This window comes from Oryctolagus cuniculus, chromosome 16 (genome assembly GCF_964237555.1).
Source record: "Oryctolagus cuniculus chromosome 16, mOryCun1.1, whole genome shotgun sequence".
Classification (NCBI taxonomy): domain Eukaryota; kingdom Metazoa; phylum Chordata; class Mammalia; order Lagomorpha; family Leporidae; genus Oryctolagus; species Oryctolagus cuniculus.
The window spans coordinates 35,926,489-36,070,667 of record NC_091447.1 but is presented as its reverse complement, the minus strand read 5'-3'; the positions used below and the strand labels follow the sequence as shown (position 1 = coordinate 36,070,667).

At 38.5% G+C, this 144,179-nt stretch overlaps 2 pseudogenes; one reads left to right on the top strand and one right to left on the bottom strand.

Annotated features, from left to right (window-relative positions):
* Positions 1-25,746: 25,746 nt before the first annotated feature.
* LOC127492697 (UPF0711 protein C18orf21 homolog pseudogene) lies at positions 25,747-102,176 on the top strand (annotated as a pseudogene).
* Positions 41,712-41,848, bottom strand: LOC127492699 (U2 spliceosomal RNA; annotated as a pseudogene).
* Positions 102,177-144,179: the final 42,003 nt, after the last annotated feature.

Sequence of the window (144,179 nt, the reverse complement as noted above, 5' to 3'; positions counted from 1 at the left end):
GTTTATTCCAAGGTATTTGATTGTTTTTGTAGCTACTGTGAATGGGATTGATCTTAGCAGTTCTTTCTCAGCCATGGCATTGCCTGTGTATACAAAGGCTGTTGATTTTTGTGCATTGATTCTATATCCTGCTACTTTGCCAAAATCTTCTATGAGTTCCAATAGTCTCTTAGTAGAGTTCTTTGGGTCCCTTAAATAAAGAATCATATCATCTGCAAAGAGGGATAGTTTGAGTTCTTACTTCCCAATTTGTATCCCTTTGATTTCTTTTTCTTGCCTAATAGCTCTGGCTAGAACTTCCAGAACTATATTGAATAGCAGTGGTGAGAGTGGGCATCCCTGTCTGGTACCAGATCTCAGTGGAAATGCTTCCAACTTTTCCCCATTCAATAGGATGTTGGCCGTGAGTTTTTCATAAATTGCTTTGATTGTATTGAGGAATGTTCCTTCCAAACCCAGTTTGCTTAGAGTTTTCATCATGAAAGGCTGTTGTATTTTATCAAATGCTTTCTCTGCGTCTATTGAGATAAGCATATGGTCTTTCTTCTGCAGTCTGTTAAGGTGGTGTATCACGTTGATTGTTTTGCACACATTGAACCATCCCTGCATACCAGGGATAAATCCCACTTGGTCTGGGTGGATGATCTTTCTGATGTATTGTTGCATTCTATTGGTGAGAATTTTATTGAGGATTTTTGCATCTATGTTCATCAGGGATATTGGTCTGTAATTCTCTTTCAATGCTGCATCTTTTTCCGGCTTAGGAATTAAGGTGATGCTGGCTTCATAGAAAGAATTTGGGAGGACTCCCTTTTTTTATTGTTCTGAATAGTTTGAGAAGAATTGGAGTCAGTTCTTCTTTACATGTCTGGTAGAATTCAGCAGTGAATCCATCTGGTCCTGGGCTTTTCTTTGTTGGGAGGGCCTTTATTACTGTTTCAATTTCTGTCTCAGTTATGGGTCTGTTTAGGTTTTCGATGTCTTCCTGGTTCAATTTAGGTAGGTTGCATGTGTCCAGGAATCTATCCATTTCTGATAGGTTTCCCTGTTTGCTGGCATACAAGTCCTTGTAGTAATTTCTGATGATTCTTTTATTTCTGTGGTGTCGTTACATTTCCTTTTTCATCTCTGATTTTATTGATTTGGGTCTTTTCTCTTCTTTTTTTAGTTAGTTGGGCCAATGGGGTTTCAATTTTGTTTATTTTTTCAAAAAACCAGCTCCTCGTTTGGCTGATTTTTTAAAAATTTTTTTTTGGATTCAATCCTGTTGATATCTTCTCTGGTTTTAATTATTTCTCTTCTCCTACTAGATTTGGGTCTGGTTTGCTGCAGATTTTCTAGATCCTTGAGATGCACTAAAAGCTCCTCTATTTGATGCCTTTCCAATTTCTTGATGTAGGCACCTATTGATATAAACTTTCCTCTTAACACTGCTTTTGCTGCGTCCCATAAGTTTTGGTATGTTGTGCTGTTATCCTCATTTACTTCCAGAAAATTTTTGATTTCTCTTTTAATTTCTTCTATGACCCATTGTTCATTCAGGAGCATGTTGTTCAATCTCCATGTGTTTGTGTATGCTCTAGGGATTCCTGAGTTGCTAATTTCCAACTTCATTCCTTTATGGTCTGAGAAGCTGCATGGTATGATTCTAATTCTTTTGAATTTGCTGAGACTTGCTTTATGGCCTAGTATGTGGTCAATCCTAGAGAAGGTTCCATGTACTGCTGAGAAGAATGTAAATGCTTTATGTGTAGGATGAAAAGTTCTGAAGATATCTGTTAGATCCATTTGGGCTATAGTGTGATTTAAATCTACTCTCTCCTTGTTCTGTCCTGTTGATGTGTCTATTTCTGAGAGTGGAGTATTGAAGTCCCCCAGTACTATTGAATTGGGGTCTAAGTCTCCCTTTAAGTCCCTTAACAAATCTTTTAAATAAACCAGTGCCCTGTAATTAGGTGCATATACATTGATAATTGTTATATCTTCCTGTTGAATTGATCCCTTAATCATTATATAGTGCCCCTCTTTGTCTCTCTTAACAGTTTTTGTGTTAAAGTTTATGATATCCAATTTTGTATGTTGTAAAATGCCTTTTTGCTCTAATTCTCAATCTACTTTTTTCCCCAGTTTTTCCTCATACGAGTACTTCCAAAACTTCATGGGAAGTGGAATTTAAAAATCAGTTTGTTTTGATGCAAAAAAATTTTTTGAAATCTGTGCATCTACTTGTCACATGATGCATATTTCAAGCACTTTGTGAAGAGTCTATGCATTATCTATCAGTGGAGCTAAAGGATGCCTCAGACATGTTCGTATGTTGTCATGAGAATGGAAATCTGAAATGCATGTTCATAGAACAAATTCCTTTATAATCTGTTACTAGAGAACTGATAATCACCAATTTTAACTCCTGTTGTACCTCATCATATCAAGAATGCAACTTTAAAAATTAGGAAATAATTTCCTCATCATTTGAAACATAACCTATAAGGTGACTTCCTTGACTTCAGTGTTTTTGTTTGTTTGCTTTTGTGAGGTTTATTTTATTTATTTGAATATCAGAGATACAGAGAGAGATCTTCCATCAACGAGTTTATTCCGCAAATGACTGCAATGGTCCAAGGACTTAGGCCATCTTCTGCTGCTTTCCTAATCTCATTAGCAGGGAGCTGGATCAGAAGTGGAGCAGCTGGGACTCAAACCTGTACCTGTATAGGATGCTGGCATTGCAGGCAGCAGGTTAAAACATTATGCAACAATGCAGGCCCCAACTCCAGTGTTTTAATATTATTTTTGATAGACTGCTTTTAGCCTCAATTCACATTTCCATGCCATTGTAATGACTAATATAAGAGATAATGTGATACTAAAATATGCTAATCTCAGAAGAGTGTCTGGCTTACATTAAACCCTTCTAGAAATGAAATATGTATTTAATAAGAATTCCACGGAGTAAATAGGATCATTTTAAATTACTAATGTCCCCAGTAGTATTCTAGGTAATGTGAACATGCTATGTTAATATTTGGCTAAATTTACATGAAAACTTTATTTGTATAACTTAACATCTTTTTATTAATTGTGACTTTCCATTTATAATGATCTTCTATAAATGATGAATATATTTTGCTTTGAAAAATAGCAAAACATCTGTGTATGTGTGTACCTGGAAGGTGGTAATAATACATTATTGTTAAAATTACCCATCTCTAATACTTCCTTGACCACTGGATTTTATATAAAGGATGATGAGTACTCTAGATTTAAAAATTATTGCTTTTAACGCACAAGAAGGAAGCTGTAAAAGTTGGCTTCCAGGTGGGAGAACTGCAACTCAAGTGTTTACCAACCTCCGCTTCCTAACCTCTGAAATTTTAAAGGACATTTGTGCTATTTAATGCATTTTTATCCTCCTCAGTGGGATATTGCAATTTGCTATTACCAAGCCCAAGATTTCCTGAAAAATTAATCTTTGTTCCCTCATAGGCCTGAAATATATACCTTTACAAAAGGATATATGAGGCAATAGACTGACCTGTGAATAAAGAATTGCTCCTTGTTTTGAAAAAGTATTTTTGAAAAATACACTACCAGACGTATACTATTATGCTGAATTCTTTTTTCATCATAGATGTTTTCCCTTTCATTCTTTAATAAAGACGACAGACATTAATCACTTCTAGACTGCCAACTCTATGTGAAGAACCTCCTTACACATTTGAGATGTGTTTGTTATGGATTACACAGAACTTGGCTCCCATACAGATGGCTGCACGCTGAAGGTAATGGTGGGAGTAGGCCAGAGACTTCATCTCACTATGGCTTGTGGTGGGAGCTCTCTAGGTTATTGAGAGCTTGCTCTCAGAAGTAGTTCTGGTGATGGAGTTGGCTCTATAAAGGCAGCACACTTCTGTCTCTCACTGTTTCCTGACTCCCTATGTGCTCATTCCTCCATCCATGCCCCGCCATTGCCATTCTCCACCAGACACTAAAATAATGGGGCAGCCCAACCTTGAACTATGAAGTTCCAAAGTTAAAGGCCAAGAAAAATGGTTTCTTCCTGATTATTTTAGTTAAAGAAACGAGAAGCTAATCCAGTCTTCTTTCACTAAACCTTTTGATGGGGCATCAGATGTCAGCTGCCATCGCCATGTTTAGGTGAGCAGAAATAAACGTAGCTATATCAGTTTGCTTTTCATCACTAAAATGAAATTTCCAAGGCAAGTAACTTGACAGAGAGAAAAGGATTATTTACTGTACAGTTCAGACATTAGAGTCCAGGATTTGGTGTCCCCACTGGATTGGCATCTGATGAGACCAGTGGAGGATATGTGGAGAAAGGATCACGTGGTGAACCAGGAAGCAGAGAGGTTGGGCCAAAGTTCAGCCTTTTAAAACAAGGCACTCATAGGAGAACTGCCTCTCAAGGGAGCGCTTCCAATGACCTAAGCCCCTCCTACTAGGCCCCACTTCTAATTGCCAACATCGTACATTTTCCATATGTTTGATATGCTATTTCCAACGGGTCTATTACACTCCTGATTCTCAATGTTTTTTCCTTGAGTGTTTTTAGCTCTCTGGAATATTTTTAAAAAGAAGAATTCCAGGCCTTAGCATAAACATGCAAATTAAATTTCTTTTTAATACATCTTTTAGGATGTATTATATTTATTTCATATCCTACCACTTTCTTCCTCCATGGAATGGACATTAATATTCATTGAAATTTGATAGGGTACATGCATGTGGAAAACTGATTAAATTTTGTGTTTCTTAACTTTTTAAATAAATATTTCATTTATTTATTTGAAAGACAGTGTTATAGGGAGACAGAGAGAGATCTTCCATCTGCTGGTTCATGCCCCACATGGCTGTAATGGCAGCCAGGACCTGAACTGGCACCCATACAGGAAGCTGGCGATGTAGATGGAAGCTTAATCCACTGCACCATAACTCCAGCCCCAATTTCTTAAATTTATTTAAGAATGAAAGTGACAATTCTTTTACCATAAGGAATTTAAACCTCTTATTAACTTATGACTTTGCAGCCTAACATCCTATGTGGTGTGTTCAGGAGACAAATCATAGAAATATCCAAACTTCAATCTTAGACTTTTGCCATGATAATGAACTTTCTGTCATAGCAACACATACATGTATTTGACTAAATATATTGATTGTTAATTAACCCTTTTTTAAAAAATCATAAAACTATCATCTTTAAAATAATTAAAGAGCATACAATCATTTTTTCAAGTTAATAATTGTAATGTGGTTGTAACACCTACTTTTGTCCAAAAAGATACTTAATAAAGAGAATATAATTCAACAAATTACAAAATTTGGGAAACATGGCAGCCATCCACATAGGGAATACAAAAATGAGCCAGGGCGACTAGAGGTTAGAAAAAGCATAATATATTACCATTGAAGTTTAAAAGAAAAATAAGCCATTATTTCTTTCTTATCTGAGACATTTTATAACATAAAACAGAGAAGGAAATATGTAAGCTAGTGATCTATGTTTTAATTAAAATATTTTATTGATAATATATTAATAAGAGAATTCGAGAAGGCCTTTGGTTATGAATTTGTTTCCTTTATAAAGGTTCTTCAGTTCACAAAATATATGAACTTCATTTTGGGCTTCATATCCTTATCTGTGAACCACTCTTGTTTCTATCTATTTACTACCACTATTTCCAGAATTTATAGTTTCACATTTATCACCACCTGCACAATGTGGCCGCTGTTCTGTTGAGACCTATATATCGCTGTAGCTATGAGTGAACAAGCTTCCACCGTCACTTTGGGTTGTTGTATCCCTTGCATGCAGACGGTGGCCATTTATCTCTGTGTTCATATGCAGAAACTGAATGTATTAAAGTAGAAATTACTAAATAAGCCCCAAACAGGATACCTACCCTACTTGAATGAAGACCCATTCAGGATGCCAGTTCAGCTACAGCATCTCAAATCCACCTAACAGTGAAGCCAGAATCACTAAATAAAAGGTAAGAAGGGGCAATTAGGGGGTGGCATAGTGACATAGCAGGTAAAGCTGTCACCCATATAGCCACTGGTTCAAGTCCCAGCTGCTCCACTTCCAACCGAGCTCTCTGCTAATGGCCTGGGAAAGCAGCAGAAGATGGTCCAAGGGCTTAGGCTGATGCAGCCACATGGGAGACTAGGAAGAAGCTCTTGGCTTCTTCCTGGCCCAGACATGGCCATTTGGATCATGAACCAGCAAATGGAAGATTTCTCTCTCTGTAGCTTTGCCTTTCAAACAAATAGATCTTAAAAACGGAAAGGCCAAAGACATGTGTTCTGATGGGAGTGGGAAATGGTGAGTGTCATCCTCAAATATATAGTTAGTTAAAACCATTATAATTTGCATGCTTTAAGTAAGGCCTAGGATTTTGCATTTTTTATTATCTCCAAAGAGCTAACAATACTCACAGAAGAAGCATTGAATATCAAGTGTCTGGTGGATGAGTTTGCAACATCATACCATGTTTTTCTTGGTTCACTTACAAGAGTGACAATGAAGGCCATGAGATTAAATTACATTCTCCTGACCTCTGGCCTGAAACCTTCTGTTATTACAATTGAATTTATCAAATTAATACTCAGGCTCAGCTTTCACTGAGTCAGAAACCACTACAGACTAAGCTATCATGCTGCTCTAAAGATGAGTGTCCTTTTCTTGACGTATACAGTAAAAAGTGGCAGAGATCACAAATGACAAGGAATTCAAGAAGCAGCTAGTAATAGAAAGCAAAGCATGTTATAAAATAATTCACTGTAAATATTTAAGCTATATATTGGATAGTTCATATTTTTATTACTCTACCATTAATATTTCCAAAAGTTAAACTATGGTTACCTTAACAATTTTAACATTTTAAAATTTACTTCATGACTCTAGAGAATAGACAAGTACAGGAACAGGTCGTGATAAGCAAGGCACTTCTGTGAATTTGAAATACATTATATTTTTCTGTGTGTTTTCTGGATAATACAAATATCCACAACTTCTTCAATTAAATAAGGAATGTGAGCTGTGAATTTGCACAGCTCTGTTTCAGGTCCTGATACTTCATCCATGGAATGAACATCAGTATTCACTGAAATATTGTAAGATACTTGTATGTGCAAAACTGATGTAACTTTGTTTCTGCTAAGTTGTTATCTTTATTAAATTTATTAGGAACAAAAGTCCCAATTCTTTTAACATAAAGACTTTAAACCCTCCCCCCTTCTATTTTCCAAGCTGTGAAGAGAAAATTGAAATCAATAGAAAAGTTAATGATATCTGTACAGTATTTAAGGAAGTGGAGGGATCCTGATGACAGAAAAAAGCCCAAGAAAATCTTAGTACCATGGGAAATCAGTGGAAACTTCTAAAGAGGAATAAAGATTAATAACTAAAGGACTAAAATGCCTTGGTTCAAGTTCTTACTCACCAGCCCCACTTGCTAAATCTGCAGCTGTGCATAAGCACTCCAAATTGGAGTTTCCTTACTAAACCACAATGAAGGTGAGGTCTTCCCTCTCTGGTGGAATTGTTCTTGAAGTTACAAGAGATGATACCTGTGAAAATGTTAATATATTGCCTCCCCTATGGAAATAACTCAATACATGTTTGGAAAAATCAACAATATTTCATGCTAGCAAAAAGGCATTGAGTAGGTGGAAACCAGGGATGCTGTGAAATATCCTACAATGCACAAGACCACCCCTGTACAACCCCTCTGCCACCAGAGAGGTTTCTGGTGTCAAATGTCAAAAGTGCTACCGTTGAGAAAGTCTGCCTTTATCTTGTGTTTCTACTATATATACATAAGCAAACTACAATGTCCTTTGTTCAGGAAAGGATTCATAATTTCATTATTCAATTTAAAAACTACCCATGTAAGTAAATTCTTCTATTAATGTATATAATAGTCAAAAGAATTTCAGCACTTTATTTCAAAATGTTTTCCCCCTTGTTCTTTTTCTGTGACAATCTTAATGCATTAGTATAAAACAATTATTTAACAAAGTGAGTTGAGATCGATTAGGGAAATATAAAATACCCATTTTCAGATGCCATCTATTCACTTGTCAATGAATCTCTCTGGGCACTGTTTAGTAATCAGAGGTATTTTTTAAAAATGTACCCAGGTAATTTTTATATGCTGCTTAGGTGAGACATACAGAGTGAGTTGCTCCTGTTATCCACTTTATACAGCAACCAACATTAAGTGTGAAAATAATATTTCTATTGGCTAAACACCCATTTTTAGAGTTATCAAAGGAAAAAAATGTGTTAGACAAAGTTAAACAGGGACTTTCTTCAATGCTACTCTAATAGGGAGATAGAGAAAAAAAAAAATCAAAACAGAGCCAGAACACAATTCCACTGAAACAAAAAGGGCAGATTTTAAGAGTTGGGATGTTCAAGTTTACTTTCCCCATGGGTAAGGTCTAAGATTCTATCTTATTTCCACAACCGGAGATAATTTTACAGCTTGGAACAAGGGATCTAACTTGGACTTCCAATGTGGCACTGAGAAGGAAAGATTGGGATGCTATCTCCTTCAGGGTTTCCATTTCAATGTGGCAAAGATGGGTGCGCTCCTGGGTCCTTGAAAAGGATAGGACTGGGCTATAAAACTGTTAAGAGGCTTTTAAAAAATTTATATCTCAACGGGGCAGAGAGAATTTATAAAGACACGTTTCTTAAAATAAATACTCTAAGGAACGTGAGGTCAGAGCACTGGGAAAAAAAGAAGCTTCAGCCAGGAGAATGCTTAAGCTGTGTTGGACAAAGATAATGAATTTTCCCAACATGGAACAGTTGTTCTTAAGTTTGGTTGTATCTTGAATTCTTTGGGGAGTTTTAGAAAATATTCATTCCTGGTCCATGCGTTGGTGCTTGTGTTCATATTCCTGATTTCTCCTTCTCCCAAGACTTATTTATTTACTTGGGAGACAGATCTTCTATCTGCTGCTTCACTCCCCAATGCCCTCAATGGCCACAGCTGGGCCAATATGTAGCCAGGAGCTTCTTCAGGGTCTCCTACATGGGTGCAGGGGCCCAAACACTTGGGCCGTCTTCCACTGCTTTCCCAGGCAGTTAGCTGGGAGATGGATTGGAAATATAGCAGCCAGGACTCAAACTGGCGCCACAGGCAGAGGCTTGACCTGCTTACGATGCAGGTCCCAATTTATTAATAATTAAGTCTCCCTTCTTTCTTATTCAGGTTATAATTGCCATCTATTTACCCAATATCTCTTCATTTTGATGTCATGAACATTAACTGTCTGAGCTGGGAAGCTAATCTGTGATAACGTGCTAATAAAATTAGGATAATACTTTTTCTATGGGAGATGTTCTTGCATCTTCACTTTGATTTCCTAGTATAAGCCTTTTCTGTCCAAATCAGTAGGATGACTCCATTTCAGCTATCAGCCTTGGCAAAAGCAGAAACAATATCGGTGAGGTCAGTGGATGATACTGATGTGGTTGGTGTGTTTGTGCTCATTTATTCTGTTAATTCCATTGTTATATGATGAAAATTCCAGTATTGGTCCCTAACTTATGAAGGTAACATGGTCCTTTCAGAAACTGATGAGTACTCGAAAATGTCTCAAATAAATGCAGAAATACTTATATCTACAATATTTGGCACATATTTTAACACCTTATTCATTGAAGCCCATTGACATACATGAGGGTTATAAGGTCCTATTATTCAATAATTATAATATTAAAAGGAAACCTATATGTAAGGAGCAGAAATTAAGCAGCTTCACCATAATATTAGCAAGAAATAAGCAAGAGCTAAGCTGACTGCAGCAGATCTGCATGAACTTGATAGGAACAACCCATAGCCCACACACCCTTCTCGGGACCTTATCAGCCCCACACTGACCACCAAAGTATATCTAAACTGCAGACTGAAGAGGCCTAGGGAGAGACTCTGCACAGATGCTCCTGAGAGCCACAGGGCAAAAGTCCCGGGTTGACTCACCATACTCAGACCTTCCCACCAGAGAGTCCTCCCAGCCAACGATGAGACATGCCTGCCAATGCCGAGGCCAGGCTCTGAGCTCACCTGATGTTGAACCCCTGCTCGCCTGAATCTAAAACTCTACTCGCCATTCAAGACCTGCATCCTTCAGCTCAGAGGCACGACCCATGCGGATGTTTTGAGAATCCACCCTCTCTGGCTAAGATCCATCATGAGGAGCCTCAGAGGTATTTTGGGAACCTTGGGTGGTTGGTTTGCCCAGTGTGTTTTGTGAGTTAAAATATGTGACTTCCTCACTGCGTAATCAAATCATTATTAAAACTAACACAGCCTCAGTTCCATTACTGTGCTTGCAATAATTGGCGTAGTTGGCAGAATTTTAAAATCCGCACACAAAATCTCTTCTGGGCGATTTCAGGCTTTGTGTGAGTATCTGGCAGGAGTCACCTCCAAAAGACACCCACAGCCTAGTGCTGTGATAAGATTGGCTCCGGTAGGGGCTCACTGATGCTTACCCAATTCAGTATTTGGACTTCATGTGTTATTTGGCAAGAGTCACCTACAAAAGTCACCTTTGGCTAAGGATGTAATAAGGCAGGCTGTGGTAGGGAGTTACCAATACCCACCTAAATTGGGACTTTGATGAAAGGAACCCAAAGTAGCAATATATAAATATTTATATAAGTAAAAATATATTATTTATAAATAGAATTATAGTCAAAATGAGTAATATATGATAAAAAATTAAAAATTGGAAGAAAAGAGGAAAAAGAATTCTTGGTTAAAAGCTTTTGGCATAAAGTAAAATTATTTACTCAGGAAAAACTTCCTAAAAGTAATAAAGTGACCAATGTTACAATCCATTTACAATCTCCAGGGACCAATCCTAACAAGGGACCAAAAGAGGTCCCTGCAATATTTTGTAAAACTATTGCAGATATTGATGTGGATCGGACAAAAGGAAAAGAGCTAGCTAGATAAATAATAGAGAAAAACAGAAACCCATTCATAGAGGCTGAGGAACCTAAATATAGTTTCCTGGTAATGACTAACAAGGAAATTAGGACAAGAATAAGGGATTCCCCAAGTTAGTTTAAAAACTAGAGAATTTACGCACACTGAACCTCAAAAATTGAGGCAAGATTTTGCACAAAAAGAAACTAGAGATGATGAATTCTTGTATAAGCTCTGGATTGAAGGAGCTAATGGTATTATAGTTAATGGTTGAGAAATGAATATTCTAGCAGAAATGGTAGAAAATCCAATACTAAACAACAAGCTTTGTCAAATGACAGATGAACAGTCAGTTTTTGACTGGGTAGCGGAAGCTTGGCAGCAAGCTTTCCCAGTGTTAGATTTAGCATCTTTCAATACCCAGATTAAATGCAATAACATTGAGCAAGCCACAAAGCTATGTAGAAAAACTGGGGTGTTATTGGTGGTATAGTCCCAAGAGGCAACTGCTCCCATGATGGTGTCCATAGAACAAGGGATTAAAAATTTAATTATAATAGGAAGAGCACAGCATTTATATATTACAATGACATCCTCCCCAACAGGAGCAAAAAAAAAAAAAAAAAGCAAGAAATTGTTGATTATTTCCACCAAGCCAGAGACCTAAAACAAAGATGAAACTTATCATTTACTGCAAAACTAACCCAGAAATCCACAGCCTTCTTTGCTAGGACCAGAGGAAAGAAATTTAAAAATATACAATGGAGACCAAAACCTAAAATGAAAATAACTATCGAAAGGGAAACATATCAAAAAACTCCACCAGGGGCCCATGGACTTACATGTGTTACAACAGAAATCCGTCAGGCTCCAAATTCCCCCCAAAATTCTAAGAGGCCACCAACTTTTCCCCTGTACTGCTAAAACTGGTGGGGATCAGGGGATGCTCCAAACAATCGGCTCGACAGCAGCACCCAATGGGGAAACAGGAACCTCAAGTTCCCAAAATGGAAACTGAAATCCAAAAGATGATGAAAATGCAACTATATAGATAACAGGCCATTTATAAATTTAGTAATTAACTTTAAAATATAGATTATAACTGAAAATTCCCAATAGATACAGGAAGCTAAGTAACCATAATTAGAGAGATAGATGCTAAAGGTAAAAATAAGGTAACTATTTAAGGTATTAGTGGAAGATTATAGAGGGGTATGAAATCCTGATTAAAATAAAAAATTATGATAGGGAAGATATTTTAGGTGAAGCAATTTTATCACAGGCACCATATAATATTTCAGTCAAATGAATTGGATTCCAATAATTTTAAAGACCGCATTCCCCTTAAAAAATCAGGAAAACGAGCCGGCGCCGTGGCTCAATAGGCTAATCCTCCACCTTGCGGCGCCGGCACACCGGGTTCTAGTCCCGGATGGGGCGCCAGATTCTGTCCCGGTTGCCCCTCTTCCAGGCCAGCTCTCTGCTATGGCCAGGGAGTGCAGTGGAGGATGGCCCAGGTGCTTGGGCCCTGCACCCCATGGGAGACCAGGAAAAGCACCTGGCTCCTGGCTCCTGCCATCGGATCAGCGCGGTGCGCCAGCTGCAGCGGCGGCCATTGGAGGGTGAACCAACGGCAAAGGAAGACCTTTCTCTCTGTCTCTCTCTCTCACTGTCCACTCTGCCTGTCAAAAAAAAAATAAATAAATAAAAAATAAAAAAAATTAAAAAAAAAATCAGGAAAACAATTTTTACTAGTAACTATTAATTACCAATACCAAAACCAAGCTTTACCAAACAATACCCCCTAAAAGGAAGACATAAGGAAATAATATCAAAAGTACAAGAACTTTTATAAGAAGGAATAATAGAACAAACTCAATCCTTTTCTTTAATAGCTTAGTATGGACAATTAAAAAGCCCAAGGGTGAATATAGATTCACAGATTTTAGAAATTTAAATAAAAACACACAAATGATGCCAGGAAATTATTAAAATCACTATGGACAACCCTAAATATTTTGCCACAATAGAGCTAATGAATATGTTCTTTAGCATTCCATTACTAAAAAGTTGAGAGTGTGCTGCCACCGCGGCTCAACAGACTAATCCTCCGCCTAGCGGCGCTGGCATTCTGGGTTCTGTGGGGAGCAACTTGGACTAGACTAAGTTACTGGAATTAAGACTTATTCTATGCATCTGCTCTCCCACAATATGGCGCTGAGAAGGGAGAAACAGCTTCTACACAGCTGCCTCCAGTTCAACCAATAAACTGTAGGACTGCTCCTGATTGGAGGAGGGCAGCGTACTCGGCGTGTGGGCAGCCGAGTTGGGATTGGTGGAAGAGGACTATAAAGGAGGAGAGAGACAACATGCACCGGGAACATCTATCCAAATAACACCTGTGCAGCCCCCGAGAGAGCCGGCCGGCCATATGCCGCTCCCCTGAGGAAGTGGGGAAAGTGGCCAGGGGGAACCGCCCTTCCACGGAGGTGGAAGGGACGGTAGCCAACCCAGGAAGAACCAGCAGCAAACCCGGGGAGGGCCAAGCAGACAAAAGAACAGCTCAGGGTCCTGTGTCGTTCCTCCACGAAGAGGGGGAGCGACATAATGGTGCCGTGACTCGGATAGGAAACTTAGGAGGGAAGAAACGGGAAGAAGTGGGAAAATACTGGAGAGAGAGATTAGCAAAGAGCCTAGGGGAAAGCCGGACGGAAAAGGTGCCGGAAGAAGCTATCAAAAGCCTAGGCATAGACTCAGATACGGACTACGGGGGGAAGCTGGGAGAAATCTCTAAGGTCAAAAGCGAAAGTGAAAGCTAGAACAAATAGACTCGGATACGGACTGTGGGGAGAAGCCAGGAGAAATGAGGGAGGAATATTGTTGGAAGAAAACTTAGGGAAACATACCAGGTAGAGAAAAATGTTAGGGAAATTAAAGCCGCGGGGGGCAGGCCAAGGCAGAGACGTAAGCCAGCTTGGAATTCTTTAAGTCAGCCCGGGGAGCAAAAGGTGAAAAGTTAAACCAGAGGCGGAAACGTGGGCCAGGTTGGAATCCGTCAGATTAGCCCGGGGAGCAAAAGACGGGAAGCCAAACCATAAGGCGGAGACGCGTAAGCTAGGTTGAATTTGCCAGGTTAGCCCGGGGAACTTAGATTGAATACCGGTGGTGGCGGAAACGTAAGCTACGCTGTGTGACTCGCGGAAGCTGCCGCGTGCAGAGAGAGCGCGCGGGGCGTGAATAGATAGGGAACGTGGGGCTAGTGCAAGGCTGTGGTGCGGGCGCAAAGAGGCGCGGAGACCGCGGAGTACGCGCGCGAAGCCGGGAAGCCGCGCAAATGAGAGAAGCGTGGGCTGAAGCGGCTCAGAGCCGGGAAGCCGCCGAGAAGCAGCCTCGGGGGGGGGGGGGGCGCCAGGAAGCCGCAGGGATAAGAGAAACAGAAGTTTTAGAAGTAAAATGAGAGAAATAGGAATGCTGGTAGATAGAAGTAAAATGGGAGAGATAGGAATGCCCGGAGATAGAGAAATAGAGAAAAACAAGGCCTCCCCTCAATATGGCAATGAGAGAGCTTGGATTCGGTCTGCCTGATTAGGGAGGTGGTGAGCACCTGCGGGTGGCTAGCAGCTTATGCACCGCAGGTCACCGAATTAACATCAATAAGTCTCCCCACAATACCGCAATGAGAAGGCTTGGATTCGGTCTGCCTGATTAGTAAGGCGATAAGCACCAGCAGGCACCTCGACCAGAGTATGAGCTGCAGGTCACCGAAGATAGGCACGAATCAACACCAATAAGTCTCCCCACAATACGGCAATGAGAAGGCTTGGGTTCGGTTTGCCTGATTGATAGGGCTTGTAAGCACCTGCAGGCAGTTCTAGCAGAGCAGAGCATGCGCTGCAGGGCACCGAACTCAGGCACACATCAGTGCCTAAAAACCTCCTCACAACATGGCGAAGAGAGGACCCGGATTCGGTTTGCCTGGTTGATAGGGCTTGTAAGCACCTGTGGGCAACTCTAGCAAGCAGAGCAGAGTGTGCGCCGCGGGGCACCGAAGACAGGCGCGTATCAACGCCAAAAATAAAAAGAAAGGGGGATCTGTGGGGAGCAACTTGGACTAGACTAAGTTACTGGAATTAAGACTTATTCTATGCATCTGCTCTCCCACAATATGGCGCTGAGAAGGGAGAAACAGCTTCTACACAGCTGCCTCCAGTTCAACCAATAAACTGTAGGACTGCTCCTGATTGGAGGAGAGCAGCGTACTCGGCGTGTGGGCAGCCGAGTTGGGATTGGTGGAAGAGGACTATAAAGGAGGAGAGAGACAACATGCACCGGGAACACCTATCCAAATAACACCTGTGCAGCCCCCGAGAGAGCCGGCCGGCCATATGCCGCTCCCCTGAGGAAGTGGGGAAAGTGGCCAGGGGGAACCGCCCTTCCACGGAGGTGGAAGGGACGGTAGCCAACCCAGGAAGAACCAGCAGCAAACCCGGGGAGGGCCAAGCAGACAAAAGAACAGCTCAGGGTCCTGTGTCGTTCCTCCACGAAGAGGGGGAGCGACAGGTTCTAGTCCCGGTCGGGGCGCCGGATTCTGAACCAGTTGCCCCTCTTCCAGGCCAGCTCTCTGCTATGGCCCGGGAGTGCAGTGGAGGATGGCCCAAGTGCTTGGGCCCTGCACCCCATGGGAGACCAGGAGAAGCACCTGGCTCCTGCCTTTGGATCAGTGCAGTGCGCCGGCCGCAGCGCTGGCCGCAGCAGCCATTGGAGGGTGAACTAACGGCAAAGGAAGACCTTTCTCTCTGTCTCTCTCTCCCTCACTGTCCACTCCGCCTATAAAAAAAAATAAAAATAAAAAAAAGTCGAGAGAACAAATCACATACACATAGAATAATACCCAGCATCAGTTTACCAGACTACCCCAAGGATATAAAAGCAGCCCAATAATAGCACATACCATGATAATGAGTTACCTTAAAGAAATCAAGGACAAGCATCCAATGTCCAAATCTTATGATATGTCAATGATATAATCATTTATGCAGAGGAAAAGGAAACAGTTTCTAAATCTTTAAGTTTATTGAACAATTTAGGGACAATGGGAAGACAATCAAACAATACAAAATACAAAGCCCAGCAGTGGTGTTGGTGATATAGTGGTTAGCATAGCTGCCTTCCAAAATATACAACCCAAGCCATCAGGTAAAATTCTCGGGCATAGAATGGAACAATGAGGGTAAAATAATCCCTAATACTATAATAGGGAAAACAGAAAGTTTACCCACACCATCAGATAAAAATGGAGGACAAAAATATTGGATTGTTTGGGTATTGGAGGAACCATATCCCACATTTACAAATTATACTTAAACCAATACATCCAATAACCAGAAAAGCCTCCAATTTCACATGAGGCCAGCAATAACAATAAGCCCTACAAACCTTAAATCAATATGTTAAAACATATCAAACATTACATAAATAATGGGAGGCAATATTAATATAGTTGTTATATTTCTGGAAGGGTATGGTATTGGGCACTTTATAAAACCACTGAAGAATGCAGTACACCAACTGGATTCTACTGCAAGTACTTTCCATACTCAGATTTCAAATATTCCCAATTCAAAAAGACAGTATGGACTCTATATGAAGTGTTAAGAAATGTCAGCCCTCTATGTTAGGACCAACCCATAAAAATTTGAACAACTCTACCTATGGTACCATGGGTCAATATGACTAGAGAGGCAATCCATGGGGGTACATCTGGAACCAAAGATATTAACTTGGAAATGATATATCCAAGAATTTCTGAAGGACCATGAGGCAAAGATGGGTAAAAACACCTCAAAAGTTACCAAACAGGTGGCTGAGATGACAGTGGCTCCACTTCCACAAAGAGACAAAAATCCACTGCCTAAACCCTTTGGCACATGAGGACCAAAGCAGAGCAACTCAGGAATGCCTGGTTTACAGATGCCTCAGCCTTGGTTGACAATGGGAAGCTGCACTGCAAAACTGCAGCCTACCGACCCTCAGATGGAATGATCCTGACAAACTCGGTGCAACATGCAGAGATCCTTGCAATTTGTCTATTATTAGCAAGAACAATCCAAGGACACAAGCTCATTTACATTTTCAGTGTTTCATGGTGCGCATGCGATGGAGTGGCAATTTGGTCTAGTAAATGGAAACAAAATAATTGGCAAATTCATGGTAGAGACATGTGGTCTGAAGAGACAAGGATTAAGATAACCGAGTCAACACTTAAAATAATGATTACTCATGTAGATGCTTATACTAATAAAACTAATCATGAAGCACAATATAATGAGATGGTAAATAAGCTTGGTAAAATAGCTCAAGGACCAACTATTAAAATTATCAAACACCCCAATAATTGCAAAATTGACATAATTGCAAGATTAACATACCTAAATTAAAAATCACTAAAGAAAATAGAAAATACAAAGTAAAAAGTACACTAAAATTAAAAAGAAAATCCAAGTGGAAAATAGTTAATACCAACTCATTAAAGATAACAGGAGAAATTATTCAATTACATCAATAGTTAGGACACAGAGGAACACATGGAATGTATAAATGGGTTATGGACAGAAACCTATCCATCAGGTAGCAACAGTGTAAAAATGCTATTAAAAATGTAAAGGCTGTCCAAATATAAAACTGAGATTTAGACGTAGAAAACCACCATCAAGTTATAAAATTAGAACATTTAACTATTTATACAAACAGGTTTAATAGGACCATTACCCAAGTTCAAAAATAATTATGCATGTATAATAGTCGACACTGGAATAGGAATTGCTAGAGAATACAAACACCCAATCCAGGTCACCACCATTAGTACGTTATGGACATGGATTTTACACTTTGGTGTCCCAATAGTGATCAATAGTGATCAAGATACTCACTTTACAGGATCTAAAGTTAAAAGATGGGCAGAAAATTTTGACATAATATGGAATTATCATATGTCGTATAATCCACAATCCAATAGCAACATAGAAAAGTTTAAGGGACTAATTATAAATAAAATAATCCAAGATGATAATAGTAAAAAATTACAAAATGCCCTAGACATTGCAGTTTATGATTTAAACTCCACACCAAGAATAAACAAGGAAAGTCCACATAGAGAAAGTATAATACAAAATGTCAATGACTTATTAGAATTATCACAACAAAATTCAAAACCCCAAATAAAACTATATAAAATAATTAACAAAGCTTTTAAGGATTAAACATTATCATCACAGTGAATTATAGCCAGTGGGCCAAGAAATACATGCTGGACCAAAAGCAGAAAAGGACAACTAGAAGTCTCAAGAAGGGGTCAATTAACATTTTTGTAAACTCAGATCAAAATTCACGTACTGGAGCAAGATCACCACTACATTGCAACCTGGATCCCTCAACAACAGGAACCATCATTAGCTCATAAAAACCATTACTATCCTCAGATGGATTACTGAGAACCAACTACTGGACACCCTTGTGAGTATCCTGGATGACAGTCCAAACTCAGATATTGATTATGACTAAATAATGCCTACCTTGATGACGGGATACCAATTTTCCTGTATAACCCTGTGAAACCAAACTCAATATTCATCAAAATAGTACTCCTTATGATATACATAACTTGCCTAATTTTTACCATCACTGTCCTGTTTGTTCACAAAAAGCATAATGTCCAGCATCTAAACACCAGTGATTGGCAGACAAAGCTCATCACTAACTACACCTTCTGTTTCATTGAAACCTGAGAATAACAATCAATGGATATTATTACCTGTACTATAATCTCAATCAACCCATATGCATATACAATAGACCTGCAGAGCCTAGATGGCATTATACAAAGATTCCATCCATCACCCTTTACACCAGATCAATTCCTGATCAGATACAGAATCCAAGAATGTAAAGACAAAACCCGAGTGTATGGAAACAGATGAAACAGATACAGATATAACCCTGAGTGATGACAAAACAGATATCAATGATATGAACAGATGGAATTGACTCTATAATCAATGATGAAATTGGCACTGAAGACTTAATCCAGAAAATTTCCATCTACTAATAACTTGCCTTGAGGACCCCCACAATTAAATATTCACCAACTCACTGATTTATACCAACTTCTGGCACAGTTAATGAAAAAAATATTTGGATGAAATCCACAATGTTCTCCAAGATAATGAAGAAACAGAGTAATGGAAGCCTAGTTAATCCCTTCACCCTTGTCCTTGCCCTTCACCTCATCTTTCAATTTAAATTTCTAAATTATGCTCAGACTGGTGCATCTCCAACCATAATACCTCAACCCACAGAAAAAGTAACAGAATGGACCTATTTAGACAACAACATTACTTAAGTAGCCAGATACTTTGTTTATAAACAGCTTGCCAAAAATATCTCCTACAACATAAATAACTTCTATGCCAAATATGCCTTCTGCTTTTATGTAAGCAAGAATGTTTATACAGGCCAGTGCAAAGAATACTACAAACAAATAAAAGATACAGTGTCTGGCACTATACACATTTGGATACAACAAAAGACCCACCAGCGATAACTACAACCAACCCACATAGATGTGAAGAATTAGAAATATGGAGACAAGTTACGGCATCCAAAGCAATATACCCATACTACTGGAAGATATTAGGATATGATACAATACAAATATTACAAGTAAATGAAACCCATGGAAACGCAACACAAATAGTTAAGCTATAACAACATCATGGAAACAGATCAAAAGGAAACATTGACACAACATGACCAGTTTAATTGCCAAAACACCATGAACTTTAAATTTTTCTCAGCCTGAAACTAATTCTGGTACCAGTTGGATATGGAGGATGATGAGGCCTATGAGGACTATGAAATAAAAAAACATAACCAAGAAGAGGAAGAAAAAGAAGAGGAAGAAGCAGAAAAAGAGAATACTACTTCTTCCACTTCAACTAAGAAAAAAAAAAAAAAAGAGATAAAGGTCCAAGGATGCCCATGATATACCCTAGATTCTCATCCCTGACCGAACCAATACTGTTCCTATATGGACTTCCATGTCCACAAGATATCAGAAGAACATACAACAATATAAATACCACAATATTATGTGTGATAGATTTTCCTAACCTACCAAATAATGGAACACTTAACACAAAAATTATAATAACCACTGGGGCCCAACAGTAAGAAACATCTCACAACCAAGTGTTGAAGACTCATGGAAAATTACTACAGTAGTGGGCCGGCGCTGTGGCTCACTTGGTTAACCCTCCGCCTGTGGTGCTGGCATCCCCTATGGGTGCTGGGTTCTAATCCCAGTCCCTCCTCTTCCATCCAGCTCTCTGCTGTAGCCCGGGAGGGCAGTGGAGGATGGCCCAAGTGTTTGGGCCCCTGCACCTGCATGGGAGATCAGGAAGAAGCACCTGGCTCCTGGCTTCAGATTGGCACAGCACCGGCCATCTGGGGAGTGAACCAAAAGAAGGAAGACCTTTCTCTCTGTCTCTCTCACTGTCTTTAACTCTATCTGTCAAATAAAAAAAAATGAAGACTTTAAAAAAAAAAGAAAATTACCACACTAGGAACTGATTGTCAGAAATACCCATAGAAGCTAAAATAAACCATCCCACAAATCTTCAAAAAAAGATCTATTATGGACTAGATGCTGAACAAATATCTCAATGTACACAGATCAGTAATGCCTACTTTTTTGGATCGAATATACCAGGAATCATTAATAATAATCAAAATGCCACAGATTGGACACCATCAATTGCTATTATTTGTTTCCCACAAACTAATATCCAATTAACAAAGATTCAAAGCTATAACATTCAATATGTTAAATGGACAAACTACTTTGGACAAAACGTAACAACAAAATGGATTAACAAAACACTGAACTTCAAGCAAACAACAATAACATAGCTATAAGTTACAAAATTGAACAAAACAACCTTAATTCAACTTTGGAGAGCCAACTCCTCTCACATAGAATGACTAGAAGTTAATAATAATAGTTTCACAGTCTTCTGGTTTCATAAAACAAAGGATCAATTAATCAATTCCAAGTTCTAAAATAGATGAGTTAAGTAGACTAGATATGTTTGGAAGAACATTCCCAATTATAGATTTACTGAGGGCCGGTGCTGTGGCTTAGTGGGTAATTCCACTGCCTGCAGTGCCGGCATCCCATGTGGTCACCTGTTTGAATCCTGGCTGCTCCATTTCAATCCAGCTCTCTGCTATGCCTGAGAAAGCAGTAGAAGACGGCCCAGATCCTTGGGCCCCTGCACCTGTGTGGGAGATCTGGAAGAAGCTCCTGGTTTCGGATCAGTGCAGCTCGGCAATTGCGGCCATCTGGGGAGTGAACCAGTGGATGGAAGACCTCTCTTTCTCTCTGCCTCTCCTTCTCTGTCTGTGTAACTCTTACTTTCAAAATAAATCTTTTTTTTTTCTTTTGACAGGCAGAGTGGACAGTGAGAGAGAGAGAAAGACAGAGAGAAAGGTCTTCCTTTGCCGTTGGTTCACCCTCCAATGGCCGCTGCGGCCGGTGCACCGCGCTGATCCGATGGCAGGAGCCAGGAGCCAGGTGCTTTTCCTGGTCTCCCATGTGGTGCAGGGCCCAAGCACTTGGGCCATCCTCCACTGCACTCCCTGGCCACAGCAGAGAGCTGGCCTGGAAGAGGGGCAACCGGGACAGAATCCGGCGCCCCGACTGGGACTAGAACCCAGTGTGCCGGTGCTGCAAGGCGGAGGATTAGCCTAGTGAGCCGCAGCGCCAGCCCAAAAGAAATCTTAAAAAAAAATTTACTGGCCTTCCATGGAGCAAGATCAAGTTACACATCAGACACAGAATGCATACTACAATATAACTCATTCTTACATTGAGACGATACACAAAATCAGAATTTACCTATCCTGGACCTTCACATACCAATAAAATATAAAGCTACGACCAGACAATACTACTGAGTGCAAAAGCAGATCATTTGTTGCAACACGTGAATCTAACATCATAGATTATAAAACCCTAAAAGTTCAGATGAAATACTTACAACTAACAAAATGTTCAACAGAAAACATACCTATATTCACAAATGTACAGTATCACTTAAAACAAGTGGGTAACAACGACTTGGACTTTTGGATAACATATGGACAGTGATTCCAAATTTCTTAAAAAATATTCAACACTACCATATTCCTTCCAACTCTTACTACCCCATTATGGAAAATGGACATTGATGGATGTGATGATTAAAGAACATCTTCTTAACTACTCATTATCAGTAGGACATTGGCAAAAACTTCATAATCAAAAGACATATCTTCCCAATCTCCTTTAAGAATTATGATATTAAAAAGGGATGAGAAACACCATGCATTATCAATCGAGGAAAGTCTAATTCAACATATAAATTAATATTAGCACATTTAAAGCAGGATTTGCCTGCAAAGGCCATATGAGTGAACTGATCATCAGAAAATCACCAGTGATATCCCCAACTTAAGGATTCCACTCCCACATTCATCGTAAATCCATAAATAACCAAAATAAAAATAACATTTTCACCAAAGACATTGATACTATAAGAAAATGTAAATTACTGTAAACACAAGGATTCATAACTATCCCAATTCTAAAAATTTAACAATCAACAAAGACAATTACTGGGAATCTTTCAATGGATCACCATAGCAGGCCTAGCTGTTGGAGAAATAGCAAACTCAGCAAAAACTTAAAAAAAAATCAAAACAGAAATAACAAAACTCACAATGGTATGGAACTACCAAATAGTAGTGATCAATGCATTATCTACTTCACTGAGAACAACATGAATCAGCAATTTGGAAATACAACATGAAATGCTCAAAGATACTGTTAAGACAATGCACTGGGCCAGCGCCGCGGCTCACTAGGCTAATCCTCCGCCTTGTGGCGCCGGCACACCAGGTTCTAGTCCCGGTCGGGGCACCGGATTCTGTCCCAGTTGCCCCTCTTCCAGGCCAGCTCTCTGCTGTGGCCCGGGAGTGCAGTGGAGGATGGCCCAAGTGCTTGGGCCCTGCACCCCATGGGAGACCAGGATAAGTACCTGGCTCCTGCCATCGAATCAGCGCGGTGTGCCGGCCGCAGCGCACTGGCGGCAGCGGCCATTGGAGGGTGAACCAATGGCAAAGGAAGTCCTTTCTCTCTGTCTTTCTCTCTTTCTCACTATCCACTCTGCCTGTCAAAAAAAAAAAAAAAAAAAAAGGACAATGTACAAAAACTAAGAAAAGATTAAGAAAATCAATCGACGACAATTAACCATTATGCACAAACAGCCTACATGCCTACAATTACAACACCTCATGGACCAAGCAACTGATGAAATGAGACAAATTTTCAGAACTGGAATAGCACGGCATACTCTAGTCTCACTAGCCTTCCTGGATCCCACAGAAGAATCAAAATGTCTACAAGAGACATGCAAGATGGATTTACTACAAATTTCTACAGAAAACAAAGTTACTGCACATAGGCTATGGTAATCCCCAGGAAAATCAGCAACATAGCAGTAATACCAGCTGAGGATACCATATGGTTAGATGAACAAATATTCAAAACAGATGACCTCAACCAAATATCCCCATTTGTATACATCATAATAGGAGACCCAGTACCAGAAACTGCATTGATCAAAACAGCACCAACAGGCATCCCAAGCAGAATAACAGATCAAGGAAACTTCAGATTCATTATATGCTCTCAGAAAAAGGCCAACATCACAATTTTTGGCAAAAATAATACCAATCAAATATTCAGCATTGACAACAAATTTATACAAGCCCTAACTGCATGAAAGTTACCATGAGTAATGAATCTGAAATTTCTACTATCATCAGGTAAAGAAAAATAAAAATACCAGCAGGCAGTCTAGGAGCGAAAGAACAACTATGGAAATCCATTCAAGAAGGACAAATAAAGTTAAATGAACATATTAAACATAACCTAAAAGCAGTAGAGACATTACAAGAAGATACCATCAAAGACATAAAAACAGCTCAACAAAATGATGTTTGACTACAGTAAGTAGTTCACATCCTTAATACAGAATAAATTGCCTAGGGCCATATGGTCCAGATTATCAACAAAAAATGGACCTTAGATGGCAAAATATGGAGAACAATTACCCTTTGACACATGTGCTTGGGCACATGGACCTTCTCAGGGATACTACAATGAGTTATCCAAGTTTCTTTCATTGATCTAGGTATTATAATTACTATATATGTTATACTCAATTGTTTAAGTGCTTGATTAATTCATTGTTCAATACAGTTGAAAACCAAGTCAAACAAACAATGTATGTTATGCTGCCTCATTTCAAGACCTGTGTATACAACACTTCCTAGAATGTGCAATGAACAATATATATATGAAGACATGCATCTGTATGTTTGATTTTATCAAATACAAAAACTGTAAGGAAGTAGGGTCAACACAGTTGAATTTACCAAACATAATATAAGGATATAAGTTCAACCCCTTTTTGTAATCAAAATCATTTGTTTGATTTACTCAGACAAAATCAGGATGAATTGTTAAATTAAGCTAAGTTAGATAATTATGTTAAGGAGGCCCAGAGTGAATTAATGGCTAGGCTAGCGTATATAAGACATGTGTACAAGGTGTAAGACTGTTAAAATAATTACAAGTGTGCTATAAAATGTGTTGTCATTCTAGACCATATATCCAAAAATAACTTGTGAAGTAGGTAATTTGCTAAATGGTTAAAATATTAATTGATGAGCCTAGCAAAAACAACTGTAAGGCAATATACTCATCAATATTTGCTGTATGTATCTTCTGAGTCTAGCGACTACAGAAACTGTAAGGCAATACGCTCAGACAAGATGGTACAATATTGTTATACTCTTCCTTCATATGCTAAAATGGGCATCCAGTTTCAGGGGGTGGACAGCTTCACCATAATATTAGCAAGAAATAAGCAAGAGCTAAGCTGACTGCAGCAGATCTGCGTGGACTTGATAAGAACTATCCATGACCCACACACCCTCCTTGGGACCCTACCAGTCCTACGCTGACCATCAAAGAGTATCTAAACTGCAGACTGAAGAGGCCAAGGGAGACTTTCTGAACAGACTCTCCCAAAAGCCCTGGGTTGAGCCACCACACTCAGACCTTCCCACCAGAGAGTTCTCCCAGCCAGCCCTGCACCTGCACAACGCAGAGGCTCTGGGCTCCCCCAATGATGAGGAGGAGGCCCGCCTGCCCAATGCCAAGGCCAGGCTATGAGCTCACCTGACGTTGAACCCCTGCTCACCTGAAGCCAGAACTCTACTTGCCCTTCAAGACCTGTGTTCCTTAGCTCAGAGGCACAACCCATGCAGATGTTGTGAGAATACACCCTCTGTGGCTAAGAGGCACTGTGAGGAGCACTGGAGGTACTTTGGGAACCTTGGGTGGTTGGTTTGTCCAGCATGCTGTGTGAATTACAATGTGTGACTTCCCCACTGCATAATAAAATCCTTATTGAAACTAACACAGCCTCCTTGTGTTACACAGCTCACAACACTATATCAAAGTCACTTAAAGAAAGTAATTTAAATCACAGAATACCCTCTATTGTGAATGATCTAAACAATAACTTTAGTTAACCAAATGTCATTATTTTTACTTTACTGTAGATACAGATGAACTTTTGTTAACTAATGTATCTCTTCAAAAGTCATGAATATAAGGAATTCAATGATCGCAAACATTCTGAAACGTTTTGAAGTATTAGTGATTGTAAATAAAACGGTAGTTATGAAATTGCTGTTGTACCTCTCAATTCACTTTGCTACTTCACTTCACATAAGAGGATATTACTTTTTGTAGTTTTTCTCTTCTTTTGGATATTTGATTTTAGCTACAGGCTTGAGAGGGCTGGAATTTTAGTCACCACACTGCACCGATTCTCTGGCTCTTGGAGAGGCAGGCGCAGCGTAGTGGATCATGACACACTGAAATGGAATTCCAGCCTTGTGACGGTAAATTTCCCAGCTGCACGAGCACAGATTGAAATAACTCACTCTTGACTGCTGCTGCAGAAAGTGTCAGTCTATATCTTAGACGGCAGCTATCAAACACTGGGCACTACTGCTCGCAGCAGACAGACTCCAAGTGAAAAGGGAAGGTAATGCACTTTGGTATAGTAACTTACAGTATTAACAGTTTCAGAGTCTATTTTCTCCACTAAATATCCAAATCCAAGAATATCTCTCCTTCTTAAGTGGGGCAGTGTATACTTGTTGCAGTGTAATAATTTATTCTTGTTTTATTCTGATGAAAATTAGATGAGTTTTTGCGGGTTCTCAGTATTTGAACACAGACCAATAAAATAGGGAAACTTCACAGAAAAATTAGGAACGCTTGTCAAATCTCATGATGAAAGTTCTAACAGTGAAAATATTTTGCAGGTTTTTTTTCAGTTTTAATTAAATTGCAGCAAAACTTTGTCTTTAGAACATAGTCAAGTTACTGACTTATCTCAAATAATAAGGAATTATTCTCCAAAAATGAAAAGTTTCACTCTTTATAATTGGCTTCTGAGAAAAAAAATTACAACATTAAACTGTGGTGTGCTGGAGCAACCTCTTATTGGAACTGGCATTTCCTGGCCCTTAAAAGCCAATTATACACAAATCTTCCCAACTTCTTGATCAGTGGTGTCATTTTATTAACTTGAAATAGGCCATAGTGGGAGTACTTACAGGACAGAAATTGTCAAGACACCAAATGCCCTTCCATCTTGCAGGCCAGGCGTTAATCATTCCCATCCTCCCCCTGAGATTATGAACTGATCTAAACCAGTGCAGCCACACATGTCAGTAGGCTCAGGTGCTCAGAGGTGGATGGTAACGTGCCCATCTCCTCTATCACTTTGCAGTCAACGGTCTGTTGTAATGAAAGCAAATGTTAGCCGTATCCTGGCAAATGTGATGCATTAAATAATAATATGAAGCATTCATCAGACAGCAAGTCTTCTAGGGTGAGTGAAGTCCCCACTCTGAATACAGACACGCAGCAGCAGCCTTGCTCCCAGAGGGACACAGAGATGGAAGACTTCATCAGAGGCCCTGTAAACCCTTTGAGTGGATAGAGTGAGGCCTCCTTGATAAAGTGATAGAAAGGCACAATCAGAAATTACTCACCTTGATGGGCCAATGCTGGGGTTCAACAGGATAAGCTGCAGCTTATGAGACAGCATTTCCCTATCAGCTGCTCACCCAGCTTCCTGCCATTGTGCCTGGCAAGGCAGCAGAAAACAGGCCGAGCGCTTGACCCTGACACCACTGTGAGAGGCCCGGAGGAGCTCCCGGCTGGGCTACCTGTGGCCAACTGGGGAGTGAAATATGGATGGGGTGTTCTGTCTCTCCTCTCTCTCTGCTGCTCTGCCTTTCAAATAAATGCATAAATGTTTAAGAAAATGCTCAAAGTCCTGTTCTGAAAATGTTAGTTTTTAGAATACATTAGATTCTTATAACTTCTTCAAGCAGGGAGAATGATGGTACTGTCTTTCTAGTCAATCAAATAGTTTAAATACATTAAAAAATTTCATTCCAATATATTCCTTATGCCAATAACTCTGTAATATAGATTTTAATATTGATATTTGAATTATTCAGGTAACTTCCTCTGGAGTATGGGTAACTGATTAGAGTACAACAAATGTGAACTATAAAGTTGTGCTATATATATAATTTTTCATAGTAAAATAATATTATAGTAAATTACCAAATGGACAATATGGCATGATGCAGAAACCAAATCCATAAAAAATGCAGTTCTGTGCTTGGAGACAATACTGTATGATGTTCTGTACACCACATCAGCATTTGTTGTTGTTAGATTGTGTTAAGGATGTCTGCACTACAGCTGTCTTGGGAGATAGAGATGGTATCTCCCTGCAGGGCAGATGATAGGGTTCCTTCCTAGCTAGGATAAAAAAGACAGAACTCCGTAGGGGCAAATATTTGCCCGCAGTTTCTTCTTAAGATTGAGCATCTGCTAAGATCAAGGGTTTTGGCCAGCGCCGCGGCTCACTAGGCTAATCCTCTGCCTTGCAGCGCCGGCACATTGGGTTCTAGTCCCGGTCAGGGCACCGGATTTTGTCCCGGTTGCCCCTCTTCCAGGCCAGCTCTCTGCTATGGCCCGGGAGTGCAGTGGAGGATGGCCCAAGTCCTTGGGCCCTGCACCCCATGGGAGACCAGGAGAAGCACCTGGCTCCTGCCTTCAGATAGGCGCGGTGCGCCGGCCGCAGCGCGCCGGCCGCAGCGGCCATTGGAGGGTGAACCAACGGCAAAGGAAGACCTTTCTCTCTGTCTCTCTCTCTCACTGTCCATTCTGCCTGTCAAAAAAAAAAAAAAAAATCAAGGGTTTTTAGCTAAAATACAGACCTATTTAATATAAGATATCAACTGGTCTGGCCTCCTCATCACACCTCATGGGACTTGAAGGCCAAGAGAACAGGTGGGTACTTGAAGCTTATTCTACCAGTTATATTATGAGTTAAAAAGTCCTGTGTCTCTGGCGGTGGATTCTGGTGCCTCCTAGTAGTATTCATGAAACTACAGCAAGCTAAGTGATTAACTTGCAAGTAGTATAAAATCTCAGAGCTTTGGCAGATATTGATACAGTAAACATGCAGAAAGCCTGTTATTTCATCAGAAACCATGATAATAATAATAAAGCTTTAAAAATATCATGTTTAGAGTATGTCCAAGAGACAACCACCCTTGTGTTACTGAAACACTATTGACAATAAGCAAGATAAGAAATCACTATGAATGAATCAATAAATGAATGAATAAATTATAGCATATATACACAATGGAATTACTCATGGATGGAATATTATGAAATTCTGCCCTTTGCAGACATAAAAGATGTAACTGGAGGACACCACATTGAATGAAATAAATAATGGATACAAAGACAAGTGTCACATATTGTCACCTGGAAGAAGATACTAAAACATAGATCTCACAGAAATAGAAATAGAAGGCCAGCAGGGTAAGCCACTGCCTGTGATCCCAAATACTGTATAAGTTCAAATCCTGGCTGCTCCATTTCTGATCCAGCTCCCTGCTTATGTGCCTGGGAAGGCAGTAAAAGATGACCCAATGCTTGGGTGCTTGGCACTCTCATGGGAGTTCCAGGCTTCTGACTTCTGCCAGACCCAGCCCTGGCCATTGCAGCCATTTGGGAAATTAACCAGTAGATGGAAGATCTCTGTGTCTTGCTCTCTTTGTAACTCTACCTTTCAAATAATAATAAATCTTAAAAAAAAAGAAATAGAAACATTGAATAGTGCTTACCAGAATCTGAGAAGGGTGTGTGAGAGGGAGACATGGAGAAAGTTTTTAACAGGTGCAATGCAGTAGGATAGGAGGTATAACTTCCAAGTTCTAGCACAACAGAATAACTATGGCTGATAACAATTAACTTTATATTTCAAAACAGCTGTAGAGAGGATTTTTGATGTTCCCCAACACACAGAGTCATAACTGTTTTCAATAATGAACATGCCAGTTACCATAAGCTAATATTACACACTTTATACAGGTATTGAAATGTCATCCTGTACCCCATAATTATATATGATTACTATTATGTGTCAATTGAAAATAATAGTACATTAAAATATCACATTTACAAACAGCATACAAATAAATTCATCTTCTATGTCAATAATTTTATATATGGAGCTTTTATAAAAGTGCTAATTAATTACTTCTTTTAATCATATATATTAGAATAAAAATAATTTTAGAAAATGCTAACAGGTGGCTTCAATATTATTCATAGATTCTGTATTAGAAAATTCAAAGCTATTATAAAAATACAAGCAGATATTTTGATATTGAAATATTAATTTGAAAATATTCAGATATTTGAGGAGATATTTTCTAAGTAAATGAATTTCATACTTTGGTATTTGTAATTATTAGAACTGACCAAGATGGTGTTAGTATTACTCTAACTTGGTCAAACTTTGGATAGGCCTCTTCCTGACTGTAGTCTCCTGGCTTCTCTTTTCTTAAAACTTTTACTTTAGAAAATTCTAAATTCTTTCTCAGTCTATTTGAGTTGTAAATATTTTCCTAGTCTCTTGACAATTTTACAACTCAGGGATATCTCTCTCAAGGGATGGAGCATCATCCCTTGGAAATGAAAGCCAGGGCCCACATCTCTCAGTCTCTGTTAAGAGGGAAGGAGCCTAACTTCAGTTAAGTGTCAATTAACATAGTTGGCCTACTCACCTTGACCAGTCTTCCACCAATGTTCTCCAGTACTATTTTCTGATAGTTGCCCTGGTGCTTAAAATCACATTTTGTTTCAAGAGAGTTAAGGTCAATCTTTGTCACCTGTTGCAAATCTTTGTCACCTTGGACAGTCTTCCTTGTCAAATTTGTGCAGAATAATTTTTCTCTGATAGAACCCACTGAAAATTAATGTTTTGTAATAAAAATAATAAGAAATCATATTTTAAAGGATACAAAAATACTTTCTTAGATATAGAAAACTAATATTAATGTGGATAAATAAGTGAATTGTCACATCTATTATCTGAGTCTTTAAAAATCTAATGTGAGTTACTTTTTTGACAAGCTCATCATACAAAGAGAAAATGGTATAAAAGATGTTATTTGTCAAGAAAAAACAGGTTTAATTTGTTTAACTTGCAAAGGAAGATTTTGATTAAGTTTTTTATTCTATTCCATTACTGAAACCAAGAAAATCATAGGGAGAGAAGTTAAAGTCTGATTAAAAGATAGGAAACAAAGAAAAAGAATAATGAGGCAATTCTCAGGACACAAAGCATTTGCCAGCAGGGTGCCCAAGGGATCAGCACTACACACTCTGTTCAATATATCTCTAAAATGTCTGTAACTAGGAGGGAAATTTATGCTTTGGTTACTTGGGACTTTGTGAGATCTCTGGAAAGACTTAAAAAAAAACCTAAATAATTGGTTTCAGGGCGGCAAATGAAATTCAGCCCATGAGTAAAGTATGTCATATTAAAACGATCAGCTTAAGCTATTTATACTCACTTGTAAGTTTTAAATTAGTTGTAACCTCTCAGAAAATTGACCTGAGTCATCTCAAGCATTCTCAATCAAGACATCTCAAAGTGAAATAGAGCTCATTTATATTAACAGTCCAAGTACAAGAGAGTTCATCTTTCACCATGACAGCCATGGCCACATAGCAAGGGACAGGCTGAGTCTGATAGATGAAGGCACTTGACAGTCTCCCTTCCACTGCCAACCTGTGGGCTAACTTTGGGAAACCACTGGAACACTGAAAATTCTGTGAAATGAACCTCACCTACAAAACATTTCCTCGTTAGGAAAACAATAATATCACTACTGAAAGGGCTGTTAAGATATGCAAGACAATTTTTAAATATTATTTAAAATTGAATGCCTTAGCCTTAACAGACATAAAACACATAGCCTCTTATCTCGTCTTCTTCTTCAACATTTTCTGTTCACTAGAACACATTGTTTATACTGTAATGCAAATCTAAAATACTTAACAATTTCAAAAGTTCTGATAAAAATGCAAAGTCACATATTTTGTAGGAAAAGTACTGGAATGTTATGCGTATGTGAAAGAAGACTAGTACTGAGATGTAAGATGGCAGAATAGAAAGGGAGCTTACTGCTGTTGACTAAGGGAAGATAGTTAAAATGCGGAGAGAGTGCAGTCTCAGGTAAGAGTTAGGCAGAGGAAACTCCATGCAAATTAGAGGGACACTGTGCGTCTGTCTATGTGGAGAGTGTGGACACGCACAGCTCAGGACCCCAGCACCTGAGAGCCTCAGCACCAGCTTTGGAAAGTGAGGTGAGACCAGACTGAAGCAGTCCAAGCTACTGGTCTTAAAGCTGTGGGAAGAGCCTGGCATGAGTCTGGCTTGGAGCCCTGTAGGGGACAATGTACTTGCAAACCTAGAGGGGAAAACTGGGAGCATATTTCTCTCTCTCCGACCACCCAGCACCAGAATCCTGTAACCAGCTGAGAGGGAGCAGGTGCCACTTTGGACATATGCAACAGCTGTGCCAGCTGGTGTCCAAGTGCCCAGCAATCAGCCCAGCCAAGATGTCTGAGTCTGGGAGAATTGACAGGGGGCTGGGTGCTTGTGACTGTGGGAGGCTTGTGTGCCAGGACTGTGAACACAGTGGCTGTGTAGGAGGTTGCAAAATGTGGCTGGGACTTTGGGGAGTCACTGTGGGGGGCTCCACACACTCAGGGCTCCCTAATTCCCTGGTGAGGTACATTGCTGTGGGATCTGTGCTGACACTGAGGACTGCACGGATCCTTTTGTAGGGTTCTTGTGGCAGCACAGATGAATATTGTAACTAGTGCCAGGCCATTGGTCTCCTTGGAGGAAAGGAAGTAAGCCTGAGTTTGAGCTATGCCAAGAGAACAGATTAAATTTCCCCACTGATTAAAAAAAAAGAGATTTATCACACCCAATTTGGGTGTCACCTTGGACACTCCCCTCACCTTAGAGCATTAAGTAGAGCTCCCTAGACACACCCAGCACATTCCTCATTCCTCTTGGGTATTCACTGAAAGAGAAGACACTCCACTAATCCACAGAGGCATAGTCCAAAGATAAAAGCCATCATAGGAGAAAAACCAACAATAACAAGTATCTTCACAAATGCCTAAAACTAAATGCAGCAATTCAAGAAACAAGAATAAGGAAAATAGCATGACACCCCCAAAGGAACACAACAACACTAAAATACTATAATCTGAAAAGAGATTGAAGAAATGCTGGACACAGAATTCACAGAATTAAAGAAAATTGATGGTAGGGTTAATTCAAAGCAATCAGAAGCAAAACCACAAATTAAAGAAATCCATACATGACATGAATGAAAATTTTCCCATGAAATTGAGATTTTAAAAAGAAATCAAAATGAAATATTGGAAATTAAGAATTCAATTGATCACATAAAAATGCAGGGGAAAGCCTTAACATTCACTGTGGCAGAAGAAAGAATATCTGAGTTCGTTCGAAGAATATACATTCTTCTCACCAGTACGTGGAACTTTCTCTAGGATAGACCACAGGCCAGGCCATAAAGCAAGTCTCAGCAAATTCAAAAAAATCAAAGCCATACCATTCATCTTCTCTGGTCACAATGGAATAAAGCTGGGAATCAACAACTCAAGCATCTCTAGAAAAAATGCAAACAAATAGATAATGAACAACATGCTCCTGAAAGAACAGTGGGTCATAGGAAAAAGAAGAAATCAAAACACTGTTGAGCAAGTTTTTTTTTATACTATCTGTTGACCTCTTTACTTAGTTACTGAGTTAATTTTATGTGTATAAAATGAATTGAAAATAGATTTTAGTAAAAAAATAAGAATGGGAATAGGAGAGGGAGTAGGAAGGGAGGGAGTGTGGATACTATGAGAATAATCACTATGTTCCTGAAGTTGTATATATAAAATGTATGAAGTTTGTATACCTTAAATAAAAAATTCTAGGGAGAAAAAAGAAAAAAGAAGTGGACTAGCTGGGACTTGAACCAGCATTACAATATAGGCTACTGGCATTGAAAGTGGTAGCTTAGCCTGCTGTGCCACAATTATGGTGCCTGTATATGTATTTTATGTATGTGGTTATTGGATCCATATAATCAATTGTTCCATGACCATTTATTGACAGCCTTCTGTTTCTCCTGTCATCTGCATTTTCATTTCCATCATCGTTTTTGGTAATAAGAATTCATAAATCTGTTTATATTGATATGTTATCTTTCATAATTATTTTGTCACTAATGTATTTAAAAAGTCAAATTTAAAGTTTAAATATGCTTCTATTAAATTTTATTTATTGGATTGCTCAGAATAATCTTTTTTTAAAATATTTATTTATTTGAAAGTCAGAGTTACACAGAGAGAAAAGAGGCAGAGAGAGAGAGACAGAGAGACAGAGAGAGAGAGAAGTCTTCCATCTGATGATTCACTCCTCAGTTGGCCGCAACGGCCAGAGCTGCGCCAATCTGAAGCCAGGAGCCAGGTGCTTCTTCTAGGTTTCCCGCGCGGGTGCAGGAGCCCAAGGACTTGGGCCATCCTGTACTGCTTTCCCAGGCCATCAGAGAGCTGAATCAGAAGTAGAGCAGCTGGGTCTCGAACTGGCATCCATATGGGATACCAGCACTTCAGGCCAAGGTTTTAACCTGCTGCGCCATAGCATCAGCCCCAGAATAATCTTTCTTTAAAACATTATTTATGTGTATTTGTTTAAATTACATAATGTTACACCTCTACAGTCAGAAATATTGTGAATCTTTTCGTTGACTTTTTTCTGATAGGGCTATATTTTAAAGCAAGTAAATTTCCTTTCCTTTTTTTTTTTTTTTTTAAGAAGACTAGTAGCCTTCTAAACTCTATGATGATTGAACAGAGCACATGTAATATGTTACATACAAGTTTTTCTATTGGTGAAAGTTATCTGAGTTCTGTCCTGAGACCTTAACTTTTTTTGTCAACACAGTAACAGTATTTTTGTCAAAGTGGCATGTTGCCTTGTGATATGTTACTTAGCCATGATGAAACTGTTTTCACATAAAACAGAAGGTCTTAAGTAAAGGGAATGATTACATGCCACCCTAATGGGAAAATAACCCTAACTATATAGGCTTTGGAGCCGTCTTCTTCTTACCCCACATAAATAACATCTTGTCTGAGGGAAAAGAAAAGAAATCAAAAGAAGCCGCTTGACTGGCAAGAGAGCATCAGCAGCTCTAGTGATGGCCTTGAACATTGCAGGCACTGACTGAGGATACCAGTTAGCTATGGTCTAAGTTTGTGTTGGCCCAAATTCACACTGTGAAATTTCAGCCATAAAGGTGATAGTTTTAGGAGATAAGGATATTGGAAAGTGATGGCCAGAGGGTAAGGGTCACCTTAATTGTTCTGCTACTCTTGTATGTGAGGCCCAAGAGAGTTTCATTGCCTCCATTGCCATTTAAGGACACAATGAGCAGGTGCACTGTGTGATCCTGAGTCCTGAAAGTGATATTAGAATTCCCGGCCGGTGCCGTGGCTCACTAGGCTAATCCTCCGCCTTGCGGCGCTGGCACACCAGGTTCTAGTCCTGGTCGGGCGCCGGATTCAGTCCCGGTTGCCCCTCTTCCAGGCCAGCTCTCTGCTGTGGCCAGGGAGTGCAGTGGAGGATGGCCCAAGTCCTTGGGCCCTGCACCCCATGGGAGACCAGGAGAAGTACCTGGCTCCTGCCATTGGATCAGCGCGGTGTGCCGGCCACAGCGCGCCGTCCGCAGCGGCCATTGGAGGGTGAACCAACGGCAAAGGAAGACCTTTCTCTCTGTCTCTCTCTCACTGTCCACTCTGCCTGTCAAAAAAAAAAAAAAAAAAAAAAAAAAAAAAGAATTCCCACCACCAGAACTGTGGGAAATAAATGTCTGTTGCTTATCATTCATCCAGGTGATGGCAGGTTGTTCCAGCAAAATAGTACACATAATAGCATAGAAAATAGTAAGAGACGAAATGATATAAACGTTCTGGGATCTTGCCCAGAGAAAGAAAACTTGCGACATTCCCAAGGATGGCAGGGTGGGAATCCAGACTAAATGCGAAATTCCTTGATTCCAGCCCCAAAATTCTATATAGAGTTAAATACTTCTTGTTGAAAGCAGATTGCTTAAAAATAATTTTCCCCTAAAATGTTGTTTCTATTACAAAAAAGCTGGGTGACTAGAAATGTTCTTGATCAAATGTTTGAGTGTAAATTTCCATTTGGACACTCTGGATATTAAGTTTTCAACAACTCAAATTTTGGTTGTTTGGTATCCCTTCTATACCAACAGAAATAAATGCTTCCTCATAGTTTGATTTGTTGGCTCCATGTGGCCCTCAGCTCTCATGGTAATTGCTGATCCTGTGTTCCCAGGCATCTTGATGAACTCTCAAGAAATCAAGTTGTTATCCTAATATCTGGTATTAAACAGAATTTTTTATCTGGAAAAACCTGCCATTGAGAAAAATGAAAGTGGACAGGACATTTTGTTACTGAAGTTCGAATAAAAATGAAATGTGAACTAATCCATTTCATTTTTATTTCTTTCTACCAAAGGAAAGTGTCAATAGTGAGATAACCATGCTGATAATATGGATAAAAATTCTCCTCCTAAAAGGTTCACAAACTAAAGCTTTATTTTCTTTAAAATATCTGGACAATTTTTTGCTAACAAAATATATGTAGAAGGGTCACTCCTGGGATAATTAGCCTGATCATTGGAATAACTATATTTTCTCCTGAAATACCTTTAAAGAGAGGATTCATTAATTTTGCTTGAATGTAGTGAGTTTTTTACTTACCAAGATTAGACTGCCTGTGTAAATCAGATATAGTATAAACAAAAACTGCATAAAACTAATGGCATTGGAACTTGGCTTTTAAAAGGTACAAAGAAATGACAAGTAAATATCTCTTCTATCAACTGAGATTAGAATAAAAAGGAAGCACCATGAGAAAAGTGGATTGAGGACGTAGAAAACCAGAGCCAGGAGGCCCAGGGCATTCTGGGCCAATAGTAGGGAGAAAATGAAGTAAAACTGGAAAGGATTGGTTCTTGAATCCATGTGCGGCTGTTTCTTCAAATAATGAATATTTGATATAATTTAATCTATGCATAATTAGCCTTAATACTATAAACAAGCAGAAGGACCAAACTGAAAGGCAATTATATTTCAGATGTTTGCCATTATTTAAAATGCTAAATAATTCTATAATCTTTTAAAACTTTCCTATTTTCAGTTTTATAGTTTTCTATCTTCCCCCTCACCAGCAAGTTGTCATATGTCAGTTCTTTTGGCTGCTAATGTCCTTGCCTAAAACCATGTTCTTTCTCAAATGTAACATAAGCTGAGCCATCAGATAAGTTTTAACTACATTAGCTCTGTATTTCCTTGCAGTATATATAAAAGTTTTATACTTTTACACATACGCTATTACTTTATTTTTATCCCATCTAATTGGTTTGGGGTTGACTTAGTGAATAATAAATATTCAGAAGTTATTATGACATGCATAATCATGTAGAAAAAAGATTAAATAAAGAATAAAATATGTTTTCTTTGAGTTATATGCATGGAGTTTAGTACATGAGTTTTATAACATCCTTTGGCTAATGTATGACTTTTTTTGTATTGATTTTTCAAGTTCTTAGTCACATCTGTTTGTTGAAGTTATTTCACTATTTATTACTGGAGCTAAGGATTTAAAACGTATGTAGAATAAAGAGACGGAATATTGTGTGCTGTTCAACCACAATAATAAGAGGAAAATGCAGTAGGATTAAAAACCAGCATGACTACCGGCACCACGGCTCACTGGGCTAATCCTCCGCCTTGCGGCGCCGGCACACCAGGTTCTAGTCCCGGTCGGGTCACCGGATTCTGTCCCGGTTGCCCCTCTTCCAGGCCAGCTCTCTGCTGTGGTCAGGGAGTGCAGTGGAGGATGGCCCAGATGCTTGGGCCCTGCACCCCATGGGAGACCAGGATAAGTACCTGGCTCCTGCCATCGGATCAGTGTGGTGCGCCGGCCACAGCGCACTAGCCGCGGTGGCCATTGGAGGGTGAACCAACAGCAAAGGAAGACCTTTCTCTCTGTCTCTCTCTCTCACTGTCCACTCTGCCTGTAAAAAAAAAAAAAGGCATCATTTGCTTTAAAATGTTCTATTTCCTGTTTTTGAAAGATTGATTTAGGGACTGGGGCATAGCAGGTTAATCCTCCACCTGTGTTGCAAGCATCCCATAAGGATTCTAGTTCAAGATCTGGCTGCTCCGCTCCAGACCAGGCTCTACACTGGTGCACCTGGGAGGGTGATGGAGGACGGCCCTAGTGCTTGGGTCCCTGTATCCACATGGGAGGCCTGGAGGAAGTTTCAGGCTTCAATCTGGCCCAGCCTTGGCTGTTGCAGCCATTTGTGGGGGGTGAATCAGCAGATCTAAGATTCTCTCTCTCTCTCTCTCTCTCTCACTCTCCCTCTCCCTCCCCCTCCCCCTCCCCCTTCTGTCTCTCCTCCTCTCTCTGTAACTCTTTCGAATACATTTTAAAAATAAATTAAAAATAAAGATTTATTTATTTATTTATTTATTTGAAAAGCAGGTGACAGAGGAAGAGAGAGAGAGAGGGAGAACACGAGCCCTGCCATTGGCTGGTCCACTCCTAAATTGGCCACAACAGCCACTCTGGGCCAGGTTAAAGTTGGGATCTGGAAACTCCATTCTGGCCTTTTGTGTGAGAGGTAGGTGTCTTTTGCTTCCTTCCCAAGTGCACGAAATTTCTGGGCTCAGTGTCAAAAGTTTGGCATTCTCTAAGAACTGCACTAGGAATGGCACTTCTTAGAAGTCTGACAGAGGGCCATGTGACTTTCAGTGTTCTAGGAAAGCAGATGCACACCTGGCAGCAGCTCTGAGAGGACAGCAGAGGGTGAGTCACCAGCAGGCTCAGCACCAGAGAGGGGGCAGCCACCAAGTATCACACGTCCTGGTATCATCCCAGCACTTGGTTTTCCTGCAGTATCGAAGTAAATGTGCACTTTTCACTTTCCATTTTGTCCTGATGGCAAAGGATTCAGATACTTAAATCTTTAGCTTCAAAAACCCTGCCAGAATAAATCCAAAAATATTAAAGTGATTCTTCCATTTTTCTAAAAGACTATGTGGAAGGGGGTTATTGGACTTCATTGTCTCATGGACTGTTAAACATGTCTATATTTAGGACTGAATTTTGATTTTTAACATTACATCTACTTGCTAGAGTAATGGAACCCCATAAGGAGAATATTACTGGCCCTGATTCTTACAATAATATCAGTACATCATGAACTTAGTATTTTCCATCCAAAGTTTACTTATAGGTGGGAATGAGGGTTAGAATTAGCAAATGTTCAGACTAGGGGTCCAGGGCTATGTGTTGCAGATGCCCTGGCACATTGAGTCCCCATTTTATACAGTATGTATGCAGGAGTGGGAGGGACTGGGGTTGTGGGGGATACTGAAGACCTGCTGTTGCTAGTTGGGGGTGAGGGGCGGTGGGGGAAGGGTAAGATTACACTCACTTATCTCAAACCTTTCCTTGACACTTCATTGTCTCAAACATTCCTGAAATCTCAATTCTTCACTCTTGTTAATGGTGCCAATGATTTTACATCCCCAGCACTAGAATTGGAGCATTTTTAAATTCTTTCTTTATTCCCTTTATCTAAACAGCTTTTTTTCCCCACCATGAATAATCCTTTGAATTGACCTTGGGATCATAGTAACTTCTTAGGTGGCATCTGATGTTAGCTCTTCAGTTGAAATATCTGTACCTATGACCATAAACAGGAAGGAGAGAGAGAAGGAGAGGAGACACAGGAGAACAGAAGAAGACAAGATTATTAGCAACACAGAACAGAGGAGGAAGAGAGGGGAACATTTTTTTCTGCATTGGTCTTACCTCTTCATCCCTTCTTTTAGGAATATAAGGATGTTAAGATACTATTGATGTTTAATTTTAATGCTCAAGTAGGTGAGTGAGCTTGAAAACACCTCACCAAAGAATCAAGTTCTGTGAAAATTATTAATCAAATTCTATTTTTAATTAGAGTAATTTTTATAGGTTTCTGTTCCTTTGACCAATTGGTAAGTTTATTTAGGCAGAAGTTCTCTTCTGTTAGTTTTATGTACTACCCCTCCTCCAGAGAAGGCACCTGAAATAATCACCCAATCACAAATGCCATTCGTGGGAGGGAATTCTCCCAAACACCATCTAAGAAGCCAGCATCACTTTAATTCCTAAACCAGAAAAAGATACAACAGAGAAGGAGAAATACAGACCAATGAACACAGATGAACATAGATGCAAAAATACCCAACGTAATACTAGCTAGCTGAATCTAACAACACATCAGAAAGATCATTCACCCAGACCAAATGGGATTTCTCCCTAGTATGTAGGGATGTCTCAGCATTCACAAATCAATAGATAAAATACATCAGATTAACAAACTGAAGAACAAAATCCACATGATTGTTTCAATAGATACAGAGACAGCATTTGATAAAATGCTTAAGGATGAAAACCTTAAGCAAACTGGGTACAGACCAAACATTCCTCAACATAATCAAGGAAATGTATGAGAAACCTACAACCAGCATCTTATTGAATGGAGAAAAGTTGGAAGCATTTCCACCAAGATCTGTAACTACACAGGATGCCCACTTGCAGCACTGCTATTTAATACAGTCTTGGAAGTTTTAGCTAGAGCCATTGGATGAGAAAAATAAATCAAATGGATACAAATAAAAAAGGAGGAATTCAAACTATCCTTATTTGCAGATGACATGAGTGTATGTATAGGGGAAACAAAAGATTCCACTATGAGATTATTGGAACTCACAAAAGAGTTTGATAAAGTGGCAGGATATAAAATTCACACACAAAAATCAATAGCATTTGTATGCAAAGACAATTCCATGGATGAGGAATAATTTCTAAGTTTAATCCCATTCACAATAGCTACAAAAAATTAAAGACCTTGGAATAAATTTAATCAATGATGTCAAAGATCTCTATAATGAAAATAACAAAACATTAAAGAAAGAAATAGAAGACACAAAGATGTGAAAAAATGCTCCATGTTTGTGGATTGGAAGAATTGATATCATCAAAATGCCCATGCTACCAAAAGTAGTTTATGGATTCAATGCAATTTCAATAAAAATACCCATGTCATTCTTCTAAGATCTAGAAAAAATGATGCTAAAATTTATATGGAAACACAAAAGACCTCAAATTGCTAAAGCAAACTTATACAAGAAAAACAAAGCCAGAGGCATCACAATATCAGATTTTGAGACATACTACAAGGCAGTTATAATCAAAACAGCCTAGTACTGGCCAAAAAAAGTATAGACCAATGGAACAGAATAAACACCCCAGAAATCAATCCAGGCAACTAAAACCAAGTTATCTTCGACTAAGGAGCTAAAACCATTCCCTGGAGTAAGAACATTATCTTCAACGAATGGTTCTGGGAAAATTGGTTGTCTACATGAAACAAGACCCCTACCATACACCTTACACAATAATCTACTCAAAATTCACTATGGACCTAAATCTATGACCCAATACCAACAAATTAATACAGAACATTGTGGAAAATTTGCAAGACATTGGCATAGGCAAAGATGTCTTGGAAAAAACTCCAGAAGCACAGGAAATCAAAGCCAAAATTTTCAAATGGAATTACATCAAGCTAAGAAGCTTCTGCACTACAAAAGAAACACTCAGCAAAGTGTAAAGGCACTGACAGAACAGAAAAAACTTACAAACTAGGCAACTGATAAAGAATTAAAATCCAGAATCTATAAAGAGCTCAAGAAACTCATCTATAATGAAACAAACAACCCAGTTAGGAAACGGACCAAAGACTTGAAGAGGCATTTTTCAAAAGATGAATTCAAATGGCCTACAGACATGAAAAAGTACTCGGGGTCACTGGACATCAGGGAAATGCAAATCAAAACTACAATGAATATTCATCTCACTCCAGTTAGAATGGCTTTCACACAGAAACCAACAAACAGCAATGCTGTTGAGGATGTGGGTGAAAAGGTACTCTAATCCACTGTTGGTGGTAATGTAAACTGGTGTAGCCATTGCAGAATACACTAAGAGATACCTCAGATATTAAACTGATAAGAACAGATAACAAACTTGATCTTAGCCAGAAGGCCAAGAAGCGATAAGAGATACTTCAGAAAGCTGAAAATATACCTACCATATGACCCAGCATTCCCACTCTGGGGAAATTACCCAAACAAAATGAAATCAGAAGAAAGAGTTATCTGTACACTCATGTTCATTGCACCTCAATTCACAATAGCTGAGATATGGAATCAACCCAAACGTCCACTGAGTGATTACTGCATAAAGAAATTGTGGTAAATATACACTATGGAATACTACTCAGAGGTTAAAAAAATGAAATCCTGTCTTTTACAACAAAATGGATATAACTGGAAACCGTTATAATTAGTGAAGTAAGCCAGTCTCAACAAGACAAATACCATATGTTTTTCCCCAACTGTGGTAACTAATAGAGTACCTAATAGATAATGTATAAGAGTGAAAGTGACATTCTGAGATTCAATGGTTGTTTATATCCCTTGTCTTGACTTTTGAGGAAGTATAGAGTTAATCCTATGAGTAGAAAGTAAACCGAAAATAAATCTTTATAGAAATTAAGAGTGGGGATAGGAGAGAGAAGAGGAAGAAGGGTAGGATCATGGGTGGGAGGGAGGATAGAGTGGGAAGAATCACTATGCTCCTAAATCTGTATATATGAAATGCATTAAATTTGAATACCTTTAATTAAAATTTAAAAAATAATAATAAAATATTAAGTTAAATAACAGAAAAACAATGCCTTTCTTTTTGCACTGTCAAGGTCAGGTGACATAAAGCAGTAAACTCCAAGAAGTGATATTTGGAGATTGTGCATTCATTTCATTAACATACTCTCCACAAACCATTAAACTTTCTCCACAGGAATTTTTTAATCTATGAAGTAAAAAAAATCATTCTACTAATTTTGATTTCCTCTTGGTGATATTGTGTATGGCGAAAGAGACTGTTTAGGGGAAGAATATTTTGGGACTATTTAGGGAAGAATATGTTCCTATTGTCTTCAATGTTGTCATTTGTGTACTGGACTACTGGACAACTTACTTCATTACATGTATTCTAAGTGCTGTATATCACATTTTGTTTGATTCTATGTAAGTGAAACTGCAAACATGACTGAAAATGTTTTTTTTTAATTTTCTACAACAAAACCATTTGTTGGAATATTTTACAGTTACCAAATAATATGTCACAAAGGATCTTTGTTCCTTTACTTAATTAATACACTAAGAAATATTTCCAGAGCTGATTTTTAGTCTACTGTTCTAAAGAAATAAAAAAAGGAAAGCTCAACGTTCTTTACAACTGTCCACACAACAAATGGATCTGACCCGTCCTGTAGCCTTTTCCATTTGTTGTTCATTTATCTTGGATGTCAGGATTCTGTATTTCTAGGCAATGCTGTTAAATGTAGAATCACATCTAGTGCTTTCTGTTTAAAAAAAATTAAAGACAGATTAGGCATAGTGAAAAAAGATAAATTTCTTGAAATTTTCTGTGGAATTTTCTATTATGAATTATTTTTGGCTGCTATAAAGTAAAATGTTAGCCTAATAACAGAATTAACAATAACCCAGATGAAGCTTCTGGCTCCTGTTCTCAGCCTGGCCCTGTTCTGTTTGTTACAGCCATCTAGAGAGTAAACCAGCAGATTTAGAATCTCTCCTCTCCCCCTCCGTAACCCTTTAAAATAAATAAATCTTTTAAAAAATAAAATTGATAGTGTTTATATAGTAATTTTTAAAAAAATTGATTTGCTCTCAAAAATCTAAATGATATTAAGATAGGTTAAGTCCTCAGACTAATAATATCAACAGCCATCTGCATGTACTGTTCTGCACTGGCAGTAGGTAAGCATCAGTCTCTTAGTGTAGATCCAACTGAACGATATGACTTCCCTTTCTTTTATGTCCAGGGAATTCCTTGCGGACCACAGAAGATACTCTGCTGTCAAGGACAGATGCACAGTATCCACTCGAAGGATGAGTGCATTACTTTTTTTTAAATTTATTCGACAGGTAGAGTTATAGATAGTGAGAGAGAGAGACAGAGAGAAAGGTCTTCCTTCTGTTGGTTCAACCCCCAAATGGCCACTACGGTGGGCGTTGCGCCAATCCGAAGCCAGGAGCCAGGTTCTTCTTCCTGGTCTCCCATGCAGGTGCACGTGGGCCATCCTCCACAGCAGAGAGCTGGCCTGGAAGAGGAGCAACTGGAACTAGAACCTGGAGCCCACATGGGATGCCGGCACCACGGGTGGAGGATTAACCAAGTGAGCCACGGCACCAGCTCAAGAGCATTACTGATAAAGGGACAAAATCACTGCTGACCAAGTGACGTGGACACTTGCTGATCAAGGATGGATGAACTGCTGACCAGAAGATAGGTGCTTTATTGACTATGGGGGATGGGCACATTGCTGATCAGGGGTGAGTGTGTGCTGACATTCTAGAAAGTCTGTGAGAACCACCTGGAGTGGAAAGCAGCACCCATAGAGTACCTACAACAATGCAACTCACATGGGCTTCACATAGCCACACACTGTTGGTGGTAGATCTGTGATTAGAAGCTAGCTCTTCTATGTCTTCATGCACTCCAGTTAAAGAACCAAGCTATAAAAGCAAAATAAAAGCTACATTATCAAGCAAGGATGGAAACCATTTTTTATGATTGACTACCAAAGTAAATGCATTATATGGTGATAGCAAGGAAAATGGAGGCAATGTTCCAAGAGACTCACCCGGGTATTATTTATGGAAATAGTCATATAGCAAAAGCCTTTATTTACTTCATTTAATGACCACTAATTGCTCTAATGGCCTCTGGTTGTGTGAAATTCATTCCCTCCAAAAACACTAGTGGAATTCCTAATTTATGTCAGACATTAGGGTATAATATGGAAAGAAACTGCTTCTGAGCTGGCGCTGGGGCTCACTAGGCTAATCCTCTGCCTTGCGGCACCGGCACACCGGGTTCTGGTCCCGGTCGGGGCGCTGGATTCTGTGCCATTTGCCCCTCTTCCAGGCCAGCTCTCTGCTGTGGCCAGGGAATGCAATGGGGGATGGCCCAGGTGCTTGGGACCTGCACCACATGGGAGACCAGGAAAAGCACCTGGCTCCTGGCTCCTGCCATCGGATCAGCGCGGTGCACAGGTTGCAGCACGCCGGCCGCGGCGGCCATTGGAGGGTGAACCAACGGCAAAGGAAGACCTTTCTCTCTGTCTGTCTCTCTCTCTCACTGTCCACTCTGCCTGTCAAAAAAAAAAAAAAAAAAAAAAAAAAAAAAAAAAAAAAAAACTGCTTCTGAGCACTTGAATCACCTGTAGTCTCGTCTACACTCCTCTATTTAGAGGAAAAAGATTTAAAAATGTCCAATGTTAATTCAGCTTGTGTATCAGAATTCTGTCTGCTGGAAACTATCTTCTATGATGGAAAATGTAATTTCCTAAGAATGTTCACATAGATATGCAATGTAAAGTATATGATGCATGATATTTGGATTTTCCAACTTTAATCTTGCACATGTAACATTCAGAGACTAGGTACTGAGTAAACATGCTAAAAACAGTGCACTCATTACTTCATGTTCTGTGAACTACTTTCTATTCTCTTGGTTTGCCTCCCGTCTCAGCCGGGACTGGAGAGTGGTTCCACAAGAGCTGTGATGCTCTTTTCCCTGACAGCACCCCAAAGCAATGACTGGCCATGTCTGTCATTTCCATGATGAAGTGCCATGGTGTGCCAGTGGAAGCCGGTTCAGCACAGGGATATGCAATCTAAATTCTGTGTCTGTGTGTGGGCAAGGGTGTGGCACGGAAAGCCGTATCCAACAATGGAGGATATGAGTCAGCAGAGAATGCTTCTACTCTTCCTCCTTTGGACAGAAATTTACAGTGCAATCTGTTTGCTCCATAGAAGGGTGCCAAGTTGGCATCAGTTAACCAAATAGGTAACGGACTTTTCTTAAGCTGGCATCAGTTAACCAACTAGATAACAAACTTTTATTAGCTCTTTGTCTTTCCCTATTTCACCCTCTAGGTCCCTGAGTATTACACTCCGGTATCATTTCCCCACATATACTACCTGCATACAGGTCCTTGTCTCAGGCTCTGCCTTTAAGGAGAGCCAAGAGTAAAATGTGTATGTAATAAATACTGAAAAAATAAAACTCTGGAAGTTAGAAATGCTTTTACTAAAAGTCTGTATTCACTAAGTAAATGTAGTTTGAAATTGTGACACAGTTTAACAAAATGAAGCAAATATCCACTTCTAGTAATTGGAAAAATACTTAATGAAATATAAATTTAAATATGAATACATTATTAAGTATGCCATGAAAGTTTGGAAAATAAATACTAGTTTGATGATTTTTTTTTTGACAGGCAGAGTTAGACAGTGAGAGAGAGACAGAGACAGAGAGAAAGGTCTTTCTTCCGTTAGTTCACTCTGCTAATGGCTGCTACGGCCAATGCGCTGTGCCGATCCGAAGCCAGGAGCCAGGTGCCTCCCCCTGGTCTCCCATGTGGGTGTAGGTCCCAAGGACTTGGGCCATCCTCCACTGCATTCCTGGGCCACAGCAGAGAGCTGGACTGGAAGAGGAGCAACCGCGACAGAACCGGCGCCCCAGCTGGGACTAGAACCCAGGGTACCAGTGCCGCAGGTGGAGGATTAGCCTAGTCAGCCGCAGCGCCAGCCTAGTTTGACAATTTAAAAAATATATACTTGCTGATATTTATCTGTATTTCCCTACTTCAAAATATAATTTTGGAGAATTAGCAATATTTAAATGAGGTAAATATTCTAAATTAAAACTAAGAACCATCCAATTTTTTTCTTAAAGATGGAGGGGGAAAACATAAATAAACTGTTCAGGTAAGAAGACACAGATTATTAATCAGCATGTGAAAACTATAAAAAAACAATGAAAGACATGTAAATTAAAGGAATGAGAGAGTTTCTATCTACGAATTAACAGAATTTTGGAAGCATACTGTGTGTTAGTGCTGTTTAGGTTAGAATGAAACTACCTTCTATGGCTGATATGAGGTTTATATATTTTGCCTCAACTATTACACTTCTAAAATATGTCATAGTAAAATAATACAAAATATAAAAGAGTTAGCTTTCCTTGCAAAAACATTTTCTCCAACTTTATAAATAGTGGTAGAAAAAGTAGAAACAATCTGAGCACACATCAGTAGGCCATCCATTTACCTCTTGCTACTCCGACTATCAAAAAAACTTAGGGGGTGGGCATCTCTTCAGTGGTTAAGTATCTACTGCGTCTCATGTTGGAGTGCCTTAGTTTGAGTCCTAGCTGCACTCCTGATTATAGCTCTCTGCTATAGTGTACCCTGGAACACAGCATGTGTGGTCTCAGGCACTTGAGTTCCAGCCACCCCCATGGAAGAACTTGATGGAGGCCCTGGGTCCTGGCTTTAGTGTAGTCCAGCCCCAGCTGTTGCAGGTATTTGGGTAGTGAATCAGTGCATGGGTTATCTGTTGTCTGTGGGCCTGTCTCCTTACCTTTTACGTAACTAAATTAGTAACAAAAATAAATGTTAAAATGAAGTATTTTAGTAATACAAATACATAACCTCATACTTTTGTAAGCCATTGCAAATTCTGGCAGGCCCAGAAGATTACAACACATACATGTTATAATGGTTCTCCAGCATTTCCCCAAAGGCACTGAGAGCCATTTACTCAGCTGAGTGTACTGAGGAAAGGAAACCGCTTAAAGAACAACTGGACATAAGTCTGAATTGGCACTGATATGTGGTGAGCCAGAACATAACTGGGCTCTCCAAATTCTACAAATAGAGAAGGAAGCACCTGGCTCCTGGCTTCAGATCGGCGTAGCTCCGGCCGTGGCAGCCATTTAGGGGCGTGAACCAACGGAAGGAAGACTTTTCTCTCTGTCTCTCCTCTCACTGTCTGTAACTCTACCTGTCAAATAAATAAAATAAAAAACCTTTAAAAAAATAGAGAGGGAGAGTTCAAGTAATCATCAAAGTTAAGTAAAACAAAACTACTTGCAGTATGCATATTTTCATATCGATAGGATTATTTCCCCAGAAAAGCAAGCCTTTTCAGAGAAATCTAGGGTATTAGACAAAGCACTACAACTATGAAATCCTTTCTGATGCTTCTACTTACAAACTGTTTGATTTGGGTCAATTTACTTGCTATCTGAACCTAAGCTTCCAAAATTTAAAAATAAGGATCAGTGTAGTTAACAGAATGAATATTTATTGGGAACACTTGTAGGGTATAACAGTAATTTAAGGTCAACATCAATGATAAAATACATTAAGTTTTTACAACAGCCCCTATATAAGACTGGTGAGAGAATATGATAAGATAAAGATACAACTTTTTAAGCATAATAACTACTAAGAACAACCACTGAGTAGTGAAGTCAATTTTCTCTTCCCATGTAACCTGGCTAGCTTGAGACAGCTTTGGTGAATAGCGCTTGGCAGAAATAACAATCTTCTAGTTCAGAACCTAACTTCAAGACTATAGTCAGCTTATACCTCAGGCTTTTTGAGGCCACTTTGTATGAAGTTTGAAGTCATCAAGGTCATTACTTTTGAGGATCCACCACGCAGGATGCTGGGAAAGAAGCACTGAGGTTCCGGGTATGAGAGAGAAGTCATTTGAAAGTGCATCCTGCAGCTCTGAACGTTCTAGCAGCCATCCCATGGGGCAGGCAGTAACCCTTCCTGAACACAAAATCATGAGAAAAAAAGGTTTTAGATCATTCGAGTGTGTGGTGGTTTGTTTTCCTGCATTAGGTAACTGTAACAGTTAAAACTTCTCAAAACTGAGTATGTCCAGGGAGGTTAAAGAGCTGTGGATTGGAATTAAAACCAATAAGACTATTGGAGGATGATTCCTTGAACTTTAATTTGATATCAAAGAAAATAGCATACTTTTCCACAACACCTGTTACCAAATAAGCCAGACTGAAACGAGTTTAAACCTCAGCTCTGTCAATAGCTGAATGACTGATTATATTAAGTAAATCTCTGAGGCACAGCTTATTTATTGTAAAATAGAAAGTGATGACTTGTTAGGCTATCATGAATTTTGGATTGTAATTGTGTGCATTTTGAGGTACATTTTCTGGTATACAGCTTATTGGATGGTCTCTATTAGCACCTGTAGATTATGTAGCAATTTACTTCCCCTATATTAGAGTTTTTTATTGGAGCTCAGACTCACAATTCCTACTTTATACAATTCTCAATTTCTATTTATAGAGATTCCAAATCCTTCCTGAGATATTAATTTGGTAAGGTAAATACTCCAAAGACATTATGTATCCAAAGAACATTGTCAAATTCAAAGGCAAAAATTGTAGGTGCTCTGATGTTCCTTAATAATAATTCAAATTTGGATACCATGGACATATAGCATATAATGTTGATTTTTAAAGCCTTGAGAAACAATGGCTTCATTTTGGAAAGATATGTTGTTGTTTTCTTTGAAATCAGTCACAAAGTAGCTCCATCAATGATAAGTGTGAAGAAGAAATACATTCCTTTTCAGATTTAGGCCCTCATCACAAATACAATTCTACCAAATGTGTTTCAGGAAATATGTCCTGACTGCCTATGTCAAGTAGAGTCCAGCAGGAAATTGATGGAACTTAGAGTAGTGTTTAGATAAAACTTAATGGAAGGATGGCTTACAGAGTTTGAGGCAGGTTTCAGTGGTCCACCAAGGCTGGTAAAATGCACAGATAACTTAGCAACTACAAATTGTTACCATTGCTAGGGCTGAAGGGGTACAAGGAATAGACTTTGTTTCTAGTCCCCTGGGAATTTCTTTGACAAAACTAAATAGAACCAAAGAAGGATCAGTTGAAGTGAAACATTATTGTTCACATGATAGACATAGAGAAAAGCAAAAAAGAGAAAATGACAGACTTCAAGATCCAAGCAGACAATAACCAGTGCACTGCCTAACTGTTGTTTGCAATAGCACTATTGACTTGGCTGAGCTGAGTTATACAGATCTTGGCCTGATGTTGAATAGCTGTCAAAAACATGTGCCTCAATTATATTTCCTTTGCATGTCAGCATTCACCAGAAAAAGGGTGAAGGAAAGTTGAAATACGCAGATTTTAGAGAAAACAATTCAAAAAGAAACTCTCCAGTAATGAGAAAAATGCAAATTGTTTTATGTATATATATACACATATATACATATATGTTATATGTTTTATATATATATATATAAAACTCTAACGATACATGATTCATATCAGATCAGCCAAATTATCAAATTTCCTATTACCATGGGTTTTTGTGGGTGTGATCCCCAGGCAGTCTTCTACAGTGTAATTGGGAGTGCAAATACATTTATATTAAAAGAAGTAGGAGAAATCTCATTAAGCATAGCAACCCATCCCAGTTCTACTAGAATCAGCGAATTGGACAGCCTGTCTAAACCTAGAGCATCAGTCATTCATGACAGGCTCCAGCAGGCTTTGCTTTCTCAGGGAACTCTGACCTATGAGCTCTGCCCTTGACTTCCAGGAGAAGCAAGCCCTCCCTTCTATGGTGATTTCATAGTTGTGATCTCCCTACAGCAGAGCAAAGGAAGCTCCAACATGGGAATAAATCATACCCTCAAACACCTCTGCAGGCTTACCAGGCAACTGTCTTTGCAACTGTCATTTCTGAGAGAAGATTTAGAGAGAGAGAGATCAACATGGGTCATGTCTGCCCACAACACACTTTTCTATTCACAAATCTTATTTTAGGGTGAAAAGACTTTCAGGGACTTCTCATTTTACTCTTTGTAGTTTTCTGTACTGCTTATCTGATTTAGAATGAACAGGAGGTATCATTCTCAAGCCTACAAACCAACCATGATTAAAAGTAATAAACACAGTCTTGTCTTGTGGCACAGCAGGTTGAACTGCTTCCTGTGATGCTGTCATCCCACATTACAGCATTAGTTCTAGTCCCTGTGCCAGGGAAAACAGAGGAAAACGAATCAAGTACTTGGATCCCTGCAAGCCACGTAGGAGACCAGATGGAGCTCTTGGACCCTGGCTTTGGCCTAATCCATCCCTAGCCAATAAAGCCGTCCTGTAGAGAGCGAACCAGCAGTATGGAAGCACCACCCCACCCCGTCTCTACCACAGCCTGTCACTCTGCCTTTCAAATCAATACAATAGATCTTTAATAAGAGTTTTACAAATAAACCAGTTTTCTCTCAAACATGGGAGGTAAGTGACAACAAAGAATTTTAAAATATTATTAATTTGAAAATAAATTGTCTTTATTTACAGATATAGGGATGATTTATGAACAATTTCTTTTTTTACTTCTTAGGAGAACATGGAGATTCCGAGTTGGAATACAGATCATCCTACTCATGACAATCAAAATGTTAAAATCTCAGCTTTTAATTTGATGTTGTAATAAGACAGACAAAGCTCATTTGTATAATTTAGCTCATGGAAGAAAAAACAAGAAAAGGATCTCTCAAAATAACATATTGAGTCTCAGAAGACATATGTATTTTTTAAAGATTTTTTTGAAAGAATTACAGGGAGGGAGAAACAGAACTATTTTCCATCCACTGGTTCACTGCCCAGATGGCTTCAGTGGTCACCACTGGGCCAGGATGAAGCCAAGACTCAGGAGCTTCATCAGGTTCACTCATGCAGGTGGTAGGGACCAAAACAATTGGGCCACTTTCCCCTGCTTTTCCCATGCCAATAGCAGGAAACTGAATATACATGGATAAGCCGAGACACCAATGGCATCCGTATGAGATGCCAGTGTTGCAGGCAGCATTAACTGCTATGTCACTCTCTACCCCACAATGCCAGGAACTAAATATTTGCCCTGCTGATCTTTATCTCTCGAGCAACCTGAATGACATTTTGTATTGCTGAATACTGATTATTTCTTAATGTGGGGAGCAACTCGGACTAGACTAAGTTACTGGAATTAAGACTTATTCTATGCATCTGCTCTCCCACAATATGGCGCTGGGAGAGGAGTAAACAGCTTCTACGCAGCTGCCTCCAGTTCAGCCAATAAACTGCAGGAGCTGCTCCTGATTGGAGGAGAGCAGCGTGCTCGGCGTGTGGGTAGCAGAGTTGGGATTGGTGGAAGAGGACTATAAAGGAGGAGAGAGACAACATGCACCAGGAACATCCGGATAACATTTGAGCAGCCCCTGAAGAGAGCCGGCCGGCGGTGTGCCGCTCCTCCGCGGAAGTGGGGAAAGTGGCAGGGGGAGCCGCCCTTCCACAGAGGTGGAAGGATCGGCAGCCAACCCGGGAAGGACCAGCAGCAAACCCGGGAAGGGCCGAGCAGAGAAAAGAACAGCACAGGGTCCTGTGTCGTTCCTCCGCGAATGGGGGAGCGACACTTAAGCCTAAAATAATGACATGGATACTTTTCTCACAAAAAATTTAAACAATATTCCTTTCAAACCTCAAGCAAATAAAGCTTCAAACACCTTAGGTATGAATGAGTGAGTGGCCAACAATGATTTAATCCCTTAAAATGAGTTTGGAGCAAAATTTTGGTTCAAAGGTCTCTATGTACTTATCTAAAAGCAAATAATTATCAGAGAATATGAAAGTATTATAACATAATTTCATAATTTCTTTTAAAAATATGACATAATTGCTCATTGATTCTATATGGCTTTTAGGGAAATTAATATTGTCTGCTCAATAGAACAGTGGTACTCAGATATGAGTGATAATAATTAAGTGAAGTACCTATTTAAAAAAGATATTCTTATACTTCACAGCCAAAGAACGTAAAACCCAGGTATGCTGTTGGAAAACTGTATTTCAAGGAATGAATGGACTATAAGCAACTCTAATACATGGTCCCCAAGAAGGTATGCTATATAAAATACAATATAGATGTATTTTATTCTCTTGTTATCTCAGAAAAAGAAGCAAGTTCTAAAAAGTTTTTCTATCATGGTCATTTTTCAATTCATTTCATGAAATAAAAAATATTGTACATGCACAATGGAGTACTAGTAGTAGCCTTATAAATACGTTCTACATTTATGTTCATACAGAATTCAAGAGAAGGTAAGTAGGTTTTCTACTCTGTGGTTTTAGAGCTTCATTGGAAGACTTTGTACTAAAGTACACATGAGGAAGCTTGAGGGGAAGAAATATGAGTTTAATACTGAAAAGTCATCATATACACATCAGGAGGTTCAATGGATGCTCTAAAATGGTCATGTTAATAAATCACCAGTGGCTGCCTCCGCTTTGGATCTTGATAAGGTTAAACTCTGCTGTTAGGCCTTCAGGATAAATTAGTGTTTGTTAATCTCCAGGAATCATATTGGAAACATTTTAAAACATACAGATTATCAGTTTCCAGCCATTTTTCTAATTAGATGTGTCAAAGATAGAACCTGATGCTACCTAGTTTTTGAAAATGCACCTTATTCTTTCTACATGTAAAAGCCAGCACCCTGGGCTTTTTTTGCTCCTCTTCCAGTCTAGCTCTCTGCTGTGGTCCGGGAAGGCAGTGGAGGGTGGCCCAAGTGCTTGGGTCCTGTACCCACATGGGAGAGCAGGAGCAAGCACCTGGCTCCTGGCTTCGTATTGGCACAGGATGCCGGCCATAGCAGCCATTGGAGGGTGAAACAATGAAAGGAAGACCTTTCTCTCTGTCTCTCTCTCTCTCTAACTCTGCCTGTCCCCCCCCCACCAAGAAAAAAACCACAACACTGTAGGTCTTTAAACTTAGTACTCAGCAGACCATATTTTATTTACAATTTATTCTATTAATGAACCATGGATGAATAATACTGGAAAGATTCCCCATCAGAGATTTGGGAATTGTTACCATGAAAATAACGTGACATCTTTCTAGATTAAAATCTGATGGAAGCTATACACATTATCCTGCAAGTAGTTCAGGTTTGTCACGTTTGCTTCCCAGTAGTGTATGAACCATAATCAAGAATTCTGAGGGCCATCTGAAGCTCACTCACATTCATCCTAATGGCTATTGGTTCCTGGGAAGGATAATTGGCATTGCTGAATACCAGAAGACCATGCCTTTTAGATAATCTTCCATAATTTTTTAAAAAAAAATATTTGTTTATTTTGAAAGAGTTACAGAGATAGAGAGAGATAGAGATCTTCCATCCACAGGTTCACTCCCCAGATGACCGCAACAGCCAGGGTTGGGCCAGGCCAAAGCCAGGAGCCAGGAACTCCATCTGGGTCTCCCAAGTAGGTGCATGGGTGGGGCTGTTGCTGTGGCGTAGGTTAAGCCTCTGCCTGCAGTGCTGGCATCCCATGTGTGCATTGCTCTGAGTGCTGGCTGCTCTGCTTCCAATGAAGCTCCCTGATACTGCACCTGGGAAATCAGCAGAAGATATCCCAATTGCTTGGGCCCTGGGAGACCCAGAAAAAGCTCTTGGCTGTGGCCTGGCCCAGCCCTGGCCATTGTGGCAGGAGCCGAAGTACTTGAGCCATCTTCTGCTGCTTTCCCAGGCACATCAGCAGGGAACTGGATTGGAAGTGGAGCAGCTGGGATTCAACCAACCATATGGGATGCTAGTGCTGTAGGCTATAGCTGTACCCACTACACCACACAAGGCCAGCCCCTTTCCATAAATCTTAATTTTCACCCTCAGGTTTTATGATGCCTAGATGAAGAGTGTAAGATGGCAAATCTCAACAAGTAACTCAAGAATAGATATTCTGTACTTTTTGAATCATAAAAATATTCATATACTTTTTAAAAAGTAGCTGGACAAAGAGATCAAGAGACTCCACAACAATAAAGCAAACAACCCACTTAAGAGATAGGCCAAGGACTTAAACAGATATTTTTCAAAAGAGAAAATCCAAATGGCCAACAGACACATGAAAAAATGTTCAGGATCACTAGCCATCAGGGAAATACTAATCAAAACCACAATGAGGTTTCACCTGAGATTAGAATGGCTTTTGTACATAAATCAATAAACAACAGATACTGGTGAGGATGTGCAGAAAAAGGCACACTAATCCACTGCTGGTGGGAATGTATACTGGTAAAGCCACTATGGAAGATATTTGGAGATACCTTAGAAATCCGAATATAGTCCTACCATATGACCCAGCCATCTCACTTCTAGGAATTTAGTCAAGGGAAATTCAATCAGCAAATAAAAGAGCTATCTGCACCTCAATGTTTATTGCAGCTCAATTCACAATAGCTAAGACATGGAATCAGCCTAAATGCCCATCAACAGAAGACTGGATAAAGAATTATGGGATATGTACTCTATGGAATACTACACAGCGGCAAAAAAAATGAAATCCAGTCATTTGCAACAAAATGGAGGAATCTGGAAAACATGATGCTGAGTGTAATAATCCAGTCCCAAAGGGACAAGTCTCACATGTTCTCCCTGATCTGTGACAACTAACTGAGCACCTAAAAGGAAACCTGTAGAAGTGAAACTGACACTATGAGAAGCAATGACTTGATCAGCCCTATTGAGGAACAGTTCCTATTGAGGAACAGCTTGCTATCTTATTCTTTTTAGTATTTTCTTTTTCTGTTTAATATCATTGGTTGAACTCTTTAATTAACACACAATTATTCTTAGGTGTTTAAATTTAACTGGAAAGTGATCCCTGTTAAAAATAAGAGTGGGAATAAGAGAGAGTGTGATTAAGAGAGGGAGGAGATGTACAGTCTGATACACGTTCCCTCAGACTTACCCCTAAGAGTAAGCCAAAAACTTGCCATGGGACTCCAAATCCCATTAAGTTGGCAGATACCAATGCCATCTTACTAGTTAAAGTGAACAGTTTAAGTTCATAACTGATAATAAAGATAGGAATAAGTGTCAAAGGCATCACATAAATAAGACAAAGTGTCTGATAATAATAGAGAGAATTAAAAAGGAGAGAATGATCCAACATGGAAAGCAGGCCACACAGCAGACTCATGGAATGACAAATGCCCTAAACAGCATTCTGGCCTCAGAATCAGCCCTTAAGACATTTGGATCCTCTTAAAAAGCCCATGAGAGCATTTCAGGCATGGAAAGCCAAGACACTGTGCCAAAAAAATGGCTACATTAAAGATCTCTGTGAGTGAGATCCCAATGGAAAGAATGGGCCATCAAAGAAGGAAGTACCTTTCTCTGGAAGGAGGAGAGAACCTCCACTTTGTTTATGGCCCTGTCTAAATAATGTCAGTGATTTGATTCAAAAGGCTTCCAAAGCCTTGGCAGCTCATCACAAGAGCCTCAGGTGATCACTGACATCATAAATAAGCATGTCAATTGTTAAATCAACAACAGGAGTCACTGTATACCTGCTCCCCATGGAAGACCTTTGTCCTTAATGAATTGTACTATGAGAATTAACAGTAAAACTATTGTCTCAAACAGCACTTTATACTTTGTGTGACTGTGTGGGTGCAAACTGTTGTTAGTTTAGAGTTGACCTTCTGTATACAAAGATAGTTAAAAATGAATCTTAATGAAGAATAGGATAGGAGAGGAAGTAGGAGGTGGGATGTTTTGGGGGTGGGAGGGCAGGTATGAACGGAAGAACTGCTATAATCCAAAGGTATACTTACGAAATTTATATTTATTAAATAAAAGCTTTATATAAAAGAAGTAGCTGGGTAGAGGGTAGCTTAAAACTAAGCCACATAGTTAACTTCATGTTTAGGAAGTTGGCAATCCAACTTCTGCTCCCAGTTCTCAGGAAGGATTTAGTCAGGCAGAGACCAAACTTTTATAAGATAGTTCTGGCACTAATCCAACTCTTACAGAAAATGACACATATAAAATTTATTTTTTAATTTACAGACCAAAGTACGTGCATTTACTCTGTATAATATGATGTTTTGAAGTATATGTACACTGCAGAATGGCTAAATGGCAAATTAATTACCTCAGTTATTTTTATTTTGAGAACACTTTGCATCCACTCAACATTTTTCAAGAATATATTATTAACTGTCATCATAATTTTGTAGTATAGACCTCCTGAAATTATTTCCCCTATTCTGTTTATTTTTTACATTAAAAGTTAGTTTTTAACAGATTCAATGTAGTTTATAGATAAAATTCTAAGAATATAATGATATTTCCTTCCTCCCTGGCTCCCTCTCCCCTTTTTTATTTTTGAGATAGTATATTTTTAATTTCTGTTATAGTCAAAGGCTTAATGTTTAACCTATTTTAAATTTTGTATTCTCGGAATAACATGTCCACAGCCCTTTATCAGCCCTCTTACCCCCAGCCCCGTCCCCAGTACCTATTCATTTATTCTGTATTTCTATCAACATTTTAGATCTCACATATAATGAGATCATGCAGTATTTGTCTTTCTGTGCCTGTTTTATTTTACATGCAGTCTTCCAGGTTCCTGTATTTTGTTGCAAATGATAAGAGTTTCTTTTATGTGTGAAAGCCCCACTTCTCAAAATAGCTACTACTAATTGCCAAATGATCAACATAGAAACAGCTAAATAGTCATAGAAAAGTAATTGTTATTAATTTTAAATGTCATAAAATATTGTACATTGTGGGAATACTGTTGTGTCTAACAACTAAAGTGAAATAAAATAATAGGCATGTGATGTAACAATGACCTTTTCAAATTGCACAAGTACTAAAATATTCTCTTCTGCCAAATGTGGTCAGTTAAGAGGCTGTAAGCAACATTTGCAGGTGTTAGGTATGAGATGTAAAGATAATGATATTTTAGTAACCACTAAGAAGATTCTGTGTCCCTTTATTGTAATTATGAATCCCATATGTAATATTTATCTTTTGCTAAGACACACAGTTAAATGGGGAGCTTGCTTTTACTAAAAGCTCAATTATTGTTTAATATCTCCATATGAATGTATTTACAAGCCACAATGTAAAGTATAGGAAGTATATTCAGTATGATCTAGTAAGCATTTACTGAGATTAGAAAGGGCTGATACAATTAATGTTCCTTGGAGAATGGAGGAAAGCTTTGTTTTCCACCTTCAATAAATATAAAATCCCTTGTTCTCAGATATGCCTGAATAAAAGCAAATCTACCAAAAATTTTTGGTCATTACTTGGTATTATTATATAAGATCATTAATAGGATACTAAACATAAAACTGAATAGCAAACAATGCAATTCTAATGATTTTGATTTCCAGCCAGGAAAAGTGAAAGCTATTTTACAATAACTAGAAATTAGTCCCTTTAGTACTATATCATTGCTATCATTTGCAAGAGACATAGCCATTTAATGAATATACATTATTCTAAATATTAATTTCCTATTATTATAAAATGTCAGGCCAGTACAATGGTTGGCCTAATCTTCCTGCAAAGTTCCATGATATGACAGAAATTTGTCTCTAAAGAAAATTATTGAAGAACTAAAACTACTTCAATATGCTTCTTAAAAAAGTTTTGTCCATACAGAACAAATTCATACAAATTATTATGAGAACTTTTCAGATTTATGCCTTATTTCCAAAATGATGTAACCAAAATAACACTGACGTGGGGAAAATGTGTTTATATTTTCCATCCTAATTAAACAAAATTGATTAGTACTGAGATTTATCACAGTATAATTAAAATAATGGCATAAAATGTATGAAAGGTATCATTCTAATAGCATTTTAAAAGTTGCTTAATCATTGAAACCTTTCCATCCTCACATTGAAATACGCATGGGACACTCAAAATATTATACTGCTCAAAATTGGAAATTAAAGATTCACAAACATCCCAAGATCTTGAGATAAATTTCCACTTATAACAATACACGTTTCTCAAATAAGCCAGGATAGCATAGTTAAGAAGGGAAAATCTTGAGCCACCTCTTCCACACGACTCTGGCTTGGTGACACAACACCACTCAACTGAAATGGAAATAGCTCTTGCTTGGAGTATCATTTTCTGAGGTGGATGAAGCTAACTGTGACTCTCTCCTACAAATATGTTATTTCCTATTTAACTTTATCCATATTGATACACCAGATTTCAGTGTGAAGCTGCCTTAGTGTATATTATGTGAATTCCAAGTTTGCTACAAAATCAGATACAGGTTATATGCATTTTAGAAAATTCTCAGGTGCAGTAACAAATATTAATGAAAACGACAAGGAACAGACAAGAAATCAAAAAGGAAGAAAAGTGGAAAAATTCCTGAATAATAAAATCCAATGGCATAATTAAAAATTATATAGTTTAATGAAAACACAGCTATTAATATTTGACATTACTATCTCTGTGTTGAATTTATTACAAATATTTCTTACATGCTTATTCCATACAGAAACTAGGAATTCCATGTTGTAGGAATACTCTTATACGAAATAAATGTCACAAAATTTCTCTCATGAAGCTGACAATATATAGTTAGAAGAACTGAGAAAAATCAAATTATAATCTTGTATTGTCAGCTTAATAGTTACTGGAAAATTATTAAATAAACCACAAAGCTGTACATATATGTTTATGTTGGAGGGATAGAAACAGAGAAAGATTAAGTATGGAGAGCTACTAACACCATTATCATTTAATATTGTTTTGTAAATTCTAAATTTTTTTTTTAAGAATTAAGAATTGAAACTGAATAGGGTAAAACTGAAAAAGTGATAAATTTATGATTATAGTATTCTGTACAATTACATATACTACTGTTATTGTGTAACTACAATAAACTCTTCATATCAGGAATGAATGTACACTAAATATATACAAGATAAATATTTATCAGGGAAATGTCTAAACATTTATTAAGGAAATAAAATTGAAACAAATAGAAACAAAACAAATGAAAGGAAAATATTAAAGAAATTTAAAAATCATAATGTCTCTACGAAGAAAAATGAAAATTTCTGCAATAATGCATGGGGTTGTATAGTATTCCTCCAAAATTTTTGTCTATCTGAAATCTTGGATTTTCAGCTCAGAATCTGATCTTTGGAAATAGCATCTTTGCAGATGTAGTAAACTAAGTTGAAGTCATACTGGGTTTGGGCAGACTGAATTCGATGACTAGTATATTTATAAGAAGGCCATATTCTTATGAAGACATCCTGGGAGAAGAATGTCATGCAATGACAAAGGTAGGGATTGGAATGATGAAGTTAGAAGACAAGGAATGCTAAGGAGTTCCTGGAAGTGCCAGAAGTTAACAAAAACAGGAAATATTACTCCCTAAAATTTTTGTAAGCAACATAATCCCACTGATACCTTGATATCAGGTTTCTAGCCTCCACAATATGAGAGAATAAATTTCTGTTGTTCTAAGCCACTCAGTTACTAATTCTTTGTTATAGCATCCCTATAGACTAATACAATGAAAATACAGGAAAATATTTTATAATTTCCAAGAGTTAGCTTTCTTGGAGTAGACATGATGTAGGTATATTTCTGAGATGATATGAACCTTGATTATGAAATTTTGAGGAAACAACATCCAGTCTAGAGTTTAAAACAATTACTATCAATACATTTTTTCATATTTTGTTATTAATACTTGGCTTTGAATACACTGCACAACCAAGGTCACAGAGCAAGTGTTTTGGCTGTGAGATGTGGGTTCTGCGTTCTGCCCTCTATTACAGCTTCTACATGTGATCAGAAAACATTTTGACTGATAGAATTATTTTAAATTGGAGAGCTTTAGAAGAAAGGGAATAATAATTGCTCCTAGGGGAGCAATCTCTATTCAAAGACTTTCTTAAGTATTCTTTTATTAATCAGTGTAATGCTGTCAAACCATTATCAAAAATGCAAACTTGACTCCTATTCATTCTGTCAAGGCCAAAAGTGATGCTTATTGAGCTGGGAGGGGAGCTCACATATATTTTTCATTTGTGTTTATATTCATAACCTCAAGGTAAGTATATGTTTCTTGAACAGGATCCTTGCCTTATAGCTGCCTTTAATAAATGGCTGATGTATAATATTTAAGTACCTGTTAATGAAAAAAAAAACTCACTTAAATACATTTCAAACATAGTATACCTTCAACTTTTCTTCTTTTAATTTTTACTTAGTTTTAACTGTTACTTGAGAGAGAGAGAGAGAGAAACAGACAGACAGACACAGAGCACAGGGGAGGATTGATTCTATCCACTGCTTCACTCCTCAAATGCCCACAACAGCTGGGACTGAGCCAGGATGAAGCCAGGAGCCTGGAGATCAATCCAGATCTCCCACCTGAGTGTCAAGGACCCAGGTACTTCTGCCTGTGAGGGTGCACCTTACCAGGGAGCTGGAACTGGAAGCAGATTCAGTGACAGAACTCAGCCAGTTCACTCCCCAGATGGCCTCAACAGCCGGAGCTGCGAAGATCCGAAGCCAGGAGCCAGGAGCTTCTTCCGGGTCTCCCATGTGGGTGCAGAGGCCCAAGGACTTGGCCCATCTTCTACTGCTTTCCCAGGCCATAGCAGAGAGCTGGATCAGAAGAGGAGCAGCCGGGACTAGAACCGGTGCCCATATGGGATGCCAGCGCTTCAGGCCAGGGCGTTAACCTGCTGTGCCACAGCACTGGTCCCTATAAAAATATTTTCTTAATCTGTACTCATTTATCTCTTCTTTCTTGTCACATCATCACTGTCCTCATTCAGCATCTGTTACTTAAGTTCATTGGGTTGGGTGTCAAGGATGGATAGAATTTTAGGTCATGACAAAATATCATGAACTGAACAATTTATAAACAATACAAATTTATTTCACATAATTCTGGAATCTAAAATTCAAAATCAAGGCACCAGCTAGATCAGTGGCTTTATCTTTCTGCTTCCAAGATGGTGCCTCAAATGACTGAAGAGCAAAAAACCAAAAATCGGCCCAAGTTCAGCTTTATTCCTTTGACGAGGGCAAAGCTGCCATGACTTAATTACTTCCTACAAGATTACTTCTTGATACAACACAATGGAAACAACCTCAATACAGGAAATTTGGGAGATATTCAGATCACAGAATACCTGAAGTTACTTAAATTTCCTGGAAAATTGGAATTAAGAGACAAATTTACTTTGATGAAAACAAATTTTGAAATCCAAGCATAATTTTTTCATAACACATTTTCCATGAAGTTTTTCAAAACTCCCCTATGAATGTATTTCAAAAATGCTTTACACTAAAATAAACTCATCTTTTACTTACATTTCCCATGACGTTTTTGCTGTTCCCTTGTTGTTTCTTTGAATACAGAGCCTACATTTGCTTGAACAAGGCAAATTGTACTGTTGTAATATGGCGTGGCATGTGATGGATGGTGCATGGCATTAGTGTGTTACCATAAGACAGAACAAGGATCTATATTGAGAGTTTCATCATTTCACCCTTGGTAACTCCTATTATCTCAGTTTAGTTATTCTGCAACAGAGTCATACAGAAACTGTGGGGTGAGGAATAGCATGATGCTTTAAAAGAAGAACTAGGCCCGGTGCCATGGCTCACTTGGTTAATGTTTCTGCCTGTGGTGCTGGCATCCCATATGGGTGCCATATTCTGGTCCCGGTTGCTCCTCTTCCAGTCCAGCTCTCTGCTGTGGCCTGGGAAGGCAATGGAAGATGGCCCAAGTGCTTGGGCCCCTGCACCCTCACAGGACACCAGGAGGAAGCACCTGGCTCCTGGCTTCACATCGGTGTAACTCCAGCTGTAGCGGTCATTTGGGGGGGGGGGGTGTCAACCAATGGAAGGAAGACCTTTCTCTCTGTCTATCTCTCTTTTCTCCATCACTGTCTAACTCTGTCAAAAAAAAAAAAAAGGAAGAAGAACTAAGGAAGTTAATACAACTAAACTACAGTAAAGAGAATAATGGAATTTGGCATAATTTAAGTACAGAGTTCAAACCTTCAAGACAAATGATACAGTATGGTGTTAGATCATGCATCATCTTGTGAACTCTTTTACAACATGTGAATTATTTTTTTTCCAAAGCTCAGCTGGGCTTTTCCAGATTTCTTTGATGGTCTTTTGTCTCTCTTACTTCTATTACTGACTCCTCAGATGACAATAAATTCACTTCCACTCATTGCCTGCCCAGATCCAACCCATCCTTCTGGTCTCAAAATGCCCATCACCCTCTCAGGGAAGTGTTATTGTGAATATGTAGAACTTGAAGATGACTCACAATGACCCATATCCTGTATTATCTCCATGCCATTATGGTGAGAAATACCTGTGAATATGACAGAATTTTGCTCCCTAATTAGGTTCTTAATCAGTTGACCTTGAGGTAATCTTAAAAAGTTAAATAAGTGGGCCGGCGCTGTGGCTCAATAGGCTAATCCTCCGCCTGCCGCACCTGCACCCTGGGTTCTAGTCCCAGTTGGGGCGCCAGATTCTGTCCTGGTTGCGCCTCCTCCAGTCCAGCTCTCTGCTGTGGCCTGGGAGTGCAGTGGAGGATGGCCTAGGTCCTTGGGCCCTGCACCCACATGGGAGACCAGGAGAAGCACCTGGCTCCTGGCTTCGGATCAGCGTGGTGCGCCGGCCACAGCGCGCCGGCCACAGCAGCCATTGGGGGGGGTGAACCAAAGGAAAAGGAAGACCTTTCTCTCTGCCTCTCTCTCTCTCTCACTGTCCACTCTGCCTGTCAAAAAAAAAAAAAAAGTTAAATAAGTGGACCTGACCTAGCCACATGAGACCTTAACAGAGGTTAAGGTGTCAGAGAAATCCCTGCGCTAGCCTGAAAGAAAGTAAATGATAACCTTGTGAACTGCTTGGAAACTTCAATCTTGCCACTAAATTCTGCCAGCAATTTGACTGAGCCTGGACAAGAACCTTGAGCTCCAAATATGACTGCAGCCTCAGCTGAGATTCTGTCTTACAAGACACTGAGCAGAGGACCCAGGTAAGCCATGCCCTAACTCCTGGCCTATGGAAACTGAAATGAAAAATGTTTGTTGCTTTAGCTGCTAAATTTATGGTGATTTCTATGAAACAATAGAAAACTAATAGATTTCTCAAATCCTCATGAGGATTTCTCACTTTATCTTTCCAAACTACTTCGTTCTGTTTGTTCAACATAGCATTAACCTGGCACATGGTACATATGCCTTGACACACGACAGATATTTACAAACAAATTGAGACACAGGGAGCCACTAGAAGATTTTACACATTGCGATGAAGTGAAAAATCATGAACACTAATTATAACTACAGGTCATTTTCTACATTACCTGTTAATATATTTGTTGACTCCATCTCTTACTGTTGACCAAGTATCTGACAAGCCACACGTCCTTTATATATTAGTCTGACAAGTGTATTACTTTTTGCATGAAATTTCTCTGATGTGTTCTTTTCTCTCTGTCCTAGTCCCACTAGACTGTTTTCCCCATTTGCTTGTGTTTACCTAAATATCACTCACTCCTAAATCCTGCCCACCACTCATTGAGCCATACAGTTATAACCAGTAAAGTTTTTCTCTTAGGCTCTGCTTCCCATAAATGTCACGTTGGGTACTCAGAGGACAGCAAAGCTCTCTGTTTCTGCAGTCCAGAATGATCCACAGTGATACCTAGTTCTGCATTTTGGCAGAGTGAAATGTCACCTGCTTTTTGCTCTTATGCTTAGAGTTCTCCACTATGAGAGACTTCTGACAAATCATGTTCCTTGCTCAAGGATGTAAATGCAATGGAAATACGTATACTTTACTGAACTTCCCTGTTCCTCAGTTCACTTTACTCTTTCTTCACTAACCATTGCCCTCCTATTATGCTGTCCCAAATAGGACTGTAAAACACATTACATAGCAAGTAACCCATTGGGTGAGGGCTATTTATGGCCCATCGTTTCCAAAGAAGTGGTGGGTTATGAGGTCTTTTCAAGAAAGGCACTTGAAAATGCACACAAACGAACATATGTTAATAGTGAGTAGAGCCCTCAGAGAGCCACAGTGATGGCTAAACTCCTCCTCTGTGATTTGATTCCAGAGCAGTTGTTGGGACTAGGAATCTCAAAAGGGAAAATGGTTTTCCTTTCAAGTCTCTCTCTCTCTCTCTCTCTCTCTCTCTCTCTCTCCCTCTCTCCCTCTCTCCCTCTCTCCCTCTCTCCCTCTCTCCCTCTCTCCCTCACTCTTTCTCTCCCTCACTCCCTCCCCACACCCCCGTGGAAACAAAGAAGCCACAAGGTACTAGGAACAAATACTGAGCTGCTTCTGTATATTGGACACTGGCACATATGTTGCTCGTCTTCTCAAGAAGGAGGATGTATGGAGCAGAAGGGATTGAGATAATCTAACTCTGGAGAAAGAGTGCCCTCTACTACAGAGGTCAGAGGTCACGTTTGACTGGGCACAAGGTTAGCATTCAAATAGTCAAAGAGGATAGGATTGCATATATTGCAACTATTATAGTGAAAGGATACACATTCATGCATCATATCATAGTGTTTCAGACATCAGCAGATTGGACATATAATGGAGTTGAAAAATTCCTGTCTCCCAGAGACATTGTGGCTATCATAATACTATAGTTGAAGGCATTACTCGTGTGCTTGAGGTGAGGCTGGTGCAAACAAGCTATGCTGAAAGTCTTATGAAAATGTGGTATATAAAAAATTAGGTATAACACATAATGCTTGATGATGATAGTGACTATGCTTCTGGCTTCTGTGCTTAGGATACTATACTTTTTAGTTATTATTTTAGAATGACCATCCATTTATATATATATATATATATATAAACTTACTATTAAAAGTATGCCATGTGACACTTGCAGATGCCTTAACATCTCATGTTTACTGAGTTTCTTTATTGGTTCAAAAGGACAGATCAAATGCTTGATCTAAATCATCAACAAAATTAAACAATAAAACACAATACAACATGTACTTATATGTCCCATCCTGATAAATTCCTCTGGTATCTTTGTTACTGGTAATACAATCTTTGCTGTAGAAAATAGTTTACTTAGCAATAATTTACATTAGTCTTAGTATATTTACTTATACATATAAAAAGTACAGAAAGTAATTGATATATCCTGATAAATAGTAAGAGCATGGAGAAACACAGCTTTCTACTCAAACTTCTCTATGTAAAATATTGGATAAAATTTTAAATTATTACAGAAATAAACAAGGTGTGTAAATACAAATGAGATTAATTAAAGGAATAATTTTAGACACTCAAAATGAAAGAGCTAATCTTTCCAAGATTGAAAACATTTTCTAGTTCACAGCAATTACAGTCAAAGCTAATAAAAACAATTTTGATTTGCACTAAGATCAGCCAGCTAATTTATAAGCACAGCAGAATCCCACATCTGTACTTTGCATCAGCTACAAGAAATCAAGATCAAAATGTTTTGGGTAAATGCCACAGAGTTCTTGTGTTCCATGTCCAAGCAGGCTCCATGGACAGAGTTGGTGTTGTGTTCCTTGTGTACCTTCAACACATACAGCTAATTATCAGGAGGCTGAAATTTTGTAATTTACTTTGAAAAGAAATTTGTCTCCTTGGATGTATGATGAAGGATAAACAAATTGGCTGGAATTCATAGCCCATTTTGTCTAGAGACTGCTGGCTGAAGTCTGCCTACTATATTTTCATTTTCTTTTATACTTTTACTAGTTGATGCAAAACTGAAATATCTTTGAAGCTAATGGGTTTAGATCAGCTCAACAGGTGATTCAGAGCAAAGTAAAAGAAAATTTGTTATACTCAGTAAGACAGTCTTAAGATAAACTCTCTAATTTTTGAAAAATTTTACTTCTATCTGAATCAAACTGCCATGTAGCTTATGTAGATGATATTTTCAATTCTAATTTCTAAGAAAGAAATTAATGTAGAGGAAAGATGTATCATTGTTAATTTCTTTCAGAATATTTTTGAGATACGAAGAATATTATCTCCTCCTTTCTATTCAACAGTGACAATATTTCAAGGAGAGTTGTCTTTAAAAAATGGAAGAAAATCATGAGTATTTGTTGAGCTTAGTAGATATGAAGGAAGACTTTAACAAGAGCTGTCTGTTATAGACTAGTAATGTCCGTACCTAGAAATTACAAGCTTGTGATACATGGGTTAAGCTCCCACTTTGAGTGTCCACATCCCATAAACTGAGTGTCTAATTTGAGTCCTGCCTGCTCTGCTGTTCTGAATCAGCTTTCTGTTAAAGCACATCCTTGGAGACAGCAGATGATGGCCTAAGCACTTGGGTACCTGCCTCCCAGGTGGGAAACCCAGGTGGAGTTCCTGTTTCAGGCTTCTGGTTGGCCTAGCAATGGCTGCTGAAGGCATTTTGGAAGTGAACCAGCAAATGGAAACTCTCTTTCTCTTTCCCTCTTTGTCACTCTGTTTTTCAAATAAATAAAAATAAATGCATCTTTAAAATAATGGAAGTACAAGCTTGGACTAAAACTAGTCTCTTAGATGTTACAAGTGTATTTGTATTTTTTGCTACTCATATAAATTTTTTTATTTTTACTTATTATTTTACTTTTTGTATTTAACACTTCTATGCAAGCTTATGTATTCTTATCAATATATAAACCACAAACCAAACAATTTGTCCAGTTAAAATTCCAGGTTAGTATATTTTACTATATTCATCTCTTCAAATTTCAACGGCTCTCATTACCCCTAAAAGAAACCTTATGCACATTAGCCATCACTCTTCATTTCTCCCCAGTCCCCAGCACTAGGAAACCAGTAATCTTTCCATCACTTGCTTATTCTTGACATTACTTTATTAAAAAAATTATTTCTTCCCTCCCTTCTTCCCTTCCTCCTTCATTGCCTCCTTCCTTCCTTTTCTTTCCATTTATTTGAAGTCATAGCAACAGAGGACGAAAGAGAGAGTGAGAGAAACAGAAAGGTCAGTCCATCTGCTGGTTCACTCCTCAGATGCCTACAATAGCCAGGGCTGGATCAAGCAGAAGCCAGGAGAAACTCCATCCAGGTCTCCCACAGGAGTGTCACAGGCTCAAGTATTTGAGTTATCACCTACTAGCACCTAGGGTAGGGCATCGACAGGAAGTTGGATCAGAAGCAGAGAAAAAATTCAAACCTTGGCAGTTGGACTTGCTATGCAGATATTCCAAGCAACAGCTTATTCACTGAGCCACAACTCTCTCCTCAAATCTTGACATATTCAAAAGTTGTTTTTATTTTAGCAAGTAGAATCACTCTTTTTTATTGCTGAATAACACTTCATTATGTGAATACCCTGTTCTTGTTTATCTATCCTTCAGTTAATGGATATTAGAGTCATTTTCTCCTTTCGGCACATATGAATCACGCCATCATCCACAGATATATACAAATTTTCAATGTGGGCAGGTAACATGGCTCATTAGGCTAATCCTCCCCTGAGGCGCTGGCACCTCGGGTTCTAGTCCCGGTTGGGGTGCTGGATTCTGTCCTGGTTGCTCCTTTTCCAGTCCAGCTCTCAGCTGTGGCCCGGGAAGGCAGTGGAGGATGGCTCAAGTGCTTTGGCCCCTGCACCCACGTGGGAGACCAGGAGGAAGCACCTGGCTCCTGGCTTCGGACCAGCACAGCGTGCTGGCTGTAGCAGGCATCTGGGGGACGAACCAATGGAAGGAAGACCTTTCTCTCTGTCTCTCTCATTGTCTAACTCTGTCAAAAAAATTTTTTTTCAATGTGGACATGAGTTTTCAATTCTGTAAAGTGTGTACCTAAAGTGGAATTGCTTAGTTGAATGGTAACGCTATGCCTAACTTTTTGAGGAACTGTCATAGTTTTGCAAAGCTGCATTCCAAAACAGAATAACCCATTTTCTTTTACAACCAGCATTATGAGAGTTCCAATTTTTATACATCCTTGTCAGCACTTGTTATCTGTCTCTTCAATTATAGTCATCCTTTTGAGTGTGAAGTGGTATCTCATTATGGCGCTGATTTGCATTTCCCTAATGACTCTTGACACATTATTTTTAAATTACAAAATAATTAATTTTTGGAACGAATTACATATTGAGATTTTGAAATCCTGAATATATTTGCGTCACGTGCTCAAAAGTTGCAAAGCCTAGACTCAAACTAAGTCTCTCTATAGCTAATGCCTGAACTTTATTCCTGCTTTCTTAGAAAAGAATTTATGGTAAAACAATATTCCAAACTCTTCTTGGTGCTTCTGTTTGAATAGGAATCCTGGGTAGGATGATACCCTGCTTAAACTAAATGATTTACTTTGCATCAGCTATTAGAATCTCAACTGTGTAAAGAACATTTTGGTCTCCTTAGTGTTTTCTTAAATATATTTTAAAGATATTAAGATTTATGGGGACCCATGCTGCTTATGGCACCAACATCATATATGGGCATGGCTTCGAGTCCAGGCTGCTTCACTTCGGATCCAGCTCCTTGCTGATGGCCTGGGAAAGTAGTGGAGGATGGCCCAAGTGCTTGTGCCCCTGAATGCACATGGGAAACCCAAAGGAAGCTCCTGGCTCCTGGCTTTGGATCAGCCCTGTTTTGGCTGCTGTGGCCATTTGGAGAGTGAATCAACAGATGGAAGATCTCTCAGTCTTTGTCTCTCCCTCTATGTAATTCTGCCTTTCCTTTCAAATAAAATAAAACATTTATTTATTTGAAATGCAGAGCTACAGAGAGAGTGGGAGAGACAGAGAGATATCTTCCGTCTGCTAGTTTACTCCCCAAACAGCCCCAATGGCTAGGGCTGGGCCAGGGCAAAGTCAGGGAACTGGAACTCCATCCAGGTCTGTCACGTAGGTAGCAGGGACCAAGTACATAGGCCATGTTCCACTGCTTTTACAGGCGTATTAGCATGTATGGGAAGTGTTCCACTGCTTTTACAGGCGTATTAGCATGTATGGGAAGTGTTCCACTGCTTTTACAGGCGTATTAGCATGTATGGGAAGTGGCTCCCACATGGGATGCTGGCCCTTCAGGCAGCGGCTTAACCTGCTATGTCACCTTGCTGGCCCCTCAAATATACATTTTTAACTCCAGCCAACAATCCTAAAACTTGTATGGCACTTAAAAAGGCCCTGAATAGTCATAGCAGTCTTGAGCAAAAATAACAAAGCTGGAGATCTCACACTTACTGACTTTCAAATATATTATCAAGAAAGGCAATCAAATCAGTATGGTGTTGGCATAAAATTAGACACATAGATGAACAAAACAGAATAGAGGCCCAGAAATAAGCTAACTCATGTGAAGTAAAGTAATTTTGCTCAGTGACCAAGAAGACATAATTGGGAAAGAATAGTGTCTCTCTTTATTTTTAAACTTTTATATATGTGTTTCAGTTGACAGGCAGAGACAGAGAGCTCTTCCATCCACTGGTATATTATTGAAATGCTTACAATGACAGGGACTGGTCCTAGCATCAAGTCCAAGATCTGGAACTCAATCCAGCTCTCCCACATGAGTGGCAAGAATCCAAGAGATTGCACAATCACTGCTGCCTCCCAGGGACTGTATCAACAACAATCTGGAGCGAATAGCCAGAGTCAGATGTCTAACCCAGATACTCTCATATGGGATATGGGCAACATAACTAGTTAGTGTCTCACCACCAGGCCAAATGCCTGACACAGAAATATTTTGTCATGCAGCTCTACCTATGTGGCAATTGTAATTCCAACTGACTACAAAAAATTTTTTCAATATGTTATAATTTACTCAGCTCTTTTTCTGTTGCTAGAGATTTAAAATATTTAGTGCTTTAATCAAAAATTAAACAAAATCCAACAACACCTAGATTGTATTTCCATACTCAGTTTTGCAAACAAAAACTAGTTAACAGGACAAGGCTAAATGCAGTGGTCAGATGGATAACTCAAGACCTAAATAATTAAAACAGTAATCCACGGAAAATAATTCATAGTTATTGAAGGACAACCCAAGGACCTTTGTGAGATATTTATATGATTTTTATGCATGTTAATAGCTGTTCTCTAGCTCATTAATTCCTTATTTCTTTCTCTTTGCATTCTACATAACTAATTGAAATTCAAATTTTAGCAACAAACATCCTCTTTGCATTATAATTTTCTTCTCCTGTCAATACATCTTTTTTCTAATGATTACCAAACAGCATTTTCTCATAGACATTTATGCACTTTAGGACTGGTAAAGGAAATTTTAGGCCAGCTAGTCCACCCTGGAAGCCAGGAATGCATTGACTTTCCAGTTAGGACAGTCATTATATTCCTGGTGCTACCTCCTTACACTGGATGATAGCAATGGGGATGGAAGTAACCACAGTGGTAGTGCACTTCATTTTTCTTTTTTTTAAGTTTTATTTAACAAATGCATTTTTTCATAGATACAACTTTAGGAATATAGTGGTTCTCTCCCCCGTACCCACCTTCCCACCCCGATCGATTCTCATCCCACCTCCCTCTCCATCTCCCATCTCCTTCTTCATTATGGTTCATGGACTGACTGCTCCACTTCCAAATCAGCTCCCTGATAATGGCTTGGGAAAAGCAGCAGAACTTGGGCCAAGTATCTGAGCCTCTGCCACTCACGTGGGAGACCTGGATGAAGTCCTGGCTCCAGGCTTTGGCATTGCCTAGCACTGACCAAAACTGCAGCCATCTGGAGACTGAACCAGCAGATAGAAAATTTCTCTGTGTCTCTGTGTAACTTTAACTTTCAAATATATAAATCAATCTTAAAAATACACACACATAGTCAATTTATACGTATTATATTAAACATAGTGTTACATACAGGACTATATGAAGATACTTCAAAATGCTTATGGGAGAATAGAACTAAGTAAGTTTATTTTGATGCAAAAATTTGAAACCATGCATAGTTTTTTCCTAATACATATTTTAATAAAACTGCATAAAGATCCCTCATACAGATCTGAAAAAAATTTGCACCAAAATAAACTTATCTTTTAACTCCATTTTCCTTGAACTTCTTGAAATATAATTGTATGTATGATAATGAATCATTTTCAACTATAACAGGAATCTGATGAAGTGTTTTATTTCATAAAATTCAGATTTAAAAAATTTTAAGGCTGGCGCCGCGGCTCACTAGGCTAATCCTCCGCCTGGCAGCACCGGAACACCAGGTTCTAGTCCAGGTCGGGGCGCCGGATTCTGTCCCAGTTGCCCCTCTTGCAGGCCAGCTCTCTGCTGTGGCCAGGAGTGCAGTGGAGGATGGCCCAAGTGCTTGGGCCCTGCACCCCATGGGAGACCAGGAGAAGTACCTGGCTCCTGCCATCGGATCAGTGCGGTGCACTGGCCGCAGCATGCTGGCCGCAGTGGCCATTGGAGGGTGAACCAACAGCAAAGGAAGACCTTTCTCTCTGTCTCTCTCTCTCCCTGTCCACTCTGCCTGTCAAAAAATAAAAAATAATCATAAAAAAAATTTTAGAATTAAATTCTCTACCTATCAACAATGAACAAGTGGAATTTAGTATTAAAAATGCATTATCATTTTCATTGTGACACCACAAATATAACATTTAGATATAATTTAACAAAATATATGTATAAGATCTATATGAGTAAGACTATAAAACTTATGAAAGGTATCCAAAAAGAATTAATCAAATGAAGAGATACTGATCACAATCTCAGTCAAAATCCTGGCAAGTTTTGTTACAGGTGAAAATGAAGTAGGCAGGCATACAGGTTAAAATTGATTAGGTTTGTGAGCTGGAAGACCATGCCTTCACCATGCCCCTGTGTGACCTCATGCCCCTACCTGGCCACACCTGAGTGTCCACCAGCCAATCAGGTTAATTAACCACTCTCCTTTGAAAGTGGATTAAAAGCCTGGGATAGGGTGTGTCCAGCCCTTTCCTCCATTTCTCTTGCCCTGGCCTCTCACCAGTAGGGGGCTGGCTGCAGCCCTGAGCCTGGAAGGTACATGGCCTTCTGGCTAACCTGCCCTATGCTTCCTGGCCTAGATGCTCTTCCTTGTGGCTGGCTCCTGGTACTTGGTATGAACCCAGATCTACCTCTCTCCTATAGATAAAGCCCTCACTCTCCTATGAATCTTTCTCACTAAATAAAAGCTTAAAATGTACCATGCTGCCTTTTTATTTATGCTGGTATTTAGAATTCTTCTCTAAATATTAGGAAAGAACCCACTTGGGCTTATTAATATTGGGGATTTATTAATAAGTCTGTGGTGATATCATATGGCACCCCAAATTCCATTATCAAAAAGGCAGCTGAGAAAAGACCATCTTGGTTCTTTGTCTCACGTGAAAGAATAATTTCCACATGGACAAGGCAGAGAGAAAAGCAAGAAGTATTTAAGTCAGAAACTTCCTGCCAACATGGCCTGGAGGGAGGCTCCAAGAGAGGCCAACTCTGAACTGTGAGGGTCTGAGTCTTTTAAGCACACTTAATTTGGGGGGGGGGGCAGGGAACAGAACAGCAGCTAACAGTCAGTAACAAGAAGGGGACAAAACCCAGCAAGAGGCCAGATTTCTAATCTTGTCCATCCTGTCTAGCTTGCTCATAAAACAAAAACAAAACAAAACAAAAAAACACCAGAAGTTGAGATTGGTGACTTCTGTTTTCACAGGAATTTGGGACTCAGAAGGGTAGATTTACCATTCCCTTGTTATTCTCAAGATAAAACTACATAGGCACTTTTGTTTGGCTAATGGCAGCTTTTCGGAGAATCATTCCGTGAGATTCAGTGCATTGATCTTGCTAAAGATTACTTTTGGGGCGCCGGCTCCTTGGCACAGTAGGTTAATCCTTAACCTGAGGCACAGCATCCCATATGGGTGCCGGTTCTAGTCCTGGCTGCCCATCTTCCAATCCAGCTCTCTGCTGGAGCCTGGGAAAGCAGTAGATGGCCCAAATGCTTGGCCCCCTGCACCTACATGGGAGACCAGGGAGAAGCACCTGGCTCCTGGCTTCAGATCAGTGCAGCTCCAGCCATTGTGGCCATCCAGGGAGTGAACCAGCGGAAGGAAGACTTTTCTCTCTGCCTCTCCCTCTCACTGTCTGCAACTCTACCTCTCAAATAAATAAATAAATAAATAATCTTAAAGATAACTTTTTGGAGAAACAAGCATTTTGCACTCTATTAGAGGGACTCCCCTGTCTTCATTTTACCTGGACCAACCTGTCTATTGAACCCTCTGACTCCTCAAAGGTGTTTTTTTCATGTGTAAATTTGCTTTTGTTTTTGTTTTTGTTTTTATAAAGTTTATGTAGAGAGGCAAATGTCCCCCAACAATCAACTCAGTATTGCAAAAGAACAGTTAGTGTAGTGATTGCTCTTGTGTGTTAGTGGCTTAAGCCAACGGTTGAGACAAAGGCATCCTGTATTAGACTACCAATTTGAGTACTATCTGTTCCATTTCTGATCCAGCTTCCTACTAATGCGGCTGGGAAGTAGTAGGTGATGGCCCAAGTTCTTGGTCCCCTGTCATGTGGGAGACCTGGATGGAGTTCCTGGCTCCTGGTTCCAGCCTGGCACCAACCTAGCCATTGTGGCCATTTGCAGAGTGAACCAGTAGATAGAAGATATCTCTCTGTCACTTTGCTTTTAAAATACATAAATCTTAAAAAAAAAAAAAAAACTTGCTATTAAGTAGTGATATTCAATACAGTTTGGTGCTGGCAAAAAAAAAAAAAGGCAAACAGATTAACGGAAATGCAAATATTCCACATAAAATCAACTGACCTTTGACAAAGGAGCAAAGAAAAAAGTGGAGTAATATTTCTTTTCAACAAATGGTGCCTATACAATTAGGCATTCAGTTGCTGAAGAAAGAAAAAGAATCTAGCCACAAACTTTATTGGCCTCACAATATTTAAGTCAAAATGTATCATGCATCTAAATGTAGTGTTAGACTATAAATCCCTAGAAGAAAACACAGGAGGGGGTGGATATTTAGCCTAGTAGTTAAAATACTGGTGAACAGCCCTTGCATCCCGTATCAGTGTGCCAGGCTTTCATACCCAGCTCTGGCTCCTGACTTTGACCTCCCCGCAATACATACAAACCTACAATGAAGGCTCATGTAATTGGTTTTCTGCCCCCAACAAAGAAGATCTAGACAGAGTTCACAGCTCCTAGTTTCAGCCTGACCCAGCCCCAGCCATTGCAGGCATCTCTTCCCCCTCCCCTCCTTCTCTCAAAATATAGGAAAAGAAAATAGCAGAAAAACCTAGATGATCTTGAGTATGGTTGTTATAGGAAAATGGTGCAGAGAAGATATTATTACCTTGGTTGGTTGTCTCACATGGAAGGAGAATTTAAGCGGACAAGCAGAGAGATTTAAAAGCAAGATTTATTAGAGTCAGAGACCTCCAGCAAGAGCAGCATGGAGAGGGGTTCCAAGAGAGGGAAAAACTGAAGTGGTTCCTGGTGGAGTTTTAAGGCACAATTTTGATTGACATTCAGTTAGAAGGCAGGGACAAAACCCATCAAAATGTTACCAGAGAAGCAAAGGGTCCTTGTCTTTGTGCAAGAAAGAATTCAGGCGTGAGACAGAGAGTAGTGGAAAGCAACATAGCAAGGTTTATTAGGGTAGGGACATCTGTAAGAATAGATGGGCACCTCTCCAGACAGGACCTGAGAGAGAGTGCCCAGTCACTTAGACTGGGGGAGAGTGAGGTTACATGGTTGAGTGGAGAGGATACACCTGGGTAGGCTGAGAGCACAGTTTACATTTAGGCTAGGGTTTTTAAGGGAATTGATCTTGCCTTCCCACCTCTTCTCCTCCTAGAAAAAAGGACTTTTTGGATTTAAATACGAAAAATTCCTTTCTGAGTTTTCCCCCTGAAGTTATCAGACAGTGGGAAGCCTGGCTGCCATTGCCCTGGTTAGAGGAAGGATGGTTATGGGATAGAAGGGGCAGGACCCCCTAGAAGGTTAGGATCCAGGCAGGATGTTTGAAGTGCAGATATTGGGTTGCACCTGGAAGGTTATCTGGATGTCTCTAAGATGTGGATGCTGGACCTGGATGTGAATGCCTTAGCCCTTTGTCACACACACATAAGCTCATTTCTGACTTCCTACCTAACAAAAAGACCTGATTTGCAATCCTTTATCCTGTCTGGCTTACTCTGGATAAAACAAAACAGCCTTCACAAAGGTGGGATCCCTAATTTGTTTACAGTAAACTGGGGGCTCATAAGGGTGGAGTCACCACTCCCTTGCTGTTCTCATAAGATCAGAAGCTTCCAAGGAGTGGGCAGGCAGGCACTTCGGACCTTGCTAAGGATAACTTTTTTTGGGTGGAGGGGGTGCATTTTCCACCCTCAATTTCCAGACTGCCTATTCAACCATCTGATTCCTCACATAGTAATAATATTTTACATACACCAATGGAAGACTAAAATGATGACATAGGCTTCATTTAAATTTAAAATTTCTGTTCTAAAAGACAGAAGAGAATGAAAAAGACAAGAAAGATATTGGAAGGAAATACCTACAGAAGATCAACCTGTTACAGGACTGTTATCCCAAAATTCTTAAAATTCAACAGTGAGGAATCAAGCAACCTAATGAAAAGATAAGCAGACCTCTGGCCAGAGAAGATATATCGATGCCAAGAAAGCACATGAGAAAAAAATGTTTAACACTATTTGTCATCAGGGAGTTGCAATTAAAGCCCTACACACCTATTACCTAGACCAAATTCCAGAACACTGATGGTACCAAAGCCTGTAAGAGTGAGGAGCAACAAGAATTCTCATTTATTACTGGTGTGAATACAAAATGGTGCACTTTGGAAGACAGCTTGGAGCTTTCTTCAAAACCAAACATAGTCTTAGCCTACTGTCCAGTCATCATGCTCCTTGATATTAACCAGAGGAGTTCTAAGCTAATGTCCACACAAATGTGCACATAGATGTTTATAGTAGCCATATTGATAAATTTCCAAGATGTAGAAGCAACTAAGATACTTCCGTAAGTGGTGGATAAACAAACTGTATTTTATTTAGACAACAGAATATTATTTAGAGATAAAAAGCAATGAGATGTTAAGCCATGAAAAGACATGGAGGAAACTTAAATTCACATTACTATGTGTAAAAAGCATTCTGAAAAGCCTCCATATTGTACAACTGCAAATGTATGACATTCTTGAAGAGCCAGTGCTGTGGTTATAGCAAAAAATCCATGATTGTCAGAGGTTAGAATGGAGAAAGGAATCGATAGGCAGAGTACAGAATGTTTTTGGTGCAATGAAAATAATCCACATAATACTATTATTGGGGATATATGTCATTATACATTCATCCAAACCCATAGAATGTACAATGCCAAGAATGAACCCTCAAATCAACTACCAGCTTTGAGTGATAACAATAAGTTAATGTGGGTTCATTGATTGTAACAAATGCTACTATGGTTAAGGATGTTGATAATGGGGGAGATATTATGGATATGTAGAGACATGAATATATTGGATAACTGTATCTTACACTCAATTTTGTTGTATATCAAAAATTTCTCTTAAGATGGGTGTTTTATCTAAAAAAATATTTATTTGAAACTCAGAGAACAAGAGAGAAAAAGAGGCCGGCGCCGCGGCTCACTAGGCTAATCCTCCGCCTAGCGGCGCCGGCACACCGGGTTCTAGTCCCGGTCGGGGCGCCGGATTCTGTCCCGGTTGCCCCTCTTCCAGGCCAGCCCTCTGCTGTGGCCAGGGAGTGCAGTGGAGGATGGCCCAGGTGCTTGGGCCCTGCACCCCAAGGGAGACCAGGAAAAGCACCTGGCTCCTGGCTCCTGCCATCGGATCAGCGCGGTGCGCCGGCCGCAGCGCGCCGGCCGCGGCGGCCATTGGAGGGTGAACCAATGGCAAAGGAAGACCTTTCTCTCTGTCTCTCTCTCTCACTGTCCACTCTGCCTGTCAAAAAAAAAAAAAAAAAAAAAAAGAGAGAAAAAGAAAGTAAGAGAGAATGATTCCATCCACCTGTTTATTCTCCAAACACCCAGAGCTGGGCAGGGACATAGCTGGGAGCTGGAGAATCAATTGGATCTTTTCTGTGGGTGTCAGAGACACAAGTATTGGGGTCACCACCTGCTGCCCTAGTTTCCTCCCCCAGCAAAGGAGATCTAGATCGAGGCCCTGGCAGGCCTGCATTAACAAGAAACTTGGACTCAAACCCAAGCACCCCAAAATTAATGAAGACAACCCAATTTATGTCTTCACTGCTACGTTAAATGCTTGCTCCAAATCTCAGTGTTTTTTTAAATGAAAATTAAGATTAGAAAGTATCTTCAAATAGATCATTGTCATAGAGGACACATGTCCCCTTAAAGTTCTTAGAAAAATATTGCAACTCTAGAATGCAAACAGTGCTCATAATATATGTATGTGAGTGCATAAACACTTGCAGTCGAGTTACTGCCAGGAAGTTTTGCTCTCCTTTAGAAATACTGAAGAGGTAACTATGTGTAATTGTCCACTAGCAAATGGTAAGGCTTGCACACTAAATTCCTGATTCTCCAGTTTCTGGGAGTATAACTATCATATTTGATTTCACATCAAGTAGCAACCTAAAAATAGCATGTTCAGTTTTATTTCTCACATTGTAGGTTTTACTGATCCCCTCAAATACTTAGCTCTTTCCAGGCTTTTCAGTTTTCTGTGACTCTAGAAGAGGCTCTTAATTCTTGGCTAATCTTGCCTGTATGTCTCACAGGTGCTGTCGTCTCATTTATCTTCTTTCTCACTGGAGTTGTACAACCAAGAACTGTCACGCCCAACAATAAATCTAGCTATAATTGTGTTAAGAGCTGGAACTCAGCTTCAACTTCCCACAAAGTCCATTTTATTCTCATTGTCCCTTGGGGGTAAGATGGAGAGGGATGTAGTCAGGAATTCACAGAACAAGAAGCATGTCAATTTTCCTTCCAAGGCCGCAAGATGTGAAATGTGGTTTCCAAACCCCTTATGCCTATGATTAGAAATTAGAGATTAATCAGGATTGACATTGAAATTTTGCAAAGAATCTGTAATTACATTCGAACAAATGAACAGGGGGAAGAAATAAAAAGGAAGCCAATTGACTATGATGCCAGTCAGACCTTTCTTAAAATTACACAGAAATGTTTCCCATTTCATTTTCCAAAGCGAATAAAACATATTCTCTGCAGGAAAGAAACCAAACGACAGTACATAAGTAGGTTCCCAATCTATATTTGCATGTGACTCCCACAGACTCTCCACTCTGATCATGTTTTCATATTTTTGATTGGAATGAACTGTTATTAAATGTGAAAAGGCTGAAATGCATGAATAATAGCTATTAATTATCACAATTTATTAAATGGATAAAGGCAGCTGAGACCTCACTTTGTCCCTGACACGACACAGATGAAGTTGTAGATACACAATACACACAGAAAGGTCCTTTCTGGTTGTTTTTCAGTAATTCATGTAAGCCTCAAGCTTTCCCTTGTAGTCATATGGAGATTTTATCAGAACTCTCCAACCCCAGCGATCTTAAGGGTGTCCTATGTACTAACAAACACACAAAGCTTGACCAGACTTTCATTTTCACTGTTCTCCAGTTGAACACCTCTCTCAGAAGACTTTCTATGCTTCATATGGCAGTATGCAGAAAGCTAGAAAGAGAAACTAAAAGCTATGCAAATCTCTCATCAAGTTTTCTATTCTTTAAAAGACAGTAATGTAAATGGTGAGGTAGCAAGTGATGATAAATGGTGACTAAAATACTTGAGGGACTACAAGTGTTCAGTTCTCGTGTCTTAGCTCTGACATTATAATCCTCTGTAAGCTTCAAAGCACCTCTGCTAAGCTGGCAGGTATTTTACTACTCTATGTAGTTAGCTACTATCCCTGACTATAAGTAAAAATAGACATTCTGACTCCAATGTTTATCATAATATGGCTCATCCTACTACAATGAGTGAAAAATAATTTTAGGCACATACAGTTCTATTTCTTTGAAGGCAAGTCTACCTGGATTGCCTGATTTAAATTTCGAATGGTGTTTTTGTTTTGTTTTAAAAGATTTATTTATTTATTTGAAAGACAGAGTTACAGAGAGAGGGAGAGAGAGGTCTTCCATCTGCTGGTTCACTCCTCAAATGGCCACAATGGACAGAGCTGGGCTGATCCAAAGCCAGGTGCCAGGAGCTTCTTCTAGGTCTTCCATGTGATTGCAGGGGCCCAAGTGCGTGGGCCGTCTTCCACTGCTTTCCCAGGCTGATAGCAGAGAGGTGGATCAGAAGAGAAGCAGCAGGGCACCATATGGGATGCTGGCACTTCAGGCAGAAGCTTAACTTACTATGCCACAGGGCCAGCCCAGCTGGAGTGGGTTTTACTGAGAACTCTGTCACCATCATTTGTATAAATATAGCCTGAAGTTAATTCTCTCACACCTCTCGCTTTCATGGTGTTATTCTAATTCTCTTGTAAGTCTACCAATTCGCAAATTATTTGATGGCAGTGTCTCACCCCATATTTTCTCCTAAATTTTGTTGTTGCTTTAGTTTCTAGCTCAATAGTGATTCCTTTCCTTATCACTTTTCTTCTCATTCCTTTTGTTCTCTCCTTTATTCTTCTCACTAAATGTATAATAGAAAATTCAGGAAAAATGGAGGCAGTTATAACGGAAAATTGATTATTTGATATGCAGGCATTTGAATTTGAATAGCTGTACATTAAATCTTAACAAATGCTTATTGGGAGTGGTAGAAAGTGAGGGGTGTGACTTGACAAATATTTGGGAACAGTATAGAACTGATGGCTAAAGTTGTGAGGTACTTGTGAATTTTTTTTTTTTTTTTTGTGAATTTTGATAGAGAGAGGCCGGAGGGCTACCTCATTAATGCAAATAAGGAGGGAAGATGAACCTAAATAAGGACCAGTACTTTAAATGTTCTTTCTGTGACTTCATCAATTTTATTCTCATTTTCCAGGCTGTATCAGTGTGACTTACAGTAAAGGACTGGGTTTTGTGTAAGGTGAAAGTTTAAGTTAGTCAGTTAGTGTAATTATCAAACAAGGAATCAACAAGCTATACCCTAGCCTAAGAGCCTCAGCAACTGTTATCAAAAGCTCCTAAGCCACCACCACCCCATGATGGCAACTGATATTAAAACAAGTGAGAGGCTGGCGCCGCAGCTCAATGGGCTAATCCTCCGCCTTGCGGTGCCGGCACACCGGGTTCTAGTCCCAGTCGGGGCGCTGGATTCTGTCCCGGTTGCCCCTCTTCCAGGCCAGCTCTCTGCTATGGCCCGGGAAGGCAGTGGAGGATGGTCCAAGCGCTTGGGCCCTGCACCTGCATGGGATACCAGGAGAAGCACCTGGCTCCTGGCTTCGGATCAGCGCAGTGCACCGGCTGCAGCGTGCTGGCCACAGCGGCCATTGGAGGGTGAACCAACGGCAAAGGAAGACCTTTCTCTCTATCTCTCTCTCTCACTGTCCACTCTGCCTGTCAAATAAATAAATAAATAAATAAAATAAATTAAAAAATAGAAAATAAAAAAACAATTGAGAAATACTGTTTCAAATACCTAATATGGACCAGGGTTTGATTCTCCTCAGTGTTGATGCTCATAGCTAAGTAGCAAAACTGGGTAACTGAAACTAAGGGAGATGGGCATGGGCAGGAGATAGGGAGTAAGAATATGGAAAGGTGTGTAGAGAAATAGATCTCAAGAAGAAGTGTGCTTTGCTATCTTCCATGAACTTTAAAGGGATTCAGTCCATATAGATTGGAAGAGAAAATAAAGAAGCCTTTAGATGTTTCTAAGAAAATTTTCTGTTAGATCTATTCACCTTTATTTGTCCTGTGTGTCAGGAGGGAGCTGGAGATGTGTTGAAGAAAACGTTGCTGCTAGATCTGCATAAGTTACAGTTTTCAAAATGGTTGCTAAAATATGCTGAGTTTAACTCACTTTACCCACATTTTTCTAGTTGGGAGCAATGAAGAAATGCATTGACTTTATCAGTATGTCCAGTTGAAGAGTGGAATTTCACAGTTTATTATTCTGATACAAAATATTAAAATACGATGGGAGGGTACTTATTGCAGCAGTTAAGATGTGGCTTGGGTTGCCCGCATCTCATGTAGGAATGCTTGAGTCTTGATTCTTGTTTCTAATGACAGCTTCCTGCTAATATGCATCCTGGGAGGTAGCAAATCATAGCTCAAGGACTTGGGTCCCTCTCACCCATGTAAGAAACCTGAATTGAATTTTGGACTCTTAGCTTCAGAGTGGTGCAGCCTCAGCTGTTGCAGGCTATTGGGGGAGAGAACCACTAGGTGGAAGGTCTGCCTCTTCTTTTTGTAACTCGTTCAAATAAAATAATTTTAATGCATTTCAGTTTTTTTAAACCATATGTATGTATGCATGTGTGTTTTTGACACTTCAGATTTTAGCTTTCCTTGGTATTAGTGAAGGTGATTAATGAGAAGCAGATATGGAGCCCTCACATGTTGAAGATGCTTATTTGATGAAACTTCTCTTTATAGCAATGTACATGCCAAGTTCTTCACTCACATATGCTGTTAGTTTCTTCCTAATACATTTAGTAGCAGTCTAAAAGACAGAAACATATACTGTATTAAACTTCATAAACATTTACGAGAAGTCAGAAATAATTTGAAAAATCTGACTTTGATCAGAATGCTGAAATACCTTTCAGATTCAAAATAAGCCAAAATGAGTCCTAAAATAAATGGAATTTGCTTTAGCTGACTGGGATCTAGCAAGATAATTTAAAGGTTGTTGAGACACTTTTGAGATAGAAATAAAAGTCATTTTCTTGAGCCTGTCTCTGGCCTTCATCCTGTTTCCAGCCTGCACTTAGAATTCCTAGACCTCCTCACAAATACAGTGACAGGAACTCCAAGGATTTCTTCAGTGTTAGGAATGGTGTCCATTGGTTTTCATGCTTGTGTCTTACTGCTAGTTGTTTACTTTAGTCTCTGCTCTGATTGTTGGCTGGCTATAAGACAAGGGAACTTAGACTTGGCTAAGTGATACCAATTGTGTGATATCAAATAGAAAAAACATGAGTGATTTATTGAATTTTCCACATTTTATCACTTAGTTAAGGCACTGTATAAACAAACCTTTCAGGCAACAGATCCATACAAGAGAATTTTAAAAGTCTGCATGTTTGACTCTTGGTTAGTGGTGAACAAATGTTGGAAATTCTCTTATCTTTTCTTCTGCACTAAAAATCAAACTTCTTTAAGGCAAGTTTTTGTCATTATCACAAAAACTATCAACTCTACTGTTCAAGAGCAGAAGTAAATCAAAGTGCTCAGTGGCTGCTGGGAGATGACATCATCTGTCACCAATCGAACTGCAGCCTCCTGGTGGGAAGACTTTGGAGCACAGCTTCACAAAGTTGCTGAGATGTGGAAGCAGAACATAGAGGCAGATGGCAGGTGCACCCTCATCCTAAACTTTGATTATGGCTCCATACAAACAATATGGCTACAGGAGAACTTCTCCACATTACAGGGAAGATTATTTTACTTGTGCTGATGTCTTACCATTTATGTGTTTATAGTCCTAATTTTATTAATTATATATTTATTTGAAATGTATGAAACTGTGTTTGAAGGCATTCCTAATAAAGGAATGAAACGTAATAATCAGATACCATTATTTATTAAACAGATCGGTGGAGTGTAAAATGATTTATAATGTGCTACGTGGCTGGCCATGCAGGGAATCCTTTCATGTTACTGGTAAGAATATAAATTGGCCAAACAGATAAACGCTTTTATGTTACTTTCAAATTTCTCCTATCCTATATGCATGTTCATATATGAGTGTAATTATACAGATATAATGCATAAAAGTCACAGTATGCACACTACTATAAAAATTTCTAAATAATATTTTAAGTGAATAAAGATGTCAAAGATTATATACAGTATGCTCCAAATTATGTTAAATAAAAGCTAAATGCACTGAAATATATATTTGCTCATTTGTTTATACTCAACATATGTAAATACATATTTTCTAAATACACATATACATGCAAAAGAGAATACCTTTTGGTTCAGATAACTCCAAGTTTAGGAAACAAGAAATATTTAATGTTATATTTTTTGAATTTCATATGACATACTGGGACTGATTATTAAAAATAATTTTCAAATTGAAAAAATATTATTTATTCCCTTGTTATAGAGCAAAGATCTGGGAATTATAAGAAACAATTTCAGACACTGTGCTATTTTCCTTCCTTGTCTTAATTATTCATGTGTTCAAAATGGACAGAAAATGAAGACTCATGTCAAGCATTTCATATTGGTGGGGATCTCTGGGGTTCTGCAAAGTAAAAAAAATTACCTTCAACTTGATTTGGGGCTTTAAAATGAAATCCACACTTTCCTTAAATGTTTCCTGCAAGTCCCTACACTAAAAATGGCATGAAACTTGGGTAATCAATGCTTCTGGGGATTCTGTGTTCTACTCTCATTTCTCTAAGGAAGTTGCCAGCAGCTTGCAAACACAGGGTTTGCTTCTTTGTTTAATATCGTGTCAGTGTTTGTTATCACGTTATATATGTGTGTGTATACTTTTAAATGCTATTACAGAATTTGGCAGCAAAGTGGTTTCCTTCTGTACAAAGGCAACTTATTTACATTCTATTGAGTCTTTTCACTGCCACATGTCTTGGTTATTAAAAACAACAAAAAATAAGCTTTAAGCAACTCATGCTTGACACAGATGCAGCAAAGTGAATTTTAAAAGTACAATAAAGTAAAAGAAGGTAACGTTTTCTTTTTCAACTGGTGGTAAGAGTAATACTATCATCTTTTTGTTATTAAGGAAGATAATTAATGCCTAAGTGTAAGCATCTCTGAAATCAGAGATTATTAAGATATCAGAGTAACTGATGCTATGTTTTTGGAGAGAGAGAGAGAGAGAGAGAGGGAGGGAGAGAGAGAGAGAAATACTGACTTCTATTGATTTGTTAAATATAATTTAAACAGTTTACATGTCATTCTCAATATTTTTCTTTTATCTATTAATATATATTTGTGTGTAAGTTTTGTATGAATCCTAAAAGTAGAATTATACATGGTTGAGAATTTACTTATCTATAAATTGAATATGATTTCCCTCTAATATCTATTTCCTTGTGCCCATTGCCTGCTTTGAATTACAAAGCTGTCCAAAGTAATTGTACCTCTATGAAAGGAATTCCTGCCTTTCTCCTGTGTCCTCCAAAGAAAAGAGACTAAGTAAAAGAATGATCAAGTCCAAAAAAGCTTAATGAAATCAACAAATGAATTAAAATTTTACTACATTTTTTGTATATTTTCCTCTGATTGATTGTTTCTAATGTTAGCTAAGGGAGCAGGTGTTAAGATATATATGGCCTGCATGGGTGCTTGGCGCAACTGTTAAGATATCTGTGATGCCGGCATCTCAAGTCAGATTGCCTGGGTTTGAGTTACAGCCTCACTTTCAATTCCAGCCTCCTTCTAGTGCACACCTTGGAAGGCAACAGGTGATGGCCCAAGTATTTGGGTACCTGTCACCTATGCAGGACACCTAGATTGAGTTCCAGGTTCCTGGCTGTTGTGGACACTTGGAGAGTGAACCCATAGACTGAAGCTCTCTCACTCTTTCTCTGGCTCTGTCTCTCTCTGTCTCTGCCTTTCAAATAAAAATAAGTGTTCTTTATGAATTAATTTTCCTTAGTTCCTGGATGTGCACAAATATATTTTAAGAAGTAGCACATAATACATATTTTGCATTAATTTGTTGAAGATCCTTGCATGCACGGATTTCAAATTATTTTTCATATAATAAAAACCTAGTAATTCCTTTTCTGTGACCTTTTTGAAGTATCCTCATTCTTAGATGCATGAAATCATGTGAAACCATTGTGGCTGGGGACTGAACATTTTTCTAAATTGAATGTGTTCTACCTAATGAATGGGCTAGTTTGTGAAGAGATAGGGACTTGGTGCTAATTGAGCGTCTGTGGGGAAGAAGGAAACCGACAGATTCTCAGTGTGGTTTTGAAGAAGGTTGACCTTGGGACAGGGAGTAAGCGAGAGGACTAGGCACATTTAGAGGAGGTTCTTTGAAAGTAAGTTGTAGAAATATGAGTAATACGATTCTGAATGTTATTTTATGACAATGAGGATTTTCTTTATTTTCCCTTGATTGTTCCATACACAGATATGACATATCACAAAAAAGGCTTTACGTTCTATAAATTTATAAAGGCTTTATATATACTTGGAATTTCATGAACTCCTTTATCTTAATATAAGACATAAGAAGGAGAAAGCTAATGCATGAGAAAGAGAAAACAAGTCCTACATAAAGTAGGTAAATATAGACCAATATAATTAAATTCAAAGTAAACACTTGTAACTGCACTACCTAGATATTTAAGAAAAAAAAATTTACTTTGTGATTTATTAGACAATTCACATTTCTCACTTCTTCAGTCATCCTATTAGGGAATGTTCTTTCTAAAAGTCTACACCTATTATATATAACTGCTAAACGGATGGATAAATTTTCCTTCAGGTTCCTTGGAAGTTATTTGATAGATCATATTTAAAGGATGATTTACAAAGGAATTCATATACATAGTTTGTGAGTTGGACGTACCACCAGACAAATATATGATTATTTTGACTACTTAGTAGTCAATAATATCTATTCACACAAATGTAAATAAGGAATTAGGGAAATCAGATGCATTCCTTACCAAAATGTCACTTTTGTCCCAAAAATAATTTTCTTAGATGAAAAAACCTGGTGTTAAAGAACTGTTTTTAAAAGTTTTCTTATTGGGGTGGGCTTTGGGTGCAGCAGTCAAGCTGCCATTTGGGATGCACATATTCCATGCCAGAGCGTTGTTTGGGTCCTGGTACATCGCTTCTCATCAAGCTTCCTACTAACGCACACCCTAAGACAAAGCTGGTGATGACTCAAGCACTTGGGTCCCTGCCACCCACGTGAGAGCTCCAGATGGGATTCTGGGCTCCTGGCTTCAGCCTGGCCCAGACATGCCTAATGCAGACATCTGAGGAGTAAACCAGCAGATGGACAATCTCCCTGTGTTGTTCTAGCTCTTTCACACTTTGCCTTTCAAATGAATGGAAATAAACAGCAAATGAAAATAAAATTTCTTCCCAACTGAATAGTGTTGTGGATGTGTCCAGCACACTGCTGTTATCGTCCCCATCACAGGTCTGGTCACAAGATGCAAGCGAAGGCTACCTGAGTTGTGCTGCCAAACTTTCCAAATTACAGCTACAAGAGAGAGTATCCCCTTGTGCTGTGGATTACAAACTCAAAGGGTTTGGACCTGAGATGATGACTCTGTTTTCTGCTACATGTTGGGAATCTATACACACGAAGAATCAGGGCTAGGAAAAGCTTGAGTTAGACAAGAACATCACTTGAATGCTTTTTCAGTCTCTGACACCCTGATTTCCCCATTTCTTTCATTCTCTGAGGATATTTCTCAACTAAATAGTCCAATAAATATTCTTCCAGCTTATCAACTACTATCTATGTATTTATCTATCTTTCTCAATATATATATATATACATATATGTATGCACCAAGAAACTGGATAGTGAAAAATAAAGCATTCCAATTCTAGACAGGAGTTACTACTCAAAAAGGCAACAGCATGACTGTTATTCATTTTTAAAACTTTTAGCCATAAGCATTCTTAAGGTATCACTATGCAGCTAAAATTGTGATGGAAGGCTCACAGACGATTTCTGGCTTAAAGAACTAGAGGACGTACTTCAAGACAATCAGAACTATTGCAAACTAAAAGAAGAGTAGCCCCAAATGATAACTGCTCAAATGTCTGACTGACTTAAGAAACATGTGAGATAAATTGAAGCCAAGGAAAAAATAACTTATCTGAGAGTTAAACTGCTGCCTAATAAATGGGTTTTGCAGTGAGTCTTACTAAATTATCTGCTCAATAACATGAGAGGTCTTTAGAAGATCATATAAAGATCAAAATGTCTGCAGTATAATATTTACAATGCCTGAGATTAAATCCCAAAGTTAATACACATACAAAGAATCAGGAAAATGCAACCTCTTCAAAAGAGAAAAGATAATCAAGAGAGACGCACCACAGATGAATAATTACAAGATGACTCAGATTTTGGAATAGGTTGGCAGTAGTTTGATAGGAATTATTATGCTATATTTGGTCATATAAAGGAAAGCATGTTCACTATGAATGAAAAAAAATGGAAATGCCACAAAAATAAATAATACTAAAGTAAGCAAATTCCTTTTATTGCAAAGCATATATCCAAATAAAATCTTTTAAAAGGACATATGGGTTTCAGAAGCAATAAATGCAGTTATCACTTGGATCTTGGTTTCTTTCTTTTTTTTTTTTATTTGACAGGTAGAGTTATAGACAGTGAGAGAGAGAGACAGGTCTTCCTTCCGTTGGTTCACCCCCCAAATGGCTGCTACGGCTGGAGCTGTGCCGATCTGAAGCCAGGAGCCAGGTGCTTCTTCTTGGTCTCCCATGCGGGTGCAGGGGCCCAAGCACTTAGGCCATCCTCCACTGCCCTCCAGGGCCACAGCAGGGAGCTGGACTGGAAGAGGAGCAACCGGAACTAGAACCCGGCGCCCATATGTGATGATGGTGCCACAGGCGGAGGATTAACCAAGTGAGCCAAGGTGCCAGACCCCCTGGATCTTGGTTTACAAAGCTCTTTATAAAAATGGCTAAAGTAAGACCTGGAACATATTTAGTATTAGAAATAAAATGTCCAGAAAAACGTTGATAGGGGCATGTCAAATGGACACAGAAGTTAATTAAAAGACCTCTTAGGGACTACAGCAAATTGATCTAAACATATGATATGTAAAGCAGTATTAGATTATAACCCTAAGTATAAAATAAATATCCATGAGTTCATTAAGACATGAATGAATAATTTTACCAACAGATAAATGGAGGCAAAAAAGATGAAGCTCCCAAGAAGAATTTAAACTAATTTATCAGGAGACCCAATTCTCAAGGAAAGTGAACACAACACTCCCCCTCCTTAGTGTGGGTAGCTTGTAGTATCTTCTTTCCAAAGAATATAGAGTGTAGAAAGGAAAAAAGAATAGCTTTACATGAAAGTAAACATGACAAATAATACTCGACAAAATGATTAAGGTCAACATTAATAGTAATAAGTCATACTGGTAGTGTATACTTCGGATATGACGTAATCAGAGTGTGCTCTTCCTCCCCAAAAAATCCATTATTCCATTCTAATCAGAAGAAAACCATAAAACAATTCCCAACAGAGGGAAACCCTACAAAATACCTAGCCAATACTCCAAAAAATTGTCAGTCAATGAAAGAAAAATCTGAGAAACAGCCATAGTTACAATGAGCCTAAGCCATGAACATTAAATATCATATGGAATTCAGGATGAGATTCCGGAACAGATGGTGTTGTACAGAGAAATGAGAAAATGAATTCAAGGTTCCCATCTCTGTGAGATGTTCCACAACCAATGCCCTAACGAGGAAGGCCATTCTCTGATATCAGGAGTTCCTCTTTTCATTTAGCAATGAACATAGGCCATGTTCTTTCAGTTACCTATCAATTTTCTTTCCTGCAATTATATATTTGTTAGAGAAATACAGATGGGTTACACAGCTCTTTATGTACTTGTTGGTGCTTAGCTGTTTTTTCATTAAGGGGAAGAGTTGAAGTGTTGTCAGTGATGATTCATTCAATGCCTACATGTATTGTTTCATTAGCTAACATATAGCCCTGTTGTTAGGCTATAAGAACACCTCTCTTGAACTCACATTTTCTTTAGAAATACTAGGGCAATAGTTTTCAACAGGAGCTAAAGTTTCATATTACCTTGTTAGTATTCCCCATTAATTCATAGCATTTCCTCAAATGGATAGATTCAAAACTTAATTACCAGCTGTCTGAATGTGGATTAGTCTCTGTAAATAAACTGACAAATCAACATTAAACAAAAAGAAGAGCTAACAATTTGTATAGGAAAAAAGCCTATGGGCCCCAGGGATATGAGGAGGAAGAATCCATGGGAAAACAAAATGCAAATGAAATAAAAATCACCCAGAGGAATAACTGGACTTTGTCAAGGTAGGTGATATTTACCTATTGTTCTTATGCTATGATGAATAATTTTTCAGCACTTCTGCATATATTCCTGCCTACTTCTGTACATAAAACTGAGTCCACTGATCTAAAACAAGATCACTTTCTCCCTGGACAAACTAACAAAACTGATATATTTTCAATTTCATCTCTATTTATTCTATTGCCACTACAGTTTTTGTATTTTTCCACACAGCTGGGCAGAATACATATCATTCCTACATTAAATTTTTTATGCTTCATTCTTCTGGGTGTTTATAAGAGTGAGACCACTCCTTTCCTTCTTTAACTACATTGGATTTACATTCTAAAAACAATATTTCTTTACTCTCTGACTGACTTGGTGACACTCAAGCTTCTCTCCGAGGAGAGGACCATAGTTTTAAAATCAGGGCAGAATGTAGAAAGACTCTCAGTTTCAGATCCCTGCAAACAGCACTTATGTACATCAAGACTGGTACCTTCTCAAGTGCAAATTCTTCCTGACACTACCACTAGGCACTCCGGAAGAGAACGTAGCGCAAGACTTTACCAGAAAACTAAAATATAATTTGAGCAACATCAAGACTGTAGTTGCTCAGGAAATGAGAGGCAGAGAAGAATCTGGAGTAAGTTAAACCACACATTTGTAAATCACCTAATCTGCAATCTGAATTTCACGATCATAGGAGGTGATAGGATTCCTACTGAACAAAGGCCCAATGCGGCCGGCGCCACAGCTCACTAGGCTAATCCTCCACCTTGCCGCGCCGGCACACCGGGTTCTAGTCCCGGTCGGGGCACCGGATTCTGTCCCAGTTGCCCCTCTTCCAGGCCAGCTCTCTGCTGTGGCCAGGGAGTGCAGTGGAGGATGGCCCAAGTGCTTGGGCCCTGCACCCCATGGGAGACCAGGAGAAGCACCTGGCTCCTGCCATCAGATCAGCGCGATGCGCTGGCCTTAGCGCGGTGGCCATTGGAGGGTGAACCAACGGCAAAAAGGAAGACCTTTCTCTCTGTCTCTCTCTCTCACTGTCCACTCTGCCTGTCAAAAAAAAAAAAAAAAAAAAAAAAAAAAAAAAAACAAAAAAACAAACAAACAAAAAAACCACAAAGGCCTAATGCACAGGGCTAAGAATCTGCGCTGCAGGATGTGCCTTGAGCACTTTTGGTGGACTGGAACCTCTCTTTGATTAGTTTGTTGAGGACAAATTAGTTAAGTTTCAGTTTGTAATATGAAATTAATGCCCTTTTCTATAATTTACAAAGGACAATGAAGTAGAATTAAAAGTTTATATTCCTTAAAAATACAGTCCTGCAAAAACAGTTCTTAAGAAGAAACAATGAATTTGGCAAGACAGAACATAGGTAACCTATTGATATGAAAGGAAGTTTTCTAAAACCTCTCACTTCATCAAAGTAGCAGAGGCTCCAAAATGATGTGACTCATTAAAAAATTAAGTCTTTTAAATGAAAGCGCAAGACTAATCAAATACTTTTTTCTTTGTGTCTTTATTTCATTCATCTGGCATAAAATTAAGAACAAAAGGAATTTCTTTGATTAATGACCTCTGCTAATCATTGCAGTAGAACACATGAAGACATTTTTAAAATTTTATTTCGCTAACAAATTAAGTTTGTGTTAATCATAAATGTCACTCACATGCAAATTATGCATAAATATTCAGGGTAATCTATATTTTATCAGTAGTAACAGAAAGCTTGCCAGTCAGTGTGGGTTTAAACAAGCAATTAGTGCATAAGTTATTAAAGATTTTAAACAAATGGGCTGTATCAAGCCCAAATTAGGGGAGTTCAAAGAAATTGCACAGCACCTTGATTGCACAGGTGTCTGAACCACTGAGAATTTCTGCATTCATAAAAGATAAAATATGTTAGTTTTACATATGTTATAATCCTCTTTTCAAATCTAGTTGCCTTATTATCATTTCTGAAAACTGGTATCCTAACCTCAGTCTTTGCTGCCATCATTTTCTGATGTTTATGGCTTCTGGGAAATTCAGGTAAATAATGAAAGCCCAAAGGGGATCAACTTCTGAAGTAGGAGCTATAAATCAGGATTCTTCAGACCTTCAATTAAACCAGGGTTATTTCTCTTAGCTGAACCCATAGGACTCAACAGAAATGGCTGTGATGACTGTAAGCACTATAACAGCATCTCAAAATTAGAGGCTTTATTTACATAGCTTCTTTTCTTAAAAAAAAGCTTAATTTGAGGTACAAACTTCTTGTTATTCCTAGATAAATTTTATTTTCCAGAAATTGCTCATCCCTGAAAGACGGTACAGCCCAAGCAATGGTAATTCAGTTTTGGAAATAGCTGACAATCATTTCCCAAATAGCTAGGTTGATCGCATAATTTCTTATCCCAAAGTAGGACAGTTTTGAGAATGAAAGAGTGTGATCATTTTCAGGATGTGAAATTTTTAAAGCATTTCTTAGTTGTAGCAATATTTATTGATAGACAAAACCTCAATTTTATTGTGGAACCCCAAAGATGTGTATAATCAAAACTATTTACAAAAATAATAATGATATATAACAATTTACCTATATGCCAAAAAATATACGTCTTAATGTGTGTTTGGATTTATGTGCACATATAAAATTAAAATATCGTGTCCTGTTTTAACATTAGTAATGCTAACATGAGCTGCAAATATAATTACCAAAGTAAAATTATCAGAACTATGATATATAGGTACAATTATCACTTTATTTAGTAAACAAAAATACTTGGGTCTGGTGCAATAGTGCAGTGGGTTAAGCTGCCACCTGCAGTGCCAGTACCCATATGGGTACCATTTTAAGTCCCTGCTGCTCCACTTCTGATCCAGCTCCCTGCTAATGCTCCTGGGAAAGTGGCAGAAGATGACCCAAGTGCTTGGGGCCTTGTACCCATGTGGGAAACCTGGATGAAGCTCCTGGCTCCTGGTTTCAGCCTGGCCCAGCCTCAGCCATTGCAGCCATTTGGGGAGTGAACCATGTCCTGATTCCAAGGATGTACCTGGCAAAGGATTTTAAAGCAGCAGATAAAATTATTTTCTAATTATATGACTTTAGAATAACAGAGTGTAGCCTGGATCACGGAGGAGGTCAAAGTGCTATCAAGTGAGAAGGTCTTAGTCTGATTTGCTGACAATAAAGATAGAGGAATGGGTCATGAGCCAAGGAAAGTGGTCATTCTCTGGAAGGTGGAGAAGTCAAGGAAATGGATTCTCTACTAGTACTTCGAGAAGAACTAGCCAAGCTAACAACCTGACATCAAGGAGCCCATTTGCATTTCTGCCCTCCAGAACTGTGACATAATGTGTTTGTATTGTTTTTATACATATAATTTGTGATAACTTATACCAGTAGCAATAGAAAACTAACATGGGGAAGAGCAGCATGAATGACTGCTCAAGAGAACCAAACATAGACAAGATATGTGAATGAAGTCTGACAGTGTCACAGGAGTTGACTAGTAACACATCAGTCATGATTTAAGACAAGATGGTAGGAAAAGAATCAACACCATAATAATTATTAATAACATTTTCTTGGCTTTTTAATATTCCCGGGAAAAAGTTAGATTTGAAGATTAGCTTTAGTTCTTAAAATAATATTGCCAGATAGGTTTATCAATTTTACATATGAAACAACTGAAACTCACAGAAAAGTTTAACTTGGTCATGTCTAGAACTGAGAGTTCTGAGATTTAAACAAAAACGTATCTGAAGCCACCACCTGTGTTCTTTCTACTGCACTCCCTAAGCTTGGCAGAAATCAGATTGCAAAGCTTTAGAGAGGGAGAAGGTAACAATAAGAATGGACTAGGTTTAAAATATTGACTTCAAGGTGTTTATTCTTTTTTTTTAAAAGATAACATATGATGTTTCCTTAAATCTGGGTTTATCAAACTAGGCCTTATTGACATTTTATGTTTGAAAAGGTTTTTAATGGAAGGATATCTTGGAGTCATACAATATTTAGCAACATCCTTGGTCTCTACCCACTTGACCCTGGCAGTACTTCCTCCATCCTGGGTTATTACATTCCAAAATTTCTTCACACATTGTCAACGGCCCCTGGGAATCAAAGTCACCCCTCAGTTTAGAGTCACTGCCTTAAATATACTACAAGTTCAAGGAAAGGATATTTGTTTCTTTTTCCTGTCCATTCTTTAATGCTTTGGAAGTGAAAGTGAAGGTGTAAAGGAAGAGTAGGCTTACTGATGAGAAAGGCTCTCTGGAGAAGTGACTGAAATGTGGGTAATACAAGCAAGATTAATGAGGCTTGACAGAGTGATACCCCATGATAAGTTGCAAGGACATGGAGGCAAACTTGTCAGGGAAAACTCCTAGCTGAGAGTCAGAAGCCAACATTCTTAGTTTGAATGTAGCAATGAGAAGTATTTTCGAAGTGTGTTTTGTAGAAGATGTTCCCAAGAGCTTTCCTCAAAAGCAGCCTTGACATCGAATCATGGTAGAAAATATTACTTGTTAAAACTCTGAATCTTGATGTGAATGGAATGGGAGAGGGAGTGGGAGATGGGAGGGGTGCGGGTGGGAGGGAAGTTATGGGGGGGGCAATGTAATCCATAAACTGTACTTTGTAAAATTATATTTAATAAATAAAAGTTAAAAAAACTCTGAGATAATCATAATGCAAAGTAGTATTTTAAAGATGGAAACTTATTTGACATGTGCAAATGTTTTTGTCATGGTATTTTGCTTGTGTGTAATGCCTATTAATATTCCAAAGAACGTACAAGAAAAACAATTGAGGCAAACCTATGTGACATTGGTAAGTTCTCTTTGATCCATCCAAATTTAGAGAAATACATAAAAGAAAATAAGTCGGAGTCTCTTGGCCACTTGTTTCTATTCTCAACAAAGTATGAAAGCTAACTTTCTATCTGATCCAAAACCTGTTGTTCTCACACAGCCCCAGATCCTTGTCTTTCAGGACTTAGAATTTTGAAACTGCTTTTTTTCCCCCACCAGTTTATCAACTGAAACCTCCATCGATCTATTTAATAGTTAAAAAATGTAAGAAATAAGCCATTTTCTACCATTTAAAATGGAAACGTAGATATTATATTATCTAATCAAGGTTAAGAACAGGAAATAGATCCTGGATGCTTGCAAAGCTGGACCAATCTAGTCACATGAGTCATCTCAGTTTTAGCAGAGGACTGCACTATGCAATCTAACACAATTTTAAGTGTATAATTCTTTCCTTGTTTCACTTGATTTCTATAAGCAGCACTGAGATTATTTTGGAAAATCTCTAATCTATCTCAGCTGAGCTAAGGAACAAGCAGCCTGAGTTCATGGCTCATCCATGAAACCAGGAGGGCTGGTGAAAGCTGTGCTCCCCAGAGGTCCAAGCCTATGAGATGAGCTACTAACACTCAGCTAGTGGAGGGAACAGGAACAGGAAATATCAAAGACCCAAACAGACCCTATGCATGTCCTCACGGGAGCCCAGACCAGAACTGATTCCCATTTGAACTTTTTTTTTTCTTATGTGGATCTGAATTATTCTTGGAACATAAGTGCATTAAAGGAAAATTCTAACCCAAAAATAAGACATTGAACATTATTCTGAATGAAGCCTGAGGTTTGAGAAATTACAAACATAAATACAAGAACTCACTGCAGTGTGTGAATTAGCACTGACAGAATGAAATCAAGGTAATAGGAATCAGAAACAAACAAAAAATTCAAAAGGAAAAGCAAGAGTGATGAAGGAGAAAAGGATCTAGGAGTAGGAACAAAAAACTGCACCAGTCAGCACTGGCTTATCACTTGAATATCAGCTCAGTGATGGGCTGACAAAAAGCACTTGTGCATTACATAACAGTTATGTCCGTATGCCATGTGGAATTTCCTTCTCCTTCATCTAAATAATCACTACCATTTACCTTGGACTTGATTTCAGTTCACTGGTTTCTAACTTAATCCTTAAAGCCACTCTGTGGAGTACATATTGACAGTCCTATAGCTTACAGAATTTAACTAACTTTTTCAGTCCAATGTGGATGCTGATCCAAGTCCAAGTCTCTGTATTTGTCTCCTAATGTCATTATCGTCTTTATAAACCAGAAGCCATTAAGGAGAAGCACCAAAACAAGGTGGATTCATCTTTACCAATTTTTTCAGTAACCAAATGAAGCCAAGGTTTGAGTTACCAAGTTAGTTAACTAGGCCTGTGCCCCTTGTCCCAGCAAAATTATCATTTTCAAATAACTAAACCACCTAAATCACAATGCTTTCACTTTAAATGGTGGAAATGATTTAATTTTATATATTGTTGTGAAAATGAGGTAAAACAGATACAATTAAACCTAACATAGATGTCTGACATATTATACATGCTTAATACCAGGTTGAATCTTAGTTCAGAATTGGGTGGGGGGTGTGGTGCAACAGGTTAAGCTGTCATTGGGACACTCCCATCCCATATTGGAGTGCCTTGGATTGTGTCACACTTCTGTCTCCACTTTAAATTCAGCTTCCTGCTAATGTTCCTGGGATGCAGCAAATGATGGCTCAAGAACTGAATTCTTGCTGCCTAGGTAGCAGAACCAGAGGGAGTTCCTGGCTCCTGGCTTCACCTTGGCCAAGCCCCAGCTAGTGCGGGGATTTGGGGAATGAACCAGCAGAGGGAAGATATTTTCTCTCTCTCTCTCTCTCCTTCTCTCCCTCCCTCCCTTCCTCACTCCATCTCAAATAAATAAAAATGAATATTTCTGATGCATATTGTTAGTGCAAATGTTTTCCTGGGAAGCCATATCTTCCTAGAGAAGCTGACTTGCTAAAGGGCTAGAAGAGGAGCCTTGACACTAACTTGTCTGTCCAGAGCTAAATGGACCAGCTACGACATCTGACCCAAATTAGATTACTCAGATGGGCTTTTCAGAATTGGAGATAAAACATGAGAATAAATCACTTACCTCTGGGATGTTGAACTAGAAGTTCATTTAATCTTGGATCATCATCTCGCCACTTCAGATGGGCTGTAGTAGAGCATCTACAGACAGGGGAGAAAGCAGAAACCGGGATGTGAAGACATCAAGGAAGGGAGTATGCAGATTAGAGGTGCAAAGATGTTGGCAGCAATAGAAGAAGGGTGTGTGTGTGTGTGTGCGTGCACGCACAAAAGAAAGAGGGGATGGGGGAGACAAGTGGGGGGTTAGACAGAGAGAATGAGAATATATTACTTTTCTAATATCCAGTTATAAAGGCTAGCTATATTTCCTTCATTTAGATTCTTCAAGATCCTGTTATATTTACATAGTAACTTCCCTTTTTATTGAGTGTCTCCTAGTGTGTTTCAGTTCTTGGCAATGAAATTATCCCTGACTCAGACAGGTTAGGGCCTTAAAATTAAATAAAACCATTTAAACTAACAATAAGTTTCCAGATGCTACTCCCCTTATTCTCTTTGCAGATTTTCTTTACCTCTGATATAAAATGTTTTGTGAAGATGTCTAAATCTTGATATGTAGGAAAAGGAACAGAATTACACAAGTTAGCAACAAATAACCTCACTTCAGCTTGAGAAAGGAAAAAGTGAGCAATGGGAAACTGATCCCAAGCCTCTGTGTGTGTAACTCCAGTGTCTGGGTGGTCTTTATTTGTGAAGGAGAACTCTGATGACCAAAAGTTGAGTTCTTTCTCATAAGCTTTAAACTGCAAAAGAGATGGGGATTGGGCTAATTATCTAGACATGTACCAAGTGCGAGGAACTCTTACTTGTTTAGGCTGTAACCTAGAATATCAAAATGTGTTTCGTTTAGTTTAAGAGTAATTAAAATAGAACACAATGGGATCACTCCTAATTATAGACTGTATTGAGGTAGCAAATAAAGGCACCACGGGAAAGCCACATCGATTTATGGAATGCCCTAAAGTTTATTTCCAACAGTGGACACTAGGCTTTGAATTGCCAAAAAAGATGCCCTGATATTTCGCACCCATAGGCTTTTTTGTAATCCTATTATACTGTTTTTCACTTACATACTTAGTGAGATGATTTCCCTTCTCAGAGACAGCATCTCTTATCTTAGAAACACAGAAGCTTTTGCTAATTTCAGCAGTTGCTGCTTAAAAAAAAAAAAAAGGCACTTCATGAGAGTGAGTATCTTAACTGCCATCTCAACTAAATCATGGTCAGAGTGTATGATTTAAACAGTTCAGAAAGAAATAATTATATTTTCTGAGTCTGATGACCCATGACTAATGCACCCTTACCATCCAAAGGACAGGAAATGATAACACTACAGAAGAGCTAATCTGCCCCTACACCCAGCGCTGGCTTGTAGGCCACTAGCCTGGGATACGTTTCCTGATCTAAACTGTAGGCATTACATTGTCCTTCCCCAGAATTAGGATTGAGAACATAGACTAGATTATCAATATTGAGCCACGAGCATCAGAGAACGTAAGATGCTCTTTAGAAAGAAAGAGACTAAAGATTAAATTAAACCAGGTTTGCGGAAAGAGAGCAAGAGAGACAGGGAGAAAGGATAAAGTCTTTGAAAACAGGAAAATATTGAATTAGCTTTTTCTAATTCATGGTTTCAGTTCTAGTTTATTCTAGGGCCATGTAGTGCTTCCTGAATTTGAGTTCCTAAAATTTTATGGAAAGTGTAGTCTTTACTATTATTTAAATCTAGCACAAGGAGTGGGTGTTTGGCCCAGTAGTTAAGCCTTAAGATGTCTGTACATACTGGAGTGCCAGACTTTGATTCCTGGCTCCAGCTCTCTGTTCCAGTTTTCTGCTATTCACATCCTGGGAGGCAGCAACAGCTGAGTCCTTGATATCCATGTAGAAGACCTGGGCTGAGTTCCCAGCCAGGGCAGTTGCAGGAATTTGAGGAGTGAAGGGGATGGAAACTTTCTGTTTCTCTTCCTCTCTTTCTTATCATCTCTCTAACTCTCAAAAAAGGAGAAAGAAAAGGAAGAAGAGGAGGAACAGTGGCAGAACCACAAGAACAAATTAAAAGTAACACATATAGTATTCTAATTTCTTTGATTCAAATAGTCCATAATTAAGAAACTAAGGGATTATGTAATCTCATACTTCTTGTCTGTTATATAGGCTGAAATCCTAAACACAATCTAAATTATAATAGGAATCAAATATATATCAATTAACTGATATTTACCTTTTCGTTGCCTTTAAAATCTCAATACTGTTGTTTTTCATTGCCACATGGTCAAACAAGTTAGAGATAAACTTCTTCCATTATACCAAGGGTTTTGTGCCTCCACTGAAGCACTGCTATCAACCATTTTATTGACCTTTCAGTTCTTTAAGGTCACAGCAGAAAGCCTCATGCAAGACTCATACAGAAAATACACTATATGAATATTTATTTAACTTAAAGGTCAATGAGGTAAAGCAATGAGAATTAATCTATTTAGGATAATAATGACAGCACAAAGTAGCTTAACTCTCATGAAATATATTAAAAACCTCTACTACCTATAAGTATGATATCAGCATTTTTTAAAAGATTTACTTCATTTATTTGAAAGAGAGAGTTACAGAGAGATGTTGAGCCAGAGAGAGTGAGAGAGAGGTCTTCCATTCCGCTGGTTCACTCCCCAAATGACCGCAATGGCTAGAGCTGAGCTGATCTGAAGCCAGGAGCTTCTTCCAGGTCCCCCACATGGATGCAGGAGCCCAAGGAGTTGGGCCATCTTCGACTGCTTTCCCAGACCATAGCAGAGAGCTGGATCAGAAGTGGAGCAGCTGGGATTCGAACCGGTGCCTATATGGGATGCCGGCACTAGAGGCAGAGGCTTTACCCGCTATGCCACAGCGCCAGCCCCGTCAACATCATTCTTAGCCTAACTTACATTAATGTTAAATAACCAGCCTAACCAATCAAATTGTTAAATTGGTTAATTCTCAAAACAGACAAGAGCAAGTTTTGTTGAGAACTGGTTTTTTTTTTTAATCACTTAAATTTTTTACATTAGGTATTAAAAGTATCTCTGGAATCAAGAGGAGAAGGAACAGAAGGAGGAGAGGGGGGATGGCTGGACTTGGAGGACGACCCTACCTCCACACTAACTGTATGCAACATTGTGTGTCACTTAATTTTTTAAAATACAATAACACCTACCACATACAGCCCTTCTGAGGGAATACCCAGTATAATGCATGCCTAACAGGAAACATAACACTAAAAATAGAAGTTTCTTACAATGCTTCATGTAAGATCATTATCCCTAAATAATTTTACATAATTTTAAAATTGACTTATTTATTTGAAAGAGTGATGGAGGTTGAGGGGCGGGAGTGGGGGGATGGAGGGTGCAGAGATAGATCTCCCAAATGGTCAAAACAGCCAGGTCTGGGCCTTTCCCAGCCAGGAGCCAGAAACTCCATCTGGGCCTCCCCCATGGTGGCAGGGGCCCACACACTTGGGCCATCATTCCTTGCTTTCCCCAAGTACATTAGCAGGAAGCTGCAGAACGTAGAGCTCATTTGGGATTCAAATGAGCACTTTGATATGGGATATTGGCATGGCAAGCAGTCCTTAACACACTGTGCCACTCCCCCTAAATAATTTTAAATAGTATATTTGGTTGTTATTCTGTCCTCTCTACTCCCAAATAACATAATTTTTCTTAGCATTTTCTCTACAATAATATATCACTTGGAGGATATGATTCGAAGGTCAATTGAGAATTTATTTTTACTATTTATTGCAAAAGGAGCCCCTATTATCACTTCCCTCTCTCTCCCTGTCTACACACACTCCCCCTCTGTACCTATTTACACACACAAACACACACACACACTCTTGGAAAATTGCAGTGATAACAGAGTCAGTGAAGTGTCTAACTTCACCGAAAGTGTTGGTTACAGTGGGGGCCAAATATAACGTTCAGTGTTTTTCTAATTTTCAAATATTTATCATATTTAAAATGTTTTTTTAAATTTTGATTGAAATATATTCACAAATTTATGGGGTATATTGTGACACTGAAATGCATGCTTTTTTTTTTTTTTTTTTTTTTTGGACAGGCAGAGTGGACAGTGAGAGAGAGAGACAGAGAGAAAGGTCTTCCTTTGCCGTTGGTTCACTCTCTAATGGCCGCCGCAGCCAGCACGCTGCAGCCGGCGCACCGCGCTGATTTGAAGGTAGGAGTCAGGTGCTTCTCCTGGTCTCCCATGGGGTGCAGGGCCCAAGCACTTGGGCCATCCTCCACTGCACTCCCTGGCCACAGCAGAGAGCTGGCCTGGAAGGGAGGCAACCGGGACAGAATCCGGCACCCCGACCAGGATTAGAACCTGGTGTGCCGGCGCCGCAGGCGGAGGATTAGCCTAGTGAGCTGCGGTGCCGGCCATGCATAGAGTTCTTATTAAGGAAATGACAGTACTTAACGCTTCACTGTCCCTGTGGTGACATCATGGTTGGAGGCTGGCAGCTCCTGAGTGTACTCAAAGTATATAATTAACAGGTTACTATGAATTACCGTCACCCACTCTGCTGTGCAACACTCAAAGCTGTTCCATTTTTGTACCTGTGATTTAGTTCTGTCAGCTTTCAGAAAGACTCATGATGATTCTGACTGCATCATTTTTGAAGTTTACAGGCTACTCATGGTCACTGTAAAAGGAAAAATCTGACTTTTCTCACCGGGAAATATTTCTTGTGGAAATAAGCAGATAGACCAACTTGTTGCTGTGGTGTGGAAACTACCTGACAGCTTCCCGGGCCAGGCCTGCTGTCTGCCCTGGGCCTCAGTTCATCACATGAAGATAGAAATTTTGAAGAAACACTTCCATACTGTTTCCTTTTGTTGGTTCTGGCTAATTCTTGAGTGTACCTTAAACCCAAGGCCAAACTGACACTCAAAATACAAACCTCTCTTAATTGAGAAGAAATTCTACATTCAATTTTAAAGAAGCACATTGTGAAAAAGCATGAAGACAATGGAAGTGTGTTGTTAATGACTTGTAACACCTGCAACAGGACAGGGAAACGTGGAGAAAGCAGCTTTCCATCAGCAATGAAGAACAACCCCACCGTGCAATGAGCAACCTAACCAGAAAATAAGAGAGAAAGACTCCAAATGCAGTGAACCCAGATCTGTCTGGCTCTGAAGGCAAGAGCACATCACTGATCTTCGGAATACCTACCTCTACACAGTCAGCACCCATCTGCTCCCCAAAGAATGTGAGCAAAACAAAAAAACCTCTCTCTCAACTGAAAACATTGCTCAGCAAGAATGAATCCCAAGAGAATCCAAAGTGCATTTCAGAAATTTCTTATCTTCTCTTCGAAGGGTGAACTTTAAGAATATGTCTACTGCAACTTCTGAAACTAGTTAATAAAACAAACTTCTTTATTGTTAAAAAAAGAAAGAAAGGGAAAACTGGGTTTAACAATCCCTCTTAGTCCAACATGATGTCTAGCACATACTAACTAGCATTTGATTACGTGAATAAAGATTTTAAATGTTTATGAACAAATTTTTGAAGAAGTGAATGACTCTGAGTAATGAATGACTAAATTTATGAAGGAATGCATTAACTCAGGCACCCACTTTATGATACAGTCTGTACTGACCTGTCTCAGACTGAAGACAGTTGTGCATGGGTGGTCACGGCCCATTGGTTTGAACTAAATAAGTGAAACTTTAAAAACAAATTTGTGAGAGGGCCAATATTTAATGGGAATTCAAAAATTAAAGCATTCTAAGTGAGATTCTAGACTTCACAAAATTGATTCTGTGTAGAGTTTTTCTAAGTTGTTATTAAGCAGATGTGATTTACTGAATTTGTTTTCTGTATACTCAATATGTTGCATTTTCATATTCTCAGACATTTAAGAATATTGGCAGGCTTATTTCAAGTTATTAAGTGTCAGAAACGTGTCCATGACCAACATGAGAAAACAGTCTGTTCATGCTTTTCAATGCTCAAAACATATTCAAATGTAAAAATCCAATAATTTAATTGCAATAACAAACTCAGTGATGTGTGTTTATCTTGCTTTTACACACAGGGATTTACTAGAAATCACCTTATGGAAAAGTAGTTCTATGTGCTAAAGCCCAGACTCAATGGAGCACTACACATAAAAGTTATTAAAATCCAATGGTTCTTTTAAACTTTAAATTTAAACTCCGAGAGCCAGATAAACCATAGGATATTAAGGGAAATGTCCTCCTGTAAATAGCTGAACTACTACACTTGAGGGGGAAAATGTTAAGTGATAGGACAACTCTCCCAAACAATAGGGAATCTCATGATTTAATGTGAAAAATTATATTCATACATATGCATTGAATACAAAAATAAATTCATTTCTTAAAGTGTTTTTATAATGCATTTAATAAAAATGAGAAATTTATCTTTCTGATGTCCTACATTGGTATCATAAATAATATTTACTTAAAGAGAAAATAATTCTCAATATTAACAAACCTTATAAAAGATTAATTTTCTCACAATAAAGGGGAGAATCAAAAACTGCTCCTTTCACAAAGAACTAATTCTCAAATGGTTTGTAGATTTAGAATTTCCATTATGTATTTTTATAAGCATAATTTTGGTAATTATTCATGAATAGAGTACAAAAATATAATATTTTATCATATATTAAATTGCAGTTTTGCATATACAATGTAAGTTCAAAATGTGTGGAAATAGAATTGTTTATTTTGGCACAAAATTTTTGAAGTATTGGCATATATTTCATAGCATTTTTCATTTACCTTCTGAAGACCCTTTATATAAATGAAATTCATAGTTTTTTACTAAAATATATTTATTTTTAATTTTCCATATTTGAAATATGCATATTTACACATATGCATACATATGCAGTATATACAACACTTAAAGAAGAGTTGAAATATTTTATTTTGAAAACATAATATACTGAGCTACTAAAGAAATTACCTCCAATTATTGAAAAAGAAAAAAATCCAAAACCACAAAGTATTAGCATTAGAAAATAATAAAACACTAACTGGATATTAAAAGAAATTCTCAAGTAATTATAGTGTAAAAAAAGTCATGCACTTCAAAATATTTTTAAAATCCTTGGAATTATAGTAAATTCAGTTCACACATTATGACGTTTATCTAAAAAATACTCTGAGATAAACCTTTAGTCTCCTTTCAACTTAATAAATTAAAATATCTAATATTGATTGTTGAGATGTTTGCTTTATATTTTATTATGTTAATATTTTCAATAAAATTATAATTTTATAATTAATTCATAAAATACCATTTATAATAAAATATTAGGTGCACAGTTTAACAAATTAGAAAAATATATAATTATATATTTTACATATTTGTATTTAATACAGAGTTATAAATGATACATTTATAAACTATTTGTGAATAAAATATTAAATATTATGGAGCCAGTGCTATGGTGCAGTGGGTTAACGTCCTGGCCTGAAGGCCTGGCATCCCATATAGGCACCGGTTCAAGACCTGGCTACTCCACTTCCAATTCAGCTCTCTTCTATGGCCTGGGAAAGCAGTAGAAGATGGCCCAAGTCCTTGGGCCCCTGTAACCGCCTGGGAGACCTGAAAGAAGCTCCTGGCTCCTGGCTTCGGATTGGCGCAGCTCCAGCCTTTGCGCCATCTGGGGAATAAACCATAGGAAGGAAGACCTCTCTCTCTCTCTCTCTCTGCCTCTCCTCTTTATGTATAACTCTGACTTTCAAATAAATAAATAAATCTTTAAAAAATAAAAATTAAATATTAAATATTAAAATTAATCAGTAAAGAGGTATAGTAGAGCAACTCACAATAATTAGATCTGATAAATGAAATCAAACTGGTTCTGAATAAATGAAAAAACAGGCAAGTCTTTAAAAATGTAAGTAATTTAAAAAGGAATTCTTAAAGTCAAAAATAAATTTGAGAATGAGGAGTATATGAAAATATTCTAGAAAGTACTATATCAACTTCACCAAGATGGACTTAAAATAAGTGAAATAATAAGTTTATGGATAATTTAACAACTTCCTAAAATACTCAAGTAAAATAAACATTTGGAATATGTATAAAGACTTAAAAATTTATCAGAATTATTATTTTTTCTTGTCCTGGGTGGTCAAGATTCATGAAGTTTTAATAAATGATTTTTTTCTTACATAGGCAATTCATTTTCAAACTGAGCACGCTCTATAAAATTCTTGTGCATGTAAACACTAAAAACGGAAATTCATGTTACAAAGCTTGTCTAGCCTTCTTAAAACATTTATACAAGTAAGAATTTTTAAAACAAATTTGAAAAATAAGGATTTGGGCAAGAGATAGCAGGACAACTGCTAACAGGTATCCAATGTATGTTTCTAGAAGAATCACAAAAACACACTGTTAGTTAAAATACCTCCTAATTACCTCTTTTAATCTTAAATATCTCCTAAAAACCCTACCTCAAGTATAGTCCTATTGGGGATTAGAGCTTAAACTTGTCAATCTTGGCAGGGGGACACAGTTTCATCTGTAGCAGCACCTCTGTCAGCCTGCATGCTTCAATGGATTGTGATAGCAGATTTTCCTTCAAATCCACGTTAAACTGGAAGTTGGGAAAAACCATGTTAACATTCAACTTTTTCTAAACATCCAGCACTCCAGACAATTAAGATAGTTGCTGATAAAGAATCTGAATGTTTTTCTTCATTTTTCTTCTGAATGTTTTATGGTATGATACCATAAATATGAGCATGGTACAGCCTAGCAAAAGAATAAAAAGTAGTAACAAAATTGTAAAGAAAATGAAAATTACTTGTTAATAACAAAGTAAAAACCAGAAATAAACTAGTAATGAAAGAGGTAGACACATGAACACTGACGAAAAAATTGAGAAGGAAGATAGGAAGGAGGGCTGGCACTTTGCCATCGACTGGGACAGGTGAAGTTTGGGATTTAACTCCAGACAAATCATGAGAGTCATAGGAAGTGACTGATAACAGGGATGTCTGTGAAGACCATTCAAAAAGCAGGTTCTGCTAAATCACCAGGAAACTGATCAGAACTTTTAGATCATTCCTTTGATTATATTCATAAATTTCCTTGTCTCATGATAAAGCAAGATCGAGTCACTTGTTAAAAGAAAGTTCATGGCCAGACACACCCACAATATACCTGAGCTTTGTTGATATTTAGGATGCTTTGCAAAATGTGTAACCATAGCAATGATGCCACTGGACACAGCATGATTTACTTCAAATATTCTTTTGTTTAAAAATATTGCTCTAGAACTACAAATATGAAATCCCTCTCTATATTGAATGACTGAAAATATTATAAGAAATAGAAAGTACATTATATGAAGTTTAGATATTGTAAACCAGGAGACCTTCTGAGAAAAAATTAACTGGGAGGAGATTCATGGGGTGTGCTTTTATTCTCTTATTGGTGGACACTCAACTTTTTCCTATACTAATTATTGTCAGTAATATTTCAATGGATATATTGGAGAGTAGTTTTATCCTGGATTTTGGATTATTTGTTGGTATTTATGAAAGTGAGATTACCATGTCCTTATAAAAAAAAAGCACTCTTTGGCTTTTTTTTTAAAGTCTAAATTTCTTTCCTGGGGGTTGTATAATGAGACGTCCTGTGGAGCTTGGCAGGAAAAACTGCCAATTTCAAAGTCGTAAGCATTTTTCTACCATCTAAAAGAACACTGAAATTTACCTTTTGGAGTTAACAGCTTCTTTATATTGAGAAAATCACTTTATCAGGTCATTTAATCAAGCAGATTTCAAGTACATAACCTCTACTGTCCTTGAGAAAGTTTGAATTATTTGAAGATAAACTAAGTGGAAAACTTGAAAATATGTTAAATGTCCTTAATAAAGAAAATAAGTAAAAACATATCACATATGCAGACTTCAGATGATACTAATGTTGTTATTATGCATCTGGATTTGAGCTCTGCCTGACTACTACTATTTGTTTTAATGATGTATGTTAAATAAAAAAGGAGATTGTAAAGAGACTGGCCTATTGCAAGCAGGGCGGGATCAGGGTGAGTCTTCTCTTTTTATATAGAAGAATTAATTGGAGACACAGGGATGGCATTGTGACTAGACATGTGGTGTGATTTAACACTGCAGTATCATAATATTGAGAATTGCATTCTCTAGCTATATTAACTGTCTACTGTAGTTTAAGGGGCCAAAGATTATTTTTGAGTAGAGGAAATATTTATGCTGAACATAATGAATATATTTCCTGCTTACGAGCTGTGGGCAGAGATTACATGGGTCATGAATTGAGCATGGTAGTATTGGTGCACATTGGAGGGGAATAAAAGTAACTTCTTTGACTGGGACCATAGGGTAATATTTTCTGGAATGCAACATCTTGTGATATTTTAGAATGATAATTAATGAAGTTAAGTGGGTATCAGAATTATCAAAAAGAAAAAGCCTGCAAAACTCAAGTTTCTTACACATCACAAAGATTTTGTAAAAGGCTATGTTTGTGTCATTTTACACAAGCAGTGAAAGTGATCATTCCATTTTCCAGATTGATTATTTTCATTAAAAAATAATTCAATCTTATAGTCTATACTTAGTACTCAATAATCAGCAAAACATTCATACAATATTTTTCATGTTAGTGTACATGATACTTGATCACAGTTAAATATTAGGATATGGCTGATAAACTATAACTCTCAAACTGGATAGACTAATTCAATACAAAGATTCTAGAACTCCTTATTTTTGAATTATACTATTTTAAAGACTGTACGGATCTTGGTTAATAGTCATTGTAAATGTACCTCCAGAGTCACATTATTCCAGTATTGCTATTATAGAGTAGGAAAAATGATGATTAATATTGATGATAAAAATATCTGTGTTATATGGTTTGACATAGTATAGCTAAGAGATATAGAAAATGAATATTCAATAAAAGTCCCAAATGTCATGTTAGTGCATTTCTTGATGAAATAAGAGAGTAATTTCCACTCTACATATGATATACTTCTTCAAATACGTGCTTTTATGAACAAATAGAGTGAAAGTCTTATAACAAGATACTTAATCATGGATTAAAACTTAGCCAAAAGGTAGTGAATATTTTTTTTGTTTAATGAAGCTCCTTCCAGAGCAAGCACGCTATGCAGCAACTAAAAGTCTCATGCTTTCTGTCCCACACAGCACCATCTCGGGAGGAACAGATCATCCAATCACCTTTTTCTGATCATGTATACCTCTAATTCACCACCAGCCAGATCAGTGGTTCTAATGATTTATAAGTCAATTAAATCATCCAGGGTGAGGCTCAGCAATGACATAGTATCCAAGGATGATTCCAGATGGACAAGAATAGTTCAGGAACAACTTTTAGAATTTGCAGCTCAAAATGAGGCAAAACAGGAAAAAATATGCTAAATATTAGTACCCTGACTTTTAAGAAATATATATTATCTTTAACTGTTTAGTGCCAACAGCATTGCAATAATTTCTGGCTAATATGTTCTTTGTTTCCAACACTGTTTCCTTTTAGTCAGTAATTAAAGGCTAATGCTTTAAGGAATTATTTGAAATGATTAACAATAAATCTGACTCTGTTATTTTATAACTATGTTAAAATCCTATATATGAACAGACATGTCCAATGTCCAACGCTTTGAGTCCTTCAAAAATGTTCATTATGAGCAGTCTTAGAAGACACAAATGATTGGCTTTTATTGTAGCATTGCTTGTACAATGAGGGAAAAAATGAGGTGTTTTTTAGATTAGTTAACTTTTGAAAATTCAATTTTTCTAATTCAAAATTTTCATTTATTTTATTTATGAGAGTAAAGGAGAGAAAGAGAGTAGTGAGAGAGAAGAGAGAGAGATCCTGTTTGCTACTACAGTGCTTCACTCATCAAGTGTCTGCAACAGCCAGGCAGAAACCAGGAGGCATGAAGTCAAAATAGGCCTCCTACTTGGGCGGCAGGGACCCAAGTACTTGAGCCATCACCTGCTGACTCCCAGGGTGCGCGTTAGCAGAAAGCTAGAACTGGAAGTGCAGCCAGGACTCAAACCCAGGCACTCTGATTTTTCAATGGATGTCCCAAATAGCAGCTTAACTATTGTGCCAGATGCCCATCCCTAATTTTTCTGCTTTTGGAGAGACTTATACAATCAGTATATGCTAGCAGTAAAGCAAAACTCAGAAAATATAGAAATGTGCAGACAACTAAATCTTCTTTCTACCCTCAATTGCATTTATATATTTAAACTAATCCCAATACACAGTTTTGTGTGTATCTTTGCTTCTTCTTGTGTCTTTATTTTCACATATGCAATTATTATGTTATATGTCATTCACATGATATGCTTTAAATATATAAAGTATTTGTGGGAGGTGATATAATTCTAATAAGCAGAATAACATGGATTGACTTTATGAAACCAAATACATCACTTATTCCTATAAAATGCTATTGTCACAAGAGATAAAAAATATTTCATATGAAATATGTCACATTTTGGGGCCCAGAAATATGAGCTCTTTTTCCTTCATTCTTTGTCTTTCTCTTTTCCTTTTTTGCCAAAAATATTGATGCCTCATCTATGAATAATAAATCTAGAGATCCAGGAAATCAGCTCCATTGTATCAAAATTATCAATCACATGCTTTTTACCTACTAAATGAGGCTCCTCTCTGGGAATATTCATGATTATTGGATATAAACGCTATTCTACTTTACTTGAATTCACGTGTGTGTTAGATGGAGAAAAAAGATGGGAATGAGCAACTTTGATTCTTGAGTCCACAAACTCTTCAGCAATTCCAGTTTATAGAATTTATTCTGGGTCACAGAGCTGGTAAAGGACAACGTCCAATTCAACACTGGAACCATCCAACTCCAAAGACCCTTGGGCATGGAATCACAGTGCAGAAGCAGTGGATACACAGTGGTTCCTCACTACCCAAAGGTATTTCCATGCCACCAAGAAGGGACAGGCAGCAAGGGTCGCTGTGGCTGTGAACTTGGCTAAAGGATTTCACAGAGCTTCCCCCAAAACTCTTGGCAGATTACAATGTTCAATCTACAAAGGTATAAAAACTACTTTTTGTTTTCAATTTTCTTGTCTCCCTACTAATTGGTGTCATGAAATAGAGTCTAAAAGTTGCCATAATTTGAATATAGTTCAATTCGGGTTATATGGCAACTAACAGAATGAAATTTCAAGTCACAGTGGTCTGGCTCTAAAAGCCTTTTCTCCCCAAACTGAACTACAGAGTCATGAGCTTTTATAGAAGATCTGGATAGTGCTCCAGAAATTGATTGATTAAACAATTTAACTGATCAACCTTGATATGTATAAACAAGAGTGTCAATTGTTAAATCAACAACAGGAGTCACGGTGCACTTGCTCCCATTGGAAGACCTCTGTCCTTAATGTGTTGTACTATGAAAAATTAATGGTAAAACTAGTCTTCAAACAGTACTTTATACTTTGTGTGTCTGTGTGGGTGCAAACTGTTGAAATCTGCTTAGTATAGAATTGACCTTCTGTATATGAAGATAATTAAAAATGAATCTTAATGAAGAATGGGATGGGAGATGGAATAGAAGGTGAGATAGTTACCGGTGGGAGGGCGGGTATTGGGGAAGAACCACTATAAACCAAAATTTGTACTTACCAAATTTATATTTATTAAATAAAAGCTTTATATAAAAAATCTTGAGATGTTTGTTGACTTTTGTAATTTTGAATATGCATTATTTCTAAAAGTAGATAAACATCAGGAAAAAAAGAGCAGATTGGTTTTAAAAAATTTTTTTTTTAAATCTTAACAGCATTTGGTTTGTGAAAACACATCTTAGTACATCTTGCAGAGAATGATAGTTTTTGACAAATTTTATTTTATTTTTGAAAAGAGTCAAATGATATACTCTAGAGGGGGCAAAGAAGAGAAAACGGAAATAGTATATATGACCTGGGACATTTGGAAAACCTTTTAGGGTAAATCATAAATTTAAGTACTGGAGAGACATTTGAGATACAGACACGCAGGAAGTACACAGACAGGCAAAAATTGGAATGATGCATCTACAGGCCAAGGATCACCAAGAATTGGTAGCCATTACCAGAAGCTAGAAGAAAGATATGAAATGGATTCCCCCTGAATCTTTACGAAGAACCAAACCTGTTGAAATCTTCATTTTAGACAGCTGGTCTCCATAAATATGAGAGAATAAACTTCTGGAGCTTTATGCCTCATACTAGCCGTAGGAAACTAATACACAAAGAAAGCAGTTATCATTTTCAGCAATGTTATGTACTGATGCCATGTACTCTCTGTTGGCATAAATGAGAAGCAAGCAACACTTCTGTGGTATTCTTTCCATAATGCATAACCTCAGGGGAAGAAAGAGAAGATAATAAACTCAAACTGAGGGAAACTTCACAAATTAAATTCATCCATAATATAGAAAAATTGTCAAGGACATGAAAGTCAAGCAAAGACTGATATGGAATGGAGGAGATGATGGAGACATAACAAGAAAAATGCAATATGATATCCTGGTTTGCATCTTGGAAAAGAAAAGAGAATTAGTAGGAAAACTCACAAACTCTCAATAAAATACATAGATTAATTAACAGTATTATGTCAATGCTACTTTCTTTATCCTGATAATTCTTCTATGACTATGAAGATGTCAACATCAGGGGACCTGAATGAGAAGAGAAGTGAGTACTGTTTTTCCAATTTTTTATAAAAAAGTAATATTTTTTTAAACAAAAATGATTCGTTTTACTGATGAAACTCAATGAGTGGTTTAAGAGTTGTAATTAGAAGCAAAACAATTGCTTTCTTTCAACTGAGGGATAGGGCAGGGGACTATTATGAATGGGATTGTCATCATGTTGACATTGATAGGTGATAGCACTAACCCTTGTGCCGTATTTTGGGTATTTTGGAGATAAGACCTTTAAAATGTGATTATGTTAACACGAGGGCATTAAGGTGGACCAAATCCAATCTGAATGCTGTCATAAGAAGAGGAGTTTAGGCTACTAGAGCCAGCAGTGTATACGTGCCCACCGAGAAAAGACCACTGAGAGCACACCATGAAAACAGCCAAAGGTAAGCACAGGAGAAAGACTTCGAAAGAAATTGAGGGACTGGTGCTGTGGAATAGTAGGTTAAAGCCTCTGCTTGCGGTGCCAGCACCCCATATGGGCACGAGTTTGAGTCACTGCTGCTCCACTTCCAGTCCAACTCCCTGCTAATGGCCTGGGAAAGCAGTGGATGATGGCCAAAGTGCTTGGGCCCCTGCACACCTGTGGGAGACCTAGAGGAAACTCCTGGCTCCAGGGTTCAGATCAGCCTAGCTTCAGCCCTTGCAGCCATTTGGGGAGTGAATCAGTGGATAGAAGACCTCTTTCTCTGTATGTCTGCCGCCCAAATAAATAAACACAGTAAGCAAACATACACAAGAAATAAACAAATAAACAGGGGGAAGAAGGGAGGAAGGGAGGGAGAAAGGGAGGGAGAGAGGGAGGGGGGAAGGGAGGGATGGAGGGAGAGAGGGAGGGGGGAAGGAAGGAGAAATAAATTGAACCTGCTGACACCTGAATCTTGAACTCTCATTCTCCAGAAATATTAGAACATAAATGTCTGCTATTTAAGCCATGCAGTCTGTAATATTCTGTTAAGGCTGCTCTAGAAAATGATATATGTAGGAGCACTACCTTTTGCCTATCATGGCTGAGGTGTAATATAAGTTAATATTTACAAATACCTAATTATTTATCAAAACTGAAGAACAATATCTATATTTGAGGCTGTTACAGTTGTTATGAACAAGCACTGGTTGTCTTTGTGAAGAGGGAATGAATTTTTGGCTGAGTCTAGAGTTCAGGGCCTCGGGAAAGGGATAACCTTTTGGATGAGATATTGTGGGAAGTGGGAGAGCAAAATACAGACATGAAATAAACAATATACCCAGTGAACTCTATGTTTGAATGACATCTTCAAGTAGCTAATTTGCTTGAATTAATACCTGATTGTGAATGCCCTTTCTGTCATTTTTAGTTCAAATTTATTTTTGTTCTTCTATGAAACTGAAATAAAATATGCAATATAGCATTTATGATGGCTTGGCCTCTAAAAGTTAGGCTAAAAAAGCTTTCAGATATTTGACACTGAGTTATCTAATTAGTGTCAGTAAAACTGAAAATATACAAAATTCATAGTAGACAGTATGCAAGAGACAATTTTCAGAATAAATCAAAATTAGAACTCTCACATAAGAAAGAGAACACATGTTAAAGATTGTATTTAACTCATGAGGGAACCAGGCAGATCTTAGAACCAGTTCAAAACAGAATCAGAAACCAGAAATAATTATGCATCAGGAATATTGAAATGTATATTCAAATTAGGGCAAAAATTGTGTTTTCCACAGCATGGAAGGAAGACTACTGGACCTCTATCAGACAGGATACAATTTTTATGTCTATCAAAGAAACACAACTTTAAAAGGGTATGAAAGTCTCTTAAAGACAACAGAGGGGCTGGTACTGTGGCACAGTGGATTAAAGCCCTGGCCTGAAGTTCCTGCAACCCATATGGGTGCCGGTTTTAGTCCCGGCTGCTCCTCTTCCTATCCAGCTCCTTGCTATGGCCTGGTTAAACAGTAGAAGATGGCCCAAGTCCTTGGGCCCCTGCACCCATGGGAGACCTGGAAGAAGCTTCTGGCTCCTGGCTTTGGATCAGCACAGCTCCAGCAGTTGTGGCCATCTGAGGAGTGAACCAGCAGATGGAAGACTTCTGTGTGTGTGTGTGTGTGTGTGTGTGTCTGCCTCTCCTCTTTCTGAGTAACTCTGACTTGCAAATAAATAAATAAATCTTTAAAAAAAAAAAGACAACGAAAATTAGAATTACATAAACTAAAACAATGTTCTCCTGTTGTGTCCAGTATGAGACCCTCCCCAAAACAACTCACAAAAGGCAGGCTGGATGCAACCGCAAGAGGATTTATTTCCAGTTAGCTGGGGCTCCCATCGGCACATACAATAAAGCTCAGTGCTGGGGCGAGAAGCCCAGTTCCGCTCCCTCCCAGCATTTTTATGCACTCGAGTAAACAAGTACATAGGTCATTACACATGTAGGCGAGTTCCTTATTCCTTATACGGCAATTACCTAAATTTACGCATTTTATTGGTGCATTTGAGCAACTTAGGGGCTAGGCATCACACAGGAAGGCAGAAGAATCTAAGTTCCAGGAATAGTTTCACTCCCATACCCTTAGGCCTGTCTTTTCTGGCTTAAAATAAGGCCTGTCATGGAAGAATGGCGGTTCTCACAACATGTCCTAAAAGCTTCTAAGACCAAAATCTAGCATAACTTTAATATGTTGCCCCATAATTCATATCATTTAATCTTAACATATTACACATTATTAAGTCTTAATTCCAAATGTACTTAATGTAAGCTAATTTAGGGTTTGAATTAATTACTTATAACTGAACTCCACACTCCAAATACTGCATACAACTCTGGGGTGTGAGTTTGGCACAGTGGCTAAGACATCACTTGGGATGAAGTTGCGACTACGCTTTGGATTCCAGCTCCCTGCTAATGTGCGCTCAGTGAGGCAGCTGATGATGTCTCAAGGAGCTGGGTCTTTGCCACCTGTGTGGGAGATGAGGACAGAGTATCTGGCTTTTAGTTTCAGCCTGCACACTCCCAGCTGTTGCAGGCCTTTGGGAACTGAATCAGTAGATGGAAGATTTGTTTCTCCCTCTCTATCTCAAATAAAATGAAAACAAATAAAAACAAAAAAATGCAAACTTCTTTTTACATATCTAAGTAGAGAATCCAATATGCATCTTCCTAAATCATATGTTGGCAGTACTTTAAAGTCAGGGAACTTCAGAATTTACACAGGAGGGGCCTGCTCTGTGGCATAGCAGGTAAAGCCACCACCTGCAGTGCTGGCATCCCTTATGGGCGCCAGTTCCAGTCCCAGCTGCTATACTGCCAACTCAGCTCTCTGCTATGGCCTGGGAAAGAGTAGAAGATGGCCCAAGTCCTTGGGCCATTGCACCTGCGTGGGAGACCCGGAAGAAACTTCTGGCTCCTGCCTTCAGATCAGCTCAGCTCTGGCCATTGCAGCCATCTGGGGAGAGAACCAGCAGATGCAAAACCTTTCTCTCTTTCTACCTCTGTCTCTGCCTCTCTGTAACTCTGCCTTTCAAATAAATAAATAAATCTTTTTTTAAAAAAGAATTTACATAGAATAAAAAAGTTTAAAGTATTTCAATATGGTGTATTCCAATGACTTTCAAAAAACCCTAAGTAGTTTTTACTTTTCTTGGAGTCAATATTATTTTTCTTCCTATAAAATACACAGTAATAGTTTAGATATTGTTAGTTTAATTTCTAAATAGCCCTGTTATGAATTTTATTAACAGATGTAAAATAAGCCTTAATTGAAACATCTAACCATAAAACTGTACGGGAAAACTTTAATTACTCAACTGGAGAATCAATATGAGCTACTGTTCTATGAGTAACATTCTAAAGTGAGTAAAAATTATGTATCAGAAAAAAAACCTAATAGAATAGAAGGATTTTTTTCTCCTTGGACTGGAAAAATGTAGACCTAAATTATGTCTTTGAATGACGTGAAAAAACCCATTGTAGTAAATCATTTCCTATAGATAAAAATATGAGAAAAGACAAGTCATTTCACATTCTTTATGAAAAACACACAAAAATATTTTAAATATATATCTATGTGTATGTATATATACTCATAGTATATACATATATATACACATATATACTCATAGTGTATACATTATCTATCTATCTATCTAACTACCTATCTATCTATCCACCATTGTATCCATACCAATGTTAATATTGCTTACTGTGATGGGCATTTGGCCCGGTGGTGAAGATGCACGCTCACATTCCTTATCAGAATGCCTGAATTTGGGTCCATCTCCACTTCCAAAACCACCTTTCTGCTAATGCTTACTCTGGGAGTCTGTAGGTGATAGCTGAAGTACTTGGGTTCCTACCACCCAGGCAAGAGTTCCAGGCTGGATTCGCATGGTCCAACCCTGGCTGTAGTGGGCGAGTAGGAAGTAAACCAGCAGATGGAAGATCTGTCTCTGTCTCTACCTCTCAAATAAACTTACATTTTTTAAAATGTAAAAATGCTTCCTGAATGGAGTTATTGGTATCCTTTCCTTATTTTGGAATCTGAAAGAGAACAGGTTCTCATTTATTGAGGTGGACTAAAAGTAAACAAAAAATGATCTGAAAACAAGAATCACTTGGGGAATTGTATAACTATTACAAGGACACACTGCAAACTATTCAGACCCAGCAGGTCCGGAGTAAATTGTAAGGACTAGAATATTTATAACAGTTTTTTTCTTTTTTTTTGAGATTTTCATCTATCTCTAGGTGTGGAATCTACTTCATACAATGTCCTCAGCTCCTTCTTCCTGACATATCACACACAATGTCCTCAGCTCCTTCTTCCTGACATATCATCCTCATCCTCTTGCATCATTTTGGTTAAACAGTCTGTGCTCTATAGCTTCATGTGAATAGTGAAGTGGAAGAGGCAGAGATGTATTAGTAATCCCTGGATTTCCAAGTTTCAGAAAATGCTTCCAACCCAAAATGCAAAATTTATGTCCCAGGAGTAGATGAAAAAGGTGTCTTTCACCAGATGCTTTCTCAGGCTTTGCGTATACATTACACAATAACCTATCTGTAAGCTCCCAAGACCCTGACAATTGGCTTGGAATACTGGCAGTATTTCTGCTATGTTGTATTTTACAAGATTCTTATTTCATTCTTTAGCTTCCTAGGTCACAATGATTTGTTTGGCTACTTGTAGCTTCTCAAGGTTCATTCACCTTCTCTACTGGTAATGAAGTGGTTTGTTCCTGTTTTACCAATAGCTATCAGCCTTTCTGCAGAATGTTTGTCAGTATTCCCCTTTAGTACTTTTATCATCTGCTCTAAAAGTGATCAATTATTTTTCTTCTTAAAGAAAAGGACAAATGTCCACTGTCACAGGTCCATGTTATAAACAAGTAACTGTGACATAAAAATTGTCTATCTGTGATTTTATTAGATGGTAGTTATTTTTAAAACAAAAAATGAATTATTGACATGTAAAGTAAAGGCAAAACTCAATATTTTTTTTCATTTTATGTATCCAGGACAACATAATTATTAAAAGGAACGAACCAATTTTCTTTAAACAGTGAATTTAGAAGGGTTTTCCTGCACCATTGTTTGTCATTCTTAAGCAATGGAAAACAAAATAGGGCCAGAAGGCAATCAAAATTGGAACAGAATGAGTAGCTCTGACAATAACAGATAAAAGTTTTGTCAAAATAGGTTATATGTTTATTATTAATAATAAAGTTGCAATTCAAAGTAAATGGGCACAATCTGCAATAATCATTTGCCATAATTACATATAATAGAAAACGTTGTCATTTCCAATAATCTCAGACTGGAGAGTGCTGAAGTTAACATTTAAATGAGAACAAACTTCAAGCAGGGCCACACTGCAGCTGTGAGTGTCTGGACCACATCTGATTCAACATAGTGGCCTTTTCTCTTTCTAAAACACAGATTTCACCTCAAATTCTCCCTGGAAATGCAAGAATTCTTAAAAATCTGTTAAACTATCAGTTAAAAACTGATTCATATAGATAGAACCATTACTCTCCCAATGACATTCCCAGCTCTGAATTTAGTTTCTTCTAAATTTGGAAGCAAAATAGATGCCTAAAGGGGCTGAGTTCTGGGTACTAATTTTTGAAGTAGGGGAAAGTATTTAATCTAAAAAGACCTTATATTCTTCCTATATAAAATGGAGTTACTAATACCTACCTCAAACTGCATGCGGTTTATGTATTTTATATTTAAAAGTTAGCACTTCTCCCAAAATATAAGTAGATTTTGATGGAAAACACATTTTACATGAAAATATAAAAATGCGTAGGCAATGACAAAAAATTACATACATATATGAAAATAGAGTGAACGTATACAGGATCAATCTGATTTGAATGTTTCCTTCAGTTAAGTTTTCTAGTAAAGTTGCTTTCTATGCTTCCAGAAAAATCACAACAAACTAAGGGCTTTATACAACAAATTCATTATTTCTCAAATCAAAAGATCAAAATCTGGTATCAGTGGGACTTGCTGGACTAAAATCCAGGTACGGTAAAGAGGCTGTGCCTTTTGGAGTCTGTAAGGGAGAATCCCTTCACTGCTGGTTCAAGTCCTTGGGATGGGGAGAGGGGGCAATGTAGGTTAGAGGTCACACAGGAGCAGATAAACAGATTGAGCGAGTCTAGAGATCTAATGTACGATTTAGGACTATAGCTAACAAAATTGTGTTATATTTGGAATTATTGCTAAGTGAGTAAACTTGAGCTGTTCTTGCTACAAAAAAAAAAGAAATAAGTGGATAACTATGTTATACGGTTGTGAGTTATATACATGGTCCTGTAGTAGCAATTTTAATTATCTATGTCTCTCATAGCATCATGCGTCTTAACTGTATTGGTTGTTTTGCTGAAGTTTTTGAGTTGCTGAGGAACACATTGTATCAAAGAGAAATGTGCACTACCATTTTTATAGCAGAATTGTTCATAATAGCCTAAATAAGAAATCAATCAAGGTATCCATCATTGGATGGACACACACACACACACGATGGAAAATTATTCAGCTATAAAAAAGAATGAAAGTCTCAATTGCCTCAAATGGTTGCAACTAGAAGACATTGTGTTTAGTAAGATAAGCTAGACACAGAAAGACAAATAGTACATGTTCAACCTTAAATGTGCAACTTTAAATTAAAAATAAAAATATAAACAAAAAGAAATGTCTGTGTATATTAGTTTTGCTGCAAATACAGTGTTTTGCCAAGCTTCGTTTTAAATCTTTGTCAATGTTAATATTTATATAACTACTATAGCTTTAATAATCTATTTTAAATTTTACTTTAATAAGTAAAAAATTAGCAAAAAAGGCAAAGCATGAGAAAATTATATATAAAATGAATGCTACACACATTTGAAGTTTGATGTTTTAAAACTTACTAAAGAGTTAAATTGAGGGGCTGGCACCGTGGCTCACTGGTTAATCCTCTGCCTGCGGCACCGGCATCCCATATGGGCACTGGGTTCTAGTCCTGGTTGCTCCTCTTTCAGTCCAGCTCTCTGCTGTGGCGTGGGAGGGCAATGTAATTGGGCCCCTGCATCTGCTTGGGAGACCAGGAAGAAGCACCTGGCTCCTGGCTTTGGATCGGCGCAGTGCCAACCGCAGCGGCCATTTGGGGGGTGAACAAACGGAAGGAAGACCTTTCTCTCTATCTCTCCTTCTCACTGTCTAACTCTGTCATACAAATAAATAAAAAAAGAGTTAAATTGAAGGAATGAATTTCCAGTGTTACACAGCTTAGTGAGGATACTATAATTTATATGACCAAGTATATACTATATGGGGGCTGGCGCCATGGCTCACTAGGTTAATCCTCTGCCTGCAGCACTGGCATCCCATATGGGCACCGGGTTCTAGTCCCGGTTGCTCCTCTTCCAGTCCAGCTCTCTGCTGTGGCCCATGAAGGCAGTGGAGGATAGCCCAAGCACTTGGGCCCCTGCACCCTCATAGGAGACCAGGAGGAAGCACCTGGCTCCTGGCTTCAGATCAGCGGAGTGCCAACCGTAGCAGCCATTTGGGGGGTGAACCAATGGAAGGAAGACTTTTCTCTCTGTCTCTGTCTCTCACGGTCTGTAACTCTACCTGTCAAATAAATAAATTAAATTTTTTTTAAAAAAAAGTATATACTGTGTGAACAAATAGGGAAGTTCTAAGCACCTAATCATAAAGTAATGTCAAAGAAGAAGAAATGTTGACTGTCCTGTTTTGATCAGTACACACTATATCCATATATTGAAATATCACACTCTAGCCCATAAATTTGTATAATTACTGTTAATAAAAATTTATAAAACAGTTTATACTGTAATCATGTTTTGGCAGTCAGTTCTTTCTGGTATATATATACTTCCCTGAAAATTGAAGATTTTAAGAGTTATTTTTAGAAACTCCTTACTAGTCAAATCTTTGTGCATTATCTGATACTATTAAATCTCAAAGAAGAAAGGGAGATCTGCCATGGTTAACCTACTTTCTCATCTATTCTGGGTCACAAGCCTTCTTCAATATGAAAGCATAGACCATGCAGTAGGAATCCTGACATGCTGACAACTCATCCCTATTAATTTAATAGTTGAATGAACACGAGTGTAGAAATCAATGGATACGTCTTCCTGTGTATTTTAAACAACTGCTTCTCTATGTTGGACATGGGGTTAAAATCGAATTAGAGTATCAATACAAATGGCATAGACACCTCTCTTATTTAATCCTTGCTCAAAGCTAAAGAAAGACTTGACTTGAATAATAATCTGATTACATCTGAACACCAAGTAGGCAGCACAAAGTTACTATTTTAACTAATTTATGGATTTCTTGAGTCTTTCCATCAAGTCCCGTTCAGACTGAAGGAAAGGTGACATGAAGACCATCCCTTCAAATGTACAGCAGTTGTTTCCAACATACTAACAACTAAGTTGAAAACACAATGAAAATCTCACCTTCATTAGAAATAAAAACATACATTTCCTAAAAATAAACAGGAGAAAATTTTAATACTTTCCTAAAACATATTTAGTAATACTTTTATAAGTGGACAGATATACGATACTGATACACAAATAATTTTCAAATTATTTGGATACTAATCATCTGTAAAGTAAATTACAATTTTCATTGCTAGGGGTGGGCATTTGGTGTAGCCTTTGAGATGCTACTGGAAAGGCCTGCGTCCGCTATCAGAGGGCGTGGCTTGAATCCCAGTTCTCTGCTTCCCATCCAATTTCCTGCTAATGTGCACCCTGGGAGCAGGTGATGGCTCAAGTACTTGCACCCCTGCCACATGTGTGGAAGACCTGGACTGAAGACCGGAACAGTCTCCTGGCTTCAGCTTAGCCTAGCCCCAGTTATTGCAGGCATTGGAAAAAAGAAACACTGGATGGAAGAACTCTTTCAGATAAAATGAAGATAAATAAACAAATCTTTTTCAAGAAAATGAGTTTTACCCCTAGTTTTATTTCTAAGTGTATTTATAATTTTATTTGGAAAGATGAATAGACAATGGTAATACAGTGAAATTTTATAAAATAATAGCAATGAGAATGTTTCCATAGTATCAGATATTAAAGTATACAATAATTTTCCCCAAATTAAGATAATGCTGGTAGTAGAAAAGGAATGTCAATTAGTAGAACTGAATATAAAATTCTAAAACTGACATGAGGATATAAAATTGAATTTTATCATTAATAAGTTTCAAAGCACTGGTGGAGAAAGGATGAAACAATGGGTGCCAGAACGTTGTGAGGGGAAAAGTAAGTTTCGGTCATCATCTCATGACACATACATGAAACCTAGCTAAAATGAGATACGGAAAGGAATGAAGGCAGGAAGGAAGGAAGAAAAAAGAAAGGAAGAAAGAGAGGGAGAAAGGAAGGAGAGAAAGTAGGAAGGTTGTAAATATTTAATCAAAATGCACATGAGTATGTATACAACACAAAAGTACAGAGGAAGTAAAATCTTCATTGAAAGATGAAAATGAAGTCATAGTTCTCTGATAACCACTTTAGGATTTTTTTTTTTCAAGCATAAATCTCTCAGTTATTCCCTAAGGGATTAGTTTAGTTATAGATCAGAAGTTAAACAAAACAGAAAAGAGCCAGATTATCTTACTATGTAACAAAGAATACAGATGTCAAATTGAAGGGGCTTCTAATGGTTACAGATTGGTTGAATATAAGCAACAACAAGAATTACAATGGTAATGAATTTCAACAAACCATATGTATTTAAATCTATAATATAATTATAATATAGAACAAAATGAAATAAAAGTGTTTTGTCACTTTTAGAGAATTCTAAAGAAGTAACTCATTATTTTGGAAATGGGTAAAAACTTAAAAAAATTTATCATACCTTTTCTATACAAATTCTGATTTGGCATAGCCAAATATCTGTTTAGGAGAAGTTTTTCTAAATAGAAATATTCCGAAAATAAAGGAAGAAGAGATGATGGAATCAGAATATCACCATTTTGCAGTGCATAATGAATAAATGAAACTAATAACTTGATTATCAATGATAAATAACATACAAAAAAGATGCAAACAGATAATGAGGAAAACAGATATTGGGGGTGGAGCCAAGATGGCGGAATAGTGAGGGCATGCACCGATAGTCCGGGAAAAGATAGTTTAATAAAAGTGGAGTTACGGTAGCCTCAGGAAAAAGATCAGGAAAAAATTGCAGAGGAAACTCTTCCGGATGTAGCGGCTGTGACTTGGAGGACCTAAGAGGAGAGCAAGGTCACCCACCACGTGGAAGCCGAGCTGCGGGAGCTGCCGGAGCCGCCGGAGCCGCCGGAGCCGCGGGAGCCACAGAGTCTGTACACCAGTGCTGGAAGGGGAGGTGAGACAAAAACCTCTCGGTAACCCGAGACATTGGCAGGGAAAGGCAGAAAGAGTCTGCAGAGAACAAGGCCTGAAACCCCACCGGGGAAAGTTCACCAGGCTGGCTGGAGGAGAGAAAAAATCGAATAAGGGGAACTGGCATGGACCTTAGCCTCTCTCTCCACTCACCTTACAAAGCTGAGCAAGACAAAGGGCAGGCACCATTTTATTTAAGTAAAGCCAGGATACGCCATTTTGCATATGTATAGCGGGTGCCCCTCATTAGCCATGCAGAAAATCCTGACTCTGGTGGGGAGAAATAACAGGAGGTTAACACCTAATGAAAGTGTGGAGCTAACCAACTGAGAATGTGAAAAACTGAGGGGGGGGGGAGAGAACTCTGTAACATGGGCAACCTGGTGAGAGACTGTGGTGAAATCTGAGACCATACTGAGGGCTGCATAAACTCTTTGTGTGGTCCCAGCAGTAAGCAGACGAATACCCAAAGGGGCCAGATTTCATACATCAACTACTCTCAATTCCACTCAGCTGTGTGGAATTACTTCCCAACTGAGTCAAAAAAAAAAAAAAAAAAGAGAGAGAGAGAGAGCAAGAGTGGGAGCAAGCAAGAGAACAATCAGGGTGAATCACCTTTGGCACACCCTTAACCCTGAAGAATCAAACAGAGCTCTCTGGCCACACCCATCACAGCCTCTAAGGATCCATCAAAAGCAGACAATCCTCTTAATCTAGAGTCACACACTGCTGAATTCTACCAGACATTTAAAGAAGAACTAACTCCAATTCTTCTCAAACTATTCAGAACAATCGAAAAAGAGGGAATCCTCCCAAAATCTTTCTATGAAGCCAGCATCACCTTAATTCCTAAGTCGGGAAAAGATGCAGCATTGAAAGAGAATTACAGACCAATATCCCTGATGAACATAGATGCAAAAATCCTCAATAAAATTCTGGCCAATAGAATGCAACAACACATCAGAAAGATCATCCACCCAGACCAAGTGGGATTTATCCCTGGTGTGCAGTGATGGTTCAATGTTCGCAAAACAATCAATGTGATACACCACATTAACAGACTGCAGAAGAAAAACCATATGATTATCTCAATAGACACAGAGAAAGCATTTGATAAAATACAACACCCTTTCATGATGAAAACTCTAAGCAAATTGGGTATGGAAGGAACATTCCTCAATACAATCAAAGCAATTTATGAAAAACTCACGGCCAACATCCTATTGAATGGGGAAAAGTTGGAAGCATTTCCACTGAGATCTGGTACCAGACAGGGATTCCCACTCTCACCACTGCTATTCAATATAGTTCTGGAAGTTTTAGCCAGAGCTATTAGGCAAGAAAAAGAAATCAAAGGGATACAAATTGGGAAGGAAGAACTCAAACTATCCCTCTTTGCAGATGATATGATTCTTTACTTAGGGGACCCAAAGAACTCTAGTAAGAGATTATTGGAACTCATAGAAGAGTTTGGCAAAGTAGAAGGATATAAAATCAATGCACAAAAATCAACAGCCTTTGTATACACAGGCAATACCATGGCTGAGAAAGAACTTCTAAGATGAATCCCATTCACAATAGCTACAAAAACAAACAAATACCTTGGAATAAACTTAACCAAGGATATTAAAGATCTCTACGATGAAAATTAAAAAACCTTAAAGAAAGAAATAGAAGAGGATACCAAAAAATGGAAAAATCTTCCATGCTCATGGATTGGAAGAATCAATATCATCAAAATGTCCATTCTCCCAAAAGTAATTTATAGATTCAATGCAATACCAATCAAAATACCGAAGACATTCTTCTCAGACCTGGAAAAAATGATGCTGAAATTCATATGGAGACACAGGAGACCTCGAATAGCTAAAGCAATCTTGTACAACAAAAACAAAGTCAGAGGCATCACAATACCAGATATCAGGACATACTACAGGGCAGTTGTTATCAAAACAGCATGGTACTGGTACAGGAACAGATGGATAGACCAATGGAACAGAATTCAAACACCAGAAATCAATCCAAACATCTACAGCCAACGCATATTTGATCAAGGATACAAAAGCAATCCCTTGAGTAAGGACAGTCTATTCAATAAATGGTGCTGGGAAAACTGGATTTCCACATGCAGAAGCATGAAGCAAGACCCCTACCTTTCACCTTACAAAAAAATTCACTCAACGTGGATTAAAGACTTAAATCTATGACCCAACACCATCAAATTACTAGAGAACATTGGAAAAACCCTGCAAGATATAGGTACCAGCAAAGACTTCTTGGAAAATACTCCAGAAGCACAGGCAGTCAAAACCAAAATTAACATTTGGGATTGTACCAAATTGAGAAGTTTCTGTACTTCAAAAGAAACAGGAAAGTGAACAGGCAACTGACAGAATGGGAAAAAATATTTGCAAACTATGCAACAGATAATGGGTTGATGACCAGAATCCACAAAAAAATCAAGAAACTCCACAACATCAAAACAAACAACCCATTTAAGAGATGGGCCAAGGACCTCAAGAGACATTTTTCAAAAGAGGCAATCCAAAGGGCCAACAGACACATGAAAAAAATGTTCAAGATCACTAGCAATCAGGGAAATGCAAATCAAAACCACAATGAAGTTTCACCTCACCCTGGTTAGAATGGCTCACATTCAGAAATCTACCAACAATAGATGCTGGAGAGGATGTGGGGAAAAGGGACACTAACCCACTGTTGGTGGGAATGCGAACTGCTTAAGCCACTATAGAAGTCAGTCTGGAGATTTCTCAGAAACCTGAATATAACTCTATCATTCAACCCAGCCATCCTACTCCTTGAAATTTACCCAAAGAAAATGAAATGGCAAACAAAAAAGCTGTCTGCACCTTAATGTTTATTGCAGCTCATTCACAATAGCTAAGACCTGGAACCAACCCAAATGTCCATCAACAGTAGACTGGATAAAGAAATTATGGGACATGTACTCTATAGAATACTATACAGCAATCAAAAACAACAAAACCCGGTCATTTGCAACAAGATGGAGGAATTTGGAAAACATCATGCTGAGTGAATTAAGCCAGTCCCAAAGGGACAAATACCATATGTTGTCCCTGATCGGCGACAACTTACTGAGCACCAAAGGGGAAACTTGTTGAAGTGAAATGGACACTATGAGAAACAGTGACTTGATCAGCTCTTGTCCTGACTGTTGATGTACAATGTAATACTTTATCCATTTTAGTTTTTATTTTTTATTCTAGTACTATTGGTTGAACTCTGCAATTAACACACAATTATTCTTAGGTGTTTAAATTTTAACTGAAAAGTGATCCCTGTTATGAATTTGTAAAACATTATGCTGAGTGAAATAAACCGGTCCCAAAGGGACAAATATCATACGTTCTCCCTGATCCGTGACAACTAACTGAACACCAAAAAGGAAACCTGTTAAGGTGAAATGAACACTATGAGAAATGGTGACTTGATCAGCCCTTGCCATGACTGTTGATGAACAACTTAATATGTTATCCCTCTTAGTATTCTTTTTGTTTGTTCTACTTAATACTTTTGGTTGAATACTGTAATCAATACACAGTTATTCTTAAGTGTTGAAACTTAACTGAAAAGTGATTGCTGTTAAATATAAGAGTGGGAATAAGAGAGGGAAGCGATGTGCAATTCGGGACATGTTCAAGCTGACTTACCTCAAATGGTAGAGTTAGAAACATACCAGGGGATTCCAATTCAATCCCATCAAGGTGGCATGTATCAATGCCATCTCACTAGTCCAAGTGATCAATTTCTATTCACAATTGATCATAATGATAGGACTAAGAGCCAAAGGGGGGCCGGTGCCGCAGCTCAATAGGCTAATCCTCCGCCTTGCAGTGCCGGCACACTGGATTCTAGTCCCGGTCAGGGCGCTGGATTCTGTCCCGGTTGCCACTCTTCCAGGCCAGCTCTCTGCTGTGGCTGGGGAGTGCAGTGGAGGATGGCCCAAGTGCTTGGGCCCTGCACCCCATGAGAGACCAGGAGAAGCATCTGGCTTCTGCCTTCGGATCAGCGTGGTGCGCCGGCCACAGCACGTCGGCTGCGGCGGCCATTGGAGGGTGAACCAATGGCAAAAGGAAGACCTTTCTCTCTGTCTCTCTCTCTCACTATCCACTCTGCCTGTCAAAAAAAAAAAAAAAAAAAAAAGAGCCAAAGGGATCACATAAACAAGAACAGTGTCTGCAAATACTAGCTGATAGAATCAAAAAGGGAGAGAACGATCCAACATGGGAAGCGGGATACACAGCAGACCCATAGAATGGCAGATGTCCTAAACTGCACTCTGGCCTCAGAATCAGCCCTTAAGGCATTCGGATCTGGCTGAAAAGCCCATGAGAGTATTTCAGGCATGGAAAGCCAAGACACTCTGGCAGAAAAAAAATGACCTAAATGAAAGATATCTGTGGGTGAGATCCCAGTGAAAAGAACGGGTCATCAAATAAGGAGGTACCTTTCTCTGAAGGAAGGAAAGAACTTCCACTTTGACTACGACCTTGTCTAAATATGATCAGAGTCAGTGAACTCAAAAGGCTTCCATCGCCATGGCGACTCATGACAAGAGCCTAGGGTGATTACTGATGCCATAAACAAGAGTGTCAATTTGTTAAGTCAACAATAGGAGTCACTGTGCACTTACTCCTCATGTAGGATCTCTGTCCTTAATGTGCTGTACATTGTGATTGAATGCTATAACTAGTACTCAAACAGTATTTTTCACTTTGTTTTTCTATGTGGGTGCAAACTGTTGAAATCTTTACTTAATGTATGCTAAACTGATCTTCTGTATATAAAGAGAATTGAAAATGAATCTTGATGTGAATGGAAGAGGGGAGGGAGCGGGAAAGGGGAGGGTTGCTGGTGGGAGGGACGTTATGGGGGGGGGGAGCCATTGTAATCCATAAGCTGTACTTTGGAAATTTATATTCATTAAATAAAAGTTAAAAAAAAAACAGATATTACCAGCTAGTCTTCTCCTATGACACTCTTCAAATGTTTGTGCTAGAAGAACATGCAAACTAGGGCATCGGATTTGGTGAACAAAATCACGATTATCTGAAACTAGAATAAATAACTTGGTGTCTTCAAAAAATAAATTATAGGCAAAAACAAAGGAGATACATGTGAAACTTGTAAAAAAGTAAAATAAATCATAAAAGATGAACTTCTATCTTTAGTATTTTTTTGAATCCTGAATAGAACAAAATATAAAACTTAGGACACACCAGAGAAATTTCAATATTGAGTGAACATTTGATAATAAGGATTATTTGTTAAATTTTGGCATGATAAAATTTTAGAGATATATATATGTATACTGCCATATTTACAAATATAACATAACTGCATTTTAAGTTATGTTAATATGACTAATTTGAGAAATGTATGGTGCATCATTAAGTCAAGTTGGATAATGGATATGTAGAAGTTTGTTATTCTTTTTTCCTATTTTTGTATTTTAAAATTTTCCATAACAAAAATTGAAATAACAATATGCTACTTTAAAATGAACAAGGTTTTGCTATATTAAAACAAAAACAAAAATAAAGTAAAAGAAAGTTGGTACAGTTATTAGATGACATGAACTTTTAATGTCCATCTTTGATATTTGATTTACATCTTTGTTTTCATTTCTGTAGAAAATATATTTAATAAGTAAAGAATTATTATTTTTCTCAACAATAGCTACATTTGTGTTTTGTCTGAGTCTGGTAATGTCCAGAATCATTGATGAAAATAATAATTATTTTAGTATCATCATTGGAAACTTTAAAATCTGTAAATGTAAAATATTTTTTGAATGATTACAACAATTTTCCTTTGAAAAATTGTCCCTGGAAAATAACTCCATTCAAAAATAAGAAAAATCATAAGAGCTAAAAGGTTCATAAATGGTCACTTTATATTTAGTCTCAAACAAAAGAACATTTTAATTAATCTTATCTGCCTAATTGGTCATTTATTTACAGTTGCGGTTGTAGCTACTGCTGATTTAATTAGAATGTCTTTAAATCCTTTACTTTTGTTAGCCCCATTTTTTTTTTGTATAAATATATTACTTGGTAAGGATAAATTCATTTAGATACAGTGATTGAGTCTACATCATCTGATTATGTTTCTTTCTCAAATGACTGACTATAATATGGGTCAAGAATTAAAAATTGTCTCAAAATTAATTTCTGGAACTATATTTAATCTTTAGGATTTAAAGGAGTGGGATTTAAGTAATTATATTGTCTTTGTTGTTATCAAGACAACTACTATCTATGAACTCTCTGATTACACTCCCCATGGTGATCAGTTCAGTATATCTCTACATATGACACACTCCATCCAGAAGCAGATCATGCAGGATTCTGGTGAGCTTTTTTTCTGAGGCCAAAGTTGGTTAGAGGAAGCTAATGGCACAAACTGCAGCCACTCCCACTGTGGTATATCAGCCTACAATTGATTCTCTCTCCAAGAAGGCACTATATGTCTTCCTGCACTCTCAGCTACCATGTTTTTTCTGATCTCCATCAATTACCCTAGGAGTATGACAGACACTGTGCACAAGGAGCCTGAACCCCTAGGTACCAGGCCCCTATCAGGACAGCTTTACCTCATCTGCATAATTTTAGTTATGTGTAAGACAAGGGGGCACCCAAGCAGTTTTGATGGATGTCATACATATTCCTCTCTCCCCTCATTGAACAACATCTTTATTTCCTCCTAATGCCTAGGGTCAATTTTTCCTGTGAACTAGGACCCTGACTCCTCCTCTTGCTCACGAATTGCTTGGTAGTACAGTTTATAATTCAATGGAGGTCCTTGCTTTGTTCCCTGGGCAAAGTATACATCCTTTGGATACCAGAACCTCTGGACATATAGAACCCAGGATTGCAGGGGCATAAGATACAAAGTTTGTCACTGCTTTGTTGGAAGTTACAGTAAGTGAGGCCAATTATGCTTGTAGGCATTTGCTCTGCACCTATATATTCTCCCAACTAGGATGCAATTCCATATAACAATCTTTGAGCCGGTCCCACTGTAACTTACTGAAGGATGCAGCCCATTTTCATAAACTGGCCCTTCAGCTGTGCCTTTAACAGACACTCCAGACATTCTGCTACATTATCAGCCCAAGGGCTAATGGATGGGACAGTACCTGACACCATTAGTGGAATTCACTGTCATGGAGTCACCACTACTCTTCTATGTAGGCTGTATACTCTTGTAACTGAGATCTAAATCTGCAATTTGTTAACTGCATTCAGTGAGATGTTGCTTCTTACCAAAGACACTTTACCAGGCAATAGGATAATTTTTTAATTGCTAAAAAGTGTAAATGTGAGAAACTTACAAACCTAAGCAGTAAGTAATCTAGATACAAATTAAGGACAGACAATAATTAATATTTTCACAATTCTCTGCATCCTGTCACATTTTAAAACATGGCAATTTTTAAGAGTGTGAAACATCTTAATTATATTTTACCAACTGTATTTTAATTAATTCCTAAGATTCTTGATCATTAGGCTGCTAAGTTTAAAAATAATTAGAATTTTCAAAAACAAAAGTATGACCAAAATGTCATTTGCAACTTGGACTGATTTTAAGCATCTACACTGATTTATCATGTATTTCAGACTTTCCAATGTGGCAGTTATGATCATTCCAGTCCTGATCCATTAACGAGAAGAGAGGCCCATGGCCCTCAAGAAAAGAATTTGGGGGGCCATGTTTTGAGATAGCTGGTTAAGCCACCGCCTGTGACACTGACATCCCTTATGGGAGCCAGTTCTTATCCTAGCTGCTCCACTTTCAATCCAGCTCCCTGCTAATGGCCTGGGGAAAGCAGAACATGGCCCAAATGTTTGTGCCCCTGCTACTCATGTGAAGAAACCCAGATGAAGCTCCTGGCTTCTGGCTTCAGACCGGTCCAGCCCTGGCTGTTGTGGCCATCTGGGTAGTGAAGCAGCAGATGGAATATTGATCCCCCCCACCCCTGTAATTTTCATAAAAAGAAAAGAATTTGCATTATAGAATGGAGGAGGAAGAGTAAGGGAGAAAGGAAGTGATAAAAAGCTCATCTTTACATGTTCAAACATCGTTGTTCAAACTTCATCAAAGCAGGGGCATAAGATGAAATAATAGGAAATAGGAACTATCTTAATCTTTATCATAGTTAATGTGTTTTTTTTCCCCGGAAATGATGCAGAAGTGCCATTGTAAAAGGTTTCCATAAATGAGGTAGTTGGGACCAGGCAGAGAAAATGCCATGGGGTTGAGATGAACTGAATTAAGCTCCATTCATCTCAAATCACATACGAAGTAACACACATGTCAAGTTTTCCACATGAGAGACTCCGCGTATCTCAACTTCAGCCACCAGTTTGTCGTCCTCCCGCCATCAGATCGAGCAGTGTTGCTCACCAATATCAGTGTCTTGATTCAAACAGAAATGAACAGGAGGCACTTACTAACGAAATCCCCCACTGAAATTTAATCTTAGAATTGCCGGGTGGTAAAGAATATACTTCCTCTCGGATGTCCGCAAGTGGATGTCCCTCAGCAAAGGCTGCTGGGGAACGAGCTAAATGAGATTCCCAAAGGCAGCCACACTGCCGGGGAGGCCCAACTCCTTTCTGAGGCTGCTACAAAACGTGCTCCAGTCTCGTGGCTTAATCAGAAAAAACCCAGCTGGATGAAAATCTCTGCTCTCAGAAACTTACAGAATAGTCTTCATTTCCTAAAAGATGCTTTGGACTCATTATTTCCACTATATACAACCGGATAAGTAACCCATCTTGCCCGGAGCTGCTGCCTGGGCATCTGAACCTAATCTGCCTCTGCTGCTTTCTCACGGATGCCTCTCCCCACCCTTATCTTGAGCTGCAGTCCTCCGCATCGCGGTCTCATCTTTTCCCTTTGGATCAGGCTTCACGGAGCCATGGCCACTCAAGAGACCGCTGGTAATTCTCAGCTTGCTTCTCTCGGCATCACTGAGAAAGCTTTTCTCACAGGTTGGACAAACTTACCCACCTCAGAGCGGGAGGCTTTCAGTGGTAGGATAATCACATTTCTTCCTCTTTGGAGCTTACCACCTGATCTTCGGCAGCTCTAACTTTCATTCCAGTTTCAGATTTAAAATCCAGTTTCAGATTTAAAATCTTAAAATCACTGTGCCACTGACTGCTATGTATTTCCTATCCTGGGAACGCTAGCCTATTCCAAAAGCCTGAAATCAGGTGTTAAAGTATTTTAAAGGAAAATTTGTGTCTGATGAAAATTCTTCCAAGCACGTGTTGCATCATGATAAAGACAAAGAAGTTAATCTAATGATTTTTAAACTAGATATAAATGCGTATCTAATGTTCAGACTTTTGCTTCCCCGTGATTATAATCCTCAAACTAATCTGAATTATTTCTGAAAACTAATTTGGAGAAACAACTTTTGGTATCATATGTTTCCCTCACCTGAATACCGACAAAAAATGGAGGTTGACATAGGTGCAGAGAATTTAGGTAATGGTTATAATTATGACAAAGAAAATTTACATGTTAATACAAAGAATATTGGTACTAAATTAGGAGACATGAGTTGTAGTCACAGAATCACAGGACTGATTCCAGCCAGCTGTGGCACGTTTCATATTTCTGTATTCTATATGTGCTGTTTGTTGGATGAGAAGATTTAAGCTATTTCAAAACTATTCAAATGTCCTTTCTGTATATAAAATTAAGGATTCTATTCTATGGAATATTCTTAGATCATTAAAGCATTGTGATAATTTTTATTGGTAATGATTTTTGCTAAATAACTATTTGCATACCAGCAGGAGGTCAAGGATTCTGTGAAATCAGAACTATTTTTCCCATAATGCAAAGACAATTGCTTGTATAATTAGATGCTTTTCATATTATTACAAATAAAATCATTAAAAACTCTAATTTTAAATTGATACATTTTTGTATGGTAAATAAATAGGAAGTTTTTAAAAGTTAATCTCAAAGTTCTAACTTTCTTGATTCTACTCTATGCATGCTAAGTCTGATAAATATATCCAGTTGGGAGAAGAGTACACTCTTTTTTTTAAGATCTTTGATTTATTTATTTGACAGGTAGAGTCACAGACAGTGAGAGGGAGATACAGAGAGAAAGGTCTTCCTTCCATTGGTTCACCCCCCCAAATGGCCGCTATGGCCAGAGCTACACCGATCCGAAGCCAGGAGCCAGGTGCTTCTTCCTGGTCTCCCATGCAGGTGCAGGTGCCCAAGCACTTGGGCCATCCTCCACTGCCTTCCCGGGCCACAGCAGAGAGCTGGACTGGAAGAGGAGCAGCTGGGACTAGAACCTGGTGCCCATATGGGATTCCGGCGCCTCAGGCAGAGGATTAGCCAAGTGAGCCATGGTTCCGGCCCCGGAAGAATAGTACACTCTTAGGCCAGCGTCACGGCTCAGTAGGCTAATCCGCCTAGCGGCGCCGGCGCACCAGGTTCTAGTCCCGGTCGGGGCGCCAGATTCTGTCCCGGTTGCCCCTCTTCCAGTCCAGCTCTCTGCCTGTGGCCAGGAGTGCAGTGGAGGATGGCCCAAGTGCTTGGGCCCTGCACCCCATGGGAGACCAGGATAAGTACCTGGCTCCTGCCATTGGATCAGCACGGTGCACCAGCCGTGGTGGCCATTGGAGGGTGAACCAACGGCAAAGGAAGACCTTTCTCTCTGTCTCTCTCTCTCACTGTCCACTCTGCCTGTCAAAAAAAAAAAAAAAAAGTACACTCTTAAGAATATTTATATATGTTTGTGTGACCTTGAAGCAAATCCATATTTGAACACTGTATCACTGGCAATTTAAAAATGTAAAATTCTTTGTACATCTCTCTTCTACAAAGATCTTAAAAAAAAAAGCATGAGCTTCAAGAATATTCAAAGGTATCTGTAGTCTTAGTTATTCAAACTGATTGAATATTGTGTAAGGAAAGTGTGTTATCACTTAATCTGCTTAAGATACACAACCCTTTTAAAATTATAATCTGAGAAAGATATTTTAGGATTCTGATATTCCAAGGGAGCAGTAGTTCTGATATGTCTAGAAATTAGAATCTTGTCATCACAACATAACAGATTTGCTAGATATGTTATCCATAGCATATGCCTACTACTGTGCTGGTTGCTAAGGGAGCATGAAAAATTTTTGAGATTATACTTTCATGATTCTTTTTACAGTTTAAAAGGTGATCACAATACCTTTATGCCAGATATTTTAATACTGTGCCCTTATATACTATACTTCTCAGATTCTATTTTCTACTACATTTTGTATTTATGTCAAATAATATCAAAAAGACAAAATAATATGTTCTTTTTCTCCTGAGCATACACTACTGATTATACAATACTGAAAAAATGAGAATCTAGCTGGCTTTTTTTTTTTTTCCTATTTAACGTGTTTTTTACCCATTCAATGGGAAAAGTTGTATGTAAAGCTAGAGTCAAGGATTTGGTGAGCTGCATCCATTTAGCCTTGAAGAGTTTATTGCACCTTGATAGATGGCATTTTATAACGCTGATAAAACCCAGCAGGATGCAATATACTGATAGTGCACAAACCTTATGATCCAGAAAAGAAACAGTCTATGGCAAATGCATGTAAGGAAATTCTTCTTAAAATTAATACTACCTTTATTCAATTTTAAACAGCCATCCACACTTGTAATTAGGAAAACCCAAAGGCCAAAAAACTGTAAGATATTTTTCACTATAGCCCTAGATACTCAAGAAAAACAAATGGTTTTATTAAAACAAAAACATATGTGCTTGCAAATAAGCACTTTTAATTTTTTAATGTTTTTTAATTAATACCTTTTAGATTAAAGCAAAATAAGGCCCTCTCAAGTGTATTCTGACATAAGAAATATGTGAGCATTTCAAGCCTCTCCAATAAAACACAGCTGAGTGAAAAGTTAACATTAGATAAGAGATACAAATCTGTAGTTTGATTTGATTATTAGTAAGATTCCATAGTCATTAAAGATTTAGAAATAATTTGTAGCCATTATTACACACAATACATCTATAAAATAAGTCAATATTATCCTCTGCTAAGTAAAACTATTAATAAAGCTAGTAAGGCCCTCTTTGTAAATGTCCTAAAAGTTTCATGTGAAATAAACCTCATTTTGCACAGATACTGAGCCTTTTAAAAATAAGTATATTATAGTGAACAATATATATATAGATTCATTCTTGACTCTTTTTGAAAAGTTTTTAATGCAATAGTTTCTTAATATTAGAAGTAAAAAATGCTTACTATGGCTCTTCCAGATACATAAGGATGGCACCTTAAAAAGTAGTTGTTAAAAGCTGTCAATGACTTCTTGATCATGGTGTCTCCCTTGCCAGGTAAGTATCGTCAATGACTTCTACACTTAGCAATACTGTGTGAGTGTTCAACAGCTACAACTTGTCGTGGAATATTTAGACTGATAGCAGAAGATGAATCTGTGCTCTTAACAAGTTTTAGTACTTTTTAAACTGTATTGGTCTGAATTAATTTATATTGAAGATTTCCTTGATAATAGGTTAATTAAATAAGTTAATTCCTGGGATGGCATTTTTGTAGTATATTAATTACTTTCAAAAAATTGTCTAATTTAAATCTTCTCATTTAAACTGAATACAAAGCACTTTACCAGATGCTGGACAATGAGATAATGTGAAACAAATAAGAGACCATTTCAGAGTAATATTCCAACAAGAAGAATTTACTGTTATTCAAATACACTCTCTGCTTGGACCTGACAGATTATCAGTAGACGGATGAATTTCATAAGGTTGCTTAATAAAAAGTACTTCCTGGATGATCTAATTTGATTTTTCTTTAAGCCTTTGACTAATCTCCAAAAATAAGGAAAATAGCAAGTTGAAAAAAAAATGGAGAAACAACAATTCTAAAATTATATGTTTTGAGATACACTGACACACTGGTTACAGGAGAAAATAGTCCAAATTCCTGTGACAACCTACTTTCAACTGGTTCAAGGTGCCTGCCCCTTTAGGTCACAAAAGGAGGCACATGTGCTCCTGTTCCCATCCAAGCCATTCTAGCATACTTTCAGAAGCAAAGTCTTTATCTCGCTTGGTCTGTTGTGGATCCCTTTATTGCTTTTTCCCATCAGCACAGTCATCAATATAGTTCATATCTTAACCAATTCTAGATCTGATTTCTTTTTGTAAATGCTTTCCCCTCAAGTCTTGTTTGTTCTGCAGTAATTGTATCAAGTCTACAAATTAGCTCACTGTTGTATTTTTTTCACAGCTGTATATTTAGACAAATTTTCATGTTACAAACAATAAACCATGTTTCCCTGGTGATTTTACTTGAGCAAGGGGATGGGGAGAATTATGCAAGCATTTTGGCTTCTGCTACACCTGACAAATTTTATTAATGATTTGATTCTCATCTCGGTTTATTAAAGAGTAATCACTTATCTGCACTGCACAGCAATCGCTAGAAAAGCTAACAAGATTTCAACATTCACGATATATCTCCTTTCTTTCCGCCTAAGAGAAAAAAGTTTGCATGAAAATTTTATTTAATTTTAAGAACTGAGAAAAGATAGAAAAAAAAAAAGAAAACTAGTGATTGAAAAGTATAGGGGGCCGGTGCTATGGCACAGCAGGTTGAAGTCCTGAGCTGAAGCGCCAGCATCCCATATGGGCGCCGATTCTAGTCTCGGTTGCTCCTCTTCTGATCCAGCTCTCTGCTGTGGCCTGGGAAAGCAGTGGAGGATGGCCCAAGTCCTAGGGCCCTGCACCCACATGGGAGACCTGGAAGAAGCTCCTGGCTCCTGGCTCCTGGCTTCGGATCAGTGCAGCTCCAGCTGCATCTTGCGGCCATCTGGGGAGTGAACCAGCAGATGGAAAACCTCTCTCTCTGTCTCTACCTTTCTGTAACTCTTTCAAATAAATAAAAGATAAATCTTTTAAAAAAAGAAAAAAATAAAAGTGTACATATCAAAAATCACCTTTCTGAGTTGGAATTAAGGAATTTTGTAATTCAATTAAAACTGGTAGGCATCCAAAGATTGAGAACTTTCCATATGATTGGAAATAAATTTATAAATGCAATCCAGAAAATAAGATAGTAATAGAATATGAAGACATAAGAGAAAAATGTTGACTTTCTCCTTTTCCACTACTTTTATAGATTTAAAAAATCTAACATTAACATTATTTATTAGCAGAAAATATACAGAGACTATGCACAGTATTCCACCTACCTTCACTCACATAAACCCACTACTATTCATTATTTTTCTTTTTTTCTAAAAAGAAACTTGTGATAGAATGATTGCACCTTCAAAGCAAATAAATAGATTTATGAAAGATTGATAAAAACCTATCAAGTTAGCATTCAAATGCTCAAATAAAAGTGTTTTGGTAAAGAAGAACATTGACTTTCCTCCCAAATAAGGCAGTTCTAAGGTAGCCATTTAGTGATGTTAACATGAACCCAGCTCCTTTCTTTCATTCTCTGTTCTGTGACCTTCAAGGTGTTAACAAAGTCTCTTCTCGTGTTTGCCTTATGCTCTCTCAGCTCTGGAAATCACATTCTTACATACCAGCAACCAAAGAAAGGACCAAGAGATGGTCGCTCCTACTTCACTTCTTACAACAAAGGGGAATCTTCCTTTTTTGGGGGATGGGGGAACAGGCAGAGTGGACAGTGAGAGAGAGAGACAGAGAGAAAGGTCTTCCTTTTCCATTGGTTCACCCCACAATGGCCACTGTGGCCAGCGCACTGCGGCCGGCACACAGCGCTGATCCGAAGCCAGGAGCCAGGTGCTTCTCCTGGTCTCCCATGCTGGTGCAGGGCCCAAGCACTTGGGCCATCCTCCACTGCACTCCTGGGCCACAGCAGAGAGCTGGCCTGGAAGAGGAGCAACCGGGACAGAATCCAGTGCCCCAACCGAGACTAGAGCCTGGTGTGCCGGCGCTGCAGGCAGAGGAGTAGCCTAGTGAGCCGCGGCACCGGCCAGGGAATCTTCCTTAATATTTTCCTAAAACCCTCCCCTTTGAGGAAAGGAAATTGGTGAAAACTGGGTCATGCACATGCTAAAAATTAATCACTGGCAAAGACACCTGGGCCAACAATATTGGTTAAGGTTTACCACCTAAAGTTGAGGGAGAGAAACAGCTTTAGCAACTGTTACTGTCAACCTGAAAGATCACATTCAAAAATGCAAGTGGCTGTTGGATAAACCACAAAGCATTCTGTCATCAGAGCAAAGTAGTTTAATTAAATCTTCATGGCCAAATTTGCTTAAGAAACATAAAAATGTATGGGAGGGAGCTGATGGCCATGGTGTGAGTGGTGAATATGAAGGAATTTTGCAAGGACAAATAAAGATAATTCTGAAATCAGTGTTGGAAAATTATTTTTTAGGGGCAGACATTGGGTGTAGTTTAGGTGCCCCTTGGGACACCTGCAACCCACATCAGAATGCCTAGGCTTGAGTACTGATTCCAGTCGAGATTACTGTTTCCTGTTAATGTGCAACTGGAGAGCCAGCAGGTAATGGCTCAAGTCCTTTGGCATCTGCCACCCATGTAAGATTCCAAGACTGGATTCCAGGCTTCTGTTTTGAGTCTGGCCCAGTCTTGGTCTTCGTGGGCCTTTGGGGAGTGACCCGCAAACGGAAGATGTCTGTCTTCCCATATCTCTGTCTCTCTGCCTTTAAAATAATTTTTAGAGAAAGTAACTTATATTTTTTATTTATATAGCCTTTCAATCAAAGGTTATCCTACATAGGAGAATGGCATGCATGCGCCAGGAAGGAGACCATTGAAAACTATCTTTGAAAGCAGTCATCACAGCATTGACTGCCTCTAAGTAAATAAAACTGTCACCAAGTGCATAGCGCTCAGGCAAGAGGGGAACCAGGAAAGTCGGCGAAGAATCTCAGTTTATTTCCCTGAGCTTGTTTTTCAGATAGTGTTCCAGGACAGCTTATCTTACAACAGTGTCCTTTGGAGAGGGCCAGACCACTGTTCACAAGAAAAACCGCAAGAAGCCAGCGGTAGTTTTGAACACACAGTGGACGTGGATGCATTTGCTAAAGCAGGAAGAACGCTCCTGTTCCCCCTTTTCTATGTTCTCAGCACTCCCTGGTCCTTGCCATGAAAGCCCTGGAAAACTGCTTTTCAGGGAGGCAGTTCCTTAGGAAAGCACACCTTCCCACTCTCCCCTTAATTTGTCACCAGTAAAAGTCTTCCTTCGAGCAGTTCCTACTTGAAACTATCTGGTGATACTCAGAGCAAAGAGATTTCTTGTGCCCACTAACAAAACTTCAGCACACTACCCATACTCAATCCATTAATCTGTTTAGATTTTTCAATTGTCAATGCTTTGAGCAGGTTGCTCTTAGTCTTACATCATTAATCTGGCCATGACCAATATTTAAGACCATACCTTTTATTATGTATGTTAATCTTTCACATTTTTATTGTGACAGAATATAATATAAAATCTTCCAATTTAATTATTTTAAGTGTGCAGTTCAGAGGCATTAGGCACATTCACATAGTTGTGAAATCATCATAACTATCCAACTCTAATTATTTTCACTTTGAAAAGCTGAAAGTCTACCTATTAAATAATAATTCCCCATTTCCTGTTCCCATCCTTTGAAAAGCACTATTCTGCATTCTATCTCAATTATCTTGACTGCTGGAGATAGCTCATATAAGTACAATCATGCACTTTATCCGTTCACAACTGGCTTATTTCACTTAGCTTCACATTGTGAAGATTTATCAATGCAGTAGCATGGGTCAGAATTCCTTTCCCTCCCCACGTCCTGAAATTATGCAATTTTATTGTTTTCAAGTACTATACAAAAATAGACAATGTATTTAACCTGATTAACAGAAAAAATTCAAAGTGTTCTTTCTCTATTTGAATAGTTGAGTGCTAAGATGATAATCCAATTAGTAAATTTTCCCTTCTACTGGCTACTTTGTCCTTATAAGCGTTAAACTTCTTGCTCTATTTTCAAGAAACTCCATTAATAATGGACATTCATTTTTTGTAATAAGGGAATATTTTCAGGCACAATTTATTCCATTGCACTTCTTAAGTCCTTCCTTCCTGTTAAAAGACTGGATAATATTTCATTTACATATATGCGACATTTTGTTTTCCAGTCATCTAGCAATAGACATTGTATTGCTTCCACATTTCCACAGCTATAGGAAATAATATAGCTATGAAGCTCAGTGTATAAATACTACAGATTGAATTGTGTGCCCACGAAATTCATGCAAGGAAACCCCAATCCCCAATATGACTGTCTCTAGAGATAGGGCTTTCAGAGGTGATTAAAGTTAAGTGAGGTCATAGGTGTGGCATTCTGAGCCAATGGGATTGGTGTCTTTATAAAAAGAAGAGAGAAACATCTCTTCCTCTCTCCATCACAGTCCACAGAGGAAAGGAAGAATATAGCCGTCAGTAATTCAGGAGGAGAGATCCTACCAGGAATGATCTGGCTATTATCTTAATTCTGGACTCCCCAGTCTCTAGATTTGAGAGAAATAAATTGAGCCTTCAAGTCTTTGGCATTTTATTAGGAAGTCTAAGAGGACTGAAACAATAACTGTTCATGTCGCTGCTCTTAATACTTTGGGTAATGTACGAAGAGGAAATTGCTAGATCATATGGTATTTCTATTTTCAGTTTTTGAAGACTACCATATCATGACCCTTATCAACTACAGACTTTACATTCCCACCAGCGGTGCACAAGGGTTCCCATTTCTCAGCATTCTTGCCAACACAAGCTACTTCATTTTCTTCTGGGGATGGGGGCTAATAATAGCCATCCTAATAGATGCAAAGGGTAATTCATTGTGGCTTGCTTCGATTTCCCTGATGATCAGTGACATTAAGCAGGTTTCATACACCATCTTTCACTTTAGTTCTTATTCTCTGAAGGCTTTAACATATTTTCATTTCATTTCTGCTTCCTACATTTATGAAAAAAATTGCACCTCATTTATCTGGAAAAAAGCTCAATTTTTAGTTCAAATCAGTCTTCTTGGTAACATCTTCATGAATTCTGTTGTCATATTAATATGCTTTTCTGGAGGATCTACTGTGTTTTTTATATCATTATCATTGCAATTTCCACAGCTTGATATGAGTTATAATTAGATGTGCATGAGTCTTTTTTCTACTTGACAGACTTTGTTCTTATTCATCTTGTTTTTTTCAGTAACTATAAATCCCGAATTAATTCATTCACAAATAAGAATGCTTTTAAATATTTGGTTTCTAGTTATAAATCAATGCAATTTTAATGTGTGGTATATAATAAAAATATTTTTGTTATTTTAAGGTCTATCTAAGTATGTAGATAGATTTCTCTAGGTACATTAGTTATTAATGTCATTAATATCTGAAATTTATTAGATTATATCCATTCTAAATAAATATTTTTTTCGTTTATTTATTTATTTTTTTGACAGGCGGAGTGGACAGTGAGAGAGAGAGACAGAGAGAAAGGTCTTCCTTTTTGCCATTGGTTCACCCTCCAATGGCCGCCGCGGCCAGCGCGCTGCGGCCAGCGCGCTGCGGCCGGCGCACCGCGCTGATCTGATGGCAGGAGCCAGGTACTTATCCTGGTCTCCCATGGGGTGCAGGGCCCAAGCACTTGGGCCATCCTCCACTGCACTCCCTGGCCACAGCAGTGAGCTGGCCTGCAAGAGGGGCAACCGGGAGAGAATCTGGCACCCCGACCAGGACTAGAACCCGGTGTGCCGGCACCACAAGGCAGAGGATTAGCTAGTGAGCCGCAACACCGGCCCATTCTAAATAAATATTAAGACCATGCCACTGACCACAATTTTGGTTATGCTTTATCTTCCCAGTGTTGGTGGTATTTATATCCTTGCAGCTAAACTGGGTATCCAAAGGTGGAAGGCTTTTCTAAGTTTCATTTGACCTTTCTCGTCAAACATAAATTTAACCAAGTGTAGTATTTTTTCTTCCATCACACTCAAGTGGGACAGGCAGGGTCAGAAGTTTGATTGTAAGGAACAACTTGCCACTCATACGTTCCTGTGACAACAGGCATTGTAAACTATTGTACATGTGTACACTGAGCCTTAAAGCAAAGGGAAGTTTCAGTACCAGACAGTCAATAGCTGTACTGCAGAAATGTGTGCCACTCTGATCGTCCATTTCTCATGGCAGCTTGATCAAGTGGCAAACATTCTCAATAGTAGATACAAGGATTGATGGGTTATTGCTGAATCAAATAGCATATCCTTGCAATTATACAAGGTAGAAAGAGAAGAAATGAAACTCCTTCTTAGAAATCCAATGTCCTGTCCCAGAGCTAATGTCTCGCTTCCCTACAAACTATGTAAAATCAAATATTGAACTCAAAACCAAAAGGTAATATTAGATTTTCAATTTTCTATCTATTGAAATAAAGATAAATCTTTATTGAATAAATAATTTCTATTTGGCATTATATTAACTACAGTTTGTGATTCATAAAAATAGTAAAGGGAGAAAAAATTGGTAAAGAATCATCTACTTTTCTATAACTTAATTTGGTTAGTAGATGACAACACAGATGTATAGCAGGTGAGTCCCCAAGATGTATAGTTGCCGTGAGCGTCTCGGGGAGTCTGGCCAGCAGACTCAACCCAGGGCCCGCAACGACGGTTTCTCGGGCAAGAAAAGAACAAACGACGTTTATCCATCTTCAGTAGACTTTTTATTAGAGAAAGTAAACGTGACAGAGGGAGGAGGAAAGGAGAGGAGAGAGAGCTTCCTCCTTACACCCGCGGCTTATATACAAAATGCGACCAATCAGGAGCAAGCTAGAGTCCATGCATCCGGCACACCAATCCGGTCTCTGTTCACGTGAAAGGCACGCGTCCTTCGGCCAATCAGGTGAGGTGTCACGCAGCAGGCAGGCAGGCAGACTCACTGCGGGGGTCCTGGCGCCATCTTGTTGTTTACTGCGACCTCAATCCCTCCGCCTCTGGAGAGCCCCTCCCGTAGGAAAGCCCCCCCCCCCCCCCCCCCCCCCCCGGCAAAAGCGAAAGTAAAAAACCTCCACCTAGCGATACCGCCGCGGACTATTCCCCGACATATAGTGAAAAATCAGACCTTAAACCAAGTATTATGTAACTTAAATGCAAAAATATATTTCTTGATGAAGTACATACAAATGTATAGACCATTTATGTGAAGAGTTCTTTTTGCTAAATTTTGTCTGATACCCCCTTTGCTTTTAGTTTTTTTTTAAAGATTTATTTGTTTGTTCGTTTGTTTATTTGAGAGGCAGAGTTACCCAGAGAGGGAGAGACAGAGAGAAAGGTCTTCCATTTTCAGGCTTGCTCCCCAAATGGCTGCACAGGCCAAGCTGGGCCAATCTGAAGCCAGGAGCTTTCTCCAGATCTCCTACATGGGTGTAGGGCCCAAGCACTTGGGCTATCTTCTGCTGCTGCTTTCCCAGGTCATAAGCAGAGAGTTGGATAGAAAGAGGAGCATCCGGGACATGAACTGGCACCCTTATGGGATGCTGGCACTGCAGGTGGAGGCTTAGTCTACTATGCCACAGTGCTGGTACCACTCCCCCCATTATTGCTCTTAATATCTAGTATTATTCTTAGCCAATTTTCTCAAGTACACAGTTAAATCCTTCAGGGATCATGTTTACTTTAATATCAGGAAAGTTCTCTTCAATTATAATTGTAAACTTTTGCTTACATTCATTTTATTTTCTATTTTTAAGGCAATATCTGCCTTTTGGATCACCTTCTATATTACTCCATCTAAGACATATCGATGCAGGCTTCCCGAGTCGCGGCTTAACCTGCTGTGCCCTTCCCCGGCATGCCTGCCTCTGCTATCTTATCTATTTACTTGGTGGCTGACGTTACCATCTACCCAGTGTAACACTCATCTTTCCCTGCCTCTTCCTATTATTACTCCCCATTCACTACTTCAGTAAGTTGTAGTTTGATCTTTATCTACATCTATGATACTATATTTGATCTCTCCCTACACCTATTTTGTAATGTCACTAGAATGTGCACAAGTTTTACATCTTTGCTTCCATCTCCTTAGTTTGTCCACTTCATGCTTTGTTAAACAAAATTTTTAAAAATCTTTGATCTCACAATTTTGTAATATATGTGGTGCCTCTAACCCATGTCACTCTAAAACACAATTCTGATCACATAATATACTGGATTTAAAAGTCTTTGCCCATTTTTATAATCTATAAATCCGAGCTCAAATGCTGAGCCTGGCAAGTTGTGTTTTTTATATTCTAGCCTAAATCCAGATGTCCAGCAACATCACTCTCCATCTAAGCCCTTGTGTGGCGTCCAGACATGCCAGGAATTGCAATAATGATTTATCGTCTTTAAAAATTGCTACTTCTGACAGAATTGCCTTTTTCTTCTATTTTATATGTCAAGCTCTGGCTTCCTTGTTAAACTGTAACTCAATTATCATCCCTTCTTCATAGCCTCCTAAAATTCTGAAAAGCAAATTTCATTATTCATTCCTCTATGATACCACTTAGTTGTTAGCTGTCTCATTATAGAACACCCATTACTGCATTGTGTGATTCACATTTCTCTTTTTATTACTGCAGACCAGGTCTTATTCATGACATGCAGCGCAGTATATTGATTCAGAGCTCATATT